The sequence below is a fragment of the Diabrotica undecimpunctata genome, chromosome 3, assembly GCF_040954645.1.
Source record: "Diabrotica undecimpunctata isolate CICGRU chromosome 3, icDiaUnde3, whole genome shotgun sequence".
Lineage (NCBI taxonomy): Eukaryota > Metazoa > Arthropoda > Insecta > Coleoptera > Chrysomelidae > Diabrotica > Diabrotica undecimpunctata.
In genome coordinates this window covers 166,268,200-166,412,378 of record NC_092805.1, presented here as the reverse complement: position 1 = coordinate 166,412,378, position 144,179 = coordinate 166,268,200, and the positions used below count along the sequence as shown (strand labels likewise).

At 33.8% G+C, this 144,179-nt stretch overlaps 1 protein-coding gene across 1 annotated transcript; it reads right to left on the bottom strand.

Annotated features, from left to right (window-relative positions):
• Positions 1-32,170: 32,170 nt before the first annotated feature.
• LOC140437760 (uncharacterized) lies at positions 32,171-111,997 on the bottom strand. The gene is made up of 2 exons (XM_072527469.1): positions 111,414-111,997; positions 32,171-33,911 (listed from the first exon to the last, which is right to left on the bottom strand). The coding sequence occupies exons 1-2, from the start codon at positions 111,859-111,861 to the stop codon at positions 33,484-33,486; spliced, it is 876 nt and encodes a 291-aa protein (XP_072383570.1). The 5' UTR covers positions 111,862-111,997; the 3' UTR covers positions 32,171-33,483.
• Positions 111,998-144,179: the final 32,182 nt, after the last annotated feature.

The following is a 144,179-nucleotide window of genomic DNA, read 5'->3' as shown; positions in this document are numbered from 1 at the left end:
GCTGGTGTTATTGCTTTATTTTTTTACGTGTTTGGCTTTTTTATTGATGTCTTGCCTATTCAAGATATTTCAAGACAAAGTGGTATCACTGGTCGAGAAATATACGTATTTGGGCCATGAAATAAGAATCAGCAGCGATATTCAAACATGCGAAAGCCAAAGACGAATTACTTTAGGGTAGGCAGCCTTTGGAAAACTGCGAGACACACTTAGGGCCAACATACCAATTAGCCTCAAAAGAAAAGTATGTGACCAATGCGTATTATTGGTTATGACTTAAGGAGCGAAAACTATGACTCTAACCAAGACTACGGCTTCGAAATTGAGAGTGGCACAGAGACAAATGGAACGGTTTCTGCTGGGAGTGACGTTGCAGGATCGAATAAGAAACGAAGATCAGCGAAGAAGGACGATTATTTCTGATGTTCTGGAGAGCCTAGCGGAACTGAAATGGAACTGGGCAGGCCATGTAGCGAGAATGCACGACTCACGATGGACGAGCAAAATTACAAATTGGAGGCCAAGAGCAGACAAACGTAGTAGAGGAAGATAACTATCACGTTGGACTGACGACATCAGGCGTATCACCAAAAATTAGCAACAAAGAGCACACAATCTTAAAGAATGGAGGAGTTTAAGGGAGGCCTATGTCTAGCAGTAGATGTGCTAAATGGAGGCTGGATGATGATGATTATATGAAATCGAACGAAAGGTACTGGGTTTTTCCTTTGGTGGTGAAAAGACTAATTTTAGGGATTTATTATGCAGTTTTTGTTCCTTATACCACAAAATATATAATATATGCGTAACACAAGAAACAAAAACGGAAGGCAAAGGACAGCAACAGCTAAGAGAATAGCTCCTGGTGTATATCAGCATCTCTAAGATCAACAGAACAAAAGAGCTAATACACGAAAAATGGACAAACAACACTGATAATGTAGAATACTGTCAGAAAGGTATTTAACATGGCTAGATAAAACTAAAAGAAGTAATAGAAGAACTTGTTTATCCAAGGGGTCGCCGAGGCCGAATGAACACATGCGTTATCAAGTAAAACAGAAATAACATTACCGATTGTATGTGATATTTTTAAATATCTATTATATCTCTTCCAGATTTAGCCATTCGACTCACACTCCCTCTAAGGGGAACATTCACTCATCTCTGATACCTAGGGTATCAAAAGAATTCAGCTCTGGTGGGGCTCTTTCTGTGTTATCGAGCCCTAAGTGATTTGGTATGCTGGAGTATCTCCCAAAAATTTTCGTACACATCTGGACGTCGCGAAGAGTACAGCTTTCTGCATGGCCTTATAGACATGTTCATTTAGACCCAGTTGTTTTATGTTCTCTAGGAGGTTTTTGGGAATATATATAACGAGTTTATTACAGCTGCCGCCGTTTCTCGCAACCTAGCTTCCAACGCTTGCGATCGTTCCAGTCATCTACTTGTAGACCCCTATCTTCCATTGCATCTTTTACTTCTTGTCTCCACGATCTTTTTGGTCTTCCCTTTTTCCTGCGGTTGGTGGGGATCCACTGTAACATTCTCTTTGGCCATCGTTGATCATTCATCCTTTCTACATAGCCATACCATTTTAGCCTTTTGCATTCTATAGTTTCCAGGACGTCAATGTCTATGCCCATACGCTCTCTGATTTCAGTATTCCTTACTCTATCTCTTCTAGTGAGTTGGCAACATCTCCAATAATTCATTTCCATTGCTTTTATTTTGGATGCGTCATTTTTATTTATTACCCAAAGCTCTGAACCATATGTAGCAATGCTTTCTATGATACTTTTGTATATCCTAATTTTTGTGTTTCGGGTGATGTGGTTATTCCAAAGTATACTATTCAGTTGACGTATTGCTGAATTTCCTTGACCAATTCTAGTAGCTATTTCTTTTGTATTCCGACCATTGTTTGTAATGTTTACACCGAGATATTTATAGCTATCAGTATTTTGGATTTGTTTGCTTCCTAGTTCTAAGTGCTTTCCTTCACCTCCCACTACTACGTACTCTGTTTTTGATGGATTAATTGATAAGCCCCACTTAGTATATTCTTCATCTATTTTTCGTAACATGTAGTGGATATCATCTTGATCTTCTGCAAGTATTACTTGGTCATCAGCAAAATGCAAGCTGTACAGTGTATGGTCTCCAATTTTAACACCCATAGGTTCACATTTGCTTTTCCAAATATCCAAAACCCCCTCCAAATAAATCTTAAAGAGTGTAGGTGCAATGCAGAAGCCTTGGCGAAGTCCTTTGGTCACTTTTATCTTTTTTGTCACTTTTTGTCCAATCTTTATTACACTCATCATATCATCGTACAACTTCCTTACAGCATTAATGTAAATCGGTGGAATATTCTTGTCTTCGTTTTTGGGAATAACGATAGAATAATAGGTACTGTCTGGGTACTTTCCATTCTCCAATGTCTCCTGATTTGTATTTCTAGATCTCTGTTCTTGGCGATCTTTTCGTTGTATTTAACATGCAAATTATTGATGTTATGTATCGCCACATCAGTAAGTGTTGTTTGCCTAGTAGGTTTATTAACTAATATGAGATCTGGTCTATTATGTGCCACTGGTTGTTCTGTGAGCACAGTGCGTTCCCAGTATAGCTTGTAGTTGTCATTTTCAAGCATTCTGTCACGGACTTATTGATAATAAGGAAGATGGTCGGTTTGGAGAAGTCCCAGTTTGTCAGCTAGTTCTTGATCGATAATCTTTCCTACTGAGTCATGGCGTTCTTAATAATCAGTACCGAAAAACGACCGGTAGCCACCGGTAAGACGTTGGTTGGTTTCTTGGGCTTGGCATCCATATCGGCATTTGTCATTTTGGACTTAAGGATCTTTAACAATATATTTCCGATAATTTTTAGTTGGAATAACCTGATCCTGAATGGCAAGTAGGAAACCCTGAATCTCTGGAAACATCTTTCCTGTATTGTCGCTGTATTGTCGACATATTCTTGGCTGATCTCATTAAGATGTTACCCATGCAGAGGTTTACTCATCGGTGCGCATTTTTCTGCTTATTTAGGTGCTTTATGCGCATTTCTTGTTCTCTCAGTTTAAGCGGCGTTGTATCGTCTACTGCACAAATTGCTCAATGTAAAGTAGATGTCTCATTTTGCACCTAAAAATAAGTTCTTAAATTAGCAACTTGTTTATCCAGTTGCTCACCTATGTCCATGAGTCCTCTTTCACCTTGATATCGCGTTGTTAATGTTATAATGTTGTTCTCTCTACTGCACTGCGTGAATGGTGTTTTTGCGCCTTTATGAGAAGTGTTCTTACTTTACTCTGAAGACTCTCTATATCCGTTTTTGACCACTTTATAATACCAAATGAGTAGCATAGCGCGGAACAAAGGTAATTAATGCCTTAAACAAATTTTTACTATTAAGATATGACCGATTTATATCTATTATATGTTATCTTTTATTGTTTAACCTCCTCGATTAATTTCCGCGTCATATGTAGCAAGTCGTCATAGTCTTGTGACAACATTATCTGATCGTCTATCCATGCTTCTGGATGAATAAGTTCTGCATAAAATATTTTATTTATCTGTTGAATCGATAAAGTACATTTCTTAAGATACCCGTAATATTTATGTTTATTTACAAATTACATTTTTGTTGGATTTGCGATAAAAAAATTAAACACTTCTATCAAAAACTCGATAAAGAGATTAAGTCACGAGATCAACCTAATCCTCGCTCGCTTTAATCTCTTTGTCGGTCCAATATTGCGAGAATTGATAACTGAGTGGCATTTCAAATGCCGATAATACTTGAAAGGACGTAATTCTTTCGGTGCATTATCCTCTATTCTTAATTGGTGTCGCAAAATTTTTTTAAGAATTAGAAATTTTATCGAAATCGAGATCAAACTAATATTTTGGAGATATTGTTCTATTTGCATTGTCTTATATCCACTAGAGATGGGATGATATCATGGTGAAGGATAATAAACTATATTTCACGATCTCGAAAGTAGAAATATTTCTATTGACGAAACCAAAATTCAGATTTTTTGCTTTAATCTGTGTCTTCTATGAATTTCCAAGGCAAAACAGACGATGAAAAAGATGTGAAGAGAGAAATGGGAAATCTAAAATCTTCTCATCTAAGCAAAAATCTTTGGCGAATTGGTTTCTTGTACTCACAAAGAGTATACCGAAATAAAAGAATGGACAGTTAAGATTTGACTTCACGTATAGCGCCTCTGTATATTCGTTTATATGTATTTCATAATAGCAGGAATCATCAGAGCGACATATAGAAGTTCTAAACGTGAAAAAAAAATATTTTTTGTCGTAATAATTTAAGCGGTCGACAGTTGACACCAGCAACGGAATTAGTCCCTCCTCGTTTAGAGCTTTTATCGGCGTACTTGAATCAGAGCCAGTTTCAAATATCGTCCGTCCTGAGCCAGAAAAAATATCCTGGATTGAAGGTGGCTTTGAAAGTGTGAGCAAGGTTGTTCCGTAATCAGATTATAGCAAGAATAGGACTATTTAGAAATATTCGACATGTTTGTTGATAGAGAAATAATTGAACTACTTGTGAACGAATCAAGAAAATACGCACTTTTTTGCAATAAACGGGATCCTAAACTTTCTAACGAAAAAATGAAATGTGTAATTGGGATTATGTTTGTTACAGGATACAACGAGTTACGTGGAAGGGATTTTTACTGGAATTCCAAACAAGATATGAAAAATATTATAGCCACTGAATCTGAGAAGAGGTCGGAGTCGCCAAATTTTAAAATATTTGCACTATGCCGACCTGTACATGATGACAAAATGTGGAAGCTACGACCACTGATGGGCTTTTCAAACATCGCCTTATTGACAACTGAATACCTGAATAGAATTTGAATTACGATGAGGCTATGATCAAATACTACTACTATCGGTTTACAGCGTTCTCTTTCCTCTAGTTCTTTTTCAATTCCCTCTCTTCAGTTTCTTCTCGGCCTTCCTCTTTTTCTTCTTCCTTGTAGTGTCCACGTCAAAATCTGTTTCGGAATCCTGTCATCTGGCATTCTCTGTACATTACCGTACCATATTAACTGTTTTGTTTTTATGTCTTCAACTATTGTATTCATGACTCCCATCATTTCTCGTATTCTCTCATTTGGTATCCGATCTCTTCTTGATTTGCCTGCTGCTCTTCTCCAGGAGTCCATTTCTGTTGCTAGTAAAAGTTTCTCTTTTCTTTGTTTCATTGGCCAAACTTCACTGCCATATGTGATTACACTTTTAAGTATGGTGTTGTATATGAGTTGTTTGTTCGCTTTAGATATTGTTTGGTCCCACAGAATGCCGTTCATCATGGATATGACTTTTCTACCCTGTATGTTTCTGTCTTTTATAGCAGCATCGAGTGTTCCATCTTGAGTTATCTTCATACTCGGGTACTTGTATTCATCACTGTGTCTAATTTCTACCCCATCGTCTAATATAATGGACTGCTTTGTCCCTCCAATACACATGGTTTCAGTTTTCTTAATGTCGACTTTGAGACCCCATTTGTTATATTCTTCTATTAGCTTCCGAGTCATGTAACTCAAGTCGTTATGATCCTGAGCAATCAGTATTTGGTCATCAGCGAAACATAAGGTGTACAGTGTGGTCTCGAGGCTATGATCAAATACTTGGGAAAAATTCAAACAGTTTATTCGAGGTAAGCCCATCAGATTTGAGCATAAAATGTGGTACCTGAATTCTGCTTCTTATTATTTGGTAAACTTTGATATATATCAAGGAAAAAATCCAATGGCAAACACTACTTACGAAAGCGATTTTGGAAAATGTGCTGCTTTAAAATATAATTCTTACAATTTGCGGGTTCTAAAAAATTCATGAATTCAAGATTAAAGAAAAGGGTCTGTCATCGACAAAGAAGATGTAATAATATTGGTGAAGAGGATGGATAATAACATAGTGACAGTAGCATCTACATGTCATGTCCTGTCACTCAAGTCAAATGCTATTCTCGAAACGAAAAAAAATTATTTAAGTATCACAACCTTACCTCATTTCTAAATATAATCGGTTTATGGGAGGCACTGACTTCATGGACCAGCAGATATCCAGATACAGGATTTAAATTCGTAGAAAAAAGTGGTGGTGGTCAATTTTTACTTGGTTACTAGATGCTGCTATAGTCAATGCTTGGTGTATATTTAAGAAATGTAAACACCAAACACAGCTTTCAAAACCAAAAATCAGACGAGAGATTGCTCAAGCCTATTTGATAAAATATGACATGGCTTCAAAAGGTGCTCGATGGCCTGCGGCTACTAAATCAAGTTTATCTTTCAATAGGGTTTCAGATAACTTAAGATATGACACAACATACCAATTGTTGACAAACATTTCCAATAATAAAAGATGTGTCGGAGAAGGTTGTAGTTCAAGTATTCGCACTACTTGTGTCAAATGTGATGTAGGATTATGCCTAGAGTTTAACATAATGTTTCACAGTCCACAGTTATAATTTCCTTATCCAATAATTTTTTTGTATACCATAACCGGCTAGCGATGCCAAAACGTAACGGCATTTTTTGAAATAATTACATATATTTTGAGAAAAGTAACAATATGTTTAATGAAGTGTTTTTACCAATATCTCTGATGTTTCGTTTACTTGTTTTACAAAAAAAAAACTCCGCCGTTGAATGGTTAATAGTTTTTCATAGTAGTGCTTGTGATTGGAAAGAGTTTGATTGAGCATTGACAGCGAAAATGGCGAGACATATTTTGGATATAAATCAAGTAATATTTAATTTGTACTCTTATTTTATTGCTGAAAAAGCCAATGGAGGCCATTTGCAAACCAGTTCAATACATAAACGTGTGAGTGATGTACTCTCTATTAGTGAGACAAAACTCAAGTCAGTTTTGAAAAACAGGAAAAGAAATAGAGGTCGCACAATATAAACCTAGACCACACCCTAAGAGTAAACATTTTCCTGAGGGTTATAAGTTTGAAATTCGAGAAATTATATATAAAACGCGTGAAATTAAAATATTCAATATATATTTGTTGTGACCGAGGAGCAGAAAACAAATAGGCTCTAAATTAGCGTTTGGCACTTAATTATAAAATTGTAAAATACAAAACTGACTACGATCTAAGCTTCTACATAAGGAGCCAAGATAATCTTTAATTCTGTCGCTTGGGGGGACCATTCCTTCTACTTCTGTCATATTTCGTATTTATACGAAGTATTTCTTAAGATACTACAATACCTCCCCTCTAAAGATCCAAACGATCGGGAGCTTTAATAAGTCTTTTTGACCGCACTGGCAAAACATTAGTTTTATCTGAAGTTTCTTCCTCGACACTTTCACTAACTTTATCACTACTATCTGGTTCCTCATTACTCACACTGTTGTCTCCTACATTAATCAGTAATGATCTAATATCGCCAATACAATCAGATACGATTAATTCAGGTGTCTTATTATCATAAATAGGCGTCATAGGATCAGATCCTTCAAACTCATCTAAACTTAAATTCTTTACAACTGTTTGGTTTAAACCTGCTAACTCATTGAATTTTCCTTTCAATACCTGGTCGACATGACTTTTCCAAAATATATTTTCATTAACAATTATTTAACAAATATAATGCCTATCTCCTAAAACCTCATTTATAACTCCTTCTACCCATTTCCTCTTATTAGGATACTTATAATCTCTTACTAATACTCTATCCCCTTTTACAATTTTTTCTTCCCTTTTCATTTTTACATGTACCAATTTCTGAGCTTATTTTCCAATAACAGATCAAAACGGTTTCTAGTGTGTAGTGTGTGTAGTGAAATAAATATCTTTGTAATGCAACCTCCAATGACATGTTATCACCAGTGTCCTCCTTAATAATCTTTGTTACACTACTCTTTAATGTCTTAACTGCATTTTCACCAAAAATATTTGTTTGGGGGTGATAAGGTGAAGTTATGTGTTTAATTAAATTATTAGAAAAATATTGTGACAATTCCACCGAAGTGAATTGAGGTCCGTTATCTGTAAAAACTATCTTTGGTAGACCAAACCTAGCAAATACTTCCCTAAATTTACTTATTGTTGCCAAGGAGTCTGTCACGTTCATTATGAATGCTTCTGGCCATTTTGAATAAGAATCTATAATAATTAATACCATTTTTTCCCTCTAAGTGGACCCAAAAAATCAGCATGAACCCTTTCAAAGAAATTATTTCCCTTGCCATATGGTATAACTGTTGAATGAATAGGTTCTGCTCTTGAAGCGCTACAAACTCTGCAATTATTAATAATTTTCTCAATGTCCCTATCTAACGATGGCTACCAAAAATATGCTCGAGCGTTTGACTTCATTTTTGAAATTCCCTCATGGGTACTGTGTAACTCATTAAGCAATTGCATTCTTAATTTTATAGGAACCACTACTCGATAGCCCCACAATACTATCCCCTGTTCCACTGTGAATTCATTCCTACGGTTAAAAAAAGACTTTAACAATTCCTCAGAACACTTTTCAAGGAACCCTATCCCTATCCGAATTAAATTCACTACCTTACCCAATACTGGATCTCTCCGTGTTTCTTCTCTCAACCTTAGTGAGTCAAAAGGTGTAACATGTTCTAAAAAATTCAAATTTTTAAAATAACCAATATATTCGCTTTGTTCATCCATAGACATTTCTTCCTCTTTCACTGGTAAACAGCTTAATGCATCTGCTTTCACATTATCCTTTCCCTTAATATACTTTATATTATAATCAAAACCATCTTTGCAAACGTGTTGCTGCCATCTTTGGCAAACTTTTAAACTCTCCAAATAATGTAATTAACGGTTTCTGGCCCGTTAAAATTTCAAAATGTCTTCCTGCTAAATATTCTTATAACTTGTGAGCATCCCATTAAATGCATAATGCTTCTTTCTGTACCATACTATTATAGCCTAACTCTGTTTTCGTTAGGAGCCTTGAAATATAACTAATTGGTCTTTCACTACCATCAGACATCACGTACAAAAGCACTGCACTTACTCCATATTCACTACTATCACACACTAGCCTTAATTTTTTAAATGGGTCATAATAAATTAGAATTCTATTAAACACTAAATGTTCCTTTGCATTCCTTTGCCCACTTAAATTTTGTATCCTTTTTGGTTAATTCATATAAAGGTTTTAAAATTTGTGACAAATTTGGAATAAACCTCGAATAATAATTTGTCATTCTTGCAAAAGCTCTACCTCTGTAATATTTTTAGGTACTGGAATCTTTACTATTGTTTCACTGTCTCTTCACTTTTCTTTAACCCTTCTGCTGATATGATATCATATCAGCAGAAGGGATATTGATGCCCTAAATATTTGATACTACTTTGATAAAAAAAACTACATATACTACTATTTAATCTAAAACCTGCTTTATCCAATCTTTTTAAAACTTTGTATAAATTTACAACATGTTCAGCATCATCTCTCCCTGTTACCACTACATCATCCAAATAATTCACTGTCTCTGCACAACCTTGCAACACCTTCTCTACTGTCCGCTAGAAAATTGCACAAGCTGGCTTGGTACCATAAGGTAAACGGTTAACTTTAAATATACCATACGGTGTGCTTCACGCAAGAAGTTCTGCTGTCTCTGGTTCCACCTGTAATTGATTGTACGCATTTAAAAAATCTAGCTTGCTGAACTGTTTCCCTCCTTGCAATGCTGCAAATAGATTTTTAATTCTGGGAATGGGGTGGTTAACATTTTGCAAATAATTAGTTATTGTAACTTTGTAATTAGCACAAACCCTGACATCTATTCCATTAACCTTGTACACTGGTACTAACGGTGTTCCCCAGTTTGCATTAGGCACTTGCTCTATCATTTTACTTTCTTTTAATTTCTCGATCTCTAAACTACTTTTTCCCTAAATGCAAACGGTATCGGAACTGGTTTCTGAAAAATAGGTGTAGTTCTTTCTTCATTTTCATATTTAAATGTCCCTAACTCATTCTTAAATAAATTTGTAAACTTATTTATAATATCTTCTGTAGTAGGTTTTTGACAAACTGTATTCAATATCGAGCTTAACCTACTTACTTTCATCATCAGTTGGCGCTACAGCCCTTCGTGAGCCTTGGCCTGCTTCAAAACATTCTTCCATCCTTTCCTATCGAGTGTCTGTCTTCTCCAGCCCCTCACTCCAATCTCCCTCAGATCTTCCTGTACATCGTCCAGATATCTGAGTTTAGGTCGCCCCCTTCTACTTCTTCCGATCGGCCTGTTTAGCATAGTTATTTTAGTGGGATCACTCTCATCCATCCGCATAACGTGGCCCACCCACCTTAGGCGGTTTATTTTGATGGTCTTCACAATATCTGCATCACCAAAAAGTCTGTAGAGATCAAAGTTATATCGCCTTCTCCACAGACCCTGTTCGTTTACTCCACCATATATGGTCCTCAATACTTTTCTTTCAAAGACTCGCAGTAACTCTTCATCTCGGGTCGTCATTGCCCATGTTTCCGATCCGTATGTGAGCACTGGGCGTATTATTGTTTTATAAAGTTTTATAAACCTACTTACTTTACTGTCGTCTAAATAGACATCTGGACCCAAACCAAAATCATACCAAATATCACGGCCTAATAAACATTTTGTAGCCCCCTCAACAATCAAAAAAATGCATTTTTGTTTCTATTATTTATCTTAACAAGTAATCTAATTTGTCCTTTTGGAGTAACTACCGAGCCATGATAAACTTTTAACATAATGGTAGTTGGTTCAATATTGACCTGAAGAAACTTTTCTTTATATATATTATATGGTAAACAAGACAGTACTGCCCCCGTATCAACCTCAGACGTTATGGGTATAGCATTAGGTAATACCTGCATTTTGATTAGCTCTAACCAATCATTTTCTGAACTAAAAATATCAACATTAAAAAATCCAATGTCTGGAACTCTGGCTCTTTGTTTGGCTAAATACTAAAATGTTTGTCCATTTTTGTTTTGCAAGCTTGCCCTTTCTTTTTTACATGCATAACTTTTAAATTTACAATTTTTAAAATCGTGATTGGCTTTATTACAATGAAAACATAGTACATTATTAGAATTTACCTTCATAATTGTCTTTCTATTATACTCTGAACTTGCCTTAAAATGTCCTTGCTTCCCTTCAGTCTGCCTTCGCATACTTGCATTATTCTCCCCATAGTTGATATCAACCTCTCTAGCTTCCCTCATAGAAACTTCTTTTAACACAGCAAATTCAAGCAGCTCTTTCAACTCCTTCCTATTGGGGTCTTCTTCGCACAAACGATCTAAAATTGGTCCTTGTCTGATTCCTACAACAAACTTTTGCTGGACTCTATATAATAGATTTGTACCAAAGTCGCACTCTGCTGCCACATTTTTAACTTTAATAAACCAAGCATTGATTGACTGATGACCTTGTTTCAATGAATCAAACTTTATTCTTCGTCTATATGTAGAAACTCTGGGTTTAAATTGACTAGCCAGTAATCTAACTATTTCATCGTAGATTTTATCTTTTGGCTTAGCCGCTGAACATAAATTTTTCAAAATTTTATAGATATAACAATATGGCTAACTTTCTATCAGCTTCAATTAAATTAGCCAACAAAACTGCTCCAATCTTTCTTCGAACACTTCGAAATCATCGCCCTACTTAAAGCTGCTATTTCATCCCTGCTAGGGATGAAATATTCCCCGCATTACCTATCATTAAATTCGCTGTCCCTTGGGTTGGGGCCATTTATTCGTGGTCTAACATATTCAGACACAAAAACACTTAGAAATAACGATTAGCTAACCTCTAATTCTTTCACTTGGCGGGAACCATTCCTTCTACTTCTGTCATATTTCTTAAAGCTGTTTACACAAAGTATTTGTTAAGATACTACAATATTTGATGAAAATATCAAATATTGGGAGAATTTACTATTAACTCTCTCAGCACAGTGGACCGTTTAAGTCAAAGCTTTCATCGCTAATCCAACAAAATTGCAAATTCGTGAAATATACTACAGGGAAGCCGAATGATATTTTTCACATTGCCAAAATAATTATAAAAAAATATGTATTAAAATATACAACCAACTTAAGTTATTTTATACAGATTACGATTTAACTCTTGTATTTTATTTCCCACGTAAGTAGAAAACAAGTTCAATAACATATCCTTCAAAAATATCAAATGGCTGTTTCTCCATAATACGAAACAAATAACATAAAATGTATTCAAAATAGAGCGATTTGAGCTCCCTTCCGTTCTTAAACCACCAGTAGTTGCGAACATATATTTTCTATGAACTTGTACTGGGGGATTTCTAAGGAATTTATCCCAAATCTGAAACGGGCTCCAACGACGCCCTGGGGATATCTCGACTCCAACCCCAACAGACAAACTCGACGGCATTTCTTTTACATTTAGAACAACTTAACAACTTATTTCACGGTTATGTAGCAGATATTCCCTTTTTGTTTTGTTGTTTAATACGTTTCCGGAAGAGTTTTCTGAGTCTGTGGAAAAAATATAGGAAGCATCCAAAAAATAGAAAGCCTTTTTTTAACCGTAAGACTTGTTTTTGGTTTAAAACTTCAATTATAATTTCGAGATTGCTTAATGAGTTAATAAATAGAAAGCTTATATATAATAAAAAGTGATTAAAAATTAAAACGATTAATATAAGTAGTACGAAAACAGTTAAGTTATGAGAAATATGTGCATAAATTCTAAATTTCATTACTTATAAAAAAGTATATTAATTAATTCACTAAGAATTTCTTCTACTTCTCCTTTAATTTATTTATGTTTTAACGAATAAACCATTTTACAAAATACACAATGTATAATGATGATTACACCAAAGAATCGAACAGGAACGTGGGAAGCAGGGGTCATCATGTTGCCGGCAATCGTTTCGCGTCATCGCGCGTGTTCAAGCTGTTAGGCCGTTTTTCGATTTCGATAGCTTCACGAATGATTCTCGCTTTTAATGAGCGGATGGGAGCGATGGTTTTTGCTTTTTCGAAATCTATTTTGTGGCCTGTCTGAATATGATGTTGGGCTAGGACTGAAATGGTATCGGAATGTTTGACTGATAGAGAATGTTCGTAAATACGGTTATGGATTCGTCGGTTTGTCTGTCCTACGTATGTACGTGGGCAACTGGAACAAGGTATCTCGTAGACACCATGGTTTTCATTGGGGATTTGGTCTTTTACGGATCTGACGAGATTGGACAATTTGGAGTGAGTGGTGAAGATGGTTTTGATATTAAGAGGGATAAGAGTTCTACTGATCTTGTCAGTGACACCTTTAATGAAAGGTAGAAACATTTTTGGTTGATCCGGCGGCAAGGTTTCTTTTTTGGATGGAATGGGGTTTAGAAGTTTTTGGATGCTTCTATTGATTTGGGTTTTGTGGTAGCCGTTTTGTAGGAGTGTTTGTCTTATTGAATTGATTTCGGATGACCTGTGATTGTTGTCGCTAAGTCTTATGGAACGGGAAATAAGAGTGTTGATGACTGAATTAAGTTGGGCGGGGTGATGATGTGACTGGGCATTGAGATAGCGGTTTGTATGAGTGGGTTTCCGGTACACGGAATAGGAAAAACTGTGAGGTGGATTTTTCTGAATAAGAACATCAAGGAATGGCAAAGACGCTTCAGACTCAACTTCCATCGTGAATTGAATGCTGGGATGTATTCCATTCAGGTGGGAGAGGAAGAGATCTAATGAGTCTTTACCATGGGGCCAAATGACAAAGGTGTCATCAACGTACCGTAACCAGCAGGTGGGTTTGAGATTTGACGAGGACAAGGCTACTGTTTCGAAATGTTCCATGTATATATCTGCTATTACGGGAGAGAGGGGCGATCCCATTGGGGCACCTTTGATTTGACGATAGAAATGATTTTGGAACGTGAAATATGTGTTAGACATGCAGTGTTTTATAAGAGATAATGTGTCTTGTGGAATTTGATGTTTAGAGTCCAAGATGGAAATGGTTTCATCGATGGGAATGTTGGTGAATAAAGAAACAATGTCAAAACTGACTAGTATGTCTGAGGGTGAAATAGAAAAGTTTTTCAGAAGATCAATGAAATGAAAAGAGTTTTTGACAAAGGACGAGGCGTTTTCGGCTAATGGTTATAAGGATGAAGCGAGATGTTTTGCCAATTTCTGAGTGGGACAGTTGTATGCACTGACGATGGGTCTAAGGGGAACATTGGGCTTATGGATTTTTGGAAGGCCGTATATCTTTGGAATTCGGGATGATTTTTCTCTGGGTATAAGAGATTTTTTGAGGTTTGGAGGTAGAGTAGACTTATTTATAATGGATTTGGTCGTTTTTTCTAGATATGTGGTTGGATCACTTGGGACATGTTTGTATTCTGTGGAATTCAGAAGTTCGGACATTTTGTCGAAATAGTTAGAAGAGTTGAGAATGACGGTGGCATTACCTTTGTCGGCCGGAAGGATGACGATGTCAGGGTTGTTGTAAAGTTCTTTGAGGGCACGTCTTTCTGAAAGACTGATATTTGAAGGTGGGGGTTTGGAAGTACGGAGAACTATATATATATATATATATATATATATATATATATATATATATATATATATATATATATATATATATATATATATATATATAGATTGGGAAATCAATTTAGATACAGATATCTGCAGTACAGGTATTCAATTATAAAGACGATGTAAAATTTTACTAGGAAAGTGTGAGGATAAATGCAGAGGGAACAACGAAGAAACATTGTGGACTAACAAGAACTTACTTAAAAATTGGAATCAATTAAAGAATTTGCCGTTTTCGTCAATTTATGCTTTTTTTATTGTACTATAAACAAAATTATAAATTTTTATTATATAAAACAACAAAAAACAATACTTTATGGATATATAACTCAAGACAAGAACGCAAACAGAAAAATATTTTTTATATTTTTCCGAGATGAATTTAGAAAATCCACCACAAAAATTTATTTCTTTAGATAATCCGAGAGATAATACATTAATATTCCAAATATTTACCAAAAAGTATTTACAGAATCATACGATTTCTTCTTTTACAGACTTTAACAAAGATAATGTAAGCTTTTTACGGTCTTTAATCCAGTCAATAAGAGAAACTAAACATAGCAGAGGAACTATTTTTGTGGTGTCACTGTGTTTGAGCATGGCGATTATGATGACGTACTTATACAAAGATAGATATATAAATCTTTCTTCTCTTTTCCTTACCACGTCGAACTATCAAATAGAGGCAATGAATATATTGACAATATTTTTTTTTGTGGGCATTCCTACAACTAGGCCATGTAAGTCTCATATGCAAATCCGTCTTGCATGGCATATTTCTTGCATAGCCTGATCTGTTTACATCAGGGCTATTCTTGTGAAATTTTGAGATCTATAAAAACATTAACTTTACATATTTCAATTGTAAATTTCAGTTCAGCATTAAATATATTCAAATATAAATCACAAATTATTACATCCAATAAATAACAGTTACACTTACACAATAAGGTTAAGTTTTATTCTAAACTATAAGTTTTGTTATATTGGCAACATGAATTTTGACGATAAATTGTATCGAAATATCATAAAAAATGAAGGGTATAGATGCAAAAATCACATTCTCTGATTTCAAAGCTGCGAGACAGTTTATTATTTACACGTACTTTAGATATTCCACCCTCCATACAGACTTTCGTCATCCGAATGAGTTTCTTTGGTATTGAGAACTCCGCCATTGCATTCCATACTTGGCTTCTTTCTACGCTATCATATGCCTGTCGAAAGTCTATGAAAAGAATGTGTATGGGTCTGTTATACTCCCATCCCTTTTCTAGAAGTTGTCTCAGCGTGAATAGTTGATCTATTGTTGATCTGTTTGCCCGAAAACCGGCTTGATATTCACCTGGGACATTTTCAGCATAAGATATTAGTCTACTAAGAATGATGTTTGAGAGGGTTTTATATGCCGTGTTTAGGAGTGAAATTCCTCTATAATTCGCGCATTTTGTTTTGTCCACTTTTTTGTGGATGGGCACTAATATGTTTTTTTTTCATCGTACTGGTATCCTTTCTTCTAACCATATGTGCGTTATTAGCTGGTGGATTTGGCGATGTAGTGCGTCTCGCCCATATTTCAGTTCTGCTGGTATCTCGTCCGTACCCGGCGCTTTGTGATTTTTCTGCTTATTTAAGGCCTTTTGGGTTTCTGCAAAGAAGGGATTTTTGAAGGACATGTCCGCTGTGATATAGATCTCTTCTTTGTGCTGTTCTTCCTGTATGATGTTTAGAAGGTCCCTAAAATACTCTTTCCATTCTTCAGTTACTTCTTTACCGTTGATTATCATACGGAATTGATTGTCAGTGTATGGGTGGAATTGGTTCTATGTCCTCTTTTCTCAGAGGAAATTGCTTTATAGAATTCTCTGGAGCCTGGTTTGGGCCGGTCTCTCTCCATAGCTTCATATTTTTGTTGTTCATAGTTTCTTTTCTTTGTGCGTATTATTTTTCTTTTTTCTTTTTGGCAGTAGTCATATTCCTTTTTACTTTGGTCTGTTTGTAGTTGTATCCAAGTCTTCCTTACTGTTTGTCTTTTTTCCAGCTGTTTCCGACATTCCTCGTCATACCATGTTTTTGCCCTCTTCTGCCTACTCCTTCCAAAGATCTTCTCCGCTGTCTTGGTTATTATTTAGGCAGTCGTTTCCCATAGCTGTTCTATATCATTGTATTCTCTTTCAGAGTTCAAGGTTTGTTCAAGTTGTTCTCTATAGTTTTGTTGTTTCTCTGTATTGTGCATTTCGTCCATGTTCCATTGTGAGTTTATTGTTGTTTTATTGTACAAGCTAGGCTCTTTGCCTATTTTAGCATTAAAGTCCCCTCAGAGTATGCGCATATCTTGTTTGGGCATCGTATCTATCTCTCTTTCTAGGGTATCGTAGAAGTCATCGTTGATACCTTTATCCTTCTCTTCTGTTGGTACATGCGCTGAGATAATTGAAGTGTCGTATTGTTCTCCCTTTATTCGTATGTAGCATATCCTTTTGTTTATAGGTTTGAAATTTAGTATATTCTGTACTAGGCTGTCTCTAATTACAAAGCCCGTTCCAAATTCATGTCTTCCGTTTTTGTTACCGCTGAAGAAGATGGTGGATTTACTTATTTTTATATTTCCATCGTCTGGTCATCTTATTTCTTGGACTGCTATTGTATCCATTCCTATGTTTTCCAGTTGCTCCACAGCATTTATAGCAGCTCCAGGTCTATACCAACTCTGGACATTCCAGGTTCCGATATTCATAGTCCCTTTACATTGCATTTGTCTTTTTTTGTGTTTATCTGTCCGGTTCCGAGGCAAAGTTGCAGTTTTCATAACTAGTTTCTTTTTCCGAGGGTGGGTAGTTAACCCTCCGCTCAACCCTCCTCTTTTATTCGTACTTGGGACCGGCTGCAGTAAGGTGATTTTCTAGCTACTCAATCCACCCGTTCCTCACCCTACTCCAGGCAGACTTAAAAAACAGGCCATCAGTAATTAATTATAAAAATAGGCTGTTTGTTGTAATGTGCCATATCAGCCAAATAAAGAAGGCCATTATCAATAAAAGTAATACCAATCTGCTATACCGCTATGTAGGCACCTAGAATATGATTAACCTATTCCATCAATTTTTCTGTAACAAAAATTATTATCTCTGACTTTAATGCACGCCACAGTACTTGGTTGTCAATTTATTAGAACCTAAATGTCCTAAAGACATCAATATCCTTAACAAATTATTAATTAGTTTTATATTATCATAGATTTTAATATTATATGGTATATATCTTTAATTTTTTAATTAATATCAACACTATTGTTGAAATATCAACATATTTTGTTTCTAATTTATTTGCCGCTGGTATTGAATCAAAATTTCGTTGACAAAGGAGCCGCTATTAGACTTGTTTAAAAAGGAACAATTGATAATAAACGCCGTTGTGCTAAAAGCGCATAGTAAGCTGTCGAAATAAAGATTTATTATTGTGCATTTTACCTCTGGTGCTTATTAATTTGGTATTAGTTTTCTCAATCGAAGAAAAAACATTCCCTATCATAGAACAAGGATCCGCACAATTGAAATTGTAATTTACTTTATAATCTTATATTGCAATATTGTATTTTGTCCTCCCGCTAATGACCCTCAGTATTTGATGCGATTAAAAAAAATTTGCTGTTCTAATAAACATTTTGAATAATTGGAATATCAGAGGCAATATGTTAAAATTTATTTCTAATTTTCTTCATTCTCGCAGCTTCATAGTTCGATCAGACAACGTTAACTCAGATAAAAAAGTTCAAAAGAACGGAGTACCACAATGATCAGTTATAAGCTCAACCCTTTTTCTAATAGCCATAAACGACATACTTCAACAATGCGCACCGATTGTTAAAGGAAGATTATACGCTGATGACTTAGTTTTATTCGCCAAAGGAAAAAACTCTACATCTATTCAAAAACATTTATAACAAACAATTAATCAGTTAGAAACATGGTCTAGGACTATCGGATTACAATTTTCACCAACAAAAACTAAATGTATTTTATTCACACGAAAAAATAATACTCTAACTCCACATCTAAAGCTATATAATCAAACCCTTAGTTTCACAAATAATATCAGATTTTTAGGTATGGTTTTCGACCAAAAGCTCACCTGGAAAAAACATACAGAAGAACTTAAAAAATCATGCCAAGCAGGACTAAATTTTCTGAAAACGATTTCCAGCAAAAACTGGGGAGCAGATCAAAATACACTATTACATGTATATAAATCTTTAATTATATCCAAACTCGACTATGGTGCGATAGTTTATTGATCAAGTAAAATATCAGTATTGAAAACATTAGAAACTGTTCAAAACACAGCTCTACGAATAGCTACAGGTGCGTTTCGAACGACACCAGTTGAAAGTTTACAATGCTTAACAGGAGAACCACCACTAAGTTTACGATGCAAATACCTTTCTCTCTCATATGCTTCTAAAATAGCTAGTAATAAAGAACACCCTACTTATACCAATACGTTCACAGATCGATTTCAAGACACTTTCTCTACAACAAGACTAGATCCACCATTTTACGAAAGAGTTAGAAGAAACCTTCATGACCTACATCTTAAATTTCCTGAAATTCTCCCAACAAATTTCCTAACTTCTCCACCTTGGTTAATACCAATTCCCAAGATTAATACTAACCTTAGTATATATAAAAAACGTGAGACTATAACAGACCTGATCAAACAATCATTCTTAACAGAAATGGAAACTTATAAAAATCACTATAAGATATACACTGACGCATCCAAATCTTCAGACGGTGTTGGTGCAGCAATCCTTACACCCAATACATCCTTAAAATTTAAATTCAAGCCCATTACTTCGTCATATACTGCGGAGTTGTTTGCAATATTACAAGCACTTATCCACATAAAAGAGTCGAAACAGTCCCCGTCTCTCATAATAACCGATTCACTAAGCTCACTTCACACTATCAAACGTTTATATACCAATAATCCAATTGCCTCACATATCAAATCAGAAATAGAGATTCTAAATAATAATAAGATCACTGTTGACTTCATGTTTGTTCCATCACATTCAGGTATACAAGGAAATGAAGAAGCAGATGAACTAGCACGCTTAGCATCCTTCAGCCAGGACTCCATTCTTATTAATGAGGTTTCTTCAGATGACTTTAAGTCAGAAATAAAACATAAAGTGTTAAGTGCGTGGCAAAATAAGTGGAGTGCATCACAAAATAAACTCAAGGAAATCAAACAATTAGTGAAACCGTGGCTCCAACCAACAGCGAATAGACAGGACCAAGTGAGAATAACACGTTTGCGACTAGGACACAGTAACTTTACACATAAACACCTCTTTACGCGAACTGTGCCGCCAATGTGTGAACATTGTCAAGTAACACTCTTCGTGAAGCATATACTAACTCAGTGCAAAACATATGAAGCAGCAAGAAAGAAGCACACTATACCAAATAATATAAAGGAAGCCCTAGGAAAAAACATGAACATTAAAAACACAATAAGTTATATTAAAGACTCAGCACTGTATTAATTATTGTAATTTTTTCTAACTTTACCTGTATTATATATTTAGGTCGCTAATAACCCTGGTGGTTACAGCGTAAATAAATAAAAAAAAAACGTTTTGAATATAAAAAATTATTTCAAAAAATTGTAAACGGTTTATGAAAATATCATTATTGTTAAAGTTAAATTTTAGAGGCATCTTAAATTTAACGGAAATATTACAGAATACACCCCTATATTCTCAGACTTTTCCGCCATTCGATTAGAATTTAATGGCAACTGCCTGTGAATTTCTCTCCTGAATCCTAATTTAATTTTACCAATGATGGTGTTAATCTTCTCCATATTGGCAGGTTTTTAATACCTAGAAATACCTTCAATAACGTAACTCATTAAACTAAATGGTCGGTAAATATCTGTTTTTGCTCTTTTGGAATTGCTATAAAATGTTTACAATAAACATTACTCTGGTTTTTTGCCTGTACCGCGTATGTAAGGCGATAAATCGTCTTTTATTGCCGAAGAGTGTATAATAATGTACCATTTTTGATTTATTTGATCTGACGCCGATTAAATTTGATTTTACTTTTGGTATAAGTAATGGTCTTTTGATACACATTATATTATAATTATTATTTATTGTGGATTGTACTTCTCGATATAATTGTGGATTTAAGGAGGAGATTGAGCCCAAAATAGCATCTGTTAGCCGTGCAAAGTCGGCGGTTTATCTCTGCGGTAGTATTATTTTTAGTGTTAAGGAGCGCTCTCAGGTATACAAATTCGTTCACTGCTTCGATGCCGTCGTTTTCTATAGCGAGTGGTAGTAGGATTTGTGATTGGGTGCTTATTTTCATATACTTTGCTTTGTTGGTGTTTATTATTAAACCCTTTGTAGCTGATTCTTTTGGACGTGTACGAACTCATCACTATATAGCCCCCCATAAAATTATTAGACCCTCGGAGATATAGTAAACTGATCACCGGCATCCTTTGGAGATTGGTAAACTCATCACCGCAGATAGGTAAACTCATCACCGGAATTTTTGCCTGGTTTCTAATGCGAAAGATTGCCTCTTACACTTTTCATTTATGTGGTAATTTAATAAATTCAGAAATTATTTTAAGCAAGTTGCTTTAAAATTTAACTGAGATATTGATATGTCTCACAGTGTGGCCTATTAGGCGTATCTGCCAATCTAAATGCTTTTGAGAAAATTTAGTTGCATAGGATTTCGATAGTGAACTTTAAAATGCCAATATTTGTCAACATGTGCTATTTTTGTTTATATCGGAAGTAGTCCCCAACTTCGTTATTTGATTTTCATTGCATTTCTATATTTCTCATCGAATTCTCGAGAAAATTTGTTGAGCATACATTCGGTCTAAGTCTTACCGTTTTAGGGTTATTTGACTATCTTGAAAATAATAAGCGATTTTGGACAGTTAGTAAATATAAAATATCTAAAAAATAGGAAAAGCTAAAACCTTGAGTGTGCTATTAGTGCATAGAAGTCGAAGGAAACTTAATTTTCTACACTTAATTACGCTGATTTTTTTCTGTTTGATCAGGATGATGCGCGAAAACCAGTGCGAAACAACAAAACAAAAACGGTATAAAATTTCTACTCACCAGTTTTATGACATTTAGCCTTACACCCTTTCGTCGCACAAGTCCACAAAAGCATTTCTTTTTTTTAGAGTCTTTCGCAATTGAAATTATTGATAATCATCATTTTTTGTCCGCGTTGGCTCAGAACGTAATCAATTAGCAGTTCACTATTCATGTTGAAGGAACAAGGGCAAATGAAGTGAAATTTTTCTTTTCGCATGATTTTAGGTGGCTATCAATAGAATTTTGTGGATTTCCCAAATAAAAACCAATAAATTGCAGTTGCATTTGAGACATCTGAATTTGGATTATTCTGTGAAATTACAAAAAACTAGCCATTTGCAAGGATTTTATGGTCTATACCTGATCCGGGGTACAGGTAGGCCAGTGATCAGTTTACCAATCTCTTAGGGTCTATTTTGAAAACCCTACTTTTATGGCGGTGATGAGTTTGTACTATGTACGAGGGTATTTATGGTAATTGGTGATGAGTTTACGTGTACCCATTCTTTTAATGCTACATACGCCTCTCGTACAGCGTTTTCCGTTCTCTCAACAATATTGATATCATCAGCATAGGCCAGGAGTTGCACTGATTTATTATATATTGAACCAGTGGTTGTGATTTGTGATATGCGTATTACTTTTTCCAGAGCCAGATTGAACAGTATACAGGAGAGAGGGTCCCCCTGGCGCAGCTCATTATTTGTTTTAAAAGGTTCAGACAGTTCCCCCTGAATTGGTACTATACATTCAACTATTTCAAGAGTTAATTTTGTCAAATTTATCAACTGATTTGGTATTCCCAGCTCCTACTTCGCTTTGAACATTTCTCTTCTATTCACAGAGTCGTAGGCTGCTTTGTGGTCTATAAATATATGATGAGTATCAATGCCATATTCCAGTGTTTTTTTCCAAAATTTGTTTCAGGCTTGCAATCTGATGAATTGTAGATTTACCACCTCTGAAACCAGCCTGGTATTCTTCTACTATCCCTTCTGCATATGGTGCCATACGGTGACTGTGGAAAATATTTTATACGCTGCATTTAGAAGCGTAATTCCTCTGTGGTTAGAGCATTCAAAGATATCTCCTTTTTTTGTGTATGGTGCAAAGTATTCCAACATTCCAATCATTGGCTAGGGATTTCTGTGCCCGTATTTTTTTTATAAGGTGCTGTAATGCCATAATGGTATCATGGCCACCTTCTTTATATAGTTCAGCTAGGAGATTATCTATTCCGGGTGATTTGTTTCGGGCTAGTTTTTTAACTGCATCTTTAACTTCAAGAATCGTTGGTAGTTCCTCGTCCTTTTCGTCTGCTCCCCTTACTTCATCTCTTTCGTCTTCCAGGCTTTCCTCTTCTTCCTCCACATTAAGTGCCTGGTTAAAGTATTCCACCCATCTACTCAGTACTTCTCATCTACTCTACGTCTACTCATCTTTCCTTGTTGTTAATAGATCACCATTCTTCTGGATTATCTTGTGGTTGCCTTGAATTCTTTTCTGTTGAAGTCACCTTTAGAGAAGGCTCAGCGCCTAGCAGTTTTGTTGGGGCTTATTCAACCACCTACTAGAGCTAGTCTTTTGAGAGATTTTGTAAGAGTTAATGTTGTGAACCTGGCCAGTCCCCAACTACAAGATTTATACAATTGGCTGGAAGTTGAGTTCCATCCTTTACTGTTGTGCCAGAGAGTGCATGAGGTGATCAAATCTCTCGAATCTGAAGAGAACGCAGCCCTCCAACAATATGTGCCAGCTTTACAAGATGTAACTCTGGTGCGTCTAGTGAGACAGATAGCACAAGTCTATCAGACCATTGAATTTGCTAGGTTAATTTAGATTGCCAAATTTACTGCCCCTTTTCACTTGGAGAGACTTTTGGTTGATTGTGTGAGACACAATGATATGCAAATTCGTATTGATCATGGCAAACACTGTATTCACTTTGGAATGGATCTAAGTGAGAGCCAAAGGGAGAACTTTCTTATAGAATGCTCTGAATTCTTTCTCTTTGTTAAGGTTTTCTATATATTTTCTATATATAAGTTCCATATTTAGGTGGTTTGGTTTTTTTCTTTTATGTATCCTCTTTTCTTTTCTTCTCTTTATCTGGTAAGTATCTACAGTTGTTCTAGTTCGTCAGGTAAGCATCTTTCTGTAGGCTTCATTTTTTTCTTTTGTTGCATTTTTGTATTCATCGTCAAACCAATGATTTTTACAGGTACAATGGCAATTGTTTCTTTATCTTTTAAAGTAGACCTTTATGCCAAACCTTATCCAAGGCTTGACTGACGTCTAGGAAGGCTGCTGAGAGGTAGGATTTACTTTCCCGTAAGAAATTTTTTTTACTAGTCTGTGTACCTACTCGACTGTCCCATGCTTTAGCCTGAGGCCGAATTGGTGGTCCGGAATAAGTTTAGTTTCTTCTAAGATTGGAATCAATCAATGAAGAGTGCTTCAAATATTAGGAGAAGTTGCTATTCATTTTCTCAGCACTACGGACCGTTTAAGTCAAAGCTTTCATCCCCCAATCCAATGATTATAAGAGAGCGCAAATGATTCTGATATTTTTCATCTCTTATTTTTTCTTATTAAGTAATTTGATAAGGCGATTATATATACCTTATCGAAGGCTTACACTTACACTGGCTGATTAATATCCATGCACTTTTTTACATATTTAATTCTAATAACCTCTAAAAAATTCGCTGATCAATTTAGAACTCTTGGACCATAGCCCTCAATTAAAGGCAATTCACATGGACAACTCTATGTGTTTAAAGATATCATCTATAGGTCCTATCTATTGTATATCATCAAAACTAGGCCAATAAAATAATATTCGTTTTTTTTTTCAACCCAAAATTATTAATATTTGATTCTTAAAGTAAACAAAACCTCTTAAAAAAATTTTGTGGAGCAGTGTAATTATTATTATGCAAATTATACAACTTTTTCTCTTTTTTCTTTAGGAAAAGCTGTAAATTTAGATAAGGAATTAAGAAAACTCAGTAACTTATAAAAACAAAAAATTTATTATCTTAGAATATTTGTACACACATTCTTACGATCTCATAAAACCTTAACATAATAGTTTACCTACTAATTCTCTTTCAGAGTCTAAAATTGCACCAAAAATGCAAAAATTGCACAAAAATTCGGACGGGGAATCAATTAGAACACTTTTTGTTAATCATTATAGAAGCAATGTAAAAATTCGTTTTCATATCAATGGAAAAGCATTCAATATAAGACACATTAAATTATATAATCAATTTTAAGATAGTTATATCTACAATCTCGTCGATATACTTCCTGGAACGCCAAAATATCATGTCATGAATTGTTTGTTTTTTATTTGTAGTACATAGGTCCTTTGACTTTGTATCAAAAATTGACAATCATTGCAGGCCCACCACTACACTGTGGTTTATTCCCAACGATGCAATTATTCTCGACGAGAGTGTAGAGGAGACATACGATTTTTACAGAAATAAAAAAAAATATGTCTTCAACTATTTCAAACCTAATCTAGCTGTCAAAATTGAATTAATTCTTGTACCATTTGACTTTTCTCATATTCAAATGTTTAATTTGTGTCGGAAATGAGAAGAATATAAAGACACCTGCCTTCAAAATGAAATAGACACGTCATAATTACAGGTTTTTAATGTGACCTTACCATTACATTTCTAAATTTCCAATCAAATGTAAAGTGTTTATAATGCTTCAATGATTCATTTAAAAACTATTTTTGAAGTTGTTTCATACATTTTGCATATTGTTTAATATTAAAGGTGGTTTAAATTTGAAGGCTTCTTATTTCTTATTCTGTTAAATCATTATTAATAGGTTAAATATGACTACTATTTGCCGATTAGTGTGTTTGTGAAAATATCTTAAAATGAACATGTGATTTTATAAACATTTCAAAAAAACAGGAAGATTTTTTGAAAAGCTTTTTAAGGAAGCTTAAAAAACTTTTAGGAAATAAAAATTTAAAAGTGCATTGATTGCGCAAAAGTATACTTTAGGACTGCAATCGATTTTTTCGTATATTCATTAACGATGTGTCTATTTTATTTTGCAGGCAGTCTACAATTAATTACAAATATTTGTTTTGAACACATTTATACAACAATTTGTTATCATTAGAAGTCACTTATTGAGAGTATTTCGAAAACAACTTCAATTTGAAAATTTTAACTTGACTTTAATATGTATTAAATATTTTTGTGTCATATTTTGAAATACAAAATATATCGCTCCTTAAAAAAGGAGATCGTGACAACTGTGGAGGCCTATTGAAGTCTCTCTACAAAATAGACTACAGTATTATTAACAATCAATTAAAAACTATTACACAAGCCAATAAAAAAGAAGAATAACAGGTTTTTGAAAAGACAGATTAACTAACGACAATGTTTTGACTATAAAACAAATTATCGGAAAACTAAGAGATATTTAACGTAGATAGAAGAGTATATAAAGGCTGTTACGGTTTAATAAGAGAGGGCATTGTTACTGGCCTATTTTTTTTATTATGTTGGTACACTCTTCTTGTGAACGTGTGCAAAGTTTTATATCAATCTGGCATTTCATTATTTGTTTATAAGCCATTTAGTATCGACATGTCAGTATATTTTTACAATGGAAAAATCAAGTATCATGCAGTGATTAAATTTTTATTTTTGAAAGGAAAGGAAATTTATGAATTAATGTTGAAAGTATATAAGGACTCTTCTCTTTTAATTAGTACAGTAGAAAGATGGGTTGGTAGATTTAAAGATGTGTCATTCGGGCCTTGAAGACGATCCACTTCAAGGATGTCCAAAAATATCAACAACACCAAAAATCGTAGAAAAAATACAGCATATCGTATTGGAAAATCGTTAAGTGATTGAAGAGATTTAGTAGGAGCCCTGAGCATCTCATTGGGCAGTGTAAGCTATATTTTCACTGAAGTATTGGGTTTCGGAAAGCTGTCTTCACAATGATTGCCGCAATTCGCTAACAATGGAACAAAAACACATTCGAATGTGATTTTCTTTAAGGGTTTTTGAAAGGTTAGAGTGGATTTTGTGCATGCATTGATTCATCGCTATGGATGAGACTTGGGTCTATCACCATGATCTTGAATTAAAACAAGAGGCTAAAAGAGTGGTGTGAACCTGGTTCTTCGGCTCAGAAACGTGTACGTGTCCAGAAATCCTCAAGGTGGTAGAATCAGATTTTTGGAAACGAAAAAAATTATGTTTGTGGATTAGTTGCAAACTGGTAAAACAATTAATTCTGAATATTGTTGTAACCTTTTGGACCAGCAAAGGAAAAAAATCGTAAAAAAGACCCGGTTTGCAGAAGAAAAAAATCCTCTTTCATCAGGACATTTCACAACGTCATATTAGTACTACAGCTAACTACTTTCCTAAACATTGAATTTTCTTAAACACTGTTTCCCAAACAATTGGCGTTTTTTCTTTTAGATTTGTACTCAAAATACATTAGCAACTAGCAATTAAATAGCAACAAAGAATCAGTACACCAATGAAGCTCTAATTTGTGGACAGCAAATGATAGTTAAGACTTCACTGTTTAGAGAGTTGGGGATATATGAATTTTTTCTATTAGAGTTGTACTCAAAATACACTATTTTATATTAAATAGCAACAAATAATCAGTACACCAATGAAGCTCTAATTCGTGGACAGCAAATGATAGTTAAGACTTCACTGTTTAGAGAGTTTGGGATATATGAAAGACCAAAGAAAGAAAAATTAGGGAAAGTTTACATAAATGACAGATGGATGATGTAGAGGATGATCTAAAAGTCATGTTGACAGGGCAGAATAAAAGACTATTGCGAAGAAGGATCTGCACAGTGTTGCAGAACCAAGAGAACAAGATATATTATAACAACATTCATAATTTGGGTAACATCTCAAAACAATCCGAAGACGACGGTCAGAATGACCTCGATTTCATATCGGATGGTCCACTAACTGTAAATTCTATGAAATTGTTCGACAACTGCAAGAAGCCCGAAAGAAAGATTGCAATAAACATATCAAATGTCCAGTTGATGATTAGTATAAAAGAAGGTTGGTAGCGGGAAAGAAAAGTCAGATTTTAATATTGTCAGATAAAAATTGTACATTTTTACGAAATGATTAAAGTTTTATATATTGAATTAAAAAATATTTAATATCTAACAATTTTAACGTGTTTTTCGAAATACCCCCTACACCTATAAATTCGTTTACATACATGCAGGAAATAGCATTTTTTATATAATTACTCATCATCACAAAAGATTAGCGTTATGTCCAAAATCGTGGTTTTCTTTTATAATAATAGTCCATTTATAACCAAAATTGACTACTGTTACAAATCTCAAAAAGCGAAAATCATTCAAATATCTTCTTGAATATTGTTCAAATTTAACTGATCCCCATGACAATCTCAAGATACATAGTAAACAAATAAATAAATTTAAAAATAATATCTCAAAAAAAAAAACAAAACTTATACTAGCACTGGTATGTTGTTTGTTGTTGGTATTAAAAATATAAAACTATTTTTACCTAATTATCCATGAGCTAAGAAGATTTTTCTTATAATTATTGATAATGAATCATATAACTGTTGATACGAATAAAGACAAAAAAAGACTCTGACCTTAAACATACCCGGTTGGAAGTCCAAGAAATAAGCATACAACAAATCTATCTTGCAACTTAACAAATATATTGAAGAGTGAAAATTGAAGAGCCATTTTTTTCAAAAATTGGTCATTGACGTAAAAATGTTTCAAGGTCCACGCTTGTCGTCCTAAGAAAGGTTCTAAGTGACGGGATTAAAACTAGAGCTTCAGGAGCTTCTCATAGATGTCGGTGGCTGTATGTACGGAACCATGTTTTTTAGAAAAGTCTAAAGAAAAGAAAAAAAGATCTAAGGCAGTGGTTCATTTGGCAGTGAGCAGAAAAACGCTTAAAACCAGTTGGAGTGTCATACAAAACATACAGACTTACTGAAGTAGCTCCAAAAAAGTCTCAACTAACTGATTTGAAATACAAACCTAATGATTATAATAATTTTGTATATTTTTTGCAGGTCGCTTGCAAATGCAAGTTGAAATGTTGAAAGGTAAGATGTTTGTGAAAGACTTTGTGAAAAGTTCTACCAAGAAGATGCTAAAACACAAGATGGTTTTCTAATAGAATTCTTTAAGGAGATGGTTTGTATGAGCATGAGCAAGATGGCTGACGTTAAGCACCAATATGTTATTTACTTCCAATGGCAATGGAACATTTTTCCAGGTCTGTAAGAAAATCTTTCAAGATATTTTTGCTATTGATGATAAAAAGTTGGGCTATTAAATTGAGGTTAGTCGAATGTTATGTATGGTCGCAACTGGGTTTTGATGTGTTTAATTATAGCAACTGTCGGACAAGACTTGTCAACTATGAATTTGCTAAACACGTGCATCTTTTACTTGTAGTTCCTTTTCTATCATCTGCGCACCTCTCGGCGCTTCAGTTTAGTGAACATTCTTAAAGAACAGAAAAAGAGCCTGAAGACCAGAAAAGCGTTTTGAGAAATTATCATGTTTGGACAATCCATAAAAAATAGTAAAAGTATGGCTGAATCACGATTTAGCGCAGGACACATTAGGAGAAGGAGTTCTCATCATTCCAGTTGTTCAGATTGTACAGATTAGAGCAATCAAAACTATGTACAGAAATACCAAATATTACTATTAAATTGACAAACGAAACAAAACTATTACAAGCAAACCGAGCAATCAAATAAGGTCCCAAAGTCTTGTCTTGTCTTTTTAATATTAAGATTTTTTGAATCGAATAAAAAATCTATCTTGCCATGAAATAGTTATCTGTAGAATAGTGACTAAATCATCTATTCAGCAGAGAAAAAAAGTTGATTTCAAAACTTATTACTACTAAATTCTCATATACACTTAACATATTATGTACAATAAAACTGTAAATCACAAAATATTAATAAAGCCTTAAATTATATACAAGGGTAGGTAATTCTTTACCTATCACAAATAGGTATTGTGTTTCACAATAAAACAATTCTGCATTTTTTATTACAGAAGCGATCTGTGTTTTTATAAAATGCGTATTCTCATTTTAAGTTTTTTTGATTTGTTGTGGATATTTCTCTTTTATGCTTTTTTGTTGTGTCGAACAGCCTGCCCAAATCCATTTTGTCTCCTTAAGATGCTTTAAGACCTTTTATCTTTGTTGCCATGTTCTCTCTTCTTGATTTACGCATATTAAGGCTATTAAGTGAAATTGGGCCATCTGTACATACATCCTAAAAATACGTTGATTGATTCATAATTTTCATTAGTATTATAAAAAAAACATCATTTGTTTTGTAAAGATTTGAAGGAAGGAATTGGAGTGGAATCCAACTGTTAAAGAAAAAAAAAGGGGGCGAAAGTGTCAATGAAGAAAAAGGTTGAAAACTTCAAAGAACAAAATCGAAAGATCTAAAATGTTAATCAAAAGATGGGCTTAATAATAAATCATGACTTTGGATGGATATACGACTTTCATAATCCAAAGGAATAATATTGCATCCAGTTAACAGATTAATAGGTAGAAGAACATCGAATGCATGCTACAGAATGAATAAATATAGATTAATTAGTGAAATTGTCAATATGACAATTGTCGCTGTTAAAATAACACAATAGATTGAGATAATTAGTTCCTGGAAGAAGGATAACGCAAAAATAACTGGTAGACAGTAAATCCAGAGATTAATGTTGGTATGGCTTGGTATTCTCGATGTTCTATAACGCTCTTACTATTCATTGACCTTAAGAAAGCATATAATGAGTTCTTCGAGGGGTTCTATGATGGGCGCTCCATAAAAAAGGTTAGAATGTGAGGATTATGGGAGATATGTACGATGAAGTAACAACTAGTGGTCGAATAGGTGTGGAAGAGACTGATAAATTTCAATCCAAAGTTGGATTGCATCAAGAATCATCATTTATTTTCATTTGTTCATCATATGATACGAAAACTTATGATCACTGACAAAGTGACAAGTGACAAATCTTGTAAGATGTTACAGTCTGGAACCAGTTTTCAACAAATTGCGACCAAATAATGGTAAAAGCGTCTATAGAAATAGACCTTGGGTAAGAGAGATACCGCACGATTAAAAAAAAGTCTACAACTACCTGGACAGAGAGAAGCCAGAAGATACAATGACTGACAAATACTGGTGCCAAGCGAAAATCCAAAAGTCGACTGCAATAAGAATGGTTCTGAATTATCAATACGTAGGTCATGAAATCGAAATTACCAGGAACAACCAAACTGCAGAACTGCAAAGAAGAATCGCTTTAGCATGGGCCGCATGTGGAGCTCAGACATCAAGAGCAACCTGCCAAATTATTTGAAAAACAAGACGTTCGACCAATGTGTGCCTCAAGTCATGACTTACGGCGCCAAAACATTTTCCTTAACCCAAGCCACAGCAACCAAACGCAGAGTAGGTGTCACAGATGTCGTAGAGCACATAGCATGGTCGAAGTGGAACTGGGCAGGTCACGAATGAGTGACGGGTAGTGGACCCAAAAAATTGGTGGACCCTACACGATGAACAGACGACGTCATGAGAATCGATGATGACGATAATAGAGATAAGAATGATAATGATGATAATGGGGAAATTATTATTGTAACATTCTCTGCTGCTTAATGAATGTCTACAATATAGTGTTAGTAGATATTGAAGTTATTCATTATGAATCGACATTATGAACCTAGCGCTAACGGACATAGACGAGGGAATACTTATAAACGGAGAATGATTGAACAACATAAGATACGCTGATGATACTGTAATTTTTGCAGACAGTCTTAAAGGTCTGCAGACACTTGTCTCCAGTACACACGTGGAGACAATACTTATAAACGGAGAACGATTGAACAACATAAGATACGCTGTGATACTGTAATTTTTGCAGACAGTCTTAAAGGTCTGCAGACACTTGTCTCCAGAGTGGCAGAAGTAAGTAGCAGGTTTGGGCTTGATTTTAACATCAAAAAAACCAAATACATAGTTATAAGCAAAAATAGGATACCACCTGGTCAATTACTAGTTAACCAACAACCTATAACACAAATCACCAACTTTTGTTATCTGGGTGCAAACTTAAATGAACAGTGGGACCAATCGACGGAAATTAAGATAAGGATCGAGAAGGCAAGATCAGTTTTCATCAAAATGAGATGTGATGCTATAGACGCATGTTGAGGATTTCTTGGATAGACAGAGTTACCAACGAAGAAGTACTACATAGAATGGGTAAAGAGCGCCAACTAGTCATAACCATAAAACGTCGCAAACTAGAATACCTGGGCCATATAATGCGCAATGAACAACGATACAACCTACTTCGGACCATACTTCAAGGTAAAGTGCATGGGAAAAGAGGTCCAGGACGAAGAAGTCCAGTGTTGTAGTTCTGTGAAAGAGAAACTGAAAGGAAAATTGTATAAAGCTGCCATAAGACTAGATATGATGTAGAGAATTAAATTTTTGAGAGTAAAAAGAGAGAGGAATAGGGAATTCATGTGGCGGAAAAGAGAACACTTAGATGAATAAGTGTATTGGCAAAACATAATTGATAAAATTGAGAATAAGTATACTAGGGGAAGTCTAGGGGAGTCTATGGAACTGAGAGTAATAGCTCTGAGATATTGCGTGTTTTCAGATACTATAATTTGGATTTGAAAAATGGATACTGAAGCAAGAACACCAAATGTGTTAGAGAAGAATGCCTAGAATATCGTGGACACGGAAGTATTGCGAGAAATTGGCAAAGAATACGAAACAATAAACACAATGAAAATAAAAAATTTACAATATCTGGGTCAGGGAAAGATAAGAGGAGAAATAAGTAATTAGGAATGGCAATGGTAAAGGAAGAATTGGGAGATGGCACTTAAAGAAGAAGTGGAGACATGTTCAACGTTAAAATAATAACTATCTGATAAGAAGAACAGTTGAGTTATAAGTTTTTGGAAGAAATAGGAGAGAAATACCAAAGAAGACTTGAAAGTAGACGCTCAAGCATAGCTGCGAAGGGGATTGATATTAGTATGACTTGATATTAGTAAGATAGAAATTTATGGGAAAATGTAATTGGGAAAATTGCCTTCGCGTAAGGATACAGGTAAACAAAGTGCTGATGAAGCATCTTTTTATATTTTTGGTTTGTGTACACTGGGGATACTAATTGTTCATTAGAATGTAAGTTAGACTACAAGGACTATTTTTTAGTTATGACAAATAATCTTTCGCCTACACATTTCTAGATTTCTTCGGAAATACATAATTTATAAAAATAAACATGTCTTGAATTTTTGATACTTCAAACTTACAATTTTAAAAAGAATTTAAATCTACGTCTCTAATAGTAAAAAACGCAAAATTCATAATCAAAGCAAATAAAATTTTTTTTTAACGATTTACTGTACTGTACAGATCGAATCAGTAATTTTTCAGAAGTATTATTTATCAAAAAAGTTCAATTCAAGATAGCCCCTCAACAACCAAAATTTAGGATCAGTAAATTTGAACTTAAACACATACATAAAGTAGATCTTTATAAATTGGTATCACTATCAATCACTACTTATCCCAAAGGATCACTCTCAGTGTTTTCGAGTTTCATCACATGATTATTGTCTATGAAACGCTGCATCACAACAGAAGAGGGAGGTACAATGTTAGGTAAAACTGTTTGTTGCGGGTTATGCATATCTAGATGCTGCATTTGCGGGTGTTGGTTTAGAATATTCTGCTGGTGGTAAGCACCGTTTGCGACGATGTCGACGTGGTGGCCCTTTTCTTCTGCTCGCTTCTTGTTCTGCTTCCGCTCTTTCGCTCTTCGATTTTGGAACCAGATCTTGATCTGTCTCTCCGACAGACCGAGGTTGGATGCCAGCTCCGATTTTCTTCTAATGGTAATGTATTTGTTGTTAAAGGTGAATTCTTTTTCAAGTTCTATTCGTTGGTGGTCTGTGTAGACCACGCGGTATTTGTCTTTCGTCCTCGTTTTACCTGGAACAATAGAAATGGGAATAATCAGTATGGAAAAATTGCAAGGGCCTAAAATAATATGATATAGTAAATTGGATTGTTGACGAAATGCATTTTAAAATCTCTACATATTTTACACATAAATATATTTTTTCATAGAAGTGTCACAAGTTTTGATTGATATGTGTGCAGAATGTCGTCACTGCATTGAGTTCTGAACAAATTCATAGAAGTATATCTCAATTCACTTCATTAATGTTTGTTTATGCTTGCACTCTCTATTGTCTTTCACGTTATAATAGAATTTGTATGAATCGCAAATGTCTAAATGTTGCAAGTAAAACAAATATATTAACAAACAAATATGTACATACTGGTAACGATTGCGAGTAATTACATTATTAATTTTATTGGAATTAAACGTATTTTATAATATAAATATGAACTTTGTTTATTTATAAATTTTGGCATAAATATTGGTTTAATGAAACAGTATTTTTTTTTGAAATTTGGTAACGAAAGGATTGATAAATTTTATCGTCTTTTTTGGCTATTTTCATTTGAAAGACGAAAGATTTTTTCGTCTTTCTCATTCTTTCTCTGCCTGTAGGTTTTAATTGTAATGTAATGTTTCTCTTTCCTTTCCCGAGACCACTTGTTAGAGGAGCGACGAACTGGGATAGTGAGAGGGATAAGGTTCTTAGTAGATTTCATCTTATCTCTGAGGCCTTGACGATCTTGGAAGTCACCAGCTGGAATTTCTGCTTATTGCAAATATTTTTTAACCTGGCTTGTCCATTTTGACTAGGATGATAATCCAATGGGTAAGTCTTTGAGGATTCATACGGTAAAGGCGATCATAAATCATCATTATCCGTTTTCTAATGTTTACAACAATGTCTTCCATATGGTTGTGTGTTTAGCGGAATTTTCCTTCTTCTTTTATTAGTACTAAGATTTTTCTCAAAATTCTCCCATCTTTTATTTCAAGTAAGTAATTTCTTTATTTGGTAATGGCTCTTTCTTTAGCATATAAAACATTCGGAGGCATATAGAACTGACGGTCTGATCACTGCATTAGAATGATAGCGTTTTAAGTTTAATAATAAGCTCCTGCTTTTGTTCAGGTCTTCAAACAAATGTAATGCACTTTCCTAATTTTGCAGATTTACTTTCAATGGCAGCATTTTTTTAACTATCAGGTGTAATATACTCCTTAGGTAGCTCCACGAAATAAAGATTTCTCTCGGGACTATGACAAATCCAGGTATCTGAATTTCTTTTAGTTATTAGCCTATATTAGGGAAGTGGGTGGATATGGTAGCGGGTGGATACTTCTCTGCGACCCCGGCAGATGATAGATGTACTTCAGGAATAGCACACCTGCCCACGCGAGCTCATGGATTTCCCTAGCCTCCCATCCCCGGGGAAACTATGTCCAAACCCAAAGCATTCCCATCTCCACCCTTTCCTCCCCCCACTTCCAAACCAACTCGCCAACACGCACTAGCCAAGCGTGGCGTTTTAATGGCTTAAAACCCCAAAAGTTATTTTCCATGAAAGACTGAACGGCCCTCAGTCTCCGGCGGCTCCAACACCTCCAACCAAGGTAGCGGTTGGAACAAGTTTGGGCATAGGGTGTTAAGAATCCCCGGAAAAAATCAGGCTACTACAAAGAGCGACAAATGCATTACTTCATACAATGTTAGAACTCTTATATCAGACCAGAAAAAGATGGAACTGGTGGAACAGCTGAAACACATAAAATGGGAGATCATCGGCTTCAGTGAAATAAGACGAAGACGAAAAGCCCAAATTACTCTTAAATCAGGACACGTATTTCATTTTAGATGTGAAGAAGACACTTCAAATGGTAGAGTTGATGGTGAGAAAACAACGACATGTATGAAGATACACTAACCAGACATATACAAGAATTGCAAGACGAAATAGAAGATGTAGCTCAAGCAAATGATGGCATAATGAAGGCTCTAAAAGAAACGCAAAGGAAATGCTGCCCGACCGTTCTCACCCATAAAGAAAAACTAATCCAAAATACCAAAGAGCTAATAGGTAAAAGAAGAGAGCTGACGGAAAAATACGGCTCCAACTACACAACAATGAAGAAATTTAAATAAAGATATCTACTGGTCAATTCGAAAAGACGTAAGAGAAAAGAATAAAAGAGAAACAAAAATATGTACAAAATAAAAATGGAAACATTACTACCAAAATCCTTGAGGTTGACGAATCCTTTTGTCGCGAACTGTATGAGAGCACTGACGAAAGGCAAGATCATCCACTGCCCAAAATCACAAACCAGGGATCAGAATTAATGCCAGAAATAACTTCATACGAAATTAAAACGGCACTTTTAGAAATGAAAAATAAAAATTCCCTGGTGATGACGGAGTAGTGATCGAAGCGCTCAAACTAGGTGGAAATAAAATTATCCAGGCTTTGGCCAAGCTTTTCACCGAATGCATCTACCAAGGAAAATCTCCTTCTCAATGAAATAATGCAGTCATTACTTTATTACACAAGCAAGGAGACATAACAGATTTAAAAAACTACCGTCCTATAAGTTTGATTTCCCACATACTTTTCACAAAAATTATCAAAAAAAGACTTATTTTGGTAGCAATAACAAATATCTAGGTTGATTTTTTACAATAGTTATAAACACTTAACGATTTTGCGTTATTTTGCAGTTTTCGAAGAGACAAATTAATTTTACAACTTTAGAAATCGCTTTAAAAAATAACGTTTTGTAATTTTACTTCAAATATTAAGCTCTTTAATGGTAAGCAAAAAATTAAAAAAATGGCATTGTTTACACTAAATTGTTGATAATTAAAAAAGACGCTGAAATCTCTGCAGAAAACATGTACGTTTTTTGACTCTTACTTTTTCTTGTATTTTCATATAGGTACGACACAGCATTCTTGATGTTTGTAATGAACTAAAAATAAAGATTTATTAGATAAATGCCGTGTTCAGTTCCTTATTTGCAGTAATTGATTGCGGCACAATATCCAATACCCTTCCTAAATTAGCTGTTTATGACTGCAAATAAAAAAACGTATTTACGTAAAACCATTGAGTATAAATATACAGAATGCTAGATGCTAAAAAGCTAAAAGTAGTTTCTTAATTCACAATCATACAATTTAAGAAAATAGTTAAAAACAATGTTGTTCCTTAGTTTGATGTTTTATTGTTTTTCTGATTAGTTTACAATTTTAGTATATTTGTGGATTACCTTTTGACAATATACTTTAAAATAAATGTATTATTTCGGTTCCTTCTGAAATATTTCTGTACTGTATTCCGCCCCTGTGCTCGTACTACCACATTAATTTCAGATCTGTCAAGCATTCTATTGAAAATTAATATCCGTACAGCTCCCAGATTTGTTGTGACAAAATATCTTTCATCTTTGACTCGAGTTGTCACGAGTCGTGACTAAAAGCCGATTCATTCATTTGTGCGGACCCATGTTAACATCTGTGTTGACAGGCATGCTCTGATAGTAGCGAATGGATGATGAATACATAAGAACCACCCACAGACCATGGTTATTGTCTACCTAACCCAATATGAACCATTTTTTGTGTTACCAGCATTTCGGAAATGGAGGACACATGTTCAGTGTTTGTCAATATTTTCTGATTTGTTACAGATTTGCTTGGTATGGGGTGTTTTGCAATGGTATTGAGCAAAATATTTACAGTGACAGTAAAGAAAAAGGTTGAATTATTACTCAACAGGATGTAGATGGATCGTGATTTTGAAAAGCAGTAGTTTTAGACACAAGATAGGATCTGTACTGAAACCAAATAAGATAAAGAAGCGTGTAATTGAGTTCGACAGGTAGGACGAAATAGAAGAAAAAATAGTGTGTTGTGTGACTTAAAACATAGCAATAAACTGAAAGAAAGTGATTCTTTGGTAGTTCCAATTATGATTTATGTAATTATATCACTTTCGGTTATGGCCTGTATATTATTACGCATTTCGATAGAACAGCTCTTGAGAATTTTCTTAATATAAGATTATGCTACTCTACACCGAGTGTTTTATGAGATATGACCAATTTTATTATGTAACACTCTCCTACTTGACACTCTGTATCTTGATAAACGCTAAAATTGCAGTTTGCAACGCAGTTTTTTTGATGCGATTTTTTTGGTGCCATCTAATTTAGTGAAACATTTTGTCAATAAAATAAAATTAATGATTAACAACAACAAAACAAGATAATTAAACATTTTTCAACTATCTTAAATGGATCACCATTTATTCCCTATATAAAGTGTATGTGTGTCGCTCTCAAATAGCAAATGCAGGATAATTATACCGTGGCAGATTATGGAGAAGCCTTCGTCATGATCATCGCCACTGTCGGACAATTCTGAAACACTTATTTGGACAATTCGGCACTCGAAGAAGAAGATTCTTTCCATCTACTCAGTATCTGCTCATTGAGTAGGGTCGCCTATATTGGACCGGCTCGTAAATTGGTCCTTTGCAGATTTGAGCGAACCGACAACAATTGGTGCTATCCCTTAATACCAACTAGAACTACATCTCGAAACCTGTTAAAATTTTAACACGTGTGTAGCTGTAAACAACGGTTGAGAAGATATTAGTGTTTTCGCGATTATTTAACTTCCGATACAAAGATACTACTAATTACCCTTCAAGTAAGTAATCACACCATTTATAATATCTTTATTTTTCAAGATTCATTAAAGAGGCCATAGTTTAGGGATTATTTTCGTGACCTAACCTCCAATTTAAGCAGTGCTATTTCCGCTTTTCGTAATGGTTCTTATGGGCTTAATGAATGTGTAAGGTTGCTTAAAGTACCTAAAGCTACACTAAAAAGACATCTCGAAGAGAAAAATAAATGGGCAAATAATGCAACTAAAAAAATGAGCAGGTTTACTGTATTTAATGAAGAAGTTTAAGTAGAATTGGCTAAGCATATTTTGATTTTCTAAGAGCGAATGTTCGAGATATGCATACGAGACGTCCGCAAAATGGCATTTGAATTGGCAACAAGAAACAATTTAAAACACAATTTCAACACAAATAAACGTATAGCAGGCAAGTGGTGTTATGGCTTCATGTCAAGACATAAAGAAATATTGTTACGACAGCCGGAGAAAACATCAACGGCAAGGGCAAAGGGCAAGGGTTTGTCTCGTCGTTGTGGAACCCTATCGAAGTCTCTCGGTTCGACAGGTTTCTAGACTCCTCGTGAACATCGTAGATCTTTATCTAACGCCGTTAAAATCGTCAATCAGTATCGTGGCAAGAGCTAAAGTGTGACGGAATTCGGCAAGTGCTGTGTTTTGTAACAGAAAAGTTGTAATGAAACTGGAAGTAAATTCTGTAAATCTGAATGGTCTTCTTAATTTATCTATCTGCGACCAATCTTGCCGATCATCATGACAACTTTGAACGTTGTTGGTCCAATTATGGTGACGAGGTAGTTATAGTGCGTCACTCTTTCTGCTGGGGTTTGGTTGATAGAGTTGACCATATTGTTACCTTTTTCTTGCTAATTGTCATGAGCTTTGTCTTCTTTACGTTTATAATTGGTCCATATTGTCGAATGAAGATTAGAGGAGACAAAATACAGCCTTGCCTCACTACACGCATAATTATTATGCACCTGTTCGATGTGTTCACCTTAAATTCTGAGATTTGTGGTTTGATTCCAATAGAAGTTACCAATTATTTGCAGATCCTTGTTGCCAATTCCTGCTGCTTTTAGTCTTTGCATCATCTTGGCGTGCTGTACTCGATCAAACGATTTCTTGTAATTAACCAGACATGGGTAGAAGTCGCTCGTACATCTCTCGTACCAACAGTATTTATGAACCCTAACTGGTTGGACAAAAAAAGACTTCATAGTTGAATAACTTAAAAGATTGGTATGGTATTGATACAAGCATATGTACTATTTATTTAGAGTGGCAGTAAATAAAATTAAGATAGCTATGATTGTAACCAACGTTCTGAAAGGACATGGTGGTACATGAAGAAGAACTGGTTAGGGGAAATTTGATTTTCACAAAGCTTTTAAATTATCTTATGGGTATCCTTAGGAACAGTTTTAGATGGCTCATGAGGCTTTTCGTACGATATTTTTCGCATTTCTTGGCTCCTGTTTTTTTTTTGTTTTTGTTGGTGCAATGAACTCACGACTCCAATCATTATGTTGGTATTTCTCTTAAGTTGTATATGTTGTTGATTATCTTTGTGATTATTGCTATTGATTCGTTGTCCATTAGTTTGAGTAGTTCTGCTTGTCTATTATCGTAACCTGCCGCTTTAGGTGTGTTATTGTAGAATAAACTGCTGAATGGTAACCGACAAAAAAAAAGGAATGAAGGAAAATTTCTTTCTATAAACGAAAACATAAACTGGACATTTATAAACCAAATAACACTCTGGAAATTACTGAATGTACAAAGAAGTTAAAACGAGAGTTAAGAAGTATCTCAAAGAAAAAGATAAATATAACTGGCGTATTTAGCTAATTTAAACAAAAATGGCTAGAGAACTCTGGACCCAAGCAAAAAAAACCTTGTAACTCTCAACTATCAAGATCATTTCAAGCGAGAACAAAACAAGAAAAATCATCGTATATTTTTAGAGCCTATAGATTTAAAATAAATTGACTTTGCATTAGATAATAGAAAAAATACCTCTCCTGAATATGATGAAAATCGTTATTGGCTTTATCATTTATTAATATTAATATTTTTAACCCAAATAATGAACGATATTTGAATATGCGGTGAAAGTAGTAAACAGTGGAAAAAAGTATTTGCCTGTTTTGAAACCCGATAAAAACTCAGTTGAAAGCAAATCATACAGACCCATTTTTTTATTACTGTGTATATTAAAAATGTTTGAAATTATTGTCAAAAACAAATTAGATGGTGGTTCAATAACACCAATAATTTTCGTCAAAGTCAGGTTTTAAAGTTAACTATGGGACTAATGATGCTAGTGGTCAACTGGTTACAGATATACAGCTGTGTATTTCTCGAAATGACTACCAATTTTCATTATTTCTTGACATGAAAGTAGCTTATGAGAGGATAGACTTGTCTAGACCACGAAATAGAATGATAAACTTATATAAGTTTGAGAGGTAGCAAATACCATACTTCTTTTACATAAATTGATCAGTAGCAATCAGAAAAGATAACGGTATCGTATATCTGAATTAGGGATGTGCCATGTTCATCGATGATTGAAAAACATCGATGTTGAACGCTCGATTGTCGATGTATTGCCATCGATATTTAGGTATTCGTTAACATCGATGGTAACATCGATGTTAAATGAAAACATCGAACATAACTTAAGTACAGATTACTACTTTTATAGGCTGGTAATAATTTATATAACGACACGCTGCGCTGATTGAAGTTACCCAGTAAATCCCACATCTCACTGTTTAGTCTACTCTATTTTTAGTAATCATTATTATCAATATGATGGGTTTATATTTTGACTTCAATTGTGAACTTGAAAGGTGAAACTGGGGCTATTAGTTATGTACAGGAAAGCTGCTATCTAAACTATTATTTTTACACGATATTGATAAGCAATATTGGGACTTATAATTTAATATATTATTGGTTTTTTAATAATTTGGTTGTATTTAAGATATCTATCAAGAGATAATTTTTAATTGTTATACCACATTTTTCAGCAATTAAAACATGTTTATGTAATACTTATTTAATTTATTCTTTTCACATTACTCAACATTTGTAAAAACATCGATGTTTTCTTTTCGATATATCGTTACTATCGATGTTCAGGTTCGATGTTACCATCGAAGCTCAACATCGATTTTTTACCGCTGTCGCGCCCCTAAATCTGAATAGTGTTTAGTACCAACAGGTTCAGTTTTAAATAGTCTACAATCAAATTTGCAAATTAACTCCGCTTATATCTATCCGTACATAGGAAAAATAAAAACGTTGCTCTCTCAAATACAAGAAACTAAAAAAATGTGAGAGTAAATCTAGCCAAGGATAATTACTATCAAAAATGGTCTAAACAATATAAATATTTTATCAAAGTACACAAGATAAACATTGCTAGAATCCGACATTCGAAAAACTCATGATTTGCAAATTACACTAAGTATTCGAGAAGTTTCATAGTTTCATAACAACCATATTTCGCATGAAGTTTGGACATGCCTGCTATCTGGCCCATTTATACAAATAGATATAAATATAAATAAACAGTCTTTGTGATATTCGCAAGGAAACAGCAGATTGGGACCATATATTTTTTAATTTTAGCAAGTATACACAACAGTCAGACACACTTGGAAAAGTGTGAAGTTTTCCAAGTTTAGTCTAAAATGAAGTTGTAGAATAAGTAGAATAATTAAAAAATGCTTAGAACGACACCTGGATAAAAGTGATTATGATTAATCTTCCCAAAAAAATTACGTTGAAAAAACAAATTCGTCGGTCAGGCTGAGATAACCTTACACTAAAAATTAAAAACAAAAAAGCTAGACTTAATACTTACTTGGTTTCTGGCTGCACGGACTAATCCTAAAGCCAAAACAAACAACAAAAAAAAAGGAAGAACAGAAATGAAAATGTTCAAATGGATAAGTATAAAAGTGTGACGAACAGGTGCCATGAACACAATTTGGATTCTGTGATACCTTAGGCACCCGAAGAACCTCTATTCGCTATACAAGTGCTTATCCAAAGGTGCAGGGATGTCAACTGTGATGTATATATTTGTTTTATCGACTACAAAAAGGTATTTGATAGAGTAAAACATGACAAGCTCATGATAATAGACACTTGGGAATCATATACATATAATTTATATTACAACCAAACTGCCAACATTAAAGTGAATGACCAGTTGACAGAGATAATCTCCATAGATAGAGGAGTGAGACAAGAGTGCATTCTCCCTCCAGTGCTATTTAACATGTACTCGGAGCGTATCTTCGAGCAAGCTCTGGGAAAAGTACAGGAAGGCGTCTTAGTTAACAGAGTGCGTCTAAACAACATTAGATCTGCTGACGACGCAGTAGTTTTTGCAGATAGCCTAGATGGTTTTCAAGCAATAATGTCGCGCATATCAGATATAAGTCGAGAATATGGGCTGGACCTCAATACGAACAAAACAAAGTACATGGTAGTTAGTAAGCGCGAAATATTAAATACACATCTTTTGGTAAATCAACAGCCAATTGACAGCTACACATATCTTGGTACTAACATAAACAGTCAATGGGACCACTCTACTGAAATAAAGCAACGCATAGGGAAAGCAAGATCAGAGTTTGTAAAGATGAAGTCTCTTGTCAGAAGTCACGATTTACCATTTAGTACCAAAATCTCCATCATCAGATGCTATGTATTTTCTACATTATTATACGGAGTAGAGGCATGGGCGCTCTCTGAAGCTTCTTTAGGAAAGCTCGAGGTCTGTGAGATATGGTGTTACAGGCGCATTGAGGCAATATTGGGGTCCTAAGTAGAAGGAGCAAGAAATGGGAGATCACTAACACAATCAAAAAGCGCAAATTAGAATATATTAGCCATGTTATAAGAAATGAACACAGATATGGCTAATTGCAGCTCAGTCTTCAGGGCAAGGTATTTGGAAAGAGACGACCAGGGAGAAGAATATATTGGCTTCAAAACCTAAGGAAGTGGTCCAATACGTCTACAACCGGACTATTCCGAATTGCTGCAAGTAAAGTTAGGATAGGTATGCTGATCGCCAACATCCGTAACGGATAGGCACCATAAGAAGAATAATGACAAATAAGATGTGGGAGACTGTAGATAAGACATGGGTGAAGGCAATTACTACTATTATGGCCCAAGATAGAAACATTTAAAGAAATGTAATTACAGAAACCAACCCCGCATAAATATTAAGGCACAGAAAGTAACGATAACGATTATTCTGCATATTCATACCTACAGTTGGTTCACAATTTGTTGATAGCTCACTACAAGTTTAACCCTAATTAGAAAACTGAAATACAGAGAGAATAGGTAATACGATATAATAGTAAAAACCAACCTAAAACTGACGGTTTAAGACGTTTTCGACTAACCCACCTTATATCTGAAGGAATACAATACCTTATAATCCTATTACGGGGGTATTTGAATGGTTAGACATGAACGACCAGTGTCGTAGAGTATATGATTAAAACATTTATTTGAACTAAATAAATATATTTTTTAAATTGTACTTATGTAAATTGTATTTTTTAATAAAACTTATTTATTTTATTCAAAAATAAAAAGTTTTTTGCCATTTGTAAAAGATACATTTATTTAATTAAGAAAAAAGGCGCCAAATGTCGCCTGGCAAAATTTCCAATGTGTTTTAAATGTGTATCCATTATTTTCGAATCCGGAGAAAACTAATAAATATTTTTAAAAAATTTAAACGCAGAATAAAAGATTACATTATTACTCAGGGCAGAAAGTCCCTGAAAACTTCTACAATGTTTATTTTAATATGTTATGTAACAGGGGTGAAAATAAAAGAGAAAATATAGTATAATTTTTAATTGAAAATATTGCATGCAAAAGAAACTTTTTATTTATTCTAAAAAATATTTCATTCTGCCTTTAAATTTTTCAAAAATGCTTTTTAGTTTTCTCAGGATTTGAAAAAAAATGGATACATTTAAAACACATTGAACATTTTGACAGGCGACATTTTGCGCCATTCCCCTTTAATACCTTACGATTACAACTACTATTACTTACCTTATATAATTACGATTAGAAAACTATTCAAATTAAAAATAAATAGAATCAACTTCGGAATCCGAGTCGTCTTGAGGGTTAATAATTAGGTTAATAATCTCTACGGTCACAATAATTATGTTATCAAGATCCCACATTTTTTGTTCTTCTTCTATTACATGTCTTACTGCATCTTTCCAGTTTTGTTTTGTAATATGTTATAAAGACTCGTATAACAATTCACGTACAGCTTGTATTTTATATGACATATTTTTTCTAGCCACATAACTTTTCATTTGTGCCCAAATGAGTTCAATTGGATTTATTTCGCAGTGGTAGGGTGGAAGTCTAAAGACTGTGATGTTTCGCCTTTCCGCCATTTTGTCAACTACGTATTTCTTGAACTTAGATTTGTATTGCCGGGCAATTTTTAAAAGTTCTGCTTTTACCATTCCATCTTCGTAAGGCAGATACTTATTCCGCAGCCAGTCAAGAATATCCAGTTTCTTCCACGCATTCGTTAGAAGTCTTTCTACTAGTCGTGAATGATAAGGTGCATTATCTAATACTATAATTGAATTTGGTGGTATATGTTCAATCATTTGTTCAAAATACTCTTCGAAAACATCAGCTGTCATCTCCTCGTGATAGTCTTTTGTGCTTTTGGAATGAAATTCCAACAAACCATGCTTAACAAATCGTTTTTCACTGCCAATGTGAGAAATTATTAATCTACTGCCTTTACCAGAAGGTGGGGAGATACCAGTAGACCAACCTTTCATGAAGTCTTGCCTGAAGCTTAATATATTTTTATCTGACCAAATTTTTTTTAGAGTATGACCCAGAGTTTACCCACGTTTCATCCTGGTAAAAGATGGGCCTTTCTTCAGCCCGCAATTTTCGTATGAATCTTAGATAATTTCTTCTCCAACATCATCTTCTCCTCCCGGTCAATAAAAGTGATTTTCGGTCTGATTTCTCCCACCGGAAATTTAATTCTTTTAAATCTTGCCACAATTTAGTTCGTCCGATATAAGGCAAATCCGGGTCGCTTCTAACTTCTTGTGAAATTTTGTTTAGGTTTGGTATTTCCTTTTTGAAAAAAATTCCATGAATTTTCCTTCGAATACCATTTTTGGCAAATTCATCAATTTCAATAGGCTTTTTCCCTCTCTTTAAGTGTTCGTTTGTGTTTGGGTTAGCTATACCGTGTTTTTTTCTTTCTGATAGGAACCTATATAAAGTTGACTCTCCTACGCCAGTCATGTTGGCACAACTTTCGACTATGTTGCGAACAGTGTTTGTGGGATTCTGAGAAACCAGAGCATCGTGAACATTCAGGACAATAGTCTTCTCTCTTGGTGAATAGACAGACTTACTGACTGTACGCAACAGTACCGGTGTAAAACTTGATGATGAAGCCATCACAAACAATCCAACAAAACGAGCACGAGCGAAAGGTACGTATATGTTTGTAGGTATATGGAATAAAAAATCACTCACGCACTGCATATAATTCGCAAAAGAAATATTCGAGACGCTTATTACTGCCGTAGACGCGGAAACACCGACGACCCGTAAATTACATGCGATCAAAAACGTACTAAACAAAAAAATTGTTTTCGTTCGTAATAACTTCACCCTTTCAAGTTAAGTTTCGAATATAATTATATTATTAAAAATCTGGGGAATTCCATCTTAATTATCTTGCAACGAATAGTACCTTCGGATATGAATTCCAGGTTTTCTAGTAAAGTGATTAAACGCGAAGATTAGTATTGAAATATCCAAAGAGATAAGGTATTTTTATTTACAGAATTGTTAATGGTTAAATTCTTATTTTTATTAATATAATATAATAACCAACATTAGTCGTGAAAGTTTTAATTGTTTTTTTGCTAAATATATTAGTATTAAAATATTATCAATATTATATATAACAGTATTAAAACATTATATTATTATTTAATGAATAAACACCTTAGGAACGCCTATGATTTACGACCGTTTTATGAGTTTGAGGCATATTTCGTGCTCTCAACAATTTATGAACGAAGAATACATATTATATTTTAAACTAATCGAAGAAATTGTTTATTTTGATATTCAGATCTTATAATGTGTTTTAATTGGCAATCATCAATGAGTTGGAAAGGCAATTCTAAATTGAGACGATTGCTTCTATGATTTTTATATTTCTAACAGATATAAGAGTTTTCTGTAAATTGTTAAGTACAGGATCTCTTTCTACGAGAGAGTATAACAGTAAAATTATAGTCCTAAATACACAATCTAACCTCCCACGAAATTTACATAAAATCGTAAAGAATACATTCTTTTTTGAAAATGTTAACACATCTTCTTTGAATTCAAAACAAACCTCCTTGTAGAGATAAAAACGGTGTTTTATTTCAGAAAGTATATCTCGCTGTCGGATGTGAAGATATATAATCCTCGAACAAACAAAAGGTTTCCTACGAGAAAAAAGAACACTCTGTGTCCTGTCTGGGTATTAGGAAAATACATACAGGTGCGTGGAAAATGTGTTTTATCGCTGATAAATACGCCGCCCTCTGTCATCTCACCGCTCGCTAATCCCTTTCTAATCAACTATCGGTCCTTATCACTTTGAATTAGATATGAAGTACTGAATGTAGTCAAATATCCACCGCTGTTACGTATTTACACAATTCGCTAATCTCTCAAATCTATAGGTACATTATACAGAATAGGGTTAGTGTACACACACTCCTTTGTATTTTGTTACAAACTGCATATAAATTAAAAACCGTTGACATGCATTTCATTTATTATAAATTTTCGTCTTCTGTCAATATCTTTAGACTGTTGGTAAGACTACTATACGCCCAAGATAGCAATAGACGTGAGCTGCGTTCAAACCAGAAGAGGGATGTATTATAATTCATTTCTAGCTTAATAACAGGATTGTCATGGTTACTAAAAATCTTGACTGATTTCTCTGTGTCAAAAATGTTTACATAAATTATTGTTTTGCAAAATACTTTTCCTAGGTACTTAAAACTATTATTTTTTACAATCATATTACTATACAAAGTTATCATTTTATTTGTAGTACCTCCATCTTTAAAAGAGTCTTTCAGATACTTTGTTTTTGTTGTACTAAGGTTTAAACGTTTCTTTTGAAGAGCGTGTATCCGCTGTTCCGGTTTTTGCTTTAATTCTCTTTCAATATTTTCTACTATCAGCACATTATTAGTACACATTAAGCACCAGGTAATGTTACACTGTAATTTCCCTGTTATCTGAACTAATGAGAATCAATAAGGACTAAGCACGGAGCCCTGATGCCTTATAAGAAGTGACAGGAAATCCATTCTCCCACTACACAGAGAAAACTAAATGCTTTACTCCCTAGAAGAAAAAAATGAGGTGTTGAGGACTATAAGAGAGAGTGTACACTTAGCTATCTGAAAAAAGAAAGACATAGACTTTATCAAAGAAGTACTAACACAAATAATCGAAGATCAAGAAGAAATAATCATCCCCACATAATCTAGAGAAATAAGTGAACTGATCAGAAAAAGCTTACCAAGAAAAGTACCTGGCCCTGATAAAATTACAAACATTGCTTTAAAGTATCTTCTAGCAAAAGCAATTGTATATTTAGCAAATATAACAAATGCAATATTAAGATACAAGCTCTTCTCCAACCGATGCACAATGGAAGGAAAGCCACGTAATCGTGGTTGCAAAGCCTGGAAAAAGTAACAAATTTCTGCAAAACTACAGGCCTATTAGCTTACTTCCAGCAATCAGCAAGATGGTAGAGAAAGTCATCCAATCGAGACTCAGAAAAAGCAAAAATAGACAGACTAAGAATAATTACTGAAACATTACTTTGTTTCAGAGCTCAACACTTCAGCGAACTACAAGTACTCTAACAGTGAGGATTTAATAACAGTACATAACAGCTGGATTTAACGACAATTACTACACAGGAGCAGCCTTCCTGGATGTAAGCAAGGCCTTCGACAGAGTATGGCAGTAAGAATTAACATTTAAGATTAACAGAACAAAATATAGATACAGGGAGGCCATGACGAGACCCGTCACCTCCTTACAGGGTCCGTAAGTCGTTCACAGACAATTCCAATTTCCAATATCGAAAAGATTATATATAGTACCTATGATTGTCCGTCTGAAGATCTGGTCTACTGGCAAGAATCAATCCCACTGTAAACCGATAATCTCAACGGAAATAGGGGCTCGTGCGACAATCGTAGCCAACTATGATTGCCTAGTAAAGTTACATAGTTTTGAGTATTTTGACTCTCGAAACTCCAATAGATATCCTTGCTACCTTTGACTAGAAAGGATGCCCTCTAACTTCGCACTAACTCTCATACTAAGCAAGATTGCTATCCTAAGGACGACAACAGAAATATATATACATAGATGCCTGAATTTAAAAAGTGTTGGCATGTCCAAATTTGTCGTCCGTAGACATAAACAACGGCACTCCAACAAGTAACGTCAAGGTTATCCAGCTTCTTGATAATACCCATCTATAGTTTATTTTTATGAACGAGAGAGTAATTAGCATAATTTTAACTGGTAGCTCCGACCACTCCATGGGCGTGCTCAAGATTAATTGAAAAATTACTTTGAATAATTGTAAAAAATAAATGAATTATTTCAGTGTTATAAAGTGTTATGTGTATGTAAACAAAAGTGACCTCTTTTATCACACACTATATTAGAACTGACTGGCCTACATTAAAAAAGGTTTTAAAAAATTCACATTTTTTTTAATTTTTAAAAATTACAAAAGAGAAAAAGAGTTTTTAAAACCATGTAAAAGGTATGTTAAATAGATGAATAAAAATATTAATATAAAACTTACAGCTACTTGTTACAAATCCAAATCAGATTCAGAAGATGAACTTTCAGAACCAAGATTTATAATAACTGGCTCGATCATTTTATCAGTAATATTGTCCAGCTTCCACATTTTTTCCTCTTCTTTAATAGTGTGATTTACTGCCTTTTCCCAGTTTTCAGGTTTTACATTATTTACGGCCTCCAAAAACAACTGTTTAACATCATGAATTTTAAAAGTGGTATTTTTTCTTGAAACTTCACTCTTTATCTGTGCCCATACCAGTTCAATCGGGTTTAATTCACAATGATATGGTGGGGATCTAAGTACTGTCATTCCACGATTTTTGGCAATTTCATCAATTTCGTATTTTTTAAATTTTTCTTTATGAAGGGCACACAACGAATAAAGTTCCTTTCTTATAGATCCGGGATGGTACGTAATATTTTTTGAACTCAGCCAATTCTGCAAGTCTTTTTTTAACCACTTGGTTGTGGGCAGTCCTTCTATAAGTCTGGAGTGATAACTTGCATTATCCATTACTATTACACAATTCTTAGGAAGAAGATCTATCATTTGTTCGAACCATTCTTGAAAGACATCAGTGTTCATGTCTTCATGGTAGTCACCGGTACGAGTTGATTCAAAAGTTAATAAACCACCTTCAACAAAACCGTCTGAACTGCCAATGTGTACTATTATCAGCCTGCGTCCCTTTCCTGATGGTGGGTTTAAACCAGTAGATAAGTTATTTACAAAAGCGTGCCTTTGACTTGTAACAGTTTCATCCTGCCAAAATTTATTTGGTGTATGACCCTCGTTGATCCATGTTTCATCAAGATAAAATATTTTTCATTTTTGGTTTTTCATTTCCTTTATGGTTCTTAGAAAATGTCTTCTCCATATGACAATATCGCTTCTTTCTAATAAAATAGACTTTCTGGGATTCTTTTTCCAGCGGAAGCCTATTTCTTTTAAAAGTTTCCATAACGTACCTTGACTCATTTCTGGGTAATCCTTATCATCTCGAACTGAGACAAGAACTTTATCCAATGTTGGAAATTCTTGTCTAAAGAAGAATTCATGCACTTTCCGTCGAAGTCCTTCTTTAAAATGATATTCTATTTGAAATTTTGGTTTCCCTGGAGCATTACGTGGCATTTGAAAACTACCACATTTCTCTTCTTTAATAACTCTGTAAATCGTAGATTTCCCAACACCAAGTGTACTGCTAACTAACTCAACGGTCTCATCAACACTTTCACATAAACGTTTGTCTGTAAATGATTTAAAACAATTAAATATTAATGTTTTTTCATTAACTGTTAGAGGACCAATTTTTCGGCGTTTACACGGCACTTCCAAATTTTCCATAACACTAGTATACACAATAAACTGCACCTTGCAACTGAAGTACCTACTTTTAGTGAACTGTTAAGAATTTTGAATACGCCACTTGGACCTTCCTATATACAAAATGGAAAAACCCACTATCACATTTTTTGTGGAATAAGTTTAGAAGGTAATTATCTAGTCAATTACTGTCGTAGATTCCTGGAATTAAAGAATTAAATGTTTGATTGTTGAAACCCTTACTTCGTGGAATGCACTCATTTCAGATAAAATAAAACGTTTTATTTTATCTAAAGAATTAAACTTTATTTTGCAAATAGGTAGGTACTTATTAAACTTTTATTGGTTATATATAACCAATAAAATAAACATCTTACATTTCTTGCAAATTCATTAGTACCTGTTAACCTCCATCACTCCGACACTGGCAACCTTATTTAGGGATTAGTAACCCTCACAACTATTGTGTTCTATTCTGCTCCAACCTTTATACCTGGTGGTCATACTCAATTTAAAATTGTTTTCCTATATACTTCTGTAAACTTGTTGACAAATATCTGTTTTTCATTGAGTCACCCGTATCAACAGTTTAGGGATTTGCATACATAATTTATTGTTTTATTACTCTCTCATACATAAAAATACACTATAGTAAGGAGAATCAAGAAGGCCAAATCTTTTTTAAATTTATTCAGAATACTAGTGGTGGATTAAACTACATACGTGAAGTTAAAAAAAATGTTTATACTTTGTATTACTTTTAATCAGATTGTAATCATAGGAAAGTACTGAAATTTTTTCATCACTATAAAAATGTGTTATTTTCAGGGCTTATTTAAAATAAATATTGCAGATTCTATAAAACTTTCTTCATTCGTTTTAGTTTCATTCTTAATGGAAAAAAACTTTTTTAAAGCGAAAACAAATGAGCATCCCATTAAAAAAAGTATAGTTCTATTGTCAAAGAAATTAGAAGTAATTCAAGTGTTGTGTGGGGGAGTGTTATCACATAAATCGTATGTATAAAATTAGCGCGGGCTAATCCTGGCGCGAAAGCCAACTACAAGCAGTTGAGGGAAATAACCATGACAATGTAATAGCGACAATGGAGCCCTGGGGAGACATAACCGCAAAGTGTAGGGGCCGAGATTCATCCCTGACAATTATCGGGCGATACAACTGGAGGCGCGCCTTTCACTGGGGCCCTAATATCAGAACAACGACTATGCGAATATTGTGACATTTGGTCCTATTGGAGAACAACGGATTGTTTGCGGTTTATTTTGTTTCAACGTTCTAATAAATGAGAAGATCATCAACAATTACAATAAAAAAAGTATTTAGCCGAATTTTGATACTGTAAAATGATATTCATTTATAAATAAATTAAGAAATATTACACAAAACACACTCTTTTTAGTTTTCCCGAATACAGAGAGTATCACATAATTCAAACAAGATAAATCAATACCAGCGTTTGTCTTCTTAGTCCTATATTCTTGCATCAGCTGCCTTAAAATAAAAATTGCAAAAATCCAAACCAATTTTGGAATATTTTGGTTTCTTTACGTCTATCAATTACTCCCACCCATAGTTTCATGGTGTGAGTAAGTAGTTTTATGCCCTTTATTTGTGCATAGATGAGTATCATTTTGTTTTTGTAAACTTACTAATATACTGCTTCCCCATTCGTCTGGCATTTGTACCACTTCCATAATTCTATTAAATAAATCTGTTAAACAGCTTGTTCATGTTTCTCCTAAACCTGATTAAAAGCTTTTGCTTTTTTGCTTTTGTCAAACATAGCTTTTTGCTCTATGTTATAGTATTTAGAAGTATTTATCTTCATTTTTCAATTCCATGGGTCTATCTTCCACTGCTAACTGTTCTTCTAGGCTATATCTTCTTTTTTGAAGATAACTGGTTTTGTCTTCACTGGATTTATTGCTATTTTCCATTGGATAGTTCATTCTTTTACAGTATCCAGTGCCGTTTATAGATTTCTTACAGCTACATCCAGGTTCATGCGCTTTACCGCTACCGCAGTGTCGTCTGTATAAAGGCTGAGTAGTGATCCGGGTGTCTATACAAAAGCGGTGATAAGACCGCCCACTACGGTAGCTCCAGCTTCCGGGGCTACGTGTTCAGATACAACTTATTCTATCTGAACCCTGAACATCTGGTGACGAAATAATCTTTTAAACATCGGAACTTTTGGAATTGTCTATGAATGAATTACAGACCTGGCAAGGTGTTGTACTTGGTAGAGCAGTTTCCACATTGCGATCTTGAGACTCAGCCCTCAGCTTCGGGATTCTTTTTGTCGGTTAGACAAGAGCTCTGGTATATATTAAAAAATAAAGCCGTTATTTAGTTCTTAGTAGTAAATGCAGCTGTTTATTATAATTATACCAAGCTTTTTATGTTTCTTTTTGAAATTAGTTTTCCTGCAAGTACATCATCGGATTACATTCCCAAATACTTTGTTGTATTAATGTACAGAATTTACGAGTTATTTATATGCCATGCTTGCAGTTTGTTGTTAGGTTTTCCATGGTTATTTCCAATAGCCTGAAGGGCAGTATCATCAGCAAACGTTGCAATAGTATCCTATTCAAAGTTAGGAATAACATTTTTAAACAGTAGGTCAACTATTAGACCTAGAATACTATCTTGAGGTAATTTCTCTTAAAACTAGAGGATTAAATAGGAAGATGAGGTTCTTAATATATCTTCTAAAAAAAGTTGGTTATCTGGTTGTTCACATCAAAGCAACAGCTTTTAGTTGTACTTTTTGTTAAAGTACTCTCCAATGAGCTGAAATGATTTGAAATTAATATTTAAGTTTTCTACAAAACCGAACTTCCAAGATAATGAAACAGGAATATCTGCAATATAGAGGTTGAACAGAAGCGGGGTAAATATAGAACCCTGAAGTGAACCATTATTTATACCTTTAGGCTTGCTAGATGAGCTTTCTATAAATATTTACTTAATTCAATACCCTTTAGATACAATAACAATGATATCTCAATATTCACTTGTTTATTAAGAACAAGGTCAGTATTTATAGTGTTGTAGAGTTGTTTATGCTCTTAAAGCTTATTATGAAAGGGAAGATAGAAGGAAAACGGGGTATCGGAAGAAAAAAATACTCGTGGCTTAAAAACATAAGGGATTGGACAAACCTCGATGCCCATGTACTCTTTAGAGCCACACAAGACCGAGAGGAGTATTCCAGAATTATCGCCAACATCCACTAATTGGATAGGGCACCATCAGAAGAAGAGTTGTTTTTAAAAAAATCCCTAGGCTCTATTACTTAACTGATCTTATTAGTTTCACTTTTATTTGAAAGCCTTTATGAGCTTTTATATGCAAAAAAACTTTCAACTATTAAAAATTTTTTTTGCTGGTTCTGCATAAGTTTCAAAATTAATAATTTTTTTTTAAATTTAGATTGCAAAATTATTTAATTAATTAAGATTACCTAGTCAATTGCGTTTTTTAAATGGTTTTCGCTAATTTTGGAATAATAATAATTATTTTTTCAAATTGCAATCAATTTTTCAAAAAATCGATTGCAAAAATTTCTTAATAAAAAATTTAGCCCACCTTTAGATGTGTACGCGTAATTAAATTATCATTTCTATTAATATTTCAAAGCGATTAAAGCAAAAAACTAGGATTATATACAATTTACCTAACCCAAAACAGATACTACCTGGTCTAGATGGGTTTCTAGACAAGAAGCTTGTATCTTTCTTTTTGGCTCTTCAAAATTATTGGTTTTCAAAAGTAACTGTTTACATGGTCTATGCAAAAAGCAAAAACTGTAACCTCGTCTCTTAATTGTTATACATATTTATACACTAAACTCATTCTACCATCACTCCCACACATTTTTTGCCCGCACTAATGCTAAGAAATAAGGCAAAGTTGGAAAAAGACAATAATAGAACCAAAGAAACAATTACAGAACGTGAGACGAAAAGGAAAGGAGCTAAAAGAATCTGCAGGCAAAAAAAGGGAATATTTGGAAAGAAAATTAAAAACAATCGGAGGATTACATTGGCAAAAAAATTAAAAAATTTATATTAAACAATATAATAATATTATGATTATGCCAAATATATTCTGATAAGCAAATATATTACTGAAATGACTAGACAATTTTACACTTTTTTTTCACACTACCCTTTAATCTACAACTTCAATGGTTTTTATTTTTAAACTTTATAATCTTAAAATCCCTAAATTAATTTTGTTATTTTTGGTAGGAATATAATTTAGGCATTAAATTTCCAGGTAAGTTTCAATAACAGCATGACAAATGTTACAAAGAATAAAGATTCGATGTAAATATTTGAGGACGGTGCCAATGATTCTGCTCCTTTGTAGTTTTGTGTGAGTACCTGCTTCGCCTATTGTGGTCTCTTTATTTCCACATTATCTGACGCCGGAGGTAAAGGGACTGTACAAACAGAATTTACGGATTTTGGAGAATATTAACCAGAGTATTAACTGTAGTAGATAGAGATTTAGTTTTAGATAATAGCGATAATAGTAAAAGTTGCTGTTAATAGTATACATTATTAAAAGTTTTTAAAATATGAACGAGGCAGTAGTAAAATTAGTTGGCTTTTGTCTGGCTTGTTTCTGTATAAAATGCATGTCAAAAACTGTAAGTAAAAATTGTAGAAGCAAAACTGTGTTTTGAAGTAAAATTAAAAGCTGATATAAAACTAATAAATAGTTTTAAAGTGACTTGTGAAACAAATTTAAAATCGAAAACAATTTATTTATACCAGGGCGGATATGTAAAAAAAGGACTAACTACATTTGGATGAGAGAAGTGGCATTCGGATTTTTACAGAAAAAGTTGTGTGACAACTTCAATAATAATAATTGACTTATGCTCCCTCTCAAATAGGTCGAGAACATTAACAAAAAAAATTAAAATATTTGGAAATTATTAAAAACGATTAATTTTGGAGCAAAGTCGTAATGAAATAAAATACTGATAATTAAATTTTCTATAAGATACGACAACAAATTATGCGAACCTGGCAAAGATAAGCACAAAGAAAAAAACTAACAGTTTGTAAACACGCTGTTGGATTAAGGGAAATGGACACGCCTATGAAAAACATACTAGAGACTAATGATTCTAGAAAAACAAAAAATTTAAGCGAAAACCAAAGGAAAGAAGACATAAATTTAGATAAGAATATGATCCTTAAAAGAACAGCACACAAAAGCATTTAGAAACTGAGAGAAGATACGTGGATGACATAAATAGGGAACAAACATTTAAGGAGATTGGAGATCAAAGAGGAAGTGGGCAGAAAATAAGGACGTGGAACGTCAGAAGTAGATACGAAGTAGGAGCACTAAAAAAGTAATAAAAATCATGGGAAAATATGGATTAGACGTACTAGCGTTGCAAGAAACAAAACAACTAGGAAATAACATAGTAGAAATAAGGAAGAGCACTCTCTTTAAAAGTGAAGGAGTTATCAGATACTTCGATGTTAGATTTATGGTAAATAATAGAATCAAAAGATTGGTTGTAGATTTTCAACCGATCTCAGACAAAATATGTTACTTAAGGTTACGTGGCAAGTGTAGAAAAATAAGTACTGTGAACGTACACGCACCTACGGAGGAAAATGATATGGAAACTAAAGCCGAATTCTACGAAAAGCTAGCAGAAATAATGGAGAAAATACCGAACATGTCATAAAATTAACCCTGGGAGATTTAAATGCGAAAGTCTTTACAGAAGAAGAGCTTTACAGGCATATAACATTAGGAAAAAGTTTGCATCAAGACAGGTAACCAGAACCGGATAAAATTGATAGAATTTATAATGGAGAATAAAATGAAGATAATCAGTACACAATTCGACCATAAAGACATTTACAAAATAACGTGGCTATCCCCAGATAAGCAGAGTAAAAACCAAATCGATCACATATTAATAGAAAATAAACATGTCAGAGCTATCAGAGCTTGCAGAAGTTATAAAGGTGCCAATGCAAGTAGTGATCATATATTGGTAATAGCCAAACTTAAACAAAATCTACCTGTAAAACTCAATGTTTTAAAAGACAGAAAGAGATATAACGTGGCCTTAAGGACCATCAAGTGGGTTAGAAAATGAGATTAACGCAAGATTAGAGGAAGACAACTTAATATATGATACATTGGAAGAAGAATAGAGTAAAATCAAAACGTTAATGACAAAAACAGCTAATGTTATACAGGATCGAAGAGAGAAGAAGACTGGTTCGACGAGGAATATAAAAGAGCAATAATGATAAGAAATAAGGCAAAGTTGGAAAAAGACAATAATAGAACCTAAGAAACAATTACAGAACTTGAGACGAAAAGGAAAGAAGCTAAAAGAATCTGCAGGCAAAAAAAGAGATAATATTTGGAAAGAAAATTAAACACATTAGAGGAGGTTACATTAGCAAAGAAATAAAAAAATCTAATAAGAATAGAAGAGAAACAGACAAACAAATAACGCGGAAACAATTATTTGTAGGAATATTGAAAGACTGCTCCTTGGAAATACTGCAGCGAAATTAAACAGATGGGCACAATATTTTTAAAAAGTGCTAAATAATGAAGATGCAAAAAGATGAGGCAATGGGCCAATCAGAGGATAATGATGAGGAGTAAAATGGCTTAAAAACGGTAAAAGCCCAGAGGAGAATGGAATCCCAGCGGAAATTTTAAAGGAAGGAGTTTCACACTGCAAAAAAAGCTATGTATTTTGATACTGAGAGTGTGGAGAGAGGAGAAAATGTCAAAGAGATGGAGTAATGCCGTAATTTGCCAAATACATAAGAAAGGTGACAGAACCCAGAAAAAATTACAGAAGAATAGCGCTACTGGATGTTGTGTACAAAATATTAGCAAAGATCATACGTAATAGATTGAAAAAATACGAGAATAGCATAGTAGGTGAATACCAAGGAGGGTTTAGAGCAGGAAGATCGACAGTGGATCAAATATTTAGCTTAAAATTGATACAAAATAACAGTTACGAACAAAACCTAGGACTCCAGATGTTCTTCATTGATTTTACACAGGCGTATGACTCTATCGATCGGGAAAGATACGACTTACAAAATAGCAATAAATAAATACAAAAAAATAGGCCAAACAAGTCTTTCTTATTCAGTGTGTAAATTACATATAGGACCGTCACATTTCGACTAGAAAATCTTCATATTAAATATAACATATTAAAACGGTCCACTAAATTTCAATAAAATCATTTCATTTTCGTCTCTGACGACTGGATTATAAATAAATTAATTAATTTATAACAAAACTAAAGCACCTTTCGGATTTGGTTAAGCGTTTTAGATGTCTCTATTCGAGTTACATTGGATTAAAAAAAATAAGAAAATTGCTCCATTGGAAGCCGAGAAAATACATTTTTTTACGTATACCGATTTTGAACTTTAAAAGAAAGAGGTCCGAAAGAAAAAGGTAATGAGATTATCATCCTATTGTTTATAACTTTATCACAAATGTCGGTCAACTTTGACCAATTGTATCTGACGAATCACTGCTCATAATTCACCTTTTTTTCTTAAAAAAAAAGCGTCTTGTTGAGTTTTTTCCAACGTTGGCGTTGTTTTCTGAATTTAATTCAAACTAACAATTTTTGAGAAATTCTATTTCTAGCATTCCTAAGGCCGCACAAATAATCTTATTTTAATTCCATAAAGTACGTTAGATCGGTAGAGTGCTTTTTTATCTTCTTCGCGTGGCATATCAGAATTTTCCGACGTTGGCGATCACCATTGCGAAGGTTTCTCTATCTTCTGCAATATGGAATAATTGTCCTGCTTTTGATATCTGTGTCCATTCACGAATGTTTTTTAACCAAGAAACTTGTTTTCTTCCTACACCTCTACGACCATCTATTTTGCCTTTAAGGAACAGTTGTAATATTTTATATCGACTTCCCCTTATTATATGTCTTTAACAGTTCTCTATCTTTGTTGACGTTCCTTAGTACTTCTTCATTAGTTTTTCTTGCAGTCCAAGGTATCTTTAGCATTCGTCTATGAACCCACATTTCCAATGCTTCAATTTTATTCATGATCGATACTTTTAGCGTCCACACTTCTGCACTATACAAAAGTACGGAACAAACATAGCACTTAAATATTCTTTGTCTTAGTTCTAAACTCAGATGATTATTGCAAAGAAATGACTTCATTTTTATAAAAGTAGTTTTAGTCATTGATATTCTACTTTTTATTTCTATGTTTGGATCTAGTTGGTCCGTTATCACAGTTCCCAAATATGTCATTTTGTAAATTTTCTCATCTTGGACTCCGTTTAATTGAAGCTTTGCATCGGGATGTGGGTCACGACTAAACACTAAAAATTTGGTTTTGTTTGAGTTTATTTTAATGCTCATTTCCTCTCCTATCTCGTGAATACGATCAAGCAGAATTTGAAGACTTTCAATATTATCTGACAGAATTACTGTATCGTCTGCATATCTAATCACATTAAGTAGTTCCCCGTTGATTTTTATTCCATATGGTTGTCTCTCAAGTGCCTTTTTTATAAGTAAAAAAAAAATGGCAAACTTCTATATGGTCTAGTTTTTGTTGTGCAAGATTTGAAACAATTTAAATTTAAGAAAAAAAATTAGATTGGAAAATTATGCGAAATCTATTAAATCGATGCGAGAAATCGAGAAAAAAGAATAGATGTCTTTGAGATGTGTATACAGACGAATGTTGAGAATTCCATGGGTACAAAGAGTTACTAATATTGAGGTACTTCGTCGCATGTGTAAACAAAAAGAATTACTAAGAATAATCAAAGAGAGGAAAATGCAATACTTGGGTCATGTGTTGAGAGGCGAAAGATACGAATTACTATAAAGATACAAATTACTTTAAGTTATACTGGAAGGAAAAGTACAGCGCAAAAGATCAGTAGAAAGACGCCATAACTCGTGGCTGAAAGACCTGAGGAGATGGTTCGACCGCTCATCCCCAGAGATCTTTCGCGCAGCAGTTTCCAAAACTACAATTGCCATTTGGATCGCCAACCTGGATTTTAATGAAATTTTTTGGGCTGTTTTATTATATTTTCTACACGAACTATGAAGGTCGTAAAACATTGAATACGAAAAGGTTTGTTCTTCCTCTTTGTATGTTTTATCTTATATAAAATGTCTCATAAAATGTCGAATGTCGCATAAAACGTCGTACGTCGAATATCACATAAATGTCATACGTCATACATTTGTGGTCTATGTTTATCAGTGGACGTTGCCACGTGCAGCGAAGATTCTGCATTTGGCTCCATGGGGGCGGGAGGGGGCAGCGTTTGACGTCACCTGAGGGAATACGGTATGCCGATTCTGGACCACGATGGGGGCCAATAAATACGTACGTCATGATACGTTCTCATAGAACCCTCTGACAATTCCAGACCACGTTGGTCTAGAACCCTATGACAGTTCCAGACCACGTTGGGCTAGAACCCTCTAACAGTTCCAGGACACTGCGATAAGGATGTGTACAGGATCTCTCGTACTATGATGTGTCCGGGATCTCTCCTTATTTGATATGTGTCCGGGATCTCTCCTTATATATGTGTCCGGGATCTCTCTTTTTATATATGTGTCCTCTCTTTACTTATCTACTTTTATTGCTATTTTGCAGCCAGATTAATAAATTAAAACATTTTTATCCAGTAGTATCTTTAATTATCGCTATATTTAATTATTGCTACTTTATTTCAGTTCTACTTTGCTCCAAAATGAATCGTTAATCCAAAAGGAAAGTAGAAGAAAAACTATGTTTTTAGAATTTCTAAATATTTAAATTTTTTTATTGATATTTCCGAAACATTTAAAACGCGGATTCATTAATTATTATTACTGAAGTTATCCCACAACTTTTTCTACAAAAATCTGAATACTACCTCTCATATCCACCTCAAAACAGATTCGCCCTGGTCTATTTTGCCAAAAACCTGAACATGGTTTTATTTTTCTCAGGCTTGTTAAATAACTATCCTTAGTAGATTCATGAACAAAGCTTACGTAATTATGTATACAGTTACAATATAATTTCCATTTAATTCCATATTTTGTACGAACAGGTGTCAGCAATCAAATGCGACGACAGATGATGAAGTTATTACCGTGTGTATCTTTTTTAGAGCTCGACTTTAAACTATTCTGAACGGTGATTTATTTAATAAAAGCGATATTATGGGCTCCTGGATGGATCTAAAAGCTAAATAGACATCAGATAGATCTTTAGGATGGCCATAAAGTGTACGGCCGTCGCTTTATGGCAATCTCTCACGTATACCCTGGTTCTCTTCTCGAGGAACTGTTGGGAACGGAACGGCCGCACTTTATGACGAAAACATGAAAAATAAATTACGACTTTTCGGAGGTGTCTTACTAATTTTATTGTTATTTCAAGATACATGTCTGTACCAGTAGCTGTTCTTTTAAATACGAGCGTTTTTGAGAAAAAGGCGCAAGAAAATATTTTCCAAATTGATAGCATGGTAAATATAAAACCAAATAATAATTATAGAGAAAAAAATATTTACTGGGAGAACTGTCAATAATTTCAGCTCTGAATAAAAAGTGTTTTTTGTTGGTTTATGCCAACTGTTTTTAACTAGAGCGAAGAAACATTGTAAGTATAGTTTTTCTTTAATCCATTTGAAACTATTTGAAAAATATTGCATTGACATAAACGAAGGATCTACTTTTGTGTTTAAAAAAAGGCAATAAGACTAATTGTCAATAATCAGTAGCGGGTCTCACTCGAAAACTAGCAAACTATCAAACATTAAAAATATATATTCCATACAAAATAACCTGCAATGAGCACTAAACTACCTAAAAAATTGGTCTAAATCTGTGGGATTACAATTCTCTACAACCAAGACAAAGTGTATATTATTCTCAAAATATGGGCATTCTCCAAATCCAGATCAAATTTTTAGGAATGTTTTTCGATAAAAAATTATCTTGGAAAATGCACATTATGCACATAAAGAAATCTTGCCAAACTGGCTTTAATTTAATGAGATAATCAGATTTTAAAAGCCTTATTCACATTTACAAGTCACTTATAAGATCAGAATTTGATTATGGGTCAATTGCTTACTTTTCTTTAAAAGAAACAGTACTAACTTAACTCGAAATAATACAAAATACAGCATTAAAGAATAGCTACAGGAGCTTTTCGTACCAGCCCAATTGAAAGCCTATAATGGTTAACGGATAAACCACCTTTAAAATTAAGAAAACGCTTCAAGCATTCAATCGATAAAGTCGCATCCTTCTTTTATCATACCATTGGGGAGTGTTTAAACAAACTTACATTGAAAAAAGTTGGACAGATCCAGCATTCTACGAGAGAATTTAAAGGTACTTATCGTCTCTCCAAAATTCTTCAATGCGTCAACTAAAGCTCTACCTCCAACCTCTACCATACTTACCATAAAATGTGATCTAACTGTCACTAAATACAATAAATTTGAAACCTTTCATGTAATAATAACCCAATTCTTCCGTAACAAACTTTCCTGTTTTTCCGATTGTCACCACATTTATATAGATAAAACCACCAGAGTTTTTATTTGGTTTGCCCATCGTGTTAGAGATCTTTCACTTGGTCTTCGGTCTTTTACCTTTCCTTCTGCTACCAATAGCTCCATGGTCCTCCTTCTTCTAGCTATGTGACCAAGTAAAATAGGTATGCTCGGTTTCCTTTTTTAATAGCCTGTCTTGTATATGAAGCTCCTCCAGAATTGACAGGTTGGTTCTATGTTCTGTCCAGAATAGACATAAAATTCTTCTATAGACCCAAATTTTGAAGCAGTTACTTCTATCGATTTTTTTGAGAGTCCATGTTTCAGCTGATTATGTAGCAATGGGAAAAATAAGGGCATTGACCAACCTGAGCTTAGTAGTCCTTGTTGTTGTTCGGTCTTTCCATATTTTACTCAATTTAGCTGTTGCGGTGGGTCCATTGCTAGTCTACGCTTGACTTCTGAGGAGCAATCTCTTATATATTCAGAATATATGTTGTATAATAATGGTGATAGTATGCAGCCCTATCTAGTTTCTTTCTTTGTTACTCAAATACTATATTACAATTTAAATTAACATCGACCAGTAGTATCTGCTCCACAGACCACAGCATCTCCAAAGCCGTGATAATTACAGATTTCTTCACTTCACTACATACAATAAAATAGCTGTATACAAATAATTCCATAGGCTATCTAATTCAACAATAGTTACATCTACTAAACAAAGCAAACAAATTATTATAAATTATAGATTTGGATCCCATCTCATACTGGCTGGCAAGGCAAGGGAAAAGATGATCATCATGCACGTGAAGAAATACAAAGTGCGTCGTCGGTGTTGGATTTCAAGTGTTTCGTTACACAAAAAGTGTGTGGGAAAATAAATGACACCAGTTACAATTGTTTCTACACACGATTAAGACTACAATAAATTCATGGTGTGAAACAAGCATATATATATACATATAAGGTATCTTTACGATAAATTTGAAAAGGTCGGCTGAACAAAAGAATATCTAAAAAAATCAGGAACCACTTAAGAAAATTCAATACAGAAAGTACAAGACAAGCTATAGAAGAGAATACAAATATAAAGATGTTGCGGAGATATCTGTCACTTTTAAACTGAAAGACAACTGAAAAGCGTTCCGTGTATAAGGATCGACAATGTTCGATACTTTTTGTAGTGTTTACCAACATAACCTATAAATGAATTTTTACAAAATTATTTGGAACAAGTAAGTGGCCTCGAGTTGGTTTAGAGCCAGACTTCTTCTTGGTCACTACCAAATTGAGCTGGCGTATGACCACGGTGTGGAAGCCATAGAAACAAAAAAGAAGAAGTATTCATTACTTCCTGAACTATAGGCTGTTAAAAACATCTTGGAACGCCATGTATGCAAGTAGTCAACAAATATGGGAGAGCCAACAGCATCAGTAACTCGTTAAGAGAAATACAAAATAACATCTTAGGCGAAGACGACGTAGTAATAAAGGCAGTAAAGCTTGTAGGAGAACCACTATTAAAATGGATTAAAAACCAATTTAATCTATGTCTTAAAAATGGAAATATCCCATCTCAGTAGAATAACGCCATAACAATGCTTCTCCATAAAAGGGTGATATAACCGAACTTGAGAACTACAGACCAATAAGCTTTCTTTGTCACTTGTACAAGCTTTTCACTAAAATCATTGTCAAATGCTTGAAGGTAAACTGGACTTTTATCAATCAATAAAACAAGCCAAACAGAAAAACGAGTTATCTAGGACGTATTTAGAGGAGAAAAATACAACGTCTCCAGCGATATCTGTAGTTCAAATACAAATAATCGGGATGATAGAAATTTGTAAACGAAATCGACACCATAAGAAAAAGTATAGTGAAGATTTCGATCTTTAGTCATTATGTGAAATATTGTTGTGAAAGTACATGCATATCATAGACTGAGCATGCCAGTAATGAGCAGTGATACCATCTTTTGCGGTTGTTTGATCTATCTCTCGGAAGCGCATTAAAACTCCTCACTCGCTCTCTCCCAAACAAAAAGAGACGCCGCTATAGTTACTTGATGTAAGGTAGAGACACAACCAACAACGACAACAAAGATGGTGTCGTCACTTAGCTCTACAAACTGCTCGGTTAATATATACGTCTATGGTACAATTATAAATTTTCTTAAATAATTTTGGTTTTCCCGTTGTCGTTGTCGTTGTCGTTGTCATTTAATACCGGCTAGTTGTCCAAATATTTATTTTCTTTTGTGTTCAATCTAGATATGTAGCTACAAGCGTTTATTTATTTTGTAACAGTATTGTATTAATAAGGTCGGTATAAGTCAATAATACCATTTAAGCTCAAATAAAATAAAAACGTTTATTTGTGATGGATGTATCTTTAGGAACTATGATAATTATACAATACTGTGGTTAAGCAATTCTAAAATTTATTTTATTATTTTTAAATGTATAAGTAGAGTTCAGTTCATTGTATAGAGATTGGGTTAGGATTTTAGTTTAGGAAAAATTAAACCTTGATGCAATAGACAGTTGCTAATGTAAATACAGGTGCGGGAGCAACAATATAGAACAGCTATAAGGCGTTTCATTAACACCCTTATATTTCCATATATTTTTTTATTCTTCGATGTTCTTGCTTTCGTCAGTCTCGGGTTACTTTATGATCAGTTTCTAGTCCTATCATCGTCCTAACATCATCCGAAATCTTCAAAGGCATCATTTAACTACTTCCAATTGGATCGCCAACATTCAAAGGGAGACTCGCAGTATGAAAAAGGTATTACGTTTACCGACATTTAAGAAGAGTGCTGTAGATATAGGTGAAGTACACCAGGAAGAAAGAAATTACAATAATAATGGGCGATTTAAGTACAAATATAGGGAAAAAGCCGACTGGACAATTGATTGGATTGGTTGATTATGGTTTAGGAATAAAAAATGCTAGAGGCGATTTATTGGCTCGATTGTGTCAAGAAGAAAACCTGGCGATTATGAACAGATGGTTTTGATTACCACTCCGTAGACTATATACCTGGAGGTTGAAGCATGTTCATAATTTCTTTAAATTATTCCCTTAAATAAACATGTTTTGCTACATAAAAATCTTTCCTAATAACAAAGGAAAAAGGACCTATTGTGAAATCTCCGAGCTACCTTCTCAGAAAATCAGAAGAGTTGTTTTTCGTAGAAACTTTACTTTCTATTGGTAAACGCTACGAAAATGAACCCCAATATCCCGGATATTTAATGTCAATTTCGCGTGGCATCCTTCAGCCAATATCCCCTCCCTATTTTCAACCTTCGCTTGTCTAAGCCCTTCTAAATTCACAATCCGATATTCATTTCCAAGTTGGTTCCTGTGGCAAGCGGTCTTATCTTCGACAATCGGCGGTAAGTGGATTTTCAATTCACCCTTATTTATCTTTACACAGTGAGTCCTATATTAAATATTTTCTCTTTTGTCCAACAGACGTGTTCCACTTCGAAGGAACGAGGTCACTTCTGTTTGCCGATTAACCATTAGCCATTAACGATTAGCCATTAGCCATTAGCCATTAGCCATTATTTAATATTCACTATTCATTGTGCATTATTCATCATTCATCTCTACTACCGATTATTACCTGTGCTATTCCTGTTTGGCTGTTTATCTTCTCGTCTGCCGAAATCAAACCCGAGGAATTACGGTTTGAAAACCGTAATTCGTTGCTGTAGCTACCTGTTGCCGAGGACCAAGTGTCAAGTGACTTTATTGAAGGCCTAACGCCACTATCTGTATCCACCTGTGGCATATTAATTGTGAGTAGTAAATTTTATTGACTAAAGCTCAACTTTGATACCTAAACCGTAAGAATTTGATTTATAACGTTTAGTTTAGTGACCTTGCTGTTTATGGTTAAACGGAACGAACTATTATGAGTTTGAACCTACGATATAATATATGTATAAATTACGGACCATTTCTTTTATATTAATGTAGGGTATATTTATGTTAAATTTCATATATAGATTTGAGGTGATCACATTCAATAAAAAAATTTTTGGTAAACGTTTAAGTGTTCTCAAGGCATAATAATAATTTGTTTGACGAATATTGACTATTATAATGTCCCTTGCTTTCTTCTATTCTTGAGAATACTACATTATGCAGAATTATTTTCCCAAAAAAGATTTTTTTTGTTTTTATTCGATTATAAATTAATCAATCACTTATCTCGTGTCATCTAACTGTGCCGTAAAGATTGTTATAGTGTATTTTTTTTATATACCTCAATATAATTTTGTTGACGAACTTTTTGCTTTTTATTTTTATTGTTATGATATGAATATATATTATTGTGCATGGTGTATCTCTTTCAGGCATTTTTACTGATTTATGTTATTTGTTTTATCGTATAATTAGTGTATCTGTGTCGAAATATTGAGTGTGTACCGCACGATCAAGATACCTTTTCTCTCACGGTTTATTTTATTCTCGCGTATCTTAACTGTATCTTATCTTTCTCATTATCGTATTCTCTATGCCTTAAGGTTTCCCTGTTCCTCTAAAAATAGGGTGGTGCCCAAATAACTTTTCTTCTCTTATCTCTTATCTTCTCTTCTAACTTCTTGTCTTTGTGTCGTAAGTACTTCTTTAATTGATCCGAGATATTTGAGCTGTAACAAGAACCCCGACCAAGATACCTCTACCAGACTGAAGCCCGAGCCTAGTACCGTTCTTTGTGTAACCTTCAATCGATCATCCAGAGGGTACAAGGTCACCACAGGATAATAAACAAAATTGCATTAGAAATCAGATCGACTTTATCCTAACCAAAATAAGATTTAGAAATTCGAAAACGTTTCTTTGTACTTCGGCAAGTTTGGAATACACGTCTTCTCAAACCATTCTTCATATAGATGCCGTCCATTTTGTCGTGGTAATCAGCAGTTCCTTTTTTGGCCAAGGGAGTTAATTTGGCCCATGTCACAAAACCAGTTTCGCTTCCAGTATGAAGAAGAACAAACCGAGGACCTTTTTGGGTTGGAGCTTTCAGTTTAGTAGAGGGCCCTTTTATGAAGGCATCTCGTAGATTCTTGATCGTTGTGTCCCTTCATTCCTACTTAACTGAACACCGACGTTGACCAAGACTCATCGGTATAAACAAGGTTTACATTATCCTTCTTCCTTAATGTTTTCATTTGTCTGAGGTACTTGTGTCTCCAGGATACGATATCTTTTCTTTCCAATATTATCAAATCTCAACCTCTTTTACCATATTCAAAACTCATGTCATTTAGTAGCCTACGAAATGTGGTTTTTGAAAAAGTTTGTAGGTCCTCATCTTCCTTCACCCTATTCATTACGCTGTTGACGGTTGGTGGTTTGTTTTCCAAAAAAAAAAATCGTGGACAATTTTACTTATTCGAGATTTAGTAGAAGTATTCTCACGTGACTAGAAACTGTTTTTCTTCCTTTTTTATATCAGTTGCAGTTCGCCTTGGTGGGCCTCTTCGCCAGAAGAGAATTCTATACAGAATGAAAAAATATTGTATCACCCCAGAAATATATAGAAAATAGCTTAAATACTTTAGAAAATTAATTTAATTCGAAAGGTCGAATTGATCTAAGTCGAAGATTAAAATTTTCTGAATTTAAAACGATGGAAATTCCTTAGATTTCGTAGACGATATAAAGTTTTTAGGGATGATATTCAACAAAAGACTTACATGGGGAAACCATGTTCAAGATTTCAAAAAAATTGTCCAACTGGTTTGAATTTATTAATGATAGCCAGCTACAGTTGGGGAGGAGATTACACATCATTCATATTCGAATCACTAGAAGATAAATCAATCACTTAAACAAATCTAGATAATTCAAAATACCACATTAAGAATTGTTACAGGAGCTTTCCGAATATCGCACGTAGAAAGTCTCCAAAGTCTAACAGGAGAGTTACCGCTCCGTTTAAGAAGAATACATCTCAGTCTCTTACAGTTCTCCCGAAAAGTAATTGTACCTTAATGTAACATATCACTAATAACCATTAGTAGTTGGTGCGACTGATACTATAAAAATATGTCCTTTTCAGCTCCAAAAAACTATAATGTAGTAACTTCTATAGTGTATTTTAGGAAATCTATAAATATAGAAAATAAATCAATTTTAATAATCAATTATTATAATAACATTAGTAGTAGTGCGAGGTGTGATAATATAACAATTTTCATTTTGTCATAATTCAAAACAAAAATGTATGTACATACAATAGTAAAACTCAAATGTTTAAAAAAACTCGATATAATTGAAAAAACAATAAAACTAATTATCATTTTTTGGGAAAGGACAAATGTACAAGGAAAGAACGAAAACGACATTCATGTATGTAATAAATGGATGTATTTATTGACAATTTTCATTTCTCTTATCGTAAAGTAAACTAATGTTCCTTATAAATAAAGCGTGCAATTCTGACTTAACATCACCAAATGGTCCTTAAATAAAGCCAACTGGACACTGTTCTCAACACTGATTTCTTCATCAGCTGTGGATCTTAAAGAAATGTTATGACTCAAAACAAGATATTAACGAGATCAGTATTGAACAAGTAATAGAAATAAAATTACTGCGAATTATACTGACTAGCTATGGAGACCTGGACAAAGAAGTAAGAGATCGAGTACAAAAAGCAAATAGACTGGCAGGATGCCTTACTAACACTATATGGCGAAACAGACACATTAACACTGAGATGAAGTCAAGAATTTATAAAGCCAGTGTAAGACCAATAATGACAAGACCCGACACAGCAACAACACAAAGGCTACTGGAAACGGCAGAGATGAGAGTACTGAGAAGAATTACATGAAATACGCTGAGAGATCGGAAGAGAAATGAGGACATTAGAAGTAAATGTAACGTACAGTGTATAAATGAATGGACACAAAATATAAAAAAAGAATGGAATAACCACATAAGCAGAATGGAGGAGACCCGTGTCGTCAAAATAGGAAGAAATAAGTCACCAATCGGCAGAAGAAGTATCGGACGACCGCGCAAAAGATGGACTATTTCAATCGTTGTTCTTGTCATCCAATGTTTAGGTATTTTTACACCCGGTTATACCAAAATCCACTACTTTTTTTACGACAGAACTACCTGGTAATTCTGTATTTTTTTCTTTGTTTACTTTATTACCAAACCTCCATTAAAAACAAACACTTAAGACATTTTGGTCAATACAATGTCATTTTATCGCATTTTTATTAATTTTTATATTTACACTTTCCATCTACCTCTTTTTAAGTATTCCAAGAAAATTTGGCTCATTATATGAATCAAGTGTTGATTTACAAATCAAGTTCTGCAAAGAATATTTAGACAAATTAATGTCTGCATATTTTACGAAGCAATAAATCTTATAGATATTATAAAATAATCGTAAGGTGGACGATTGACCGACACTGAGTCATTTCTGGAGGCGATAAAGCAATTTGACGGCGTGTTAAGAATAGTTAAAATGTCACTAAGTGAATGTCAACATTGACGTTGTAGTATTTGGTATTTGAATATAAAAATAAGTAAAATACTGCGTAGGTGTATGTTAATTAGATATAAAGTTTTTTCTTTCATCGATGAAACAAAATTAAATCTATTATTAGAGATATGGCGTAATGTGGAGCGAATTTGATCTACAGGTGTGAAATTGGTCACTATATCTTCTAGTGGAATTTTTAAAGATAATAACAAATGTTTCCTTTCGTGAAAATTGTCCCACGCAAACATTACTAAACACTCTTCCAGTCTACACAATAATTCTAACTCTCTTAATGAAAATAAAGACTGTCCGGCACCACAAGAATTTAGCATATACAACGAGGAAAATACATCAAAATCATCCTCCAAATGAACTATATCTGAAGCAATAACACCCCCCATTGAGACATCAGCTATTATAGTGACAATCTATTTTCAAAGCCAACTTAGTCGTTTAACGAGTCAGTCATTGGAGCTTCAGTGTACATGAGCATTAGCAATGCTTTAAACATTTCAATATATTATATCTATTATATCTATCTCAAAACAATAATTTAAAAAACATAAATATAACCTTTGTAGACTAGACACAAAGCCAGTGAAACTCTAGGAAGTTTTCAAAATCTTCATTTCTTTCATTACAGGTCTACAAAATGTATACAATAGAACAACAAACAATCAACAGCCAATGAACATGAAGAAATGTAAAAGATATAATTACTCTAAATTATATTGAAAGGTAAAGTACAGGGCAAAAGAACAGTTTAAAGACGTCTGAACTCGTGGGGCTGAAAGATCTGAGAAGATGGTTTGACTGCTCATCTGCAGAAATCATTCGTGCAGCAGTTTCCAAAACTACAATTGCCATTTGGATCGCCAACCTTCAAAAGGAAACGACGCAATAAGAAGATTAATATAACTATCGGTTCTTCCGATTTAGTTCTGCGACCATAAAAAATTGTTTATAATGAACATATACTTCCAAGACCACCCGCGAAGATTCTACACTTGGAAATTCCCCGGAGGACAGGACGAGCAGTTTATGATAAAAATCCTTAGATACAAACTCAAAAACGTGTCCATGTGCAAATTGTGGAAGCGACCACCAACTTCTAGTAGCTGCTTACCGAATATACGTTTCAGAAACAATTATACGTCCATTCCTCAATTTCCAATGTTAACTGAGATTGAACTGGCAGCCTTCAAAAAGAGAAATAACTCAGTTTTGAATGGTAAAATCTACAAACTTAAATATTATGTATATATGGGATTAATCAACAATTAAATTTTATAATTGTATTTTGAAGTTTCGATTTTCACCCCGGGGAAGTTAAACCCAGAAACTGTGCTATAGAAGGTAAAACACTCAATATGGTAAGTGATATGCGGTAAGTGACGCGGTTCTGGAGACTTAAAAAACATTTTGCATAGAACCATATAAGGCGAAAATGTCTAATCACAGCAACAGAAATCACACCTACAATCCTAGAACCAGATATCCTAAAATCTGAGGTTGATGAAACTATAAAAAAAACGGGTGTGGCAGTCCAGTGGGACTGCCGGTGGAAGTTACACTTCTAAATCCTATTCATTTTACAAATTCCCAATTGTCAACAGAAGCACGTGAAAGCCAAACAGGGTCGTACTGATGTGTATCATATGATTTTTAAAAATATTTACTTTTGAAACTGTTAGTGTAAGAATTTCTTGAAATGTAATCATTATATCACAATTAAACTAAACTCTAAAAAATAACACGACCAGTAAATAACTTAACAATAACTAATAACATAAATATAACACAATATATTAACTTAAAAATCAACACGATACCATTTGAATTTAAAGTGCTGGCAAGTTTGGATCTGTAACATGAGAATCTGTCTGGCTTAAGGTAATAAATTATATTTAATAGCCTCTTGACGAATGAGACGGCGAATATCAACACGTGCTCATATTTACTGATGGGAATTTGCTAAATGAATGTACTTTATACACGCATTCGCCGTTACAAATTTATTTGGGAGTCAATCTGCACAATCATTACATATGTAATTCTATAGGTAAGACATAGCAGAAAGAGAAACAGAATTAATAACAACTTACTAACAATGAAGGATTAAATCAATATTTTGATGAAAATGTATATTTTTATTTTCATATATGTATGAAAGGAGTTGAATGCAAAATTTTTTTTACACATACTCTGCAGTAAAATTCATTGTTTATTTTGTTATTAATATAATAATACAATACAAATTAAACTGCAATATTCATAAGTATTTAAAAATGAAAATAATATACATAAAAAAAATACACTACAATACAGTGCAACATAATTCTATATAATAATACAATACAAATTAAAATGCAATATCCATAAGTATTTAAAAATGACAATAATGTAATAATATTAATAAAAAAGTCCTCCCCGACTGGGAATCGAACCCCAGTCTCCCGCGTGACAGGCGGGGATACTGACTACTATACTACCGAGGACATGACAAAAAGATATTTCAAAATTGACAGTTCTGGATCATACAGTGATTTATTGAGATTATTATTTTGAAATACAAAAGACTAATATAATTATGAACATTTAATAAATAATACAAAACATACACTTAAATAATAATATTAATAAATATTTTATTATATATATATATATATATATATATATATATATATATATATATATATATATATATATATATATATATGTTTGTTTTGAGGTTTCCGCGGGAGCTATATATGCTGTCACTATTTTTCCGGGTTTGACTCCGCGTTGTAAAATGCTGGTTTTCAAGAAAACCATATATATATATATATATATATATATATAATATTAAATGTATATATATATATATATATATATATATATATATATATATATATATATATATATACAAAAGGAACATTTTTATATTCGAGAGAGGAAGAGAGAGAAAATATATCTTACTCATTATCTTACATATGTAATGATTTCACAGATTCACTCCCATAAAAATTTCCAACGTGGAGCGCGCGTATAGAAGCATAACTTCAAAAGAAGTAAATCACCTGGTTGCGACGATATCACAGCCGAACTTTTACAGAATATAAGTACCTGATCTCCAATTAATGTGGAAACTCTACAATTAGATATGGAAAACGGGCAAATGGCCCAGTGATTGGTTTACCATGCAATTTAATCCAATTTACAAGAATGGTGCACTACAAAATGTAGTAACTATCGAACCATCTCACTAATTTCACACGCAAGTAAAATTTTATTGAGAATCATCAAGCGTTGCATGCAGGCATACCTGGATAGATAAATATCACAAGAACAAGCAAGCTTTGTTAAGGATAAGGGCAGAAGGGAGCAAATTCTAAATATGCGATAGCTCATTGAAAAAGCTCGATAACTTAAAATTCCTATGATCTGCTTTCTTTATTACCATAAGGCATTTGAATATCTAAACTAGTAGTTTGTGGACAGTTTTATACAAGACGGGAGCTCCAGATCACCTGTCACCTTTAGTAAAGAGCCTATACGAGAATAATTAAACCAGATTAGGAATTGAAAACCTTAAGGCCAATCCAAAGTCCAAAGAAGTAAAGGATACCATCAATGATGTTTTCTATCTCCAAGTCTCTTCAATTTCCATGAGTAATACATAATGAGAAAAGCAATGAACGAATGGAATAATGGTATCTCTATCACAGGCAAACTTATATTTATTGTATGCTTTAATTGATGACTCATCGGTAAAGATCAACCGTCTAAACTTTAGCGTACTATACAGTACTTTAGAATGTGCTATATTACCGATAACGTCAAATGCTCGCATAAGTATGTTAAAACATCAACTGAGTCGTTGAAAAGAAAACAAGGTGACATTTTTACTTGGAAGTATACCTACCTACCATTTTTTTATAGTTTTAACATAAAACAACCTAAACTATTAAAATGGAAATAAATGAGAGCAATAAACTCCTCTGCTTCCAAAGTTTTATGCTATTGTTAAAGTCATTTGACGCATAAACAAAATTTATGGCGGTGTCACAACGCAAACATAAACCTGACTTCTAAAAAGTTTTAATTGTTTTCGGATTTCTGGCATGTTTAAAAATTAATATTGCTCGATTTGCTTAATGCTTATGGCACGGAAATTAAAATAACAACAAAATCTTCGGAAATTTATTGCTGTTTCTTTAGGGATTTGCAGAAAAGTTTTGTTTAAGGAAATTTGTTTTTGGATATATTACGAAATTACTGAATATTTGGGGGTTTACTGAACTATTTTGCTATACCTAATAAATAATTTAGGTTTGATTGTGTTTTAATTCAATACAATATAAGTTCAAGACAAATATAAAGTCAAAAAACATCAATGATTTTAAAATATTATGTAAGTCCTGTGTATGAAATTTATACAAGAATTTTTAAAAATAATATGACCACGACAAACTATGAATACTATACAACAACTTACGGGGTGAAGACAAAATTTTTTTTTATTTATTTTGCTTCAATCGCTTACGGTTATTAGCATAAGAAAAATACAAAAAGTGATAAAGACATACATAGGCATATACAAAATATCAATTACATAATAATGTATGCAATATAAAATATATTTTAATTATTGATGTATTGTATTAAATTTTATTAAAAAAGTTTATAGATTTCAAGAATTCTATCAAGTCATATACGTATTTAGATTCTCCTAGAAGTTTTTGGAATGTGGTGATAGTCTTTCAACTGAGTATATTGGACAGTCAATCAAAATGTGCTTCACTGTCACATTCACGAACAAAACACACTGGTTCCTCTTCTCGTTTCAACAAGTATTCATATGTTGTAGAAGTGTGTCCTATTCTGAGACGTGTTATTAGGACTTGATGTTGTCACTTTGAAGGCCAGAAGTTCCATGGAAGGATGGAAGATTTTATTTCTATCAATTTAGTCGTGCTTCTATTCCATTGGTTTTGCCAAACATCGTGCACTTTTGCTTTTAAGTAAGGTTTTAAATCTAAATGCACCTTTAGATTTTCCACTGATGCGGCTGTATTGGTTACTTCGGACTTAGCTAAACTATCTGCCTTTTCGTTATCATCTATTCCAACGTGTGACGGTACCCAGAGGAACTCTACTATCAAATTGTTTTGGTATATACGGTATAAAATAAACTTAATCTGCTGTAATGTTGGATGAGAGGGGTAAATCTGAGAAATTGATGTCAGACAACTAAGTGAATCAGATATTATAAGAGATTTGGGAAGTTTTTTTTCTAGAATAAAGGTTAGGGACTTACTGATGGCAAATAGTTCTGCTGTAAAAATACTTGTCTTAGGAGACAATTTATAGATGAAATGTTTATGTTATATCATATAGCATGCTCGTACTTCATTTATGGTCTTAGATGCGTCCGTGTATATAAGATGGTAATTTTTTTACTGTGTGAGAACATGGAGAAAGCGAGTTTTAAAAAAATTGGGTATCACGTTATTTTTGTTATATGCTGTAAGTTTAGGGTTACAAAAAGTGGAGAGGGAACAACCCAAGGAAAACATAAATTTATTTCACAGGTAGGGTAAATGGAAGGTAGTTCAATATTAAAATCTAATAAGTACCTATTAGCTCGTTCATCGAAAGGTACAAGACCCCTATTTTTTTTTTTGATAGACCTCCTGGAACCTGTTTGCGGTGTTATACACAACACATCCCAATTTTTATGTGATACACATTTCATAATGCTGAATCCAGCTTGGCACGATAGTCGTAGCGAGTGTATATGCCTTGTCGAACTTAATTTTGAGTCCAGTTTCATCCCTAGGAATTTTATTTCTTTTGTATATTCTATAGAAGAATTGTATAAAAATAGATTTGGGAGCTTTTGTGGATTTGATTTTCGTGAAAAATGTATAGCTTTTGTTTTTGTGGTGGAAAACTGGAGCCCGATATTATTAGACCACGATTCTATCGACTTAAGAGCTGCTGCAATACGATTATGAGCAGGTACTATGTTTTTATTTCTTGCTAGAATTACCAGATCATCAGCATACAAAAAAGTTTTAATTGTACCATTGCAGTACGACACAACATTGTTAATAGCAAATCTGAAATTTCTGAAACAAACTTTTGCCATGAGTCTTGCTTGTTTTTTTTATATTAAATCTACATTTAGGTTTTATTCTTTTAAATTCCATATGATTTTCAGTAGTTTTATATCGTTTATATCTATTAAAAGCCGATTTAGATTCTCTTATTGCCTCTTTGAACGGATCGTTCCACCACGGTACAGGTGAATGTTTTGGATGAAAAGCTGTTTTTCCAATTAGATTTAGTAGCACTTGTAAAATTTTAGTTGTAAGTTTTAGCGTAGTATTGAACAAGTTTATACCTCTGTAGTTTTCTGGCTGTTTTTTTTTTGTTCAAAAGTGAAGGAACAATGTAAAGAAAACAAAAAAGCTTACCTGAAACACATGTCAACCAAAACACAAGAGACATAACATAATTACAAGATAATTAGAAACGAAACACTTGAACTTGAACTTGAAAAATGATCACCGGCAACATTTTCGAAAGAAATGGAACATGATTTTTATGGTCTGCAAAAGGAAATATGGCGCTTCATAAGAAGTCAAAGAACGAAGGTAAAGGAATTAATAGAACCAAAACACATAGAAAAGGATACGTAGATTGACTACCTATAAAAGCTGTATGCAGAGGAAGAACAACCGACGCTACAACCGGAAACACGAGAAATTACCACAACTGAAGAACTTAATATAAATGTACAGGAAGTTCGGAAAATACTTGAAAAATGATTCTACTTTCAAGTCTGCCGGAGTGGCTGCGCTCTTGGTACCTTCCAACTTTCATAGATCATAACTCCGGAACTAACAAACCAATCAACTTTAAAAAAAAAGCTTCTTTTAAAGTATGTCTATCAATATGTATTTTGAAGAAAAAAAATTGTCAACAATTTAAAAAGGTATTCTAATTGTTTATGTGCTCAAAAATTCAATAATTATTAACGAATGTCTCTAGACTCTCATAATGAACGAATTTCAATTTTTCTAAATGGATTTGAAAGTTTGAATACCCTTCTAAATGTCATATCTTTCATGGGGGTATTAAAAATATGTATTTTCAACTATGTTGCATCATTTTGAAAATTATTTTAGATACCTTTTTTCAAAAGAGTTAAATTGCAAAATTATTGCCCAAAAACTATCTGATCATTTTTATTGAAATTTTTTGTGGTGAATAAACCTATGAAAGAAATTTCTTTAGCAAAGTATAAAGAGCCTATGTGTAATATGAGTATAATAAATAAAATCACAAAAACAAGCTTTTTTATCTATTTTTAGTATTATTTTATTAATAATAATGTTTAAGATTTCCAGCTACATTTATCTAATGTAAAATTTAACTGCAAAACTTTTATTCTGTTTAAAAATTATTGTAAAGCCAATAGTTGTTGAAATATAAGAAAAAACGAAGAATACTGAATTTTTTTAAAATTGTTTTAAATATTGTTTAATAAAACGTTAAGTCCACTGTTGAGAACTCACCCATAATAAAATTATGATTTCTAGTGAAACTTGGAAGCGATTTATACAAAAAGCTGCGTTTATATACTTCCCACCCAACTCAAAATATATACCGCCTGATCTACTAATCAGAGCAACCGATGCTTTGTATTTGACACATATTTTGGAAAAGTGCATACTCCCAAATCAATTAAGGCGGGTTCATGATCAACAAAGAATCCAACTAAATCTTCTAAAGGACTAGATCAAATATTGGTTTTTTTCTTATCACTTCTATTTACCCACTGACGCAGTCCGCTTGAGTATACAGGCACTGTAATTACTTTGTTCCTCTATGTGTGTTACAAAACTTTATACACATAAGCATGACGTGGATATTTTATTTTTATCTCTGGATGGTGTAACATTTTGATTATATTGTTCGATGTAAATTACTAGAAAATTTCAAACTTCTAGGTTTGCAGAAATAACAATGCGAGAACGATAAACAGTGTAAACTTATGGACAAAATTGAGGCATCATGTTCAATATGTCGTGAATAAAAAAACTTGAAAAATGATTCTACTTTCAAGTCTGCCGGAGTGGCTGCGCTCTTGGTACCTTCCAACTTTCATAGATCATAACTCCGGAACTAACAAACCAATCAACTTTAAAAAAAAAAGCTTCTTTTAAAGTATGTCTATCAATATGTATTTTGAAGAAAAAAAATTGTTAACAATTTAAAAAGGTATTCTAATTGTTTATTTGCTCAAAAATTCAATAATTATTAACGAATGTCTCTAGACTCTCATAATGAACGAATTTCAATTTTTCTAAATGGATTTGAAAGTTTGAATACCCTTCTAAATGTCATATCTTTCATGGGGGTATTAAAAATATGTATTTTCAACTATGTTGCATCATTTTGAAAATTATTTTAGATACCTTTTTTCAAAAGAGTTAAATTGCAAAATTATTGCCCAAAAACTATCTGATCATTTTTATTGAAATTTTTTGTGGTGAATAAACCTATGAAAGAAATTTCTTTAGCAAAGTATAAAGAGCCTATGTGTAATATGAGTATAATAAATAAAATCACAAAAACCAGCTTTTTTATCTATTTTTAGTATTATTTTATTAATAATAATGTTTAAGATTTCCAGCTACATTTATCTAATGTAAAATTTAACTGCAAAACTTTTATTCTCTTTAAAAATTGTTGTAAAGCCAATAGTTGTTGAAATATAAGAAAAAACGAAGAATACTGAATTTTTTTAAAATTGTTTTAAATATTGTTTAATAAAACGTTAAGTCCACTGTTGAGAACTCACCCATAATAAAATTATGATTTCTAGTGAAACTTGGAAGCGATTTATACAAAAAGCTGCGTTTATATACTTCCCACCCAACTCAAAATATATACCGCCTGATCTACTAATCAGAGCAACCGATGCTTTGTATTTGACACATATTTTGGAAAAGTGCATACTCCCAAATCAATTAAGGCGGGTTCATGATCAACAAAGAATCCAACTAAATCTTCTAAAGGACTAGATCAAATATTGGTTTTTTTCTTATCACTTCTATTTACCCACTGACGCAGTCCGCTTGAGTATACAGGCACTGTAATTACTTTGTTCCTCTATGTGTGTTACAAAACTTTATACACATAAGCATGACGTGGATATTTTATTTTTATCTCTGGATGGTGTAACATTTTGATTATATTGTTCGATGTAAATTACTAGAAAATTTCAAACTTCTAGGTTTGCAGAAATAACAATGCGAGAACGATAAACAGTGTAAACTTATGGACAAAATTGAGGCATCGTGTTCAATATGTCGTGAATAAAAAAACTTTGTTAGGGAAATTATGTCACATTAGTAGAAACCTGGCACTTTTCTAATCTCATGGATGTACTTATTTATCGTGGGACTTATATAGATTTAGACCACTTTTTGGTAGGCGCAAAAATAAGAGCAAGAAATACTAAAAACTATACTAATAAAATTTAAAACTCTTAAAAGAGCCTAATTCTTGAAACAGCCCCATACACTAGAATGGTATCAAAATTACCTTGAACACGAAAACACCGTAGATAAGAATTTAACAACTAGCGAGCAATGGGATACTTATATGTAGAAGAACAGTTAAGGAAGCGGCAGATGACGTCCTAGGACCAAAACAACCTACTTCACGCAACGATTGGTTCGGTGATGAATGTGAAGCTATCACTAAAAGAAAAAAATATTCATATAAACGTATGCAACAAAGAAGAACACGGGATAATGAGCAAATGTACAAAGAATTCAGGAAGGAGGAAAAACGCGTGCATTGAAGAAAAAAGCGGACCTTGGAAAACCAGATTATTCAAGAGCTTCAATTACTACAGAGAAAAAATGAAACTAGAAAGTTTTATAACATTCTGAATAAAACAAGAAAATAATTCAAACCACGGCTGACGATTGGTGGGACAAAAATGACATATAAGTTTTGTTCGCGGAGAGAGTCCCTGACTAGTTTTTGACAAGTTTCGGACCAGTTAGGGATTATTGTTGTGCGCTGGCGCGATTAGTTCATAGTTTCCAACTTTAAATTCTCCGCGAACGATTTTCTGACATTTGTTTCTGTTTCTAACCTCAAAACAGATCAAAGTTTCTAACCTTAGCCCTTAACTGGAAAGATCACATTTTTGAAAACAAATGGAACGGTCTGGTCTCTCATATGATTGTATATACATAATCCCTATCTTTATTTTATTGTAAGATATTAATATTTAACAAAAAAAAAACCTTATTCAACGTTCTAAATTCTATCCACCGTTAAAATGTCTTTAATTTATTAAAAACCACAGTAAACTGCAAGTAACTATTGCGTAAAAAAAATTTGAAATATTTTAAAAGTTTGTCAAAAATTGTATAAAAAAACTAAACATTAAACTAAGTTTTTGAGTTATAGATAACTGTTGAATTAACTTCTTCTTAGAGTGCAGTCTCCCTACGGAGGTTGACAATCATAATGGCTATTTTTATTTTTGACCCTGCTGCTCTAAACAAATCAATCGATCTGCATTGATACCAATCACGTAGATTCTTCAACCATGAGTTCTGCCTTCGGCCAACAGATCTTCTTCCTTGAATCTTTCCCTGTACTGAGTCTCAAAATTTCATATTTTGGTCCCCTCATCACGTGGCCTAGATATTCCAGTTTTCTGGTTTGTATAGTGCTGATTAGTTCTGTTTCTTTACCAACCCTCTCCAGTACTTCTTTATTTGTAATTCTAATTGGATTCTAATTGAATTAACAAAGACAACTAAATATGAAATATTAAAAAAAGATTAAAATTAGGGCACAGCATAAATAAAACTGTTGTTGTCTATACTGTGATTCTTCTTCTTCTAATGACGCTACAACCCTTTGTGAGTCTTGGCCTGCTTAACAATGTTCTTCCATTCTGCCCTGTCGGATACTTTCCTTCGCCACTGCCTGATGTTCATGGTTTTAAGATCCCTCTCTACGTCGTCTATCCATCTTTTACGGGGCCTTCCTCTTGTTCTGTTTCCTTGGGGCTTCCATCTCTGGACTACTTTTACAGCTCGATTATCTGGCATTCTTTCTAGGTGACCAAGCCAGTTTAGTCTTTGGGATTTTACAAATCTGACAATATCTGCGCTCTGCATTAGTTCATCCAGCTCGTGGTTCATTTTAATTCTCCACGAACTATCGCTGCATTGGGTTGGTCCAAATATCTTCCTTAGTATTTTGCGCTCAAATATTCTCAGTTGATTTTCATCAGTGGTTGAGAGGGTCCACGTTTCACATCCATATGTGACCACTGGTCTAATTACTGTTTTGTAGATTCTCAGCTTAGACTCACGATTCAGTAACTTACTTTTCATTAAGTCTTTGTATGCATAAAAGCACTTATTACCGCTAAGAATCCGTGCTTGTATTTCTTGACTGATGTTGTTGTTGTCATTTATTATTGAGCCTAGGTAGGGAAAAGTGGAGGCATATTTGTAGGTATGGTTGTCTACCTTCAGATTCTCATGTTCATTCGATTTTGTGCACTCCATATATTTTGTTTTGCTTTCATTTATATATAGACCAAACGTAGCAGCTTCTCGTTTCAGTTCTATAACTTTTTCGCTCAATACCCTTTTGTTGCGGCTTATTATGGCAAGATCATCCGCATATGCGCATATTTGCATAGATCTTGTATTAATACAGCCGTTTACATCCAGTTTTCTAACAACAGCTTCTAAAGTTAGATTAAAAAGTGTTGTTGATAAGGCATCCCCTTGTCTAACTCCATTTTCAATATCAAAGGCCTGCATCATATCTCCATCTATTCTCACCATAGCTTTGGAACCCTCCAGAGTCATTCGTATAAGTTTAACCAACTTATTGGGTATCCCTAACATAGATAGTTGCTTTAACATCTTTTGTCGATCTACTCCATCAATACTCCATCAATCTATACTGTGATTAGATCACCGACTTTCCTCATGTTTATGTTTCCTCGTTTAGTACAGGAATTTTCGTTCTTGTTATGTTGTCTTAAACGAAACCACTGTACGAGACGAAGACAAACAAAAAACCTGACACTATAGTGTTCGCGCTGACTAAAAATCCGCACTCTAATCCAAAAACCCAACGGACCCATTTCTGATTGATCATGAACTAGTCAGAAAAACTCCGCGAACATCAAACTTTATGTCAAAGTCCCGCGAACACTCAAAACTCTATTGCGTATGTGAATCAGTCAGAAACCACTCACGGATTATCTCCGCGAACAAAACTATTGTTAGTACCAGTGACGCAGTAGAAAGCAGATGGGTTGAGCACTTCAAAGAACTACTTGGTACCGAAGTGGAAAATCATTTGTTACCCCAAAGACCAAAAAATAACATCCAAGTAACACCCTTCAATATTGGAAGTGGGAGACGCAATCACACGCCTCAAAAATGTATCCCTGAGGGCTCATCAAACAAACAGCATTATGCACCAACTTCACAGCATAATAATCAAAGTCTGGGAAGAAAAACAAATGCCAGAGGAATGGTGCACCGGAATCATATGTACACTGCACAAAAAGGGAGATTTGCTGGACTGTAAAAATTTTAGGAGTATAACTCTTCTGAACACAATATACAAAATATTCTCCAACACCCTGTACAGCCGTTTCAAGTACGTATAAGAACTCATTGGTAAATATCAAAGTGGTTTTAGACCAGGTAAGTCAATAATTAACCAGATTTTTGTGCTACGTTAAATCTTCAAAAGATGTTTTTAACAGCCAATAATTTTTGAAGTAATGAAAATTTTTATTTGAAAATTGAGTAATGTCAATATTGTCAATTGGGCCTACAATACGATTAATTAATGTATACATGATATCTGTGACGTCATCACGGGCGCTGTGAGGTCATTACAATGGATAAAATTAAATGGATCAGGGGGGTGAAGGTTATATCAAATGAAAGGGAATAATAACATGGAATAAGGTAAAATATTTTCATAGGTGTTAAAATGACTTCCTTCTGTTTCAACACAAGCGTCAAGCTGTCTAAGCAGTTCACGTGTACATGCCGCATAAATCATCTCTGGCGTAATCAGGGTACATCTACATCGGTAGGTCCTTCGTTATAAACGATTATTTTAAATAGCTCCATACAAAAAAAATCTAAGGGTAATAATAGCACAGGCGATCTTGGAGACCATCGTTCCAATCCATCTGTTTGGAAATGTGGCGTTAAGATAATTGATTACAATAACGCTATTATGTGGTGATGCACCATCTTGTTGCCATACCATAACTCCTCTTTTTCGTAAAGGAATATTCAACAGTAACAAGAAAATTCAGATATCTCTGGCTATTTAAATATATGAGAGATATGGTGCAGTGTTTTACAAGGCTTGCGGACGCGGCAAGTGAATTAGGCCTTGTGGTAAACGAGGAAAAAACCAATTACATGTTGGTTTATAAAAACCCCAGAAATATCCAACAGAGAATTCAAACTAACAGCCATGCCTTTGAGCAAGTCAAAGAATTCACATATCTTGGATCGCTAGTAAACGCAACAAACACGACAAGCGACGAAATAAAACGACGCATAGCAATAGCAAACAGAACTGTTCACAGTCTCCAGAAACATTTAAAAAATAAAAATGTACAACATACACTAAAGCTCAATATATACAAGACCTTAATAAGACCGGTTTTGATATATGGGGCTGAAACGTGGACCTTATCTCAAAATGATGAAAGACTTCTTGGTATTTTTGAGAGAAAAATTATTAGAAAGATTTTTGGGGCCGTAAATGAAAATCGGATATGGCGTCGAAGATACAACTTTGAACTATATCAGTTATACTCCGATCCAGATATTGTGAAATTCGTTAAAGTGCAGAGACTTAGATGGGCGGACACATTGCTAGGATGTCAGACCACGAATACACGAAGAGATTAACATTTTCCATGAAGGAGATTCAAAGGGTCAGAAGATGGAGGGAAGTTGTCAGGAATCGACAAGAGTGGCGACTTCTTTGTGAGCATGCCAAGATCCACAACGGATTATCGAGCCACTTATGATGATGATGATGATAAAAATATGCTAGTTAATGCTAGTACATTAATACCCTCATTGTGGTACATCGTTGAATTTGGGATAAAAAAGCGGATCCATTTAATTTTTTCCATTATAATTACGTCACAGCGCCCGTGATGATACACCTCATGTATACACCAATTGACAGTATTGTATGTCCAATTACCATTTCCCAATTTTCAAATAAAAATATACGTTACTTCCTGAATTATAGACTTAAAAACATCTTCAAACACCCTAAATAAAAATAAAACGATATAATAAAAATTACAAATATCGATTGACCGTGTTACAAAGCTTTTTATTTACATTTAGTAAAAATCGTAAAATAAAACGAAAGTACTTAATAATCAATTAACAAGAAACCACTCCCATCTTCTGAATTCTAACTAATTAAAATTTAAAATAGGTAATTATATAGAACAACCTATTAGTCATGAATAATTAGTACCGCCCTCATTATCGTTTTTTTCTATCACTGCTGAATGATCCATGTAGAACTGTAATCCATTTTGTTTTGTATTCATTTCCTTTCTCATTGATCACATAGATGCTGAGTTCTTATGAACTTGATAAAGTCTTGTAATGTCACTCTTCCCATAAATCTCACTTTGCTAGCTTGGGTTCTAAAAATCTTTGCATCATTTAATAGAGTAGGTGTGGTTAATGTCTTTTCATCGTTTATTGTTTGGTTCTAGTTAACGTTCTATGAGATATTCCTCATATATGTGGAATCTAGTGGGTGATCATCAATTTTATTTTTTATATGGCATATTTACCATCCATCTGTTTGAATTCTTGTGGACAAAGAGCTTAAATATAATAACAATTCCATTTTAAACTGTGTAGTAACATATTTAAGTAATCAGTTTAAATATAGAGAATAAGGGCCAAGAAGAAGAAATTATAGGGAAATATACACACATATGGAGTAGGGTTTGCAAACGTGAAAGAGCAGCAAAAGGAGTATCAATATTAATCAAAAATAAACAGAGAAAACTCCAGAAAATTACCAGTAAATGAATGACAATACGACCATAAGGGAAAAGGAAGATTTTTTCAACGCACTTAAAGATGTATTAGACAAGACAAAAGAAAAAGGAGATATTCTACTAACTGGAGATTGTAACAGCTACATAAAAAATGAAGATGAAGATATAGTGGGACGTTCAGAAGAAGACGAAATGGGAAACGACAATGGAAGTCGTCTAATTGAAATAATTTCGAGATTTTTCTATAACCAACACAAGATTACAGCTTACAAACATACACTGTACACTGAGACCAAAGATAGATAATTATAATAATAGTAAGAAAAGCCAGCAAAACAACAATATAATATATAAGAGTATACAGACAAGCAGAATGTGTAGGGAACCACCGATTAGTATTAGGGAAATTTACATACATTTAAAGAAGACAAAATACAATATCCAGAGAGATAAGATGCAAAAAATACAAATACGAGGTATAAAGCAGTACTAACAATTTAGTATTCGAACACTATATCAGAATAGGCGACAGAATACGCTATAGATGAACGAAGAATGGACCCCAACAAAAATGTATCAACACCTAAAGGAAAAAAATAAACAATGCAGCAAACGAAGTGCTGGAGAGACTGGGTAGTGAACAGCACAATAATAAATATTTGGAGAAATACAGTGATGAGCTAAAAGAGATGAAGATGAGCATGATCTAGAATGTATGAGAGAGATGAAGATGATTAAAAAGAAAAAAGATCCTTTTCATAAAGAGCTAAACGATAGAACCCCAGGAACACGGCAAAAGTATGTTACCCTCAGACAATAAGTGAAGCAAAGAATAGGGGTTGAGAAGAACGAATACTAGGAGAGAATGTACAGAAACATAGACAGTACAATATCTTCTTTTTATATACAAATGACTGTCTGTTTTTCAACGTACCTCCACTAAGTTGTCGTTCCATCGTTTTCGTGGTCTTCCTACTGATCGTCTTCCTATTGGGGAATCGTCTCTTGCCGTCTTTACTACTCTATTTGTTGTCATTTGACTTATACGATTGTTCCATTCCACTCTTCTATTTTTTACCCAGTTCTTGATGTTCTCCACCTTGCATCTACGTTGCATCTGTAATTCTAGCTCTGTCCTATAGTGTCTTTCCATCAATTTTTCTAAGTGTTTTCATCTCTGCTGTTTGTAACATCCTTTTTGTCCTCTTTGTGTCAGGTCTTGTTTCTGCCGCGTATGTCATTATTGGTTTGATGACTGTTTTGTAAATTCTCCCTTTCGTTTCTTTCCCGATATTTTTGTTTCTCCATATTGTTTCATTTAGGCAGCCTGCGGCTCTGTTTGCTCTATTCACTTGATCTCCACTTCACTTTCGAGCTTTCCGTAGCTAGATAATGTAATGCCTAGATATTTAAACTCCATCACTTGTTCTATTATCTGACCTTCCAGCTCCAATTTACATCTCAGTAAATTTGCTGTTGTAACCATGCATTTTGTCTTTTTTGGGGAAATTAACATGTTACATTTTCTGACGGTTATATTAAATTTATGCAGCATACGTTGTAAATCATCTTCACTTTGAGAGAGTAGAATTGCGTCGTTTCCATAGCAGATTATTTTAAGTTGTTTTCCTCCCATTTGGTAACCTTTTTTAGTTCTTACTTTTTTTATTATTTCATCCATAATCAAGTTGAACAATAGAAGACTCAGGGAATCTCCCTGCCTTACCCCACTGCCAGCTTCAATAGGGTCGGTTAGTTCTTCTTCTACTTTTATTTTTATTGTGTTGTTTTGGTAGATATTTTCGACCATTTTGATTATTACTAGAGGTGTCTCTCTTGCGTATAGTAAGTGGATAACGTCTTTTAATTTGACCTTCAAATGCCTTCTTAAGGTCCACGAAACATATGATATGCCGGTTTGTTGTATTCTAACAACACAATATGGTATACTAAATTAAAGGAAGCATGAAAAAATGAAAAAAGTAATAAACAAAGTAGTTAAAATATACAGATTATTTCATCGAATGAGTGGACAAAACATTACAAAAAATTATTGCAGGGAATAGACCAGAGTATTTCTCACAAAACTCTGTGACAATAATAACGGAGGAAGCCGAAATTACAGAGCAAGATATAACTAAAGCACTAAAGAAAGCCAAAACACGAAGCATCAGGACCAGGGAACATAAAAATGGAACTGCCGAAATATGAAGCCGCAAGGATCGTATCATTTATACGAGTGTTGTTCAACAAAATCGAAACAGGAGAGGAGATTCCAGAGCAGTAGAATCTATCATGCATGTCCTCCATTTTCAAAAAAGGTGACAAAAGTTCACTAAATAACTATAGAAGGATCAGTGTAATGCCTTTAATAGCAAGAATATTTTTCACAGATATAAAAGAAAAAATAGAGTAACACATGGACCATTATGACGAACAACAAGCAGGATTCCGACAAGTCAGATCATGTCTACATACTATATTCATCATGAGACAAGTGATAGAAAAGAACAAAGAGAAAAATATTGAAACATATATGATCTTTATCGACTTGTATAGCGTGTTTAGGAAACAACTATGGGAAGCAATGAGAAGAATGCACATTAAACAGAAATGGATAAATATAACATCATCATCATCATTTGGCTCTACAACTGTGAGTCTTGGCCGCATTTACTATTTCCCTCCATTGTTGTCGGCCCTGAGCAGCTATTTCCATTGCTGTATTCCCATTTTGCGTAGATCACTGGCTACTGCGTCCTTCCATCTCTTTCTTGGGTGACCAACTGACCTTCTGCCATCGGGCCTTTCCCAGAATGTGCCGTTCAGGAGTCTTTCGTCACTCGATCTTAGTACGTGGTCCGCCCATCTTATTCGGTTTGCTTTAATGTAGCGTACTATGTTTTCATCTAAATATACTGTCTGGAGTTACATCATTGTGTGTTCTTCTCCATTCTCCTATTGTCTCTTCTGTGCAAGGCCCACAGATAGTCCGCAGTATCTTTCTTTCCAGTACCAGTAATTTTGTCGTTTCCCGCTGGTTCAGAGTTCATGTCTCGCTTCCATACGTTATTGTGGGACGAATTATTGTATTGTACACTCGTCTTTTTGCTAGTATTGAGAGTATTTTTGATTTAAGTAAGGTCATTAATGAGTAATATGCCCTGTTTCCTGCAATGATCCTGGCTGACACTGTCTTTTTCATAATTATTTTCAGATGTTATGATCGCTCCCAGGTACTTGAATTCTTTGACGACTTCAAAGTTGTATTCATTGATTGTTACGTTTTATCTAACCCTTGGTCTTGGGTTCTTCGTAACCACCATGTACTTGGTCTTGTCCTCGTTGACCTTCAGACCAACTTCCTTGGCTCCTTTTTCGAATAGGGTGAAAACTTCGTTTGCATCTCTGGTGGATTGTGCAATTGTGTCCACGTCATCCGCAAACGCCAATAGTATTTTTGATCCTTGGGCGGCAAATCCGTTTTTCAGTTGTTGTTGAGCTTTCCTTACCGCATGTTCCAGTGCAAAATTAAATAGCAGGGGGGCGAGAGGATCTCCTTGTCTAAGCGCGGTGTCAATTCCTCAATATAAATATAACACAAAGACTTGATAAAGAAATAATTTAGGCAATGAAACAATAAATCACCTACACTTTTTAACGTATATATAGATCAGGCTTTGAAAAGATGGTATAGAAAATGCGGAGTAATGGACACACCAGTACAAGAGAATATTTTACATTCACTACTTTTCACAGTTCAAATCATCTTTGCGCAAGACAAACAGAGGACATGGAATACATAATAGGGAAATTAAATAAAGAATATGAGCTATGGGGAGTCAAGAAAAATAACTTATGTATTGAGTTGTTGTATATTAAGAGTTCTTAGATTTTTATGTATTTAGAGTCATTGATAAGTAGACAGTCTACTTGTATGAAAGATAAAAAATGATAATACATAAAAATGAACGGGGAATGCAAGGGGGAAAACAAGCCACGAAAGCATTCAATGGAATGATATGGATAAGGTTTCTACTATGCTCTGATATGCTTTCAGAGTATAGTAATGAATATGAATATGCGGGGTGGAAGTATGACCAATGACAACATTTATACGAAATAAAATAAGAACACTTGAACTAGACTTTATGAGAAGATGTCTTCAAATCCCAGAGCGGATAGAATAAGAATAAGAAAGAAAATACGAATAAAAAAGAGAACATGGAACATATGAAACAGAATCGAAGTAGAATGCTCAATTACAAAAAAGTTAGAAAACAAAGCCTTGCAGTGGTACCTTCATGTACAAAGAATGCCAGAGTAAAGTCAGTTCAAAAAAATATTGGACTGGTACCCACCGGGAAGAAGACGAATAGGAAGACCTGCTACAAGATAAAAAACATACATAGGAAATGCATTGACAGATAGAGACCTTATGACCTGGAAAACAGAGCGCTGTGGAGGAAAAAAAACGGCGACTCGTAATGGAAAAAAGCCGAATAAGAAGAAGAAAAAAAATATAGATTATTCATAAATCAAGATAGTTTCTTCGATTTTAAATATTTAATTTTAACTAATTAATAATATAATTACCTCATTTAAAAAATATATATGTATTTGCCAAAAATGTAAAAAATCCATTGTCACCATTTAAAGAAATATTTGTTATTCCCATTGTGCATCTTTCAACAACCCTGTAATTTTCCAAAAACCATCTCAGTTACCAAAACCAAACGCTCGGTATATCCAATAAATCCCAAAAGTACCGATAGGTTCAATAATTTATGCAAAGTAAGTATTTATTACCGTCGAGCTTTACTGATTCCATTGAAAATCGGCATCCGAATTTTATTAGACGTGTCTGGAGTCAACGCTGTTAAAAGGACCCAAGGATTTTATTGAGGGGCATTGAAAGGGTCGGCAAACTTCATAGTCGACGTTAAGTAGATAATCCCCAGAAAATATCGGATGAAACTAACCTTGTTTGTTTGGACAGTTTTACCTACCTAATTGAGATATTTTGGCATGTTTGGGTTCGTGAAATTGTATCGGTACTTCCTCTCTTTTTTATATTGGCCGATGACAGGATGCAGGTTCCAAAATATTAGCTTTCTGACACTTAAATAGCTATCTATTTCATTTTTACATTCATCTGTACGAATACAATCTTTTCTGTTATATTTAAAGGGAATTATTTAAGAAAATTGAGAAAAATTGCAAAAAGAAAAAGACTGTTTGAACACAGTGTATAAAGAAACGAAATTAAATAATTATTAATTTGATTTTTAAAAGTTTATTTTATATACAGAGTACCGACACGATTGTACCCCCTAAAAATAGGCAAATTAAACGTTTTGACAAAAATTCAAAAACCGCTCGATTTTTGTATGGAAGGGGACCAATTTTTTAGAAGAAATAATAGTTGCAATGTTAACCCTGTGCTGGGTTAACCTAGTGCAATCACCTAGAACTTCACTCATCTTATTAATTTAATTCTATCAACTGGAGTATTTGCAGAATTATTAAAATACTAAAAGTACTTCCAACCTACAAAAAAGGTGATTCCTCAAAAACTGACAATTACAGACCCATAAGTATTGTTTCTTTTGGAAAAGTGATTAAAAAAGTTATCAAATTACAATTTTATTCCTATTTTGAGTCAAATAATTACTTTAGCAACTCACAATATGGATTTCAGAAGTGCTCGTTCTACTACGAACGCAGTATTTAATGTTGTGAGCGAGGCTTGAACGCAGCAATCGCATAGCAATTTCTCTTTGCGACTTGTCGAAGGGTTTTGATTGCGTTTCACATGACATTTTGTCCACAAATTAAATTACTATGGAATCAGAGGTATCCCTCTTAAACTTATAACTTCTTATCTATGTGGCAGACACCAGCTCATGGTTTGCGGCAAACAAACTAAAACTTAACTCTGACAAAACACAAAATTTGGTTATATCTGCAAGTAATTTACACAATGATCTAGTTAACAAAGAGACTGTTAAACTATTGGAAATAACCATAGATAATCGACTCAACTGGTCGGCTCATATCTCACAACTTAAGAAAAAGCTATAAGTTCATTATTTGTTATTCGCCAACTAGCAAGGGTTGTCAACTTTGAAACATTAAAAATGGCATATTTTTCTTTATTCCACTCTCACCTAAACTATGGCGTAATTATATGGGGCAATTCAACAAATGCACTTCAAATTTTTAGAATGCAAAAGAAAGCTGTCAGGATTTTAGCAGGGGTTAGTTATCTCACAAACCATACATTCTAGAATACTGCTGATCTTTCTATATCAAATTCAAAATTATGGCACTACCTACTCTGTTGATATTTCAAGTTCTAACTGAAATTCACAGAAAACGTGCCCATTTAATAAATGTTTACAATACGCGAAACTGTCACTACCTACAAACAAATCGCTGTAGATTAAGTCTTTCAGAAAAAAATAGTCTTAACTATTACAATATTTTACCAAAAAGTATAAAACAGCTAAGCTGTAATAGTTTCGATAAAGTTATAACAAAATACCTTCTAAAACATTGTTTTTACTGCTCAGAAGAATATATGACTCATTGCAGAACATCCACTGAACTGCTTACCGTAACTTTGCCATAAATGTTTTTCTGTTTAATATGTGTTCTTGTTTGTATATATTTAAGTTATCTTTTATATTCCTTTTTTAATACTATGTATGTTTTTTTTTGACTTGCTATAAACAATATTTGTATCGGTTATGTAGTTAAATAAATGGTATCACTATTTCACAAGATGGAACATTAGACAAAGCCATAAGAGAGAGAAATACGTCAGGGAGAAAAGCCATCACAATGTTAAACACCATTTTATGGGACCAATCTATCAGCAAAGAAAATAAAAAGAGGATATATGAGACTATAGTAAAAAGTATCACTTTATACAGCTGTGAGGTATGGCCACTGAAAGAAAGAACACTGTCAACGCTGAAAGCGACGGAAATGGATTTTTGGAGAAGAGCCGCAGGAAGATCTAGAAGAGAAAGGATTACCAACGAACGCATTAGAGAAATAATGGGAATCAAACGAACAATCACAGATGACCTAACAACAAAACAACTTATCTGGTTAGGACACTTACAAAGAATGGACGAACAACGAATGCCAAAAGAAATACTAATGTGGCAACCAGAAGGAAAGAGAAAACGAGGTAGACCGAGAAAAAGTTGGAGCGAAGGAATAAATAAAGAACTGAGAGAGAGGGCCATAGAAGAAGATCTATGGAACAACCGACAAGTTATAAACCGACAAGTAGTAGTAGTTAAATAAATACTCTACTCTACTACAATTTTTTAAATGTTTTAAGGGGTCAATTGGTTGGTAATTTTGAAAGTGGTTTCATAACTAATGCTGGTATTATAAGCAAAAATAATATACCCATAAAATGCCTTTTTTTGCTTGTTATAGGTGTTTTTTCTGCACATTTTGCCTTTTTCCTGTCTTTTTTTTAAATGGTATAATACTACTCATGCTATTATTGTTGATACTATTACTAAACATTTCTATAATAATATTTTGGGACAATAATAAAATATCAATGGTTTCTTTACAATATATTTCTAGGAAAATGTACCTGATTGAGACTTGACGTTTAACTATTGGAAAATCCCCAATTTTTTCCCCTTATTTAATAAACAATTAGTTGTACAGTCGGAGTTTAGTTTTGTTGCCGAAAAGTAAAGATAGTTTGTTTAGAAAGATGGATTCAAGTTAAGTGCATGGATGGGACCATATTCGGAACTTTCTCTAGAAGGAGATGGAGCATTTTGTAAACCGTGCGGTAAGTCGATTTTATATTTTCTCTCTCTTTCTCATCCCATAACAAAATTCCAAAGTGGTATTAAAATCCTAATTATTTTGAAATTCTCAAATTTCATGTAGTAAAGTTCTTTATTAACATTGTGAAACCCTGCTTTATAAATGTAACTTGGAAAAAATTAATTCTCAAGTTAATCCAAATATCTCTGTGGAATAATTGAAGCAGTTCAAAAAAATGTGGAGGGCATATTTAAATTTTATTTATTATTTTTATTCAGTTTTAAGATTCTTCTTATTCTTCTTTTAAGTAATATACAACCAGTAATAACAATTAATCTGATGTGTAAGATTGCAAATTAATTTTTGTTTTTCTCATTTCCATAATAACGAAAGTTAAATTATTAATGGACATCACAAATTCAACCATTTTACATTATTAGCTCTTATTTCAATTTTTTGTAGTAATAATACATGATTTATATCCAAGTGTACCAATAAAAAAAATAGCGTAAAGCATTCGTTGATAACTTGCTCTATTTCGAGCACTCTGGCTACGTCGTCGTGCTCGAAAAATCGCGCGTGTTTTAAAGCCCTCAATATCCACTTATACTTTAATACACTATTTATTAAAAAATACTAACTGGTTTTAAAGGAGGTTTTCTTTTATTATTGCGATATAAGTAATTTGTATAATCAAAGTAGACGACAGGTTTTCTTTATACCATAAAACGAGAATGCTAAAAGTGGTTGTATACAAATACCTGGAATTTAGTAAATAATAAATAGTTTTATTTAAAAATTACTTACTGGTTTTAAAAAAGGTTTTCTTTTACTAGTGCCATATAAGTAATTGGAATAATTCAAGTAGACGACAGTTTTTCTTAACTGGTTTTTAAGGAAGTTTTCTTGTTCTATTGCGATATAAGTAATTGGAATAATCAAAGTAGACGACAAGTTTTCTTTATGATATCGATAAAACGAGCTGAAAGTGGTTGTATACAAATACCTGGAATTTAGTAAACAAAATAGTTTTATTTAAAAAATACTAACTGGTTTTAAAGAAGGTTTTCTTTTACTATAAAAACATTAGCTAAAGTTCCAGGCAGGATAAGCAAATTGAAGCCCAAGGTAGTTGTTGATTGTAACAATGACAAAGCTTTTATTGATGTATCTGACCAGATGTTACAATATTTAATTTCTGTAAGATGAAGGGCTCAAATGGTACCGTGAAATTGCAGTAAAAGTACTTATTGAAAGCTGTGTCGTAAATTCTTGTCGTTTATTCAATAAAAACAATGAAAAGCAGATCAAAAATAAATAGAATTTCGAGAAGCTTTATGTTTCAAAATTCTTGCTTTTGGACAGAAAGAAAATCCATTAGACTTCCAACTGCATCTACGACTGGTCACAACCGAGAGAAAAGGACGTTGTACTTTATGCTACTAAAAATGAGACTGCCAATGGGCGTCAAAAGCCAAAATATGAAAAGGTCAAAAACCAGTTAAAACGAGAAATAACAAAAAGATTAGAAGACACAATTCCAAAGAAATATCAAGATCAAGAATGGACACAAATAGAAAAAAAACGGGAATACTGGCAAATGAAGTTACAAGTATGAAAATCATATGATAAACAAAGATATTAAGAGTTTTTACCAAGAGATCAAAGTCAATAAAGCTACGGGTCCCGGATCGCATGCTTCTACGGAAGTAAAGAAGGCACGCTAATAGCTGACTTACCAAAAAAACTATGAGAGTTGAGCAGAATACTTTAAGGAACTACTAAACCTAGAGAAAATAACCAATGAAATACAATCACAAACCGGATTGAAGCAAAACAGCAAAGGGAGCGAAATAAACGAACCATTACATCAGGGGATAGAGGAAATAATATAGCAGCTGAAGAATAACAAGAGATCAGGAGAAAATGGTACTACAGTAGAAATATTCAAGGAAGTTGGACAGCTATTACTCAAACGACTAGACAACCTAATAAAATGAATCTGGAAAAATGAGAAATTGCCACAAGGCTGGAAAAATGCATCCATATGCCTGATCCACAAAAGGGAGATGAAATCCTGAATTGCTCTATTAGATACGGTATATAAGGTATTGGCTTTATTAATAAGAAACCAACTAACAAATTATGAATCTAAAATAATGGGTAATATCAGGGATGGTTTAAAAGAGGCAGATCTACAATTGATCTAAATTTTTGCGATAAAACAAATATTGCCTTACAGTTACGACCAAAATCTATATTTGCACATTCTCTTTATAGACTTTAAGCAGGCGTATGACTCAGTCGACAGAAATAAGCTATACGAAGCGATGGATTTGTTAAAAATACCTACTCAGAGACAGATGGATACAGATAGTACAAGACACAACTAGTCATCACTTGCAGACGATTTAGCATTGATTGAGAGATCAAAATCAGAATTAATAGGGATATTAAAAAAAATCACTGTTAGAAACAGTTTGGACTATGCATAAACGAAACTATAACAAAATAATTTGAAATGAGAGTAAAGAAAGTGGAACCCGACTATAATCGAAGAATAAGCAGCGGAAGTAGAGAACATTGTTTTAAAAAGGGGATCAATTCGAATGCCTTGGACTAACGATTACAAATAAAGCCGAAGAAAATGAGATATACGGAGAGCAAAGGACAATGACGGCGTATGAACAAGGAAGTTATGGAGCTCCACAATCAACCAAGCATTATGCGTAAAAGGTACAAACACAAGAGCACGTTGATAAAATAAGACTAAAAAATGGTTAGAAAGGGTTAAATCGGATATAAGAAAAAAAAATAATCTACTGAGAGGAAAAGGCGAAAAACAGAAATGGGTGAAAAAATAGTGAAGAAAATAGAAGCCATGGGCCTCCAGGCCCAAAGAACTGTTATATAATAGTAGCGTATACACAACAACAAATGTAAAGCAACTTAGAACCAAATCTGAAACTTATAGACCTTTGTTTAAAAATGTGAATGTAATCAATTGTCTTTTGTGTGCTTATAGAGTTCTCAGTTTAAAGAAACAAATAATATTGAAGTCATACTTGGCATCAACATTTTTATAAAATTATCTACGTAATCTATTACCGATTATCACATTCAATAAAAGTACCCTAAATCAGTTGTCTTTAATGCCAGGTAGGTTTGTTATATATGACTATTATAAAGTTAATAATTTTATGAACTAGTTTTATTGCATTATTTTAATCATTTTATTGTGCTGTAGTTTATAAATTACTTCAACAACACCAGGGGTCGACGAATAACGCCATCAGAAGAATTTAGAACTTCTGCAAACAATTGCTCGGTAATTTGTTGCATCTTTATTGTGTACAGAGATATCGAAATTTATGAATAGTCTTCATGTATGCAGCAACTCTTCTTTTTCAGCTTCCTTTCCGCATTTGATTTTTTTGGACGTTCTTTTCTATGCGGTGATTTACATCCAGTTATAATCATAATTTTATCGTCTTTCCTCAAATTTTTTAGAAAGGGGGTTGATTTAATATTTTTCTTTTTCCCATATCATTATTACTCCGTATTCTGCAGAATTTAATTGGTTATTTGATGCAGCTTTCCTATTTGCAATGATTTTGTTCAACATTTGTTTTTTTAGTATCTGCTGCCCATTTTCAGCTATCTTAAATTCTTATAGGTTTTCTTTTTCGTAAGCTGTTTGTTGTTATAACCAGTCCCGGCTACGTAAGTAGCCTCTCCGAAGCACGGTGAAGCTATAAATTGAAAATTTTCTGGTGTCTGCCGAGATCGACATTATAGGCTTATTTTTTCTCTTCCATCTTCCTCAGATTTTCCCCTTACAGGGATTGTCCTTCCTTACTCTTTTTTATCACTCAGTTCTATTTCTATCTATCGTGTCTTCTTCATTTAACCTTTATGTGCACAACCGGGTATCTACCGCGCCATACTTTAACGTATAACTTCGTGTCAAATTGAAATATCGATTTTTCTGTCTAGGAATGCCTTGTTCAACTCTTTGAGAATATGAAACTACTGAAAAAAAAATTCAAATTTTTTAACCTAAATTACATGGTTTTATGACACCTACACGTTGGGCACAATCGGATACTCTACTATGTAGATACCGGATACTAAGTGTAAAATTATGTTTTCGCTCAGAAATTAATTAGTAACATTAATTAATATTTTATTAACTTAATGGTAATAAATAAACAACAAATATAATTTTCATGCACTGCAAACCTTTATTGAACTTTACTGTGCGCAATCGATACATTTTACAATTGATATACAATGTTGATTGTAGACTGATTTTTCGCATTCTGTACAAACAACTCTTTCGTTTCTTCTTGCTTCGTTTTACCGTCTCCTTATAGTAGACGTGACCCGAACCATTAGTTTTCTTGCCTCCAGTACTTTCACGTGGCTGGTTTTGGACAGCAGTAACCTCAGAAGTGACCGATGATGCTCTTGATAGTGAGTTTTGTGTTGAAATGGATCATATCTTGAGGATTTCCAGCGCCATCTTCAATGAATGGCTTCGCCAGTTTTTACTCAGTTGCCGTAAGAAAATACGTCATTGATTCGTCTTTTTTTTATCATCTTGTTTTCGTCGTAGATAACGTATGCAGCAAGAGCTCCTATATCCACAACATTGAAGAACAAAGCAAGTCATCCACAACATTGAAGAACAAAGCAAGTCATCTTCTCCATAGTATCCACCCCACTTTTGTACATAATATAAAAAGTGGCTCATCCGAGGCTTTTTTCGTCGTCATTTATAGCAGCATCGTTCCAAGCCAAACAATGAAGAGTACAGTAGTCGACATTTCAATGAAGTCATCTGTTTCGGAATGTATGGATTGTTTTTACGAAGAGTACCTACTACAGATATTTGCCACGAAAGCAAATGCTTGGCAAGTGGTTATGACGTAAAAAAATTGTCCATTGTTACGTCTCTACCACTTCCTTTATAAGGTGCTGCTAGTTGTTTGAAGACTCTCCCACCTTAATTTTTTTCTTGATTTGTACCTGTTTTTGTTTTATGGCATCGAAATGGGTATAGCTGTTCGTCAATTAGCAAATTTGTAGTCGGTTTGTACATTTTACTTAAATCTGAATTCAAAATGTTCCATACCGACCATTACGGAATGTATTCAACACGTTAAAATATATTTAGTACATACCCACTACCACTGGTTGACTAAGGTCGCCCTACGTTTATTTTTTGGAATGTTGTAACGGGCTCAGGACCTCCAATATGACTTAAGTACTTTCTATTATTGTGTATTTAATGAAATAAATTTATTTCAAACAATTCCGTTTATTTAAATTGTCAAAAATTAAGATAAACTCGTAGTGGATACCCGGGTATCCCGGTTATGCAACAACGTGGAAAAAATTGGTTGTGCACATAAGGATTAAACATTTCTCTCTCAAAATCCTCTGCCACACGGGACAGCAATTTTTATTGCGGGACAGGACTGTTGTTTTGTCTCGCGGGACTTCCCACATGTCCTGCAAAAACTGCTCTTTTATTATTGGAATGATTTAGTAATTAAAGTTATACAAATATCTTCATTATATTTGCAACGTAAAAATATTACTACGAAATAAACTAAAATGTGACATCAAAAAATGGAACAACTTGTGGAGCAATTCATAGGAAACAACAGAGGCTTACAAGGTCTAAGAACTACACTGGATGTTCAGAAGATTATCATAATTAAAGACACCAATAATTACAAGTAGGAGGACAAATATAAAGTAACAAAGACTTCTACAAAACGTTGTAAAGCTTGCAAAGTCAGCTTAATGAACCAACAAAGGGGAACGTCAAGAGAAAAATAAAAAATGTAGATTCAGAGTATAAGTATAGAGATTCCAAATATAAAGATCTTTAAAAGAGATAAAAAAAAAATAAAATTCCAGGACACGACGGTATAACTGCTGAGCTTTTGAAACTAAGCAAGACATGAACAATCCCAATACCAACAGAGCTATGTAACATGTGTCTCAATAGTATCAAAATTCCTAAAGACTGGACCGAGAGTAATCATTGTATCAACCAAGTAATCATTGAAAGAAAACAAATTGTCGCACATGAAAAAACCAAGATAAAGAAAGATTGAAACAATTGGCACAATTGAAAAACTATTGGAGAATACAGTAAATCACAGGAAAACAAAGATAAAGCTAGAACAGTCAGTCAAAGATCTCTCATGGGAAGCCATGGGAAGTACAGAAGATAAACTAGGGCTTGAGAGCTATTTAACATGTGACTCAATAGTATCAAAATCCCTAAAGACTCGACCGAGAATCTAGTTATTCTTCTACACAAAAAGGAACTGTGATCAGAAGAGTTATATATCTATATCGTTGCTCAGTCTGACAAAATTTCTAAACTTATGCTACACAAAACAACCAACGTTGAAACGCTACAAGACAACATTGGAGTCCCTACAACTACAAAGGTAGACGATCAAGAGGAAGATCTCTGGAAGAAGTATGTTGCTCAGGATAGAGATCGATGGAAGGAGTTGGGAGAGACCTATATCCAAATATGGATGATAGAAGGCTAAGAAGAAGAAGGAGAATGACTGGATGGACATGATATAGCCATCATTAGTGACATATATTTGAACCACACGATGTTTTAGAATGGAAAATGGTACCACCAATTACCTAAAAATATAAACCTAGAAGTTTGTCAGGGTTATATTTCATCTTCCTTGCTATTTACTGTATATGTCGAAAACTTCATCAAAGCCCTTTGCACAATAACATAAGGAAGTGGATCCATACAACAGGAAGCCAACTAATTTTTCGATTTCAGGACAGACACAAATTTGCCACATTGATCGTATTGATTTTCTCGATTGAACATTAATCGAGAAGGCACTTAATGATGATGAGAGAAAAATAAGTTGAAGTGGTAATCTTAAGAAATATGTTAGAATACAATACAGTAACACAACTACAGTAACTTGTAAAAGAGAATAAAAATAGAAAAGGATGTTACTTATTGATATATTGATTAATTTGGAAAATTTTGTTTTCCTTAATTTTTTACAGTATTTTTTGGATATCTCACTAATTGCATACAAACAATTTCATATGCAATTGATAAGAGGTATGAGCCCTAAAAAATCATTGCTCACTATAAAATACGTGGCCGTTGTATTCTTCACTTTAATCTTTTTAGCAGTCAATTAAAACATATAGGTAGGTACATGTTATCCTGTTTTCTAAGTTACTTCATTTTTATTTTGTTTAACAAAATGCTGGCTGTTGGAAAGGAATTTTTGAAAGAGATATCAACCTGAACAGAATACAATTAGAATAATTTGTGTTTTCCATTTCAACTTCCCGGCACTACAGAAGTTGGTTTGCCCATGAATAATGTACAAAAAATTTACTCAGCCGTTTTATGTGTTTAAAGAAACAATTAACACTTTTAAAAGGTTTGTGTACCGACAGATAACAGAGACGCAGGCCTAACAACGCATATTTGATGACTGTGAAACATAATACGAATTGTACTTTTTTCAGGTTAGGTAATCTCACTCAAGAGTAAACATTGCCATGATATTCATTACATATTTTATCGTACAAATAGTCTTCAAGTAACAGATCTAATGTAGCTGAGAACATAAGACTAAAATTATGAGAAAAATTTAATGAAAACGGAAATTTCTATTCAACTTTTTTAAAAACCAAGTGTGTTTTTGAAATCCACATCCCAAATTTAAACCTAAATACATAATTTAACGTTATTTCTTTATGACTTGTGTCTTGAAGTTGTTTTAGTTTAAATATTACAAATATCTATTTTGATTTTGATTATTTATTAAAGTTATAGAAAAAATACTGGATGCTACATATGTATAAAAGTATTTTACTTAAGAAAAGTACCCATAATTAATGAATAGTTGAAGATGGAAAACAAGGTAATGTAAGAAAAAATTAAAGTCCAAATGGAACGAATAGAAATCCTGCAAAAAACATTAGAAGGAAAAACCTAGTAATACACGGAATAGGGGAAGAAGAAGGAGAAGATTATAGAGAACTTAAAAGCAAAATTGAAACATTAATGTACATACTAAGAATTCAGATAGACCCGGAACAAGAAATAACTGATATGAAAAGAATAGGAAAGCAAGATGGTCAAAAAATGAAAAACAGACCTATATTAATGGAAACGAAGAGTGAAAATGTATTGAAAGATGTATTGAAAGAGTCCAAATAGCTTAAAGAAACAAAAAATATAACTAAGTGAAGACTTCCTAAAGCAAGTAATCGTTGAAAGAAAACAATTCGTCGCATGAAAAAACCAAGACAGAAAAGGCTACCGGGCACAATTAAGGTACAATACACTGTGGATAAATGGAGAAATGGTATTCGCTCGACCAACTTTAAAGCTATGATGTCAACAAACCCGCAAAAGAAATATGCACAATGGGAAAACTATTAGAGAATACAGTAAATGACACGAAAACAAAGATAAAGCTAGAACAGTCAGTCAAAGCTCTCCCATGAGAAGCCCAAGTACAGAAGATAATCTAAACGAAGTATTTCAATCTTTTATTGTGAAATAAACTTATGGTTAACAAATACATCTAATGTTTTTCTTCAACTGAAATGTTTATGAATCAACTGAATCTCCTTTATTGAATTAAAAATAAATGATAACAACAATAAATCGCAAAAACTAACAGAAAACACTCATTTAGTCATTAGAAAAACTATTTTTGAAATATAATATATAAATTAGTATCAGTAACACTTTATGACTGGTATAAACTTATAAAAGATAAATATGCCGCCCCTGGAAAAATTAATCCCTACAGAAATTCTGTACCTGACTTTCTGGGAAAGCCCAATCTTTCTCAATGGAACTTTTTGGAATCCTTAGGCTTCTAGTAAATATTAACATGCAAATAACGTCGTTCCCTTAGAATAAATTAAAATCTATGGTTTAAATATTTTCTTCTACTGCATGAATAATTTGCTGACGTCAAAAAGGGTACTAACGACGTAAACAAATTAATAAAATCACAGAACATATGAATTTAAGACCAATTTTTGAACCCGCTTATTTTATACATGAGAGATGAGGAAATAAAACAAAGATGGCATCCAACTTACGTATAAAATTAATAATCAACATATTTCTTAAACCATGAAGACAACACTGCAACCATTATGAGGTAATCTATAATTAAACAATTAAATACCCGCTAAAAGTCTTTAATATAGAAGGAGATAGTTTAAGTACATATAACAACATGTTCATCTTCTTGTCTGGCCTCACAACTTGGGGTAAGTCTTTGCCTCATCCACTATCGCCCTCCATCGATTTTATTTCCAATCGTTATACCCCAATCATAGCACATCTGCTACATCATTCTTCCATAATACCTTAATGGCGATTTCTATTTTCGTCATTCTTAATTCTCCTGTTTCATTTCTCATAGCTTTTCGTCACCAAGATTTGTCCACCACCTTGTCTCACTGTCTTTACTTTCCTATAGTATTTCCTTACCTGGTTCATCTCTGTTCTGTGAAAATTTGCTGTTTTCATCTATAGGATTTTGTAACATTCCCAGTATTTTTTTAGTTTTATTTTCTAGCATTTAGTCGCATTCTTTATTAAATCATTTTCGTTTTGATGAATGGATCCTCCACTGGTTTCTTCCGCTGCCTGTTCTGTAACTGTTGCCATGTTTGTTATACCTCTATGTTATCATCTCCGAATGCTTCTATGTCTCATCATTCGCTTTGTTCGCGGTGCTCTAACTTTTGTACTGAAATTCTTGTTCTCAACGTAGTTTTAATCAGAAAGTGATCACTATTGCTGTCAGCTTATCTTATACTTCGCGAATTAATAATGATACTACATTTTCGTGGATCTACGAGAATATGGTCTATTTGGTTATGTGTTCTTCCATGTGACCTTGTTTTTAGATTTTGTAAATTGTGTGGTGCCCATTATCATTTGTTGTGTCGTGTAGGCTATGTTTCCCACTAACTCTCTTAAATAATCTTTCTTGCCTAGTTTAGTATTGCAATCCCCCATCACTATTTTTGTATCATGTTTTGGAGCCGCTTTATACTGTTGGTCTAATAGTTCGTAAAATTCACCCTTACCATCTTCTTCAGCACCTTTTCTTAGGGTATATATTGTAACGATGGCACCACTGCCAGCGCTTGTCGCTGGTTTGCCGTCTCTTGGCATGCCCTAATCATACCGACAACCTACCACTACTATCGATGTGTGCTGGAGATGGAACACCTACAGAGATATAAAACGACGTCTACCGCAACAAGGAATCGAATTTGACCCGGAGAACTAATCTGGTCTTTGAGCATTGATCAAAGGCTAACTGTCCAGGGGATTCAGGCTGTAGTACTGATCTGGTAAGAGCCCCTGATCCGGGTCTGAGACTCGTCGACGACCAAGTATTGATTGGTCGCTTTCCGTTCCTTCTTCGCATCGAGTAGTGATTTATTCAGCCACCTCTGTGAGATTGAACCATTTGCCTTTAAGTATAAGAGGAAAATTCGTTAAAATAGGACGGTTGCATTGGATGGGGCACGTGGAAAGAATAAAAGATGGCAAAATACCAAACAAAATAAACAAACAAGTACCAGTTGGAAAAAAACAAGAGGAATACCGATCAGAATGGAGAACTCTGGAATAAGCCAAGAACCAAAAAAGGTTGTCGAGCCGTTAATGATCATGACAGTTTAACGGGGAGGCGGCAGCGGCATATTATAGACTGCAAGAAAACCTGAGCAGTGTAGTGGTTAGATCATGACACAGCATAGTAACAGCATAAATGAAATTAGGGATACTGAATGGACGATGACTTCTGATCATATGGTACCCATATACAGATCTGAAGTATCTTTTCAAGTGGACATTTGCTCACGAGAGAGATGGTGCAGAGAAAACACTCGACTCTGACCATGAGGTTATACATAGTACACAGATAGGTACAAAACTGCAGAAGGATCGGCTGTAGGAATATTAAGTAATGATGGACATCTTTGTATTCTAGTCAGAGAATTATACACTCTGGCATTGTGAAAGAGAAATTAACATGAGAGCTTTCGAACTGAACCGGATCATAACAGATAGTCAAACGGCCATGGGAGCTCTTAGAAGTCCTAAGGTAGACTCTCGTTAGTGTGTGAATGCCAAGAAGAACTCGACTGACTGGTATGGATTCCAGATCAAGGGGGATATACAGTAAAGAAAGAATTAATGTTTGTAGCATCAGCTACAAAATACTTTTGTGCTCCAGATCCGGCCAAGGGAGTGCTAAAATGCGTTGACATCGACCGAAAAAAGGTCTAGATCTGAAGACAAAATGACTCTCACTGGGAATGTATACCTGGACAAGCACGACAACAGGTTTATTGGACGGAAATACACTAACAGGTCTGAAGTACTGCGGAAAACAAGCTGAGAGTTATAACTTCCTTACTGGAAATGCGCCATAATATTTCATAGAGACTTATGCTGCAGACATTTCAAATTTCTTTCAACAATTCAAAGAGCATTCAAAAATAAGACAAGGAAATATAAATGATTAAATATATAAGACAATGACTACAACATCCCTCTTACATGGCATTATGAAAGAGACAGAGAAATAGAGATGTAAGACAGAAACTGAACATTGAAGATTTTATTTTTAGTTAATGTCCGTTAGGTGACGTTTGCATCGTTTTAAAACCTTTTCACCAAATATCATTTATCTTGCACTCCATTGTTATGTGTTTTGTGCTTCAGACACAAATTTGGGTTCCTATTGTAGATACAAAAAACGTTCGACCTTTTACAAACCTTCTAAACAGACCAAAATGGATCTGTCTACAGAACATTTGGTATTATAATGAATTTGTGTTATTCTTGGTCACCCATACTTTATAATTCAAGGCAGACAACATTCAATCCAACATACAAGATCAAAAAATGACTATTCCGTAAGAGAAAACCATTACCACACATCAAAGAAAGAATACCGATATTTTTGTCTCGCCTTGTTTGTAAATATTTTCGCAAGTCGCGCGTACGAACTGAATGTATCTTGACAATTTAATACTTCAATTAGCCTTAAATATTAAATAATAAATTATGTGTGTCATACTAAAGCAGTATTGCAAATATTTTTATTAATTACATAAATTTTGATTAAGATAAATACTTACGATGATAAAATACTAAACAAAAATGGCGCTAGTTTCTGGAAACTATTATCTAGATCCCAAATATCTCGTTTGCAAGTAAGAATTTGTCTTTTAAAGATGTGAGGAAGATACCTGACAAGCATACAAAAACTAGAGAAACAAGAATGGTTTATTAATAGTTCGATGAAATTAGTGCAATAATCTCTCCTTCTTTTAACGACGATTTAAGGGAGATTGGAGTAAGGGATGGGGATGATAGACACTCGACAGGGAAACATGCAAGAATGTTTTAAGGCAGGCCAGGGTTCACGAAGGGCTGTAGCGCCAACTGATAATGATGACCTCTTCTTAGGAACAGTAGCTTTGTAATATTTGGATGTACTTTTCTCTATTTCATTTCTTCCTTGTGATTTGTGTTTTTACGTTGGCCTCTACTGAAATCGGAACTGCGGCAGAAAATAAAAATGTAACTGATGATACAAAACTTACAAGTAACTAAGAGATGGAAATAAGATAAGGATCATACGGAGTCACTTGTCTCTCGTCTGGGGACCGATTAAGACATTTTTAATAGACAAACAATACTGGACCACCCATAGGGTGTTACAACATTTAGGATAAACGACGAATGCAAATTTAAACTTCCACACGTTCTCTTATAGAACCGTGCATGTGTCTGACAAGAAATCTACATTGTACCTATGGATATTGAATGGAGCATACAACATACATATTAAATTTGATTTAATTTTTGTAGAGGGAGTTTGAATGCTGTTGAAACTGGACATTTAAAAAAAACATGATCAAGATCACCCAGTTTTCGCAATGTTTGCCATTATGGTCTTCAATCACATTTATTTTCCATAAATCACTTGGATATAACGCATATCCGAAGCGTAGTCGATTTATAGTGGATATATATTTACGCGGAGCTTTAAAACTAATAAACCAAGTAATTTTTAGAATAAATGGTAATCTTGTATGGTTTGTAAAGCGGTAATAATTCCATTGATCTTTTCATCTCCATAGCTGGTTTTTTTAATCATAATGGCATTTGATACAACAGTATTTTTATGTTCCGTAGAACTGACATTTTTGCAGCCAGTCATTTTTGCAGGCAGTCCTAAAGGTCTGCAGACACTTGTCTCCAGGGCGGCAGAAGTAAGTAGCAGGTTTGGGATTGATTTTAACATCAAAAAAACCAAATACATGGTTATAAGCAAAAATAGGATACCACCTGGTCAATTACTAGTTAACCAACAACCTATAACACAAAACACCAACTTTTGTTATCTGGGTGCAAACTTAAATGAACAGTGGGACCAATCGACGGAAATTAAGATAAGGATCGAGAAGGCAAGATCAGCTTTCGTCAAAATGAAAAAAAAAATCTTTAATAGCCACGATATAAAATTTCGACAATAAAAGTTCTTTTACTAAAATGCTACGTATTCTCCGTTCTTTTATATGGCGTGGAGTCATGGACCTTAACTGAAGCATCACTGAAGAGACTCAAAGCATTTGAGATGTGGTGCTATAGACGCATGTTTAGGATTTCCTGGATAGACAGAGTTACCAACGAAGAAGTACTACATAGAATGGGTAAAGAGCGCGAACTAGTCATAACCATAAAACGTCGCAAACTAGAATACCTGGGCCATATAATGCGCAATGAACAACGATACTACTTCGGACCATAATTCAAGGTAAAGTGCATGGGAAAAGAGGTCCAGGACGAAGACGAATATCCTGGCTGCATAACCTGCGAAAATGGTTTAACTTAACCACTACCGGACGTTTCAGGGCAGCAGTCAACAAAGTCAGAATAGCCATGTTAGTGTCCAACATCCGTAACGGATAGGCACCATAAGAAGAAGAAGAACTGAAAGCATTCTGGAAGAATTACCATTTTTTTAAATATTTTTAATATAAGAGTTTTTATCATATTTCAACGCTTCGATTATGGCTAATGATTCAGTCGAGAAATGAAAATTAAAAACTCATTGGAAAGTTTGTACTTGAATTCAGAACCTCCTGAGGGCAAAAAATAAGCTCAGCCAGTCTCTTCTTTCGATTAAGATGCATCTTATTATTGTAATTGTAGTATCACTATAACAGTTCAAAACAGATCTATGGATATTGTTGATGATTTTGTTGTTTTCATGGCATGTGGATATTATTACTTCAGTTCTATGGAAGAGAACAAAGTTTTTGTCTACTGTGGCCAATTCCTTAAAAAATAGGACTTCTGTAATGCAGTATACAAAGGCGGAGATGGCATATTTAATCCAATATTTGTGACTGTGATCTAAGACGCTAGGCACATTTAGAGAAAGAAGATACTAGAAAATAATTTTAAATTCGTTGAGTGGGCTTTGAGAACCGATTTTTCGCTTAATAAATTTCTTCTAATTTCAAGAGGAGGCTCAAAAGAATGACGCAATTTGAGGTGATGATTTGCTATAAGCTTTCTTTATCTTGTCTGGTTCTCTTTCTTTTTGATCGTTTCCAATTTATTTACAGGTTTTACATTTTCGCCAGTTGCAGCAGTTTTATTCGGTTTAGTTGCTTCCAATCTTTCTTTTCTTCTCATGAACTGGACTTGACAGATTGTGCAGTTCCTTTTCAGTTTGTTTGTACCAACGGCAGCTTTTAAATATTTTTAAAATGAACACGTCTACTTGGTAATAAGCTGTAACACATTTGTGATACCTAGCTTAAAAGGAAGAACCCTTTCTTGTCTTAAAACCTTTTATAATAATTTACCATTTGATACGGTGGAGCATGGGAAGGTTTTGTCCGTGAATTTTTAGCTTTGTTTTTTTTTCGATGGTGATATTTGTGGCGTTGCAGGCACCGACGTGGTAGCTGATGATTGGTTTTCTATATTTTCTTTCACGTTGAGATATAAAATATCGAAAGTTAATACGCGGTAGATGACTGAGGAGTGAAATCTCCAAAAAAATAAGAGACAATTAAAATCTCAATTTGAGATGCAATTTTTAAATAATAAACAAATTTGGGGACGGAAACTAAAATTGGCTTTCTAAACAAATAAGATCTGATTCTTTTACATATGAGCATATATCACAATGAATTGTATTAAAAATTACATTTTTCCTAACTCGTTCTTAAAAAAATTCCGGAATAAAAAAATTTCAATACTTAATACGACCTACAAATGTTATGTTCAATCGGCAATAAATGAATCTAGACAATTCAGACTTATTGGTCTTAAAGGCATCAGTCATGTTTATACTTCTTTAGCTGAAAGTATTAAAATTTGTAATATATACCAATTTAGTAGATGTATACGCCCATCCGATAGGAATCTATGATGGAGTACCATCAAGCCGCAAGCTCTTACCGCTTGCCGTTTGCCGTACTGCTCTACCATAGGCTGGTCAGACACCACAATATTCGGCATCAGATCGTCTAAACACATCCACCTCCGTGACCCTCGAACTTTCTTTTGCCATTTTGCGTGATTATCCTCGTCTCCGCACCACAGATTAGATTCCTGTTTACAAAATAGATGTTTCATAGATGTTATATTTCCTTGTTTTTCAAGATTAAAACGTCCCCATATTTCGTTTGAGCAAACTATTTCCATTCTGGCTCGTATTATTCGTTTTATGATTCCTATGTTTTCTTTTCCTATTGCATCAAAAATTCAAATCCCATGTATGGATTCTAGCAACATGTCTTCTAGTTCAACTTATAGAAAAATTTCCAGTCCACATTTTTGTATTATTCGTTTAGTTTTCCTTGGCGTACATTCAAGTCCTTGTCATTCGCTAACATATCCTCACAACATCCTAAATTTCTAATATTGTTTCAAACGTTCTTTTTTTCCAATCCCAAAAACTTTATTTAGAACTTTTCAATTCTTAGTGCTGATGACACTTTTATATTATATCTATTATTATAAGCAGAAAAGATGTCAGTTCTCGGCAACGAGGCATTCAAAAGAAATTTCAATTCCTTGTTTCAAAGAAAATATTGTCTACGGACGGTTTTTTAGAAAACCAATACAAATAATAACTTAAATTCATGCACTATTGCAAATTGAAAACGCGGAATAATTTTCAAATTATCGACATTGTGATTTAAATACTGTAAGATGGATGATATAGTTTTGTACAAGAACTTATTAAATTATTATGACCACCTTGACATGCTTCAAATACAAATGCAACATAAAATACAAATTAGCTGTATATTATGGAAGTACCTATATTATTAAATACAGTCTGTAAAGTGATGAATTCACCATTATTGAGACAGGTATCAACTAGAATTGCTGAATCAAAACTCATACTTTAAATGAACATTGAATGAACTTAAGCTCGGCCATTAATATTCAATTACTAAATAAAAATATTTATATAAAACATAAAAATATATAAAAATTAATTAAAAAAAAACGGTCTATTGGAACATGTCAGGTAAGTGACAACATTTTTGAATGAACATTTATCTGAAAAATTGATTGATAGGAAGAAGTCGACCCCCGCCGTGGCCACCTGTATACTTAGATCTCAGTCCGTTTGATTATTTTTTTTGGTATATTTAAAAGAAACAAAATTGAACTGTGTGTAATTATCAGTTCATTGTATCAAAACGTTTGTAATTTCGTAATTAATCATGACACTTGAGGTGGAGGTAACATTCTCGAGCATATTTTCCTAATCATGTGGTATATATGTTGGTTTAGTGTTAATTTATTAATTGCATCTGAGTAATAGTATAAATTATTATTACAAGGTCATTTATTAACAACAATCTAATAGAGAAGCAATACGTTGAAGATATTCCCGGAAATAAAACACGGGAGACTGTACAAAAAATGTGTATAATACTCAGTTAGGTTCAGACAACAACTAGCAACAAGAAAAGCTCTTTTCGTTAGTAATGAGCTCACTTAAAAACGTCTGCTTTATTGATTTTGAGAAGACATTCGATAGAGTGCTACATCGGAAACTTGTAGAACTACTAAGAGAAAAGAGAATTGACAGTTGATATATACGCATTTTATATGTATTTCCATATATTAACCAGAGAGCAACTGTTATCTCTAAAGAGGTCGAAATGCAAAATATAGGTATCAAACGAGGAGTTATGACAGGGATACGTGTCGTCCCTATTGTTATTTAATATTACGGCGAAACTATCTTTGCATTATCAGAGGAAGAATACAGTACTTATAGGAAAAACAGTAAATAACTTTCGTAGATTCGTAAGATTCGTAGATAACACCGTTGTTTTAGCTAAAAGTCTATAATCAATTTTAACACTTAGAACAAATCAATAAAGTGTCAATACAGACTAAAAATGGACGTGAAAGAACTTCATAATTATTATAAAGGGACATATATTTAGGAAGCTAGCTATAGAAAGAAAACAAGTAGAAAGGGTAAACCTAGAAACCTGTGTAAATGAAGAAAATGTTCAAAGTAGAGAAATAAAGATTCAAATTGAAATTGCCAGATAAACATTTGTAAAATTGAAAAACGTATTCACTTATCGTCACATTGCTATAAGATGAGAGTAAAGTGTTCTCCACTTTGTAGCATGGAATGAAAACTGGACACTAAAAATATAAGAGAAAAAAATCGAAAACTTTTGAAGTGTGATGCTGTGGATTCAATGAGTTACAAATGCCGAAATATCGATGCACCTACAAAAGGATTACGAAGGTATACAAACGATTAAAGTTGGACAGTTTGAATATTTAGGTCATATTACAAGAGATGAGACGTATGAAATATTAAGAATTATCAATCGAAGATAAAAAACTGACCGAAGAAGAATAGCCTTGCTGAGAAATCTACGCGAGTAATAGAATTGCAGCTCAATATACATTTTTACATGAGCTACCAATAAGATATGAATAGCTATGATGATAACCAACTTCGGATATGAGAAGGAATCGCAAGAAGTGAAAATTTTCGATTTTTTTATTGTCGAATTTGTTTTGAAAGCTCTTGCCCTAATTTTGTAATACCCTGTATTTCTACAAAACAATTTATTTACGTGTTATCTAAAGCAATAAATTTATATTTGTTGCTTCATCAAATTTAGTCAACATTGTGATATCGCATCTATTAGTAAATTGCTCGGAAAATTTTTGTTAGTAAAAAAATATATATCGCAATAGACATGGTACCTTTAATAATGAAAGCGTATCAACGTCTCAAATAATTTAATGTTGTGTATCACTTACCGGGATTGGGTTGAGATTGGTATGAAGTTTTCTTAATCCATTCATAAGGACTCCTCGCAGGTGTCGGCCTACTTTGATGAGCGTGATTGTTATGAGGTGAGATATTACCGCTCTGCCCTCCGGGACTAGAAATATCACTTCCCGTTATCGGTGGCGACGGAAGCTGGCTTTCTGGATCTAATTGGTGTTGCGGATGCTGCAACATAGGTATTCCCGAATGCAAAAAGTCCGGAATGTCATGCTGGAATACACTATGATGCGCTGGATGGTGGTGCCACATTTGTTGGTCTTCGCAGTAAGCCCCGGGCGGTGCTGATCCCAGCTGAGGAGTCTGGCGATATCCCGTTGCGTACCACGGGTGCATCGATGAGTTCGTTTGAAAATGTCCATTGCCCGAAATTTGCTGTTGATGATACATTCCGGCAGATTGTCCGTAATATGACACCATACTATATTTATAAAACACTAAAACAAGTTTTTAACTGTCACTAAGTTCTCAGTCACTAACAAAACACTTTACACTGCATAGCCAAACTTCTACCACCTAATTAAGAGTGGGACTGAAACCTCTGATTGACGACTGAGGTGCGTATTGCCAGGAGATAAATGCGATAAGGAATAACAACAAGAGGGGTGGAGCTTTGGGGTCGCTGCGGGCCAATGAAACGGTCCCCGGCGAATCATGGCTGAAGATATCAGCGGCCACCAATGGCAGCGGCGAACGCAGTCAACCTGGATATTAAGCAATATTTAATTGGGAAGGTCTTAATTTGTACGCCTACATGTGGTTTCAACTTTTTTTTGTTATTCTAATTTATTTACAAGAGACTATTGTTATGTATATTCCGTAAAGCTTTAAAAAATACAGGGACGTTTAGAGAGGGAGTAATTTATTGTTGAATGAGGGACGTTTTTTCAAGGATGTGAGATATCTGGGTAGATTTTTATTTCTTTTTCGTAGGGTTACTATGCATACTGTAATTTATTTGTTACCTGCGTAGGTGTACCTTACTAGTTTTAATTATAGAAAGAAAGGGAAATTAAAACTTTTAATATAATTAGGACGTACATGTTTAATTAGTGTCGACATCAAGATATTTTTAACACGCATGTGAGGGTACGTATGTGCATGTGTATAATTGAATATAGGGATGAATTATCTGCAATTCTAATCAATATAATTTACGTTTTATGATGTTTTGAAAAATTCTCTGGTTATTTTATTTGGGATTTAATCTTAATTTTGAAGCAGTGCTGGTGGAACTAAATTACTGCACATAGACGTAAGGGCAGTTTCTTACCTCTTACGTTCAAAGTAACAACATTCAGAACGCTAAACATATTATTACCAATAATGGAATCGCTGGCTACTGTAATGATAATAGTAGTAATAGTGTTAATTTTAGGAATGAGTATAATTTTGATAGAAAAGCTAATAGTATAATGAAAGAAAAAGTTGGCAAAGAGATGGAGTGATAGAAATAAATTACGAGTTAGCGAGAACGAGATTAGAAATATACCTAAGTAAGAATAATACAGCAAAACAAATAGACAATATGTTAACGTATAACAGGGAAATTGAGTGCTTCCCATCATCTTTTTTTGTCTTCTCATATCACTTATATAAAGTATGCAATGTAATAATAGAAATATTAATGCCAATATGGAATATAACATTGCTGACAGGAAAAGAGATTGAACTGACAGAGGAAATGGAAGAACATAAGGTAAAATCTACCTATCAGCTAGAAATGAAACAAAGAAAAAGGGAAAAGGAAGCTGTCAAATAACAAATACATATATTTTATATTACTCAGGAATAAAATCGAAAAATAGGTCGAAAGGCGGGATGGGGATAATAATAAGAGAAAGCATAAAAGAAAAAATAATAAAAGTAAAAACAGTTCATTCAAGAATATTATTTATGATACGACTACAAATTTATTTAACTTCCCATTTATTTACAACCTATAATAATATTACAATAAATAAATTGTGTAATTATTTTACAAGTAACACGCGAAAGGTTGTCCCATGACAATTTCCTATTTATTTTTTAACTTTAACAAAATCTTTTTGTGTACTTGGGATCTACACAAAAATATAAAAATAACGCAGTTTAGAAATCTTGTTGAAAGATCACTGGGAGTGTGTCACTTTAGTCCTCGATTTGATAATGGCCTCATAAGGTTCGTTGCAAGATTGTCAAAATGTTTTTCAAGCATCAGAGCATATTTTTGGAAACAGTTTGTGATCTTTTCTTTAATAGTCTTGACTTGAAGGTCATGCGTACGATTTTTTTGATTGAAATCTCTCCAAGATACATTAGACCTGGACGGTCATCCACACAGCTGAATCTCATAACTCCTTACTGGTTTTATGACTGATTTCGACACTAAAACCTTGTTAGGTAAAGATCTTTTACCAGTTAACCAGTAAAGTCTGCTAGCTTGAGGCCCAGTTGTTTTTTTCTATGAATATGTGCTTCTTTCATGTTAGCCGCCTATCGAGATGCATATCCAGGTATTTGATATGATCTAGTTATGTAGATTGACTTGCTCTCGTTTACTTGTATTCTCCACTGTCTCTATGTTTTTCTTAATCCGATTGACTTGTTCTCGTTTACTATTATTCTCCACTGTCTCTATGTTTTCCTTAATCCTCGCTTTTCTGCAATTTTTTCTTTAATTTCATTAGGCAGGTGTTGTTTAGTTTTCAACGATCTGGTTGGTGTTTACTGCCAAGCTGCCTCTTGCTATATTTTATGAAATTGATCAATAGTTTCGTCTACATCGCCGTAACTTTTCAGGGGTATTTTTATATCCAATTTGTTATCAATAATATTCCGAAATATTTCCCAATTCGTGAATTTATTACCTAGGAATGGTGGATGTTCCTTCGTGGATAAATTCGAACGTAATTATAATTTCGAATTGTTTCTAATTTCCTGTGTCCATTTCTTCTCGATCGACGATGATAAAATAAAATGTTACATAAAAAGACGTGGAGTAAAATACATTTTTATTGACAGCTACTGAATTATTACACTATAGTTGTCATCATCATCATCATCATTGTCTCCATGGTGGGTCTTGGTCTGCTCAAGGATAAGTCTCCATTCTTTCCTATTCTTCGCGTTGGCTTTCCAGTTTCTTACTCCCAACATTCTCAAGTCTTCCTCCACCTGATCCTTAAATCGTGTTCTGGGCCTTTCTCACTCCATCTATTCTTTGGTTATAAATATGTTTTGGCGGCTTCATCTCATTTATTCTCTCTATGTGACCTAACCACCGCAGCCGGTTTATTTTGATGGACCTAATAATATCAGGTCTGTCATAAAGGCGGTAAGGTTCGAAATTATAGCGTCTACGACATAATCCGCCCTCCTGTACTCCTCCAGAGATATGCCGGAGGATTTTACGTTCAAAGCATCTTAAACGTTCTTCATCGCTCTTTGTCATCGTCCATGTTTCCGACGCGTAGGTGAGGATAGGCTTGATAAGAGTTCTGTATATCACTAGTTTCGTTCTTTTTGTAACTAGGCTTGTTGTTAAAAATTTTTTTAATCCATAATAGGCTGTATTTGCCAGATATATCCGTCTGTTAATTTCTGCACTTACTGCATTATTCTGATTAATATGTGAGCCTAGGTATATAAACTCTCTTATTCCTTCGAAAGTATATGTTCCGATCGTTAGATCTACGGCTTGTGCTGCTTTTATATAATTTGATACTTTCATATACTTCGTCTTACTAGTGTTAACTTCTAGTTCCATTCTTTTTGTTGTTGCTTCGAGCGTCTTGAATGATTCAACCACGTCCGCCTTTCTTCTTGCAATGATGTCGATGTTATCGGCGTACGCTAGTAATTGTACGCTGCGATTAATAATAGTTCCTCTGGTTATTATTCCAGATTCTCTTATCGCTTACTCTAGTGCAATATTGAATAGAAGGCATGATAGGCTGTCTCCTTGTCTAAGTCCTATCTGAGACTGGAATGCTCTGGAAACTTCGTTCTGCACTCTAACTTTACACTCGACTCTTAAGAGGGTCGCTTTCACCAATTTTACTAAGTGTACTTGTATGCTGTATTCTATCATGGCCTTGTACAGTGCGTTTCTTTCACAACAACTATAGTGTTTCAGAAATAAACACTATAGTTGTTGTTGAGGTAAAAATTTATAATAGTCTGCATCCAAAACTAGTCCCGAAGCTATATTTATAATCTCACTAAAATGCTACGGATTCATCAAATAAGTGTATTGCCCTCTGCATAGAATAATAACCTTTGACTTTTGAAAGCTGGCAAATATAATTTGAACCAAGGAAATGATTGCAGGCATTTCCTTAATACATATTAAGCAATACATAGTTTACAGAAAGTTGAACAAACTGTAATTGAGCTACTAATCGATATGTTTCACAATTATACACGGTGGAACTATACAAATTCAGAAAATTAAGATTAATGTGAGATTACAAATTATTGGACTAATTTGTGATTGAACACCCAGAAGGAAATGGATAGACTAGATCGAAGAAATGGGAAGGAATAAAGGGAAAACTATTGAAGAATTAAAGACGATGGCCAAAAATAGAAATGCATGGAAAAAAAGTAAAGGAAGAACCGGAAACCCAATCCGACGAATGAGTGAGCAAAAGGATAGATATAAGAGGAACAAAAAACAAAAATAGAATACGATGATGCCTGATCGACCTATGGATGAACAAAGAGATAAGGACTTGAAGCTTAGTATTACTCACTTCATAGATCCCTACTGGAAGGGCGTAGACGCCTAATAACCGGGATTAAAGACATAAAGAGAAAACATAAATTCACAAAACAGGAAGAACACATCACCAATCCACAAGCACAATAACACACACTAAAAGCATCAATAATCAAATCAATATAAATCGTTCCCAAGGCGAAGAACTCCATGGTTTTGTACAGAAGTGAAGGAAAAATGCAAAGAAAAGAAAAAAGCTTACCTGAAATACATATCATCCAAAACGCAAGAGGCATACGAGGCAATTAGAAACGAAACTCATACACTTGTAAGAAAAATAAAAAATGTTCACTGGGAATACTTTTCGAAAGAAATGGAATATGATTTTTACGGTCTGCAAAAGGAAATATGGCGTTTCATAAGAGGTCAACGAAAGGAGTAAAGAAACTAATAGTTTGGTTCTATTACACATAGAAAAGGATACGTGGATTGACTACCTAAAAAGCTCTATGCAGAGGAAGAACAAACGACGCTAGAACCTGAAACACCCAAAATTACCACAAATGAAGAACTTAATATAAATGTACAGAAGTTAGGAAAATACTTGAAAACCTGAAGATCTGAAAAGCAACAGCTAAAATGGGATACCAAACGAATTACTGAAATATTGTGGAGCAATATCGACAGAACAATTAACAACACTTATTAATAAAATTATAAAATAACGGAAGAACGGAAAACGCGAAATAAGAGCGAAATAATTCTGTTATTCAAAAAGAAGATAAAAAACAGCCAGAAAACTACAGAGTTATAAACTTGTTAAATAAAACTTACAATTAAAATTTTACAAGTGCTAATAAATCAGAATATAAGTTTAGCAGATGAACAACAGAGTTTTTATAGTGGAAGATCGTGTACAGATGCAATATTAAGCAAATTACTGAGAAATAACTGGAGTGTAATAGACCAGTATCTCTATGTCTGTGTGTCTGATTGATATAAAGAAAGCGTTTAACAGAGTAAGCCTAAAATATGTAATCCATCTTCTGTATAATAGAGAAGTTCCCCTAAATATTCTAAAAACTATCGAAAACATCTACCAAAACAACAAAATGGAAGTCCGAATAGATGGACAGCTTACAGAACCTATAGAAATAGGCAGCGGAATAAGACAAGGCTATTCATTGAGCCCCATACTCTTTAATTTGATCATGGATGAAACCCTCAAAAGCGTTAACAAAGGAAGAGGATACAGAATGGGAAACACAGAAATAAAAATACTCTGTTACGCAGACGACATAATATTGATAGCCCAAGATGAAGATAGTCTGCAAAGACTGGTCCACAGATTTAACATAAGTGCAAAAAAATTTAGGATGACAATCTTATTAAAAAAAAAAAACTAAAACAATGGTAATCAGCAAAGAACGAACCAGATGTATAATAGAAATTGATGGCATCAGTATTGAAGAAGTAATAGAAATAAAATTCTTGGGAATTACACTGTCTAGCTATGGAGATCTGGACAAAGAAGTGAGAGATCAAGTACAAAAAGCAAATAGACTGGTAGGATGCTTTAATAACATGATATGGCGTAAACAGACACATTAACACTAAGATGAAGTCAAAAATTTATAAAGCCAGTGTAAGACCAATAATTACATATGCCTCAGAAACAAAACTCGACACAACCTTAACCGAGAGGCTACTGGAAACGGCGGAGATGAGAGTACTGAGAAGAATTCCAGGAAATACGCTGACAGATTGAAAGAGAAGTGAAGACATTAGAAGAAAATATAACCTACAGTGTATAAATGAATGGACACAAAATAGAAAAAAAAACGGAATAACCATATAAGCAGAATGGAGGAGACACGTGCCATCAAAATAGCCAGAGATAAGCCACCAATTGGCAAAAGAAGTATCGGACGACCGCGCAAAAGATGGAGTGACAACCTTCCAAAGGGGTATTAATCCGCCAATGAACAAACAGAATTTCTTATAAAGAGGAAGAAGAGGCAGAAGAAAAACATCAATAAAAGGAGGAAGAGTTATCTTTCGGTGTTCAAATTTTGAAATATAAACCTTATAGAATATGACATCCGTACAAAACATCCGAAATATCAAGATTAGACAACCTATGCACAATGAAAATATTAATAAAAAAGTTATTTATCTATGTTGATATTTTGAAAAAGGTAGTTTTTCATTTTATATAACTTCAAGATACAAAAAAATATAATAATAATTTTAATATATAATAATAATGTGCCGGAATAACGGCACAAACGATTGAGGAATCTGCCTTAAAACAGATTCAAATACGAATCTGCTATTGTTACGAAGGTTCAGCTATTCTTATATTTCTTCAATAAGGGTAGGCACAAGTAAACGTCTTAAATTCACAACATTTTTAGAGTCAGACTATATTAAAATACATATTTTGCTTGATCTGCCCGTGCTGTAAATTTCCTTAAGATTTCGATTTATTGCTCCGTCTCGATTGCGAAAAGATCATAGCAATGGATTTTTTCCTTCCTTTGTGATGACTGCGGGAACTTACCCGATTTACCAAACTACTTATTGTTTGTAATGGATTTTTAATATAAAACAAACGCACTGATGTTATTTTGTGTAAAATAAACATTTTTTTATTTATGTCTGAAAAGACTATTCTTTCTAACAATATTCTCTAAACTTTTGGCAAGCAGTTTATTTAAGTAAATGTGATAATGTTTCTAAAACAAAATCGTTAAGTTTGGTGGACAATTTTTGACCTATAGATTGAACAAAAATTATATTACTATGTTACTAGGAGTGCGCAGGTGGAATCACTTTATCGGCCCAATCAAATCAATCAATATTTTATAAAATGTAATAAAATCACATTATGTACTAGATGCTAATTCGAAAATTCTGGTTTTATAATTCGTTAATAACAGATTCCGTGTCGGCATTTCTTATGATGTACTAATTTATTTCTTTTATATTTTAACACACTTTTACACCGCAGTATTTTCATATTGAATTCTATTATCTACAAGGTTTAGTTCTGTTGGCATTCAATTAGCTTAATTTTTAGGCGGTCAAAAAAATAGATAGTCCGGACCAAGAAATTCAATAAGTAGACATTGTTTTATACACATAGAAATAGGCTGTCAGTTTACAAATAATAAAAAATGCAATTTTCGAAAAACTGACTATTTTTAAACAGCTGTATCTTCGAATCTATTAAATAGATTTTAATTTAAGAAGGCTTCTTTGAAAGGTATTTAAAAAATCTTTAATTTACCAGTTTCCACAATTTTTTTCCATTGTTTGGTTAAATTTTAACATTTAATTGAAAAACATAAAATTTTGTAAGTTTTCTTTTGTAAGTCTTCTTCTTGACTTACATAATAAAACTTATCTTTTGCGGTTTTTTTAAATTATTTCATCAAAAAGTTGACATTATATAAAAAAGACGAGAAATCGCTACACTAGTCTCAGAGATATAGCTCTTCAAATATAGGATAAAAGTGCACAAGCTCAATTTTTAAGCGACCAAAAAAAAATAGTTATGGACCCGGGCCAAGAAATTCAATAAGTGGACACATATAGATATACCTACCTGTATTTTTATGTAATTTGAGATTTTCAGGAAAAAGTACTATCAGTTTACAAATGATAAAAATTTGCAATTTTAGAAAAACTGGCTATTTTCAAACAACTCTGTATTTTCGACTTAACTAAATTAATTGTAATTTACCAATACTCGTTTAAAAGGTATTTAAAAATTGTTTCATTTGCCTGTTTCCACAACTTTTTTTCCTCGTTTGGTTAAATTTTGACAATTAATTGAAAATAATAAAATTTCGTAAGTTTACTTTTCGTTCTTCTTGACATATAAAATTAAACCTATATTTTGCGATTTTGTAAATTATTTCATCAAAAAGTTTACAAAATACAAAAAAATAAGAGGCAGTGTAAGTTAAAATTGCTCCACTGGACACAGAGATATAGTTCTTCAAATACAGGGTAAAAGGGATAAGCTAAATTTTTAGGCGGTCAAAAAAATAGTTATAGGCCTGGACCAAGAAATTCCATTAAGTAGACATTGTTGTATACATATAAAACTATAGTCGGTTCGCTATATTTACGCGGGTTTCGGATTAAAAATTTTATTGTAAGTACCCAGTTTTAATTACCTGCTCTTTGGGGAAATATCAACTGGTCAAATGAAATGAAAAATAATCCATAACTTTTTTTAATTAAATAATAATGGAAAATCTTTTATATAATTGACAGTATAATAAAGAGAATTACTTCATTAATGGAGTCTAATGTGGCTAATATAAACCTAATAATAATTTTATATTACACTTCACACAGAAAATATGGTCTATGTATATTTGTTCCATGGAGAGAATTTCTAATGAAAAATAAAAAAATTTAACTTGGCAACAAAAATGAAAATCAGTCATTATCATCAAAAATATCATAATCGTCATCATCATCACTGTCATCACCATTAATTATTATTATGATTGGACTTATTTCGTTTACTTTATTTTCACGAGTCCACCAATCTTCTATTAGTTTCTCGCACTTGAATATACAGTTGCACCACACTTCTGGAGTTACAATTGAAAGTGCCTTTCGCCAAGTTTCCCGAACTGCGTCGTCGCTATAACCGTTAGGCCCAATATGGTTGTCATAATATTGTTTTGCTATTCCCCATTGGCAGACGTAAAACTTGATGACCGTAACTTTCAATAATCTGATCCACAACAAAGGTTTTTGGTTTTGCGTGGATATTTGCCAAGCGTAATAATTCTGATTTTAAAATATGTTGTGTAAATGGTATATGTTCCTTTGTCAACCATTCTTTAATTTTATTAACAGTCCAAGAATTCGTTGGACTTTTGTTTAATACTTCAGAATGGTAAGGTGCATTGTCTAAAATAATTACGCTGGGCTCACTTAAACCTGGGAGAAGTTTTTCATGTAACCATTTTACAAACATTTCTGTGTTCATATTATCGTGATAGTCACTTCATTTTGATTTAGATGAAAATATTAAATCAGCACCTTCTATAAAACCCGATTTCCCTCCTGCATGTAAAATTATGTGGTCGCTTCCCTTCTCCATCAGTATGTTTGATAGACTTTACGTTATCATCTTGCCATATTCTCTTGGTTGCACCCCTAGAAAATATCCATGTTTCGTCTAAATATATAAAATTCGCCCTTTCTTTTTTTAATTTAGAATATTTTCTTAGAAAGTTAATTCTTTTATGCACAACAGAACTTCTTTCACAAAGGGCTTTTCTGTTATCCTCCTTTTGAAATTTGAAACCCAAATTATGTATCACTTGCCATAGACTTGTTCTGCCAATTTCGTCAAATTTTCTATCTTTTAATTCCGAGAGAATTGTATTTAAGGTCACATGTTCCTTGTTGGCTCGCATTCGATATTTTTTTCCATCTGGAATATCTTTCGTTTTCAATGATAGGCGAGTTTTTCGGTGATCTTCTTTCGGCCGTTCATTATTGCGATTTTGTAATACTCCTCTTAGTTTGGTTTCACTAATTCCTAGAGCATCACATACGCGTTGTTGAACAGACATTACCGATTTTAAAGGACCGCCATTTTCTTTTTCATCCGTAAAATACTTATGTACACTACAAATTATACGATCTACATCTAACACACGTCTAGGCATTTTTAAATATTTCCACCAAACATACAATGTCAACACTGGCAAAGAATCAATTCAACTGCAATATTGTAACAAATTTATACCTACCCTAATGTCATTTTAATGTATTTTAAAATATGACCATTAATGCAGTTTTTACCTAATTTTCTGGGAAGTCGTTTACTGTAACTGGTTATCAATGAGTCATTAGCATAATTTTGTTAATCCGAAACCCGCGTAAATATAGCGAACCGACTATACCTTCACCTAAATTTTAATGCAATTTGAGATTGTCAAGAAAAAAGTACTATCAGTTTACAAATAATGATAAAAAATGCGATTTTCGAAAAACTTGCTATTTTTAAACAGCTGTAGCTATCTCTAAATGGATTGTAATTTACCAATGTTCGTTTGAAAGGTATTTACCTGTTTACACAATTTTCTCCACGTTAGCTTAAATTTTGTCAATTAATTGAAAATCATAAAATTTTGTAGATTTTCTTTTCGTTCTTATTGACCTATAAAATAAAACTTATCTTTTGCAGTTTTGTAAATCATTTCATTAGAAAGTTAACATTATAACAAATAAATGGGACCTTGGTAGTTAAAATTCTCCCACTGGACTCAGAGATATAGCTTTTTAAATATAGCGTAAAAAGAGCTATTTTTGACCCTTTCATTTTTTTTTTGTTTCAGGGATGAAACTCTATAATTTAAACAAAATGCGAAGCGATGAAGCTTATAAGTTAATAAATGATATTACAACAGATGAACAAGCTGTGGATTCAGATATTGGTGGAGCCTTTGAGGCCGAAGATAAGTTGTATAATTTTGTGTCTTCGGGATCAACCCCATTCAGTAGATTATCAGGCTCGAGTAAAACTCCCAATACTGATACCTACGGATCAGAATTAAATGCATAAAGTATGATTTTATAACAAAATATTGATCCATATTCTTCAGACGATAATTCAGAAGATCCTAAGTGCAATGTTAAACATCAAAAATATATTCAAAACAGATATAAGCACCAAAAAATCTCTAATAGTGATGATGAAGAGCTAAAATTGGATGCAAAATTTAGACCAAAGAAAAACGCTCGAATAGAGCCGGAATTATTAAAATGGACGAAGAATTCTTCACTACAACATCGTGTATATAAAACTTTTATATTTGATTAGCCCTTTGGTGTACAGAGTAGTATTCAAACAGACAATATTCTCTCTATTTTTGAATAGTTTATGGACAATAACATCATACAGGTAATTGTAAATCAAAGCCATGTATGAATTTATCAATGGACGAGATAAAAGCATTCTTTGGTTGACTAATTTTTTTTGGGCTCAACACATTGCCAAGTATAAGGTTATATTGGTTGAATAATACGAATTTTTCCAACGAAAGAGCATGATCTGTGATGACAATGAAACGTTTTTTGAAAATACTAAGATTTATTCATATAGCGGACAATAATCAAATGCCGAAAAAAGGAGACAGTGAATATAATAAATTGTATAAAATTCAACCCATACTTATGAACCTTTCTACTAAATTCAAGCACAACTTTAATTCTTAATCTTTCTATTGATGACAGTATGGTGGCATTCAAAGGTCGTTCTACGATCAAGCAATATATGCCGTTAAAGCCCAACAAACGGGGCTTTAAAGTTTGGGCAATTGCTTGCAGCGATACTGACTATATGGTACACTTTCAATTCTATTAAGGCAAATCTGAAAATCCGGAGCTTTAGATAAAAGAATTGTTCTAGACTTATCAAAACCTTTAAAACGGCAGGAATATTGCTTGTATATTGATAATTTCTTCTCCTCCTACTCACTTTTTTCGATTCTGCTGCAGATTATTAGTATATATAAATAAAAGTTATGAGGCAAACACCAGTAGGAAGAAGGTCAAAGGGAAGACCCAAACTTAGATACATGGAACAAGTGGAACAAGATCTGAAAACACTTAAGATTATCAACTGGAAAAACAAAGCAAGGAACAGAACAGAATGGCGGAAAATCCTAGAACAAGCCAGGACCCAGAAAGGGTTGTCGAGCTACTGATTATGATGATGATAAATAAAAAGTTAGAAGCGAGAAACCTGTTGAAGTTGCCAGTAATATGTACGATCCATCAGATATGATAACAGTCCAAAGACGAAATATATAGAAAAGGGGAAAAGGAAGTTGTGATCCGTCCAAGAGCAATTCGTGACTATAATCGGCATGTGGAAGGTGTTGATTTGCTTGACCAAATTCATTATAAAAAAGGTCTCTGCAGAGGAATAATAAATGACGCTAGAACCGGAAACACCAGAAATTGCCACAAATGAAAAACTTAATATAAATGTACAGGAAGTTAGGAAAATACTTGAAAAGCTGAAGAACAGAAAAGCACCAGCTAAAGCCGGGATACCAAAGGAATTACTGAAATATTGTGGAGCAGCAACGACAGCCACAAGCTCGACAAAACGCGCCAAAATGGATACGAACAAACAATAACAGTTACTACTAGCCAAATACAACATTCAATCAATGGCTAAAGATGAAAATGAAAAGGTCTACGAATTAGAAGGAGAACTATCCAAGATAAAGTGGAATATTGTAGGACTGTCAGAAGTGAAAAGAAGAGGCAAACAATGCATGCATCTAAACTCTGGAAATTGCCTATACTATAGAGGGAAAATAGACGAAACATATGGTGGAGTAGGATTTCTTGTCAAAAAGTATCTCACACCATACATTTCTACATATAAAAGCGTTTCTGATGGAGTAGTATTATAATAGACCTAGATAATAAAACCAAGATCAAGGTTATACAAGTGTATGCTCCCACAACAACACATCAGGAAGAGGTAGTTGAAATGTTCTACGAAGATTTGATAACAGCATTAGAAGAAAATGATACAAAGTATACCATCATTATGGGATATTTAGGTAAAATTAGGTAAAAAAGAAGAAAATACTGAAACTAAAATAGGGATGCATGGTTATGGCACACGAAATGAAAGAGGAGAAAAATTATATAACTTCTTATAACAACAAAATTTATGAACACACACACTTCAAGAAACCCGCAAACCAAGAATGGACGTAGAAAACCAGTAGGAATAGGCCACAAAATTATTGTAATCAGAAACGAAAGCTCTTAAAAGCAGGACTGACTGTTGCAAAGAAAACGAAAAATAAAGAAGACAAAATAAGAGATGGAACAAAACGGTTGATGGAAAAGAGATGCACATTTCTAAGCGAAGAAAGCAAAACACCGATGGTTTTAAAGAATTGAATAAATAAATAAAGAAGGGAGTAAAGGAAGATTTAAGGATCTACAATAAAAACAAGGTAGAAAAAATAATACAAAAAAACCGAGGCCTGAAATGCTTAAGATCAAACTTGGGAAAGACTTCAATAATCATTTTACAAGAACTAATGGATCAGACGGTAGGTTTAGCAAATAAACAACAGGGTTTTCGTACTGGAAGGTTGTGTACAGATGCAATATTCGTCATAAAGCAAGTTACTGAGAAATAACCAGAGTATAATAAACCAGCATTTCTGTGTCTGATTAATTTAAAGAAAGCATTAGACAGAGTAAAACTCAAAGATGTAATCTTTGTAACACTAAAACAATAGTAATCAGCAAAGAACCAATCATATATAAAAAAGAAATTGATGGCTTCCGTATTGAACAAGTAATGGAAATAAAATACCTTGGAATTACACTGTCCAGCTATGGACACCTGGACAAAGAAGTGGCAAAACAAGTACAAAAATCAAATAACATATACCTCAGAAACAAGACCCGATACAGCCACAACACAAAGGCTATTGGAAACGGCAGAGGAGAGAGTTCTGGGAATAATTATAGGAAATACGCTGAGAGATCGAAAGATAAGTGAAGACATTGGAAGATAATGTAATGTAGTGTATAAACGAATGTGCACTTAATAAAAAAAATGGAATAATCACATAAGCAGAATGGGCGAGACCTGTGTCGTCAAAATAGCAAGAGATAAGTCACCAATCGGCAAAAGAAGTATCGGACGACCGCGCAAAAGATGGAGTGACAACCTTTCATAGAGGTATTAATTCGCCAATGAACAAGCAGAATTGCTTATAAAGAAAATAGATGCTGGATCAAGTTGTTTTACTATTTTTTGGATGCAGAAACCGTGAATTGGTATAAATATAAACCAAATACAAAAGCAAAAACCACACTTCTAAACCTTTTACCGATTTACAGTTTAAGAGATGCTTAGTAGATCAACTTATTGGCACATTTTTTAGTACAAAACAACTGGGAAGGCTAGTAAATGCAGAGTTATCTAGACGCAAAGATAGTTCTCGCTATGGACCAGACACAGTAAAGAATTCAATTTTTTTGTCAAATGTAGGTGCCTACTTACCTATAGTTTCTACTTATTGGAGGTGTGTATTCTGCAGTACTACAGAAAAACAGAAAAAAGTAATTTGTGATGCTAAGTTTGTAAACCACAACAACCACAATCACAACAACCTCCGATGCAATTGACATTAAACAACCGAAAAATAGAACAAGTGGAGACATACACATACCTTGGAACCACAGTCAACACAAAATGGGACCAGTCAACAGAAATAAGATCACGAATTGAAAAAGCGCGAAACGCGTTCAACAATATGAAAAAGTGGTTCACAAGCAAAATCTCAATGGAACTAAAATTAAGACTGGTCAAGTATTATGTCTTCCCGGTCTTGTTCTATGGAGCAGAGGCATGGACCACAACGGAAGCCACCCTGAAGAAACTAGAATCTTTTGAGCTGTGGGTCTATATATCGCCGTATTCTTCGGATATCCTGGACAGACCACATCACTAACGTGGAAGTAATGCAGAGAATAGGCAAAAGCAAAAAAATAATCTTCACCGTAAAGAAATCGAAGCTTGAGTACTTCGGACATGTCATGAGGCATACTAAGTACCGGCTGCTACAGTTAATAGTCCAAGGAAGAATCGACAGTAGGAGGGGACCGGGAAGAAGACGACACTCATAGATGCATAACCTGCGACAATGGTTCGGACTAACATCGACCGAACTGTTCAGAGGTGCCGTAAAAAAAGTCAAAATAGCCTTGTTAATAGTCAACGTCCGAAACGGATAGGGCAAAGGAAGAAGAAGAGGTTTGTAAAGTTGCTCTTTGTAAAAAGTGCTTCGAGCCATTTCATACAAATATGTAACATATATGTAAAAATTTTTGAACAGGTAGCAAAGTAAACATCTTTTATATTTCATAATATATTTACATCCTATTTTGAGTTCTATTCATAACGTAACAAATTGAGATAAAAAGGTAATAACAAAATTGTAAACATATCTATATTTCCTAGAAACTTCTAATGATCACAATAGTGTTAGTTATTTTTCTCTAAACACGTGGTAAACTGTTTTACTAAGTTTAAGCCTATATTACTTTTGCTTGATGGACATTGGTATAATAATTTACCACCCTCCAAAATAGAGCTTCACTATTTTTCCTAACTTTATAACTGTGTTAAAGTTATATGGGACTGTAATAAACACTATTTACCCGAAATAGGCATAAAACAATTAAAGATCCTTTTATGTATCATCTTGATAGATCATACACAACTTTGATTCATCAGGAGAACAAATAAAAGAGGACTTAGGTAATACACTCCCTTACGCTATATTTCGTGATAAATAGTAGTAGTATTTATTTGTGCTCACTATATTTCTGGTACGTTGATCTATACTTTTGATGAATTTATATTCTAGTGCCTAATAGTCCTCTCTGCTCTAAGATTTTTCTCATTTTATTCCTATGGAATTGTGAAACGCCTTTTCTATGCTTAAAAAGAAATAAAGTGTACCATTTGATCATAGTATTTTTTCTGTGTATGAATTATCTTCACTAAATATGATATCAGTAATCATTTTCAATTTTTGAATGATTTTCTTTATTTCTCTGGTAATTTATGACTCACAAATTTCCTTTGCCGCCAATTTCTGAAGAGGATTATAAATTTCTAAACAAAATTCAACCAGCTCTGTACTTAAAATAATCCCTTACCTAAGATCCCTTCAATTCCGTTATGAGTTGTTATGCAAATTAGCTAGATTTGCCTAAAACCAAACAGGTAGGTATGAATTACCGAAGGTCATACCACAACTTTTGCTAAGGATTGTTTTGTTTATACATATTTCGTCGATGTATTGGAATGTTTATTTGGAAATAATAAATATTTTGTTTCTAAGTTATTAATAATATCGAAAATCGTTGTTCATTTATGAAAAAATAAGACAGAAGAGTAACAGTCAGGTAGATTTTTTTCACTTTTTTTATTATAGTTGTCTACTTCTGCTATGTCGCATCATTTTTCTGAAAGTTATGACCTGAATCTTTCACAAAAGAATATATACAAAATGTGAGGAACAACTAACAAGAACACAATTCGGATTTCGTGATGCTCTGGGAACACGGGAGGCCCTTTTTGCTGTACAGGTGCTATTTCAGAGATGCAGGGATGTGAATTGTGACATATAAGTATGCTTTATAGATTACCAGAAAGCATTTGACTTTGACAGTGTAAAGCATGACAAATTAATGACTCTAATGCAAGAAATTGGAATTGACAACAAAGATCTTAGAATTATCAGAAACATTTACTACAATCAAATGGCCAAAATCAAAATAGAAGACCAGTTAACTGATAAAATTGCAATAGAACGTGGAGTACGACAGGGCTGTTTTTGTCTCAATTGTTGTTCAATATTTATTTTGAATGGGTATTTAAGGAAGCTTAGACGGTTGTGCGAAAGGAAGAGGAATACTAATAAACGGTGAATGGTTGAATAACATTAGATATGCAGATGACACTATAGTTTTTGCCGATAATCTGAATGACTTACAGATATTAACAAATCGCATAACAGAAGTCAGCAACAGATACGGACTAGCTCTTAACATAAAGAAAACCAAATTTATGACAATTAGTAAAAAACCAATACTAAACGCTCAACTTACAATCAATCAACAGAATATCGAAAGAGTCGAGCAATATACATATCTAGGCACCAATTTAAATAGCCAATGGGACCACTCAACAGAAATTAAACAGCGAATAATAAAAGCAAAAGCAGCATTCGTTAGAATGAGAACCATTTTCAACAGTCGAGACATATCATTAAAAACAAAATGCCGTCTATTGAACTGCTACATATTCACAGTTCTGCTCTACGGAATGGAAGCGTGGACATTGACTGTTCCATCTATGAATCGGCTCGAAGCTTTCGAAATGTGGTGTTATAGGCGCATCTTACGTATATCCTGGGTTGACAGAGTTACTAATGTGGAGGTCCTGCGTAGAATGGGGAAAGAATGTGAAATTCTCATGACCGTCAAAACTAAAAAGTTGGAATATTTAGGACATGTAATGAGAAATCAAGAACGTTACGGCCTTCTCCAGCTGATTCTCCAAGGGAAGGTAAATGGTAAGAGAGAACCGGGAAGAAGACGCATTTCCTGGCTTCAAAATTTACGAAAGTGGTATAACACGACTACCACTGAACTGTTCCGCGCTGCAATAAACAAAGTAAAGATAGCCGTGATGATCGCCAACATCCGGAACGGATAGGCACTTTAAGAAGAAGAAGATGACCTGTAACTTTCTATTTAAATTTTACTACTGTACCTCTTCCTCTTGTTGCTGCTTTGATCCATTGTTTCTTATTAGTTATTTGCGTCTTTGCTCTTTTTTCAGTATTTCCCTTTGCAAGTGAGACAAATTGTGAACTTTAAGTGAAAGCGATTTTAGTATTGTGGCAAATCTTTTTGTTTTTCAAGATGTAAATTAATATGACGGTTCTAAGATCTTCCACCATTCCGATCTATTATGGGTTATACGCTTTCAGTTAGTGATTTTTAAGGTTCTCTTAAAAATAGGCTTCTTCTTCTTCTTAGAGTGCCATATCCCTACGGAACGTCGGCGACTACCATGCTTATAATATTTTTATACTGATCTCGGTCTTGCGCTACGTGTAGCAATTGGTCCGCTGTCAAACCTGTCCACTGCCGCAAATTCCTCAACCAAGAGAGTTTCTTCCGTCCTATCCATTTCTTTCCTTCGATTTTACCGTTGAGAATTAGCCGAAGGAACTCATATCTTGGTCCTCTGATTATATGTCCAAGATATTCTAGTTTACGCCTCTTAATAATATTTAATAGAGTTCGTTGATATCCCATTCTTCGAAGAACTTCTAAAAATAGGCAATCAGCGAGAAATAATGATGATGGCGCAAGAACTGGAAGAAGACTAAATAATGCAGGAATTGGTAACTTCGGCAAAGAAGTGACAAATAATAACGGAAATAGACTATGTACAAAATTTGACTTGAAAATCATGAATGAATTATATCGCCACAAGAAAGATACTAGGGATCAGGACACAAGATTATCATTACATCAAAATCAGTAATTGACTATATTATGGGTTGGCAAATATCTGAAGTGAAAATACAAGATATACAGGGGTATATAATGTGGATCGGATCATTACTTACTGAAATCTCTAGCTCAAATTTCGCATAAATATAAAAACAGACAACTTTTAACCCAAAACTACGAAATAACTAAGAGGGAAACATATAAACAGTCTTTACGATGACAGGACACATAAGCTATATCAGAACAGACTAGACCAGAGGCTTAATTGTGCTTAAATGTAAAACACGGCACAAATATGCTTTATGAAAGAATCACTAAAGGGAGCTGCATATAAAGCCTTGGCAAAAGAAGAGCAAACCCACCAACGAGAAATTAAAAGTATATTATGGAGTGATGAACTCAAACAAAAGAAACAGATAAAGCAACGAGCATATCACAATTAACGTACCTACCAAGAAGTAGACGATAAAAACTTATATCGCAATCAACAAAGAATTTTTAAAAGAATGGTTATAAGACATAAAAACCAAACATAGGAACGAAAATGCGAGGAAGTGGAATCATTTTTAGGTAAAAGCAAATGTTCAGAGGCTTGGAGATTCATACAAAATATAAGGAGAGAGGACGTAAATACAACAAACCTATAAACCATCAACATCAGTGTATTTAAAAGTCACTACACAAAAGAACTACAAGAGTCCAGACCTGAATATCTCCAACAAACACCCCCTCCTTCTCTATTCTTTATCCTTTGTAAGGATGTGGTGACGTTATGGTATTTGATGAATGGTTGCTATCCATTCTTCTCTCTCCTGGGCGCGGTGTGCGTGCTGCCTCAGAAAGAGAGTAACCGGTAGCTCACTTTATTTGGTCTGACCATCGGAGTGGCGCTCTTCCTCGAGTTCTTTTGCCATCTACCTTGCCTTCAACCACCAACCTCTCCATGCCTTCCATTCGTCTGGTAATGTGTCCAAAGTACCTCAATATATTTTATATCTCCCATTTCTTTAAGTGTTTCCGCCGTGATTCCGTCTTCTCCTTGAGATGTTCCAGTTTTTAATTTTTTTATTGCGTTTTCTATTTCCGATTTTAAAATATGTGGTTCCTTTTCGTCATTTATTTCTTCTGGATTCACGTCTTCATGGTCACTATGAAACAACATTTCACAATATTGTTTCCAGGTCGCTGCTATGCCCTCTGGATTGGTGATGATCGTTCCCAAGTTATCTTTAATTATTCGCGTTTGTGGTTTGAACTCTTTAGTTAAGTATTTTACTTTACTAGATTCTTGACGGTCGGCGTGTTCTTGTTATACTTGTGTGCATATTTCTTTAATGTGATTATTTTTGTCTCTTCTACTTGATGATTTTATGCGTCTTACATTTGCTATCTTGTTTTCAGTTTCTGTTGAATTTGAAGCATTGTTTCTAATTTTTCTTAGTTCTTCTACTAGGTTTAGTATCTCATCAGTCATCCAGTGTTTTTCTTTCCTTGGGGTTTCTTTGGGGTTTGTAATATTTATTGCGTCTTTAATCCACGTCTTTGTATGTCCACATGTTTGATTGGGGTCGCCAGTAATATTTGGTGTGTTACTATGTCTTAGCGTTTCTTTGTATCTTCCAGGGTCTTTAGGTATATATTTAATTGTTTTATTTGTTTCGGTTGTTTTACGAAATTTGATACAGAATTCCGATTGTAACAGTTTATGGTCTGTTCCGCAATCAACCGCTGGTTTTGTCTTTACGTTGACTACTGAACTTTTCCATCGTTTGCTGTCAAGAATATAATCTATTTGATTTTTATATCTTCCCCCCAGTGAAGACTAAGTTGACAGTCTTCGCGGATGGTGCTTAAACATGGTTTTCATGATAATAAGTTCAGTGTCGATGACAAATTGTAATAGCCTTTCTCCTTTCTCATTTCGTTCACCTATTCCAAACCCACCAACTGTTCCTTTCAGCAGATCTTCAGAGGGGGATTGAGTAAACCGATTCTGCTCCTAACCTATATTGTATGTAGTGAATCTGTTAAGATTGGGGTGTCTAAAGAGAACCATTTGAGTTTTATTAGGGTTAGGTGTTACTCTCCATCTCCCGCACCACCTGTCGACCAGGTCAAGGTGATTTTGAGCAAACCTAAGTAGTACGTCTGTACCTCGAGTGTATCGTTGGTTTTGGAAGTCGCTGTTGTATATGGTGTATAGTATAGGTGCCAACACTGAACCTTGTGGAACTCCTGCTGTAGGAGTAAAAGACGCTGAGAAATGACCTCGCATTTTTACCGTGATCTTACGTTGAGTGAGATGTCGCTAGCTAAGCTCATAAACATTTATATATGTCTATGGTTAATATAGTTATAGGGTTTGAATATGGGAATATACGAATAGTAAATGAGAATATGATTTGAAATTAATAGAAATTGAGATTTAAGAATAAATATTAAACAGAATAATTGATAAATACAAGTACAACAAAAGAGAAACTTGATAAACGAATAAAATCGAAAGAAATGGAAATAAAATAATTATTTAAAGAAAAATAAAAAACATGTGACGTTTACAAAGTTAAAACACAATAAAAGGAGCATGCTCGCAGAACAGAGGGATGGATGGACGGATTTCTTTAGAGAAAAAATGTGAAGAGAATAGCGATGTAGTGATAGTAATGATAAAAGAAGGCGAAGACTCACTATTAAGCGGAATTCATAAACTAATACTGAGTATCAATAATTTAGATTTAGGCCACACATTCTCTCTAAGGGGAAAATTCACTCATTCCAAATACCTACGATATCAAAAAGATTGTGCTGTGGTGGGACTCTTTCCGTGCTATCGAGACCTAGGTGACATGGCATGCTGGAGTATCTCCCAAAAATTTTCGTACGCATCAGGACGGCGAAAGTGGTGCATATTTCTGCTTGGTCTTATAATAATTAATAGGTGGTACATTTGGGTATCTTTGAAGTATTTCATTAAGTTTATATCTTTATCTAAATTATATTTAAAATGATTAGATAACGTATTTTGTTGACGAATAACATAGTGAATTTTTTATTGATCTTATCGATTTAGAATATGAAATTATTGAACGGCCAAAACAGAACAGTTTTACATATTTACAGATATAAAACAGTTTGATAAAGACATAAAATGTATGACAGGAAAGTTTGCAGGAGAAAACCAATAATGGATATTTGCAGAATTTGCGACAAATAAAGACATCTATAATCGGTTCACAATTTGTCGATAGCTCACTACAAGTTTAACCCTAATTAGAGAACTGAAATACAGAGAGGATAAGTAATACGATATAATAGTAAAAACCAACCTGAAACTGACGGTTTAAGATGTTTTCGACTAACCCACCTTGTATCTGAAGGAATACAATACAGCAGCCAACCCTATAATCCAATTACGAAGGTATTTTGAATGGTTACAGATGACCGACCAGTGTCGTAGAGTATATGATTGAAACATTTATTTGAACTAAATAAATATATTTTTTAAATTGTACTTATGTAAACTGTATTTTTGTTTTAATAAAACTTCTTTATTTTATTTTAAAAATAAAAAGTTTCTTGCCATTTGTAAAAGATACATTTATTTAATTAAGGGGAAAGGCGCCAAATGTCGCCAGGCAAAATTTTCAATGTGTTTTAAATGTATCCATTATTTTCGAATCCGGAGAAAACCAATAAATATTTTTGAAAAATTTAAACGCAGAATGAAAGATTACATTATTACTGAGGGCAGGAAGTCCCTGAAAACTTCTACAATGTTTATTTTAATATGTTATGTAACAGGGGTGAAAATAAAAGAGAAAATATAGTATAATTTTTAATTGAAAATATTGCATGCAAAAGAAACTTTTTATTTATTCTAATAAATATTTCATTCTGCCTTTAAATTTTTCAAAAATGCTTTTTAGTTTTCTCAGGATTTGAAAAAAATGGATACATTTAAAACACATTGAACATTTTGACAGGCGACATTTTGCGCCTTTCCCCTTTAATACCTTACGATTACAACTACTATTACTTACCTTATATAATTACGATTAGAAAACTATTCAAATTCAAAATAAATAGGATCAACTTCGGAATCCGAGTCGTCTTGAGGGTTAATAATTAGCGGTTGTATCTCTACGGTCGCATCAATGATTTTATCAAAATCCCACATTTTTTGTTCTTCTATTACATGTCTTACTGCATCTTTCCAGTGTTGTTCTGTAATATGTTGTAAAGACTCGTATAACAATTCACGTACAGCTTGTATTTTATATGACGTATTTTTTCTAGCCACATCTTTTCATTTGTGTCCAAATGAGTTCAATTGGATTTATTTCGCAGTGGTAGGGTGGAAGTCTAAGGACTGTGATGTTTCCCCTTTCCGTCATTTTGTCAACTACGTATTTCTTGAACTTAGATTTGTGTTGCCGGGCAATTTTTAAAAGTTCTGCTTTTACCATTCCATCTTCGTAAGGCAGATACTTATTCCGCAGCCAGTCAAAAATATCCTGTTTCTTCCACACAGTCGTTGGAAGTCTTTCTACTAGTCGTGAATGATAAGGTGCATTATCTAATCGAATAATTGAATTTGGTGGTATGTGTTCAATCATCTGCTCAAAATACTCTTCGAAAACATCAGCTGTCATCTCCTCGTGATAGTCTTTTGTGCTTTTGGACTGAAATTCTAACAAACCATGCTTAACAAATCCTTTTTCACTGCCAATGTGAGAAATTATTAATCTACTGCCTTTACCAGAAGGTGGGGAGATACCAGTAGACCAACCTTCCATAACGGCTTGCCTGGAGCTTAATATATTTTTATCTGACCGATTTTTTTTAGAGTATGACCTGAGTTTACCCACGTTTCATCCTGGTAGAAGATTGGCCTTCCTTCAGCCCGGAATTTTCGTATGGATCTTAGATAATTTCTTCTTCACCATATTATCTCCTCCCGGTCAATCAAAAGCGATTTTCGGTCTGATTTCTCCCACCGGAAATTTAATTCTTTTAAAACTTGCCACAATTTAGTTCGTCCGATATGAGGCAAATCCGGGTCGTCTCTAACTTCTTGTAAAATTTTGTTTAGGTTTGGTATTTCTTTTTAAAAAAACAATCCATGAATTTTTCTTCGAATGCCATTTTTTGGCAAATTCATTAATTTCAATTGGCTTTTTCCCTCTCTTTAAGTGTTCGTTTGTGTTTGGGTTAGCTATACCGTGTTTTTTTCTTTCTGATAGGAACCTATATATAGTTGACTCCCCTACGCCAGTCATGTTGGCACAACTTTCGACTATGTTGCGAACAGTGTTTGTGGGATTCTGAGAAACCAGAGCATCGTGAACATTCAGGACAATAGTCTTCTCTCTTGGTGAATAGACAGACTTACTGACTGTACGCAACAGTACCGGTGTAAAACTTGATGATGTTGATGATGAAGCCATCACAAACAATCCAACAAAACGAGCCCGAGCGAAAGGTACGTATATGTTCGTAGGTATATGGAATAAAAAATCACTCACGCACTGCATATAATTCGCAAAAGAAATATTCGAGACGCTAATTACTGCTGTAGACGCGGAAACACCGACGAGCCGTAAATTACATGCGATCAAAAACGTACTAAACAAAAAAATTGTTTTCGTTCGTAATAACTTCACCCTTTCAAGTTTCGAATATAAACTGAACAGACGAGGCACGTGGCCAAAGCCGTCATCTTTATACCCATTATATTATTAAAAATCTGGGGAATTCCATCCTAATTATCTTGCAACGAATAGTACCTTCGGATATGAATTCCAGGTTTTCTAGTAAAGTGATTAAACGCGAAGATTAGTATTGAAATATCCAAAGAGATAAGTTATTCTTGTTTACAAAATTGTTAATGGTTAAATTCTTATTTTTATTAATATAATATAATAACCAACATTAGCCGTAAAAGTTTTAATTGTTTTTTGCTAAATATATTAGTAAAAAAAACATTATTAATATTAGCATCAATTTTAATGAATAAACACCTCAGGAACGCCTATGATGATACAAATTTTACGACCGTTTTATGACTTTGAGGCACATTTCGTGCTCTCAACAATTTTTGAACGGAATATAGGAGCAATATTTTATCAAGAAAGAACGTCAATACAGCCAAGAAATTAACACGAGTAAAAGCTCTGGAAAAGCATAATGTCAATAACTTCATTATAGCCGATACATTGAGTCCTGTTCTAGTTGCCAATGTATCATCATTTTCTAATTTTGTTTTGATTATTTTTAAAGTCTTATCCAATGGCACATTTGTAAATTATTTGGATTAAATTCAATATTCGATAATTTATTTAAAAAATGTTGTGTATTCTTTATAAATATGACATTACTATTTGAAAGTGGTTGTATAAAGTGGAAATCAAAACGTTAAAATAAACTAATTTTAAAGTAAACTTGTGGCTTATTCCCAATAAAAATAGTGAATTGTATTAGATGCCACAAGAAAATAGGTTCAGAACAATATTAAGAAATTTATGTTTTCTTTAAAATTGTTCGAATTTAAAAATCAGCGCATCTAAAAATACTTCGTCTTCTTTGCTACAGATAATCCAAATTAGTGTTTACCAAGACCGATGCACTTACTCGCTTGTACATAAACGTTTGTTGGAAAATATATTCAAAATAGTTGTGTCAACACTCAACACTCAAATAGTTGATTTGGGCTGTTTTTATTTTTTTATTATATTTGGTTTATTGATGTTTATGTTGACGTTCGTGAATTATTACACCCTAGAGCAGTAAACCATGTTGAAATAAATCAACATTTTAAACAGGTTTTAAAACAAATAGAAAATAGTCTGTTTTTAAGAGATGATGTACACGTAAATAAAAACAAAAAAATATTTTATCACAACTTATTTAAAATATGTTAACGAAGATATTTTTTCTCCTTCATTTTCTCCTCTATTACTAAAGTCATTGCATCGTCTTTGGTTTGTATTTGCCATGATGAGTAAGTAAACTGCTGCTAAATTTTTAATCCAGTAGCTTCCCCTTTCGTTTCTTATCCTTATGCCGTTGACTAGTAAATTGTTCTTCTTTTTCTGAGGATCGTTTGTCAACACCACCCCAAAAAAGTACTCTTCCAGCGTCTTTTGCATCCATATAACTACATGTACTAGTAAATATTAATCAGAAACATAAATCATTGCGATAAAATTTATTTTTGTCTCTAGTGACAAAAATACATTTAAATTGACGCAAAAGAATTCTTTCTTTTATTCCGTGTAACATTTATAGCCAGGGAAATAAATCTAGATTATATGATTTTTTTAAGTGTTGATTTACGAAACTTCATTCTAATCTGAGTAAATATGTGTTTTGTATATTTGGTTTAATTCTAAAACTGTAAATTACATCTTCACAAACCGTAGTCTACTTGGAATTTCAAATAAATGTTTTCAAATACCCATAATAACGTAAGAGGATGTAGAAACGGGGGTAACACAAGAGGCAATGAAATACAAACTATTTTATTTCTATCACCAGAAGCTTTTATTTGTAAACAAATAAAGTTCTAACATTTACTGATTAATAATTGATATTTGTCTTCTTTATAATGTAGATGTTTCTGTGCTCTGTTTTCAATATTCAATCAAAATTAAAGAAAATTCTCATCATTAGAGATATTACATTAAACCTTAAAATCAGATTAATACGGTGCTACTTATTCTCCACATTGCTGGATGGCATGGAGAGCTGGACTCTTAAAGCAACACTAATAAAGAAACTCGAAGCCTTTGAGATGTGGATTTAGCGAGGAATATTGCGAAGTTGAGTTGATCGAATAACAAATGAAATAGTTTTACACCGAATGAAAAAGAGCACAGAAATAACAAAAACAATAAAAAATCGAAAGTTACAATATTTGGGCCATATAATGAGACATCCTGAGAGGTATAACTTTCTACACCTTATAGTACAGGGATAGATCGTTGGAAGAAGAGGCCCAGACCGAAGAAGAACATCCCCCAGGTGACGGATAGGGGAATGCCTCCCAAATATGGGCGGCACCGAAGAAACAAAATACTCGGGGTGGACCAAAACTAGTACATGGAAATGGGAAGCAGCATTTTCATTACACTGTTAAGATGTAAAAGAATTTTTCGGAACGGTTTATTACGATATTTTTAGGGAACAATTACAATATTAGATTGATACGTCTAAAACACTGCGATGGGACACGGGAAACCACCTCATTATACTCCCTAGTAAAGTCATGACATCGATTGGTGAAACGAATAATAATACTGATCATGGGTTGCGGAATTCAAGATCCAACAGGGGAAGAAATACACAGGGCAGGTCGCTAGCCAACAAAATCCCTGTGAACAAAACATCACCAGGCATAACATGAAAATAAAGAATCCGTATAGAATAGTAATATGGAATGTAACAACTTTATATGAAGCCGGTAAGCTGAGAAATCTACTCTCTGAAATAGACAAACTAAATATTACTATCATGGGGATCACTCATCCAAGCTGACCAAATCCAGTGAATTTCATAGCAGACAGATACGGCGTTTATTTTTCTGGAGACCAATATCATATGCACCGAAACGGAGTATCAATAATTATGAAACAGCATATTAGTAAGCATGTCACTAAATTCATCTAAATATCAGACAGAGTAATGTTAATACAGCTGAATGGCAAACCTGTGAATATAAATATAATCCAAGTTGATGCTCCCACTGCTAATGCAGACAAACAGAAAATTAATGAGTTCTACCATCAAATAAAGAAGTGCAAAAAATAAATAAGAAACATGAAACAACAATAGTTATGGGAGACTTTAAGCTAAAGTTGGGCAGAAGACAACGCAAAACATCACCGGAAACTTTGGCTTGGTAGAGAGAAATCAAAGAGGTGAATCGAATTTTAACAAGAAAATGACTTTGTCATTACAAATACCTGGTTTCAACTTCCAGAAAGGCGTCTGTATATGTGAAAATCCCCCCAATAGGAATAATAAGGTAGAATAGTACAAAATCAAACAGATTACATCTTAATAAACCACCGATTTCGAAACAATATTAAAGATGTAAAACCTTACTCTGGAGCTGACATAAACTCAAATCATAACTTACTGTGCTCCAAAATACAAATTAAATTAAAGAAAGTAACAGAGAGGAAGTAAGAGCATCTTTAAAAATACCTACAATATTGGCAAAAAATGAGTGGATGACACAGGAAATCTTAGACCTGGTAGAAGTTCAACAGAACATACAAAGAGAAATATTAACAAATTCCATAAAATCAACTCATAAAAATAAAAATTAAGCAAGCCAAAGAATCTTGGCTTGAGAATTTATGTACAGAAATAGAAACATTAAAAAAAATACAACAGTTTCAACCACCACAAGAAACTTAAATATACCTCCGGAATTAGGAAACTGAAAAATGCTCACGTTCTTAAAAACGTAGGCGGAAAAATTTATGATCACAAACAACAGTGCAAAGAATGTAAAAGATATATCAATGACCTTTTTGACGATACTTCTCGAGAAAATGTAAAGGTGGGTACACATATGCGAGCCGAACTGTTTGCGAACTGCTCGTGAGCTGTTCGCGAAGAGTTCGTTGAAAATATGTTTATGTTCAGGCTATCCAATACCCTAAGTATCTAATAACAAACCGAGAATTAATTTACTTCGTTATTCTAAACATTTCGGTATTTTGTTTACATTATCTGTTATTAATTTCTCTCGTTACTTTTGAATAAGCCGCGCTCGTTCAGCAATTTTGTTTAACCGAATGATCTCATCGCACACTTAGCAGAAACAATTTATAGTCTCGAACTCCGTCCAAATTTAACTGCGAACATTCTTTGTGTTCGTCCCAAAAACCGACAGGCTGTGGTTCCTGACGAGCAACGAATGAACAGCTCGCAAGCAGTTCGTCCCGTCGTACAAATTAACGAATATAGCGTTCACAAACGGTTCGCGAACAGTTCTGCTCGCATATGTGTACCCGCCTTAATACATACACATACACTGTGACAAACCTAGTATACTGAAGACCACTGTGAAGACCTAGTATACTGAAACCAGAAGTCAGAAAAGCAATACTGCAATTTAAAAATAATAAGGTACTTGGAGCAGATCAAATACCTGCTGAGCTACTTAAACTTTTGGACAAGGAATTAACCACTTTCCTTAACAAAATTTATAACGAAGGAAAAATACCAGATGATTAGTTGGAGTCACTGTTTTTTAGCATTACCAAAGAAAAGCAAAGAAAAGCAGGCCTACCAAATACAGCGATTTTAGACTAATTAGTTTTATGAGCCACACACTTAAGATACTTTTCAGAATTATACAAAACCGAATATCCCTTCTCTGCGACAGTAGAATGGGTAATAAGCAGGTTGGATTTAGAAATGGTCTAGAAGCTAGAGACGTACTATTTTGTATGCACGTTTCCTTACAAAAAAGCTGTGAGCTCCAAAAGAACGTTTATGTTTCTTTCATCGACCGAGTACAACACTATACACTTTAAGATTGCCTGTGGTTTTCAATCCATCAAACGTGGAGTATGACAGGGTTGTGTTTTGTCATCTAGTTTTTTAATCTATACTCTGAAGAAATCTTTAGGGAGTAAGACTAAGCGGAGAAGTAATTAACAATATCAGATACGGTGACGATAACATTTACGAGATCTTTAGACATCAGTAAATCTATTAAAAGAAGCAAGTTATCGATGAGACCTTAAAATTGACATGTCAAAGGCAAAGTGGATGGTAGTTGGAAAGATAGATCATGATCTGCTTTCGCTTAATGGAGAGGAGAAAGAATGCGTACAGCATTTTAAATACCTTTGTAGCTAGTTAAATGTAATTTGTGACTCTGATGCAGAGATAATAACCAGGATCGAAATATTATGTAAGGCTTTTATAATCTGGAAACCAGTTTTATGTAACAGAAACCTGTCGATGCGTATTAGTAAGAAGGTCCTGAAATGTTACGTATGGTATTTCCTATTATATGGTTGTGAGACATGGACATTAAAAATCACAATGCTTAACAAATTAGAAGCATTCGAATTGTGGTGCTATCGACGAATCCTAAAAATATCATGCTCACTTCCAATGAAGATGTTTTTAAAATGATGAATTCAGAAAGTCTGTTCATAAACATCATAAAGAGGAGAAAAACAGAATACTTCGGCCATATAATTAGAGGATCCAAATACCATCTACTTCTAGTCTTATAGTAAAAGGAAAAGTGAAGGAAAAGAGATGGATTAGTCGAACGAAACTTTAACATTAGAGAGTGGTGTGGTACGACAGTACTTATAAGAATTTTTTCGCGCAGCAGCCTATAGAGAAAGGTTTCAGGAAATTGTAAACATGATGACGGCCAACGTCTGAATACGGACACGTCACGTAAAGAAGAAGAAGTGTTTCTCAGTGGTTCTAAGTTATTTCTGAAACAAAATTTCACTAATTTCAGCATCCAGTTTTTTTTTATATATCCGTTGGTTGATTATTCTTAGCAAAATTGTCAAGCTCTTGGCTCATAAGAGTTATTGTTCTGTATTCAGAGCATTATTCTTTTATGGGAGAGTAAAAATACTGATTTAAGCCATTCTTTTGGGATGATTCCTCTATTCTATGTAGTAATTAAAGAAATTAATTTTAGCAATTCCATGTGAATTTCATCGAGTCGCACGGCTTCTCAACCTTTTACATTTTTAATGGCATATTTGATTTTTAAAATTTTAAAGTCTGAGTAGATAGAAGATCAAATGTCAAATCCCACTCCTTGAAAAAGGATTTTCTAGGAAAATCTATCTCATAGATTCTGGGGGAGATAAAAATTCGCAGGACAGAAATAAAGCACGCATCTAGTGTATGTATCAACATTCAATACACGAACGCTATCAGCAGATGAAAGACTATTGGAATTAGAAGAGTAATTAAAAAAAAATTATATAGGATATTAATAGTGTCACAAACGTGGAAGTGCTACCTCGTATTAGAAAAGAGGCGGAGGTGGAAAAGATTCCTAAATCTTATGATCTTAGTATGATTCTTAAAAAAAATGGACAATCAGAGAACACATAGAAGAATATCAGAAAGAAATCCAAAGGACTCTTAACTATGATGATTGTATGCCCCAGAATACTATCGCCGAAAATATGGAAGTCAGTATTAAAAATGCAAGAGAAATACATTGTCCTAAACAAAAAATAATACATAGAATAAAACAAAGAACAAAGGTCTTCGTTTTCTACGTTCTTATTAGGAAATTCTGGTTGTTTCTCTTTTCATGGATTGTGTCTTTATGCTATATTGTTGTGGTGCTACCGACGTATGTTGACTGTCTCATATATACACCTCATAAGTAACCTAACTATTCTCCAGAGACTAAAAAAGACAAAGAAATTATTAACACCCTAAAGAACAGAAAGTTTGCTTTCTTCTGGCTGACCAATCTTAGGAAGTGGACTGGTCTAACGTCAACTGATCTATTTCGAGCTGCTGTGAATAGAATAAGATGGGTCAATGTGGTCGCCAACATCTCTAGAAGATAGGTACATTTAGAAGAAGTTATATTGTTACTCCATCTTTTTTGTAGTCGACCCAGACTTCTTCTATCCGACGGCGTTTATCTTTTATCGTCTGTCAATCTACTTTTGTTTCATTCGTCACTTGTTTTTCGATCCCCCAATGTGTTTCCGTGATTCTTCTTAGTGTTCGCATTCCTGTTGTCTCTAGCATGGCTTTTATTTTGGATGTATCAGATCTCGTTTCAACCGTGTATGTCGTTATTGGTCTTAAAGCCATTTTGTAATTTCTTATCATAGTTTCCATCCTAACGTGTTTGTTCTATTGTATTGTCTAGACATAGTGCTGCTCTATTGGCTTTCGGTATTTATTTTTTACCCGTGCTTCTAAACAGCCTAACTAAATAGTGTGATGCCAAAATATTTGATTTCCATAATCTGTTCAATGCTGGTTCAATTTCTATTTTATATCTGGCCGGTTCTTTGCTGATGAATTTTGTTGTATTTTCTGCGCTAAAATAACCATGTTAAACTTCTTTGCCATTATGTTGAATTTATGGACGAATTTTTGTAGGTAGTCCTCATTTTCTGCTGTTAGCAGGACATGGTCTGCACAGCATATGATCCAGTGGCGGATACACAGGAGAATGAGGAAATATCCTCACAAGAAGGTCCAAAATTAAAGAAAACCTATTATTTAGGTCTTGTACGTAGTTTAGTTTTATATTTTTTATGTCTTGTGGATGGTGTTTGGTTGGAAGTTCCCGCCCCCCTCCAAGTTGAAAGTTTCCCTTCCAGGGCAAATGTCTAGATCCACCAATAATAGAATCGTAGTTTCTTTATTTCCTATCTTATATCAGTAACCTCTCTTCAGGGTTTTAATTATTTCATACATTATGAGATTAAATAGTATAGGGCTTAAAGAGTCTCCTTGCCTTATATATGTGCCTGTGTCTATTTCCTCTCTCATTAGTCAATTTATTCTGGCCTGCATTTTGTTATTCTTGTATATATCTTCGATTGTTTTAACGATATCTCATGCGATTTGTCAATTGTATAAAAGATGAATAACGTTCTTTAATCTTACTCTGTCAAAGGCTTTTCTTAAATCAATGAAGCAAAAGAACGCCGGTCAATTGTATTTTAGTGCCTTTTTCGTGGTTTGTCTTATAACAAATACTGAGCCTATACATGATCTTCAACTTCCTAAGCCTTGTTGTTCATTCTCAAGTAATATTCTCTGGTTAATTAATTTGGTTAAGAGATAAAAGAAAATATCGATTTCAAAAAAGCTCCAGGGTTCGATCTAATAACAGGCGAAATATTAAAACAATTACCTAAGAAAGCCC

What these genes read in the sequence shown, in the direction of transcription:
- LOC140437760 (XM_072527469.1), bottom strand. Translation starts at nt 111,861, where the DNA reads ATGGTGTCATATTACGGACAATCTGCCGGAATGTATCATCAACAGCAA. An exon ending in CCAATCTCAACCCAATCCCG is followed by an intron (nt 33,912 to 111,413) that starts GTAAGTGATACA and finishes CTATTGTTCCAG; the next exon opens with GTAAAACGAGGACGAAAGAC.